This window comes from Ranitomeya imitator, chromosome 2, assembly GCF_032444005.1.
Source record: "Ranitomeya imitator isolate aRanImi1 chromosome 2, aRanImi1.pri, whole genome shotgun sequence".
NCBI lineage: Eukaryota > Metazoa > Chordata > Amphibia > Anura > Dendrobatidae > Ranitomeya > Ranitomeya imitator.
The window spans coordinates 800543476-800687654 of NC_091283.1; the positions used below are offsets into that span (position 1 = coordinate 800543476).

Below are 144179 nucleotides of genomic sequence, written 5' to 3' on the forward strand. Positions count from 1 at the left end.
GCCACTGGTCGGGTGTATAACACAGATGTATTTTTTTCTTTGCTTTGCTTGTATGGAAATGATTCTTCTTGCAGTTATGGCATATGACCGGTATTTGGCAGTCTGCCATCCGCTCCACTATACCATACTCATGAGTCCAAGAACCTGCTTTGTTCTGGTCACCTCCATATGGATTGCTGCAGTATTAGAACCTGCTTCTTTTACAATTTTAGTCTCAAAGTTATCTTTTTGCTCATCCAACCAAATTCATCATTTTTTCTGTGATGTCTCTCCATTGCTGAAACTTTCCTGTAGTGATACCACTTACGTAAATATGACAACTTACATTTTAGGTGCGCTGGTTGGTATGACCACATTCATCATGACTTTGGTTTCTTACATTTATATTGTATTTAATATCATGAACATTCACTCGGCAGTTGGAAGAAGTAAAACCTTCTCGACCTGCGCCTCCCATCTCACCTCTGTACTTCTATATTACAGCACAACTTTATCGTTATATATGAGGCCCACATCAATGTATTCTCCAACACAGGACAAGTTTTTCTCTCTTCTGTATATCGTATTAATCCCATTGCTCAACCCTGTAATTTACACTCTGAAGAATAAGCAATTTAAAGATGCTTTTAAAAAAACTAATTTTTTAATGTTTTCTAAAGAGTATGTAACCCAAGACAGGAGGACTTAGTTATGTGCTGGCAACTTTTTATTGCATGCAACATACCGTATATAAAAAGAACAATACTAATGGGTACGTGTATAAACTGTATTTGTGCTCATATGATAACCAAAGCCAGGAGAAGATCCAAAATGCTAAAGAGGCGCAACTCTTTCTTTTGCAGTTTTTGTAGTTTTTCTCTCTGTGTTAATAGTAATGAAATGTATATGGCTTCATCCCGTCATACAAATTAAATGGCTGTCGGCCAAACAATTCTTCGGCTAATTGTCCGGCTGACAGTCATCTCGGCCGGCTCTCTCATACACAGGAGAGCTCATTCAGCCAATTGTCAACTAAATGTGGTTAATAAGTTTATTTAGTGGCTAGAATGGCAAATAATCAAATACAAAAAATGGCGTAAGCCACAGAGCTACATGTTAATGAATATGCACTCTTTGAGTAGTCATCAAAAAACAAAAATCACACCACAAAATATAATGCAAATTATCTTTATTATAGTATGAGTTACATAATTAAACAGAGATTTCTCATGTTACCAGAAATCAAAGCGTTTACAATACAACTTATTGGGATAAGCAAAGTCAAATTCATTCATTAACATTAATGATGGCTCAGCAGTTAGCACTGTTGCTTCGCCGTGCTGGGGTCTTGAGTTCAAATCCCACCAAGGACAACATATACACGGAATTTGTATGTTCTCCCAGTGTTTGCATGGGTTTGCTCAGGGTTCTCTGGTTTCCTCCCACACTCAAAAGTCATACTGATAAGGAATGTAAATTGTGAGCCCAAATAGGGACAATGATGACAATATTTGTAAAGCACTGAGGAATATGGTGGCACTATATAAGCAATGCACAATAAATAATAATAAGGCATAAGTTATTGCAACATTATTGCCCATTCCGGTCCCAGCTATGTGTAAAAAAAAAAAGTCGATTCTGAAATAGAAAATTGTACATAATCAACATTATATTCAATTTCTCAACTTGAAAATGATCATAAGTAGAGATGAGCAAACCTTTAAAAGTTTTTTTTTTTTCGTTTAGCTGAACATCCCAATGTTCTACGAAAGTACCCGAATCCCATTAAATTCAATGGGAGGACAAACCAATTGTGTATGCAACACCTTAAGGGGATGACAAAAAGCTTTCCAAACAGATAAAATTAGGTGCAGACTCCATGAAAAGTGGCAACAACTTAGGGTACCGTCTCACAGTGGCACTTTGGTCGCTACGACGGCACGATCCGTGACGCTCCAGCGTCGCTCCATTATCGCTCCAGCGTCGTAGACTGCGGTCACACTTCGCAATGCACGGCGCTGGAGCGATAATTTCATGACGTATTTGCGATGTAGAATCAGCACACAGGAGGTGGAGAATATCGTGCACACCTTTGTTACACAATGCGATCATGCCGCCACAGCGGGACACTTGACAGCAAAATAAAGTTTCAAACGATCTGCTACGACGTACGATTCTCAGCGGGGTCCCTGATCGCAGGAGCGTGTCAGACACAGCGAGATCGTAAGTATATCGCTGGAACGTCACGGATTGTGCCGTCGTAGCGACCAAAGTGCCACTGTGAGACGGTACCCTTACTCACAGTAGAAATTTGCTAATGGCACAGCATCAGTTCGCTATGGACCATGTATGAGGTATCAGGGTCTGCGCCACAATTTACAGCTTTGAATTGAAGTTTCAATGAAGGCCTGGTGGTTAAGGGAGCAGTGTAAGCCTTCTTTTCTAGGAACCCTGATACCTCATGCAGCAGTTCCAATTTTTTTTTCCCCAGCCTCACTTAGATGGCACAAACATCAGTTTCATACAGTACTATTGGTAGAAAAATGTAAGGAATGTAACACTGGTTGTTGACTGATCAATTGACCCAGAGTAGAACCTTTTATAATGGCACAGAAGCAGTAAACCATGGGCCAAGCATGAGGTATCAGGGTCTCACCCAGCATTTACAGCTTTTAATTGAAGTTTAGATGAAGACCTGATGGTTAAGGGAGCGTTGTAATCCTTCTTTGCTGGAAGCCCTGATACCTCATGCAACAGCTCCTTTTTTTCACAGCCACACTCAGATGACATAAGCATAAGTTTCATAGAGTACTGCTGGTAGAAAAATGTAAGGATAGTAACAACGGTAATTGAGTGAAAGTAAGTGCAGGCCTGCCTGCCTGGGAGCCCTACTTATACAGGCAACACACATGAAGGAGACCCAATTTGGATTCTCCACATTTCCAAAAATTCTTATCATACACATCAATTTTCACAGGGTAGAAACAGTATAATAGGCCTCTGACACACCTTCCATTACAGGCAACCCAACAGATGGAGAACCAACTTCGAGTCTTCACATTTCAAAAAAGTATTGTCACACACCACTAAAGTGGTATCGCTATCGCGCATGGCCTTCCCTAGCTCCAGGTTTAATGGAGACAGCCATTGCTCTAACACAAACGCTGCAGATCCGCAAAGTGATTTACAGTACAATGGAAATCAATATGAAAAAAAATACTGTGCTAATGGTGCCGAAGATTCCGCATGGAAAACGCTGAGGATCAAAAGAAAGAGCAGGTCACTTCTTTTGTACGGATCTGCAGCATTTCTACACACTTCCAATTTTAGAAATCCGCAGGGTTAAAAAATGCATGAAATCCACACAAAATCCACAGTAAATCCACACAAAAAGGCATCAAATCTGCACCTGCGTTTTCTGCCAGGAGATGCAGATTTTGTGCAGAAAATTCTGCACCCCAATCCACAACATGTACACATAGCCTTAAAAATAATTATATTACTTTATTAACAATAGGAAGGCAAAATGACACAAAATATCACATAAAAATGAAGAATATTTTATTAACTATATCTTATGGTTAATGTTCATTAATATAAAATTGGTTCGTCACTTTTGATATTTCTTTTCTATATGGGATATTGCTCTAAGTCTGCCTGGATAGCTGTCCACAACTCTTGAGCTGTATGACTGCGATCTCCAAGGCATATTAATTTAAACACTGCCTGATTGTGGTGATCTCTGGCTGTGTAGTATGAAGATGGGGGGATTCTCTCTTCACTGTTGGAACATGTGTCTTATTAAGGGAGAGGTTGACGCTGCAGGTGGAGACCCTTGAGGAGGTGGAGAAGGCAGAATCAGTATTTGATACAGAGGTTTGTCCCACATGTCTTGGGGATTCCAAGACTTGTGGAGCAGCCCCTTGACCACTTGCCCCCACAGCCACCAGAGTCACTCAGTGCCCAATCATCAAGATGTAGCACCTCTGCCCATGTTTGGTCGTCCAGGCGTCAGTGCTGAAATGCACCCTGATAGACAATTCTTTTCAGGGAACGGGTGATATTGTCTGCCACACGCTGGTGTAGCGCAGGCACAGCTTTCTTAGAGAAGTAATGACGACTTGGCGACTGGTTCTAGGGGACTGAGACGGCCATCAACTTTCCGAAACCATTTAAATCAACAGGGCAAAAAGGCAGCATTTCCATAGCCAACAAGTTGGAGATGGTGCAGTTCAAGCTTTTAGCTTTGACATTTCTGATGCCCCAGGGTCCTGGTCGTCACAGTGGCATTGCTTTCCTCACAGGGAGAGTGATGTCACGCTTGGAAGCAAGGGAAGATCTCATCTATCAGGTAGCCACAAAGCACACAACATGTTCACACTCCAGGCTAGAAGGGGGAGCTCTGAATCTTGTTTTCAGGGGAACTCCCCTATTGATATATTCTGGCTTGGAGGGAAAGCAGTCAGTCAGTCCAGTGAGACCAGCAGAGAAGGAAGTCTGTCAGAGGGACAGACTGTGTGAGGAGAAGGGGAAAGGCCTGATACTAGACTGGAGCAGTCTGAGGCCGGAAGGAGAGTTGGAGAAAGTCAGAGAGGAGCTTGTCATGGAACTTCAGCTGAGGCGGAGCTGGTACGATAGGAGAATAGCTGAGTAGACGTGGGGGTCTGCAGCTCCTGGCGGGAAGAGAAAAGAAGAGAGACGTGTGAGGGGCCATGCAGCCAGAGGTGCTGTGGCTCCTGGACAGGGAAACAGAGAAGGAAGAACAGTGTAAAGTGAGCGTGCAGGAGAGCGAAGCACAGGCGAGTGACATCTGGGGAGGATATCTGCAACTGGGCTACCTCCCTGGCAGAGCGCAGATTCCCGGTAGCCGGGAAACCGAGGTTGTGTGAGACTTTAGGAATCACAGGAGAAACCAGCAGGACAGCTGGATTATTACACATAACCTTTCCGCCTAATAGCTAAGAGACACAGTGACACATAGAGCCTGGGTCATGATAGAGACCCTATAAAAAGGCTCAAGCCACCTGTCATATGGGTTTGTGTCCCACCTTTGTGGAGGACAGAGAGAACTGCGTGGACCTTGCCAGAAGCCATAGGCAGTAAGGGACTAGAAAATCACTGCGCTATTAGGAAGGCTTCTAATTCCACTTAGTAAAGGAGATTCTGAACTTGTTTCCAAGCCGACTGGACCATGCCTGTACTTGTGATCTGCTACCCTGGACTGTGGCTGCCTGAGACCTTCAGTAAACCAGGTAAGAGACTTCAAACCTGTGTGTTCCATTCTTCACTGCACCACTCACCATCCTCGACCTACACACCGGGAGCCCTGGGGACCTACTTCACCTGTGGGAAGTTATACCATCTAGCTGCCATAACATCACCCCAGAGGACCCCTTTAAGCAGCGTCGGTCCCCACTGACCGAATACTACAGGTGGTGCCACGAACAAAAACAATATTCATAAAACCCCTTTAAAGACCATCCCTTTAACAAGGGTGCCCAGGGACACGGACCGGGTCGCCGCAACCGTGACATCCCCTTTGAGTACCTGACCCAGTACCGAGTACCCCACAGCCCTGGCAGGCGACCCACATTTGTAGGAGGAAACATTATTTTGCTTGACTACAACTGCGGGACCGAGGGCAGGCTGCTGTGCTGAGAGATGGTGGAGTAGGGTGAGGATGAACAAACTGATGGACTGCGAGTGAGGTGCAGGCTGTGTGCTTGGTTAAGCAAAAACAGCAGGCATCTTCACTTCCATAACAGCTGATGTTCTCTCACTCACCCCAACTGTAAGGGGTAAACAAGTGGAGGTTCGGTGGCCGGAGACCTGTGTGAGAACACTTGCCACAGTGACGGAGGAGGAGGAAGCAGCAGATGAGGTTGATGGGATGGTCTGTGTTTGGCGAGGTCCACTAGTCCAGTTATTAACACAGCGTGTTTCCCAGACTAAGGCATTTTGATCGCGCCTGTGACGGTCCATGCATGTAGTAGTCAAATATTGCAAATTTTGCATCGACTGAGTCATTTTTTGCAAATTTGGCAGATAATGTGAGTTGGGTCATTCTTTGCGGTCTCAAAAAAGGCCCAGACTAGGTTTCCCCTGTGAACTGCAGACTCGTGACCAGTGCTGGCCACACCAGAGCTGTGGCTGAGGATGCACTGTTTGTCATGGTTGCATCACTCTGTGTATGTGTGGCAAGTCGCAATGTAATCTCCTTGTCTTCCTCCTCTTTTGCTGGGCTACTCAGCTGTGTTGCTCCAGGTTCACGCAAAGAGGGATCTACAAACTCATCGTCATCCTCTCTGTTCTCCCACTCCTCGCCCTGTGAGTCACCCTGTTCATCTTCCCGGCCTGACAGCAGATTACAGTCAGTGTGCATCTCAGGTATGAATCTGATCACTTTCACCTGCACCCCCAGGGGTTAATGTCTTGTGACGAGAGTCTGGATTCTGCTCAGACCCTACTTCATCCATCTCCAGATCCAACAGGAAAAATTTTTTGGCTATAGGCGCAGATACTTTCCTCTTCTAGATTCTGTGAATCTTTGGAACAGACTTCTGATGCCCATGGAATAGAATATGTGAACAACCCTGCAGACTGGCCCATCTTTGGTTCTCCACAGTCAGTTGGGTGATTGGAAAGTTGTGACACGGGAGGAAACAAGTGTAATTGGGGTGTCACCTGTGAGGATTGTAATGTTAAGGTGGAGGAATAGGAGGAGAGGCAGCTTGATGCAGCACATGCAATCCACTAGAGCACATGCTCTTTCTGATCCTCATCTACAAAGCGTACTACTGTGTGGCTGCCAAAAAAAGGAAGTTAAGTAACCCGTCCAATAAGAGAAGTTGTCAGCTGTCTTTGGATAGGGTGAGATGGTGTATGTTTAGTAGAGCTTTCAGCAATATTACCATCTAACTCACGTACACATCGAACACCAAGCCTATTCCCCTTTTACCACAACCTCACTTTTTCCCACTCATGTTGTACAACCCCTGGCAAAAATTATGGAATCACCGGCCTTGGAGGATGTTGATTCAGTTGTTTAATTGTGTAGAAAAAAGCAGATCACAGATATGGCACAAAACTAGTCATTTAAAATGGCAACTTTCCGGCGTTAACCCCTTCACGACATGCGCCGTGCTAGTTCTGCACATGTCGTGTCTCCCCTTTGATGTGGGCTCCGGAGGTGAGCCCACATCAAAGTCGTGACATGTCAGCTGTTTTGTACAGCTGACATGTGCGCGCAATAGCGGCTGGTGAAATCGCACTTCACCCGCCGCTATTAACCTGTTAAATGCCGCTGTCAAACGCTGACAGCGGCATTTAACTACCGCTTCTGGCCCTGCGGCCGGAAATGAGCGCATCGCCGAACCCCGTCACATGATCGGGGGTCGGTGATGTGTCAGGACAGTAACTATAGAGGTCCTTGAGACCTCTATGGTTACTGATACCGGCCTGCTTTGAGCGCCACCCTGTGGTCGGCGCTCATAGCAAGCCTACATTTCAGCTACATTGCAGCGATCTGATGATCCAGTGGTGCCAGCTTCTAGCCTCCCATGGAGGCTATTGAAGCATGGCGCAAGTTAAAAATTTTTTTTTAAAAATATGAAAAAAATACAAAAATATAAAAGTTTAAATCACCCCCCTTTCATCCCATTTTAAATAAAATATAGAACAAAATCAAACCTACACATATTTGGTATCGCCGTGTTCAGAATCGCCCAATCTATCAATTAAAAAAGGCAATACCTGATCGATAAACAGCGTAGCGGAACAAAATTTGAAACACCAGAATTAAGTTTTTTTGGTCGCTGTGACATTGCATTAAAATGCAATAACGGGCGATCAAAAGAACATATCTGCACATATTTGGTATCATTTAAAACTTCAGCTCAGCACGCAAATAATAAGCCCTCAGCCGACCCAAGATCACGAAAAATAGAGACGCTACCGGTATCGGAAAATCGCGCTTTTTTTTAAGCAAAGTTTAGATTTTTTTTTCACCACTTAGATAAAAAATAACCTAGACATGTTTGGTGTCTATGAACTCATAATGACCTGGAGAATCCTAATATCAGGTCAGTTTTAGCATTTAATGAAGCTAGAAAAAAAGCCAAACAAAAAACAAGTGTGGGATTGCACTTTTTTGCAACTTCACCACACTTGGAATTTTTTTCCCATTTTCTAGTACAAGATATGGTAAAACCAATGGTGTCGTTCAAAAGTACAACTCATCCTGCAAAAAATAAGCCCTCAAATGACCATATTGATGGAAAAATAAAAAAGTTATGGCTCTGGGAAGGAGGGGAGCGAAAAACGAAAATGCAAAAACAAAAAAGGGCGCGGCGGGAAGGGGTTAAGAAACACTAAAAGAAATCAAGAAAAAAAATGTGGTAGTCAGTAATGGTTACTTTTTTTAACCAAGCATATGGGAAAAATTATGGAATCATTCAATTCTGAGGAAAAATTATGGAATCATGAAAAACAAACAAAAGAAAAACACTCCAAAACATCACTAGTATTTTGTTGCACCACCTCTATAACAGCTTGCAGTCTCTGAGGCATCGATTTAATGAGTGTCAATCAGTTCTCTTCATCAATCTGGCTCCAACTTTCTCTGATTGCTGTTGCCAGATCAGCTTTGCAGGTTGGAGCCTTGTCATGGACCATTTTCTTCAACTTCCACCAAAGATTTTCAATTGGATTGAGATCAGGACTATTTGCAGGCTATGACATCGACCTTATGTGTCTTTTTTCAAGGAATGTTCTCACAGTTTTTGCTATATGGCAGGATGCATTATAATCTTGAAAAATGATTTCATCATCCCCAAACATCCTTTCAATTGATGGGAATAAGAAAAGTGTCCAAAATATCAACATAAACTTGTGCATTTATTGAAGATGTAATGACAGCCATCTCCCCAGTGCCTTTACCTGACATGCAGCCCCATATCATCAATGACTGTGGAAATGTGCATGTTCTCTTCAGGCAGTCATCTTTATAAATCTCATTGGCATTGCACCAAACAAAAGTTCCAGCATCATCACCTTGCCCAATGCAGATTCGTGATTCATCACGAACAACCTTCCCAATGTTGTTTGTATTTTGCCCAGATTTTAGACACAGCTGACTGTGAACAACCAAAATCTTTTGCATGATGATTTACCCTCTTTTAAGAGTTTGATAATCCTCTCCTTTGTTTCAATTGACATCTCTCCTGTTGGAGCCATGATTCATGTCAGTCCACTTGGTACAACAGCTCTCCAAGGTGTGATCACTCCTTTTTAGTTGCAGACTAGAGAACAGATCTAATTTGATGCAAGTGTTATTTTTGGGTATAAAAATTTACAGGGTGATTCCATCATTTTTTCCTCAGAATTCAGTGATTTCATCATTTTCCCATATGTTTGGTAAAAAAGTAACCATTACTGACAACCAAATTTTTTGTTCTTGATTTCTTTTAGTGTTTCTTAAAGCCAGAAAGTTGCCATTTGAAATTACTTTAGTTTTGTGCCATGTCTGTGATCTGCTTTTTTCTACAAAATTAAACAACTGAATGAACATTCCCCAAGTTCCGTCTTTTAACCAGCTGTTTCACAAGCCTAGGCCCATACCTGTCCGTCACCTGTCACTAAATGAACAATCAGTATTTATTTTATGAGATTGTGTGCCTGAACAACAATGTTGGCCTTAACCAATTTGATTAGGAAATGGGGCCTGGTGCCTGCACAACAATATTAGCCCAAATGATTTTGATTAGCAAATGGGGCCTGGTGCCTGCACCCGAATATGAGCCCTAACAGTTTAGATTAGCAAATGGGGCCTCCTGGCTGCATCCCAATATTAGCTCCAATGATTTTGATTAGCAAATGGGGCCTCCTGGTTGCTCCCTAATATTAGCCCTAATATTTTGATTAGCAAATGGGGCTTCCTAACTGCACCCTAATATTTGCCTTAAAGGGAACCTGTCAGCAGGATTGTGGATAGCAACCTACACATATTGTCAGGTTGGCGCCATTATGTTGAATAAAATGATACCTTGGTTGATGAAATCCTCTATAGATCACCGATAGCTGCTCTTGCGCAGGCGCAGGCTGCGCCATCTTGGAGGAGGAAATCTTTTCTTTATTCTCCAGCAAGATGGTGCCACCAGCCCCTGTGCAATAGCAGCCATCGGGTCCCTATAGACACCGATAGCTGCTACTGTGCAGGTGTGATGGGCACCATTTTCAAATTAACTTTTTTTTCCTTGCTCAATTAAACAAGCAAAAGGGATTAAGTACACAGTATACATGCGATTATGCTGCAGTGCAGGTGCCACGGCTGGCACCAGCCTGCCGAAGAGCTTTTTCTTATTCTGTATATACTAATATTCATTATGTAAACTAGGGGTCAGATCACTGAGGGATCAGTGACCTGTCAGCAGTCTGCATTATGCTGCTGGAATGTACACACATTAAATTAATTAGAAAAAATTACAGCCCACAGCTCCTCTGACCTATACACACCCCTCCCCTCATAAAACACGTCCCCCCGCTCATCATACACAAAGTCCTAACAAATGCATTAGTGGAAACGCGATAATTTGCCATACTGTAAACAAATTTTGCAGAGTTTGATGAAAAATGCTTGGGAAACCGAACATGAATCTGAATGTGCTATGTTTGTGCTGAATTTGAGATTGGCGAACGTTTTCAGAATACGTTCGCTCATCTCTAGTAAGAAATAGCATAGCTGTATTTATACTGCAGTTTAAGACGTCCATCTTAGGTGGGATAATTTTCCTGCCATTGTCATACTGCAATGTTTTCTCAACAGGGATATATCATACGTGCTGTGGGATGGAGAAGTGGACATGATGCTGGTGTTGAGTGAAGCGGCCGAGGCCGTGGGCAAGGTTAAACTGTGTCAGTCGCGGGAGCACAACAAATACATACATCATGTCGATCTACCTTCCTGTCCCACTTTGTAGTGGAGCACAGAGCACCTCTCTTGAAGCCAGACCAGTGTAAAAAGGTTGTTGGATGGTTAGCAGATAATGATTTCAGAACTTTGCCAGCACCACCCAGTCTTCCATACGATTCAGTCTCAGCAACCGTGATTCTGGACTAAATAATCCTCACCCTGATCCTCCTTCCTCCCACCATACCGAGTGCCCGGAGACAAGTGATCCCACACGTTGACACTCTGAAGAGCTGTTCACATTTCCATCTACAGATTGTGTCCTATCGCCTTGCCAGTTTCAGGCAGTACATGTGGAGATCGCATGCAGCGATGCCCAAATATTTGAGCAGCCACACTCACAAGAAGGTAAGGGTGGGAATATGCAATTACTGTTGAAATAGGTGGATGGTGATAAAACATAATTGCCAACAAGTGGTGTTGTTACGTCAGAAAATCAGTAGGAGGACCAGGGTACAGAAGTGGAAGATGAGGTGGTGGATGATGAGTTTACTGACCGAACCTAAGAAGGTGACATGCAGAGCAAGGTCAGCTGTGCACATGGGGAGAGATCTGCAGCATCACAACAGGCAGGTAGAGGCAGTGGGGTGGCCAGAGACACAAGGTGGGCAACTGTTCTCCAGACCACCAACACTGGTGAAGTTGCCAAGCCAAGGATTAGGTGTTCCTGAGTGTGGCTTTTCTTTAAAGACTGTCCAATTAACCCAAAAAGGCCATTTGCAACATCTGCCATGCCAGCATCAGCAGGGCAGCACAACTATCAGCCTGACCACCACCATCATGTTCAGGCACATGCAAGCAAAGCACCTGACTACTTGGGCTGAACTCCAGAGTGCAGAAACAGTGTCTGCAGATGACACCACAACCTCTTCCTCTGTTTTACGTGCACGCCAATCCCCTGTCCATGATATAGGTGAAGATGCCTCCCACCTGTCACTGCACACTTGCAAAAACTGTCAGCAACCATGTCCACTCCCTTGTCCCAGTGCAGCGTTAATTTGTCTCAACCCCAATCCATGGAATGCAAGCGTACATACGCAGCCACCCACAGGCTACAATACTAAACTGACACATTTCAAGAATGCTTGCCCTGGAAATGTGTGCTGTTTAGACTTGTGGAGACTGAACCTCTCTGCAACCCCATGGCAGTTGTCATCGTTCGGTACTCTGTCCCCAGTCGCCACTATTTCTACTGGTGTGCCATTCCCAACTTACACAAGCATGTGTCCCATAACATCAGCCGTGCCCTGACTAATGCTGTCACTGGGAAGGTTCACTTAAAGGGAACCTGTCACCTGAATTTGGCGGGACTGGTTTTGGGTCATATGGGCGGAGTTTTCGGGTGTTTGACTCACCCTTTGCTTACCCTCTGGCTGCATGCTGGCCAAAATATTGGATTGAAGTTCATTCTCTGTCCTCCGTAGCACACGCCTGCGCAAGGCAAGATTGCCTTGTGCAGGCATGTACTACATTAATTGTCAACATTAATTGCAAGCTGGAAGCACTGTAGCACGGCCTCGGGAAAGCAGCAACAAGCTCTGCTGAGACTAATATGCTTTGGTTGACAAACTACACACTGCCGTGGAGTTGTTGAATGGGCTAAGAGACCAGACTGATCTGTGGCTCTCGCCCATGAACCTACAACCAGTCATAGTTCTATGTGACAATGGCCATAGCCTGTTGGCAGCTCTGAAGCTTGGCAACCTTGCACATGTACCATGCCTGGTGCACGTGTTCAACTTAGTGTTTCAGCAGTGTCTCAAAACCTATCCAGAGCTGATTGAGCTGTTTGTGAAAGTACACCACATGTGTGCCCATTTCTGCAAGTCAGCTGCAGCTGACATTGCTCTGGCAGTGCTGCAGCAGCGCATGCAACTTCCAGCTCATGGACTGGTGTGCGATGTTACCACGCAATGGAACTCAACTCTACATATGTTGACAAGGCTTTGTGAGCAGCAGAATCCAGTAGTTGAATACCAGCTACATCATGTACGTTGGTATTCTCGTCAGCCTCCGCACATAAGAGCTGATGAATGAGCGGGGATATCTGACATCTGTGTGGTTCTCCAAAATTTTGAGGACTCGTCCAAGATGGTGCCATAATCAGTGTCACCTTCCCGCTTCTTTGCCTTCTGAAAAGCTTGCTGCTCACAATTAAAGAGGAGGTTTTGCAGGCTGAGCAAGTTGAGATGGAGCAAGAAACTATACTGGGTGATGCTACACAGCCAAGCCTCATCTCAACTTCTCAATGCGGATTGGGTGATAATGAGGAGGAGGATCAGGAACTGGTTGCCTGTGCTACAGATGATAGTACTCACACCACCTTCATCCCATCTGGTCAGCGTGCATCGCCTGAAGATGAGGAGAGGGAGGACGAGGAGGAGGATGAGGAGGACAACATGAACAGTTGTCCTCTTGGTGGGGACAGGGAAGTCTTGGCTGTTGAAAATCTGGCACACATGGCTGAGTTTTTGTTCTGCTGCCATTCCCATGACCCTCGTGTTGTACTCATTTTGGCCAACACTAATTACTAGTTGGTCACCCTTATAGACCTGTGCTACAAAGGAAATTTTACATTTCTCCTTCCTGTGATAGAGAGGTCTAGTAAACTGTTTCAGTACCAGAAGGCCCTAGTTGAAGAATTATTACAAATTCCCATCTGACAATGCTGGCAACAGAGGTAACAGTTACTTAAACATCCAAAGAGGGGAGACAAAGGAGACACACACCAGATGCAGCAGAGGCAGGGTAACACTCTCAAAGGTCTGGAACAGTTTTCTCAGACCTTTCGTTTGCACAGGCTCTGATGCTCTGAGAAGGATGGAAAAGTTTTTGAAGCTGCTGAAGGAGTACCAACTGTACCAGTGCCCTCTGTGCCTTACAACTATTAGCTATCCAAGCTAGGCACATGGCATGAGCTTTCTCTCTACACCTTGGAGGTTCCGGCCTACACTGATGCTAGTGTTTTGTCAGAGCGGGTTTTTAGTGCTTTCCTGGATATTATAACCACGCAGTCAAATGGTTTCTCGCACATGCGCATTATGCTTTGCCCAACTGTGGGCAAAGCCGGAAAGCTGAAGTGCGCACAAGAGAAACCATTTGACTGCATGGGCGCAATTTCTCACAGCGATCTGCATCATCCATGTCAAGGACTGCAGCCGAGGAGAGGGGTGGAGTGAGTTAACCAAAATCACGCCCATTGGACCAGATGTACCCTATTAGCATACATCGTGGGAGAATTATAAAAGGTTTTTATGGGTGATACATGGGGAGTCGGGAGTTACATAAATATTTAGGGAATGCATAGCTGACACCGAATAAAATTTTATTTTTAGCTGGTAGGACAGAAAAGTGGCGACAGGTTCCCTTTAAAAATGTAGTTAACTTTGAAACTTTAGAAAATCAGTTTACATCAATTTAATTTTAAAAAAATAGTTTTAATAAACTCATCTTTAGTTGAAGCTTAAGTTTACTTTGTCTCCAACTCTAATCTCTTGACATTACTGAATCGTGGATGATTCTTTAATTACCGTAGTTCTTTCTTAATCAGTGTATTATAATTGAAAAGAGGAGTTAATATATGAAGGAGTAATTTATCTTTCATTCTATATAAGCCTGCTCCTCTCATTCAGGCTCCTTACACTATATATTATATAACCTGCTTATTCCACGTTCATAATGAACAATACTCCATCATTTAAGTAGGAGATGTGACATTTTGTAGAAATGTCACAAATAATTGTAAGTATCACCAATTAAACATTTTTAGAAAAGTACTGGTATCTTAAATCATTTAACTTTTATGACACTACAATTGGATTGACTATCCCCTAATTATTTAGGAATTCAAATTATAGTTGTTTGCGGATGTCAGAGCAAGTGAAAAGTTCTAATAGGCCAGATAAATGCAATTTTAAGCTATAACAAAAATTTTTATATAAGCTAACATTTTTATTTAGTATATTTAAAAAATAACCATTGTCTTCATTGTTATGTCATAAATCAATAGTACATATGAGTATAAGCAACTTTGTAACATATATTATCCGAGAATTCTGCTTCTTTCTCCTTGATTTATCTTTATTTCTCAATTCATGGGTAAAATCTGTACTCACTGCAGGTAGACTTTCCCCTTCAGAAATGCTTAGTCAGTGCTAGCACCAATCGCTGGCGTTTAACCTGTCTGATGTGGCAGCGACATCGATAGGCATAGCAGAAGTTAGGGAACTCGTTCTCTGTGCTAATGGTCTCCATGGTGACCCCGGGCTGAAAGATGGGTACAGGGACACCCAGGAATGGTGGCCTGTATGATCCTGCTCAAAGAAGTACCTGACACACCTTCTACCTGTGTGCGATTGTCTGATCTAATGCCCTGCAATGCAAAATCATTGCAGAGTAATGGTTCAGCGATTAGGGGAGTGAAAATTGATGTCCCATGGAGGGACAAGGTAAAAAAGTAAAAATAAAGTTATGAAAAATTGTAAAAATATTTGAAAAAAATTACAAAAGAAAAAAAGAAAAAAAAAATTATACAAATAAATACACATATTTAATGTAGTAACAAAAGTAAGCAAGCCAAGTGCACATATTTTTTATATCACCGTGTTCGGAACAACTTGATATATAAATCTGCCCAACTAGTTAACCCTTTTAGTGAACAATGTTAAAAAGAAATAAATAAAAAACCTGTCACAATACGATGCTTTTCCATCATACTGCTGAACAAAAGTGGAATAACACACGATCAAAAACTTGAATGTAAATTAAAATCGTATAGCTTAAAATATCATCCTATCCTGCAAAAAAAAAAAAAAAAAAAGCTGTCATAAAGCTCCGTCAGCAGAGAAATAAAAAGATATAGCTCTCGGAATATAGCAATGCAAAAAGAATTTAAAAAACAATGTGCTATCATCATACCGCCCAAAAAAGTAGAATTAAAAACGATCAAAGGTCGAAAGTCAATACAAATAAAAATGACGCTAGAGACGTCATCTTCTCCTGCAAAAAACAATGCAGCAATACAGTTATATCGGAAGAGAAATAAAATAGCTATAGTTATTGGAATATGGTGATGCAAAACAAATTTTTCTAACAAAATTGTTTTATTGTGTAAAAGCGGCAAGACATAAATGTAGTATCATAATTGCACTGACAGTGTGCTGTAGTGTAATTGCATTGCAGTGTAATTGCCCTGACCTGAAGAATAAAGCCATCTAATCACTTATACAACATGAGAAAAGGTGCAAAAAAATAACTAAAACCAATTCTTGACCTGCTGTTGATTTGTTCATTCTGCCTCCCAAAAATCGCAGTAAGGCTCAGTTCACAATTATCCTGCGCTCTATACTGAGCACTTACACTGGGGTTTACATGTACGTGATTCAGATAAAACCCAACAGAAGATTCCCTATAATGAGGCAGATGAAGACATAGTAGACATCATCTGGCCTGTGATACATCAGTGTCTGTCTGTCAGTATTCTGGGTTTTCCAAGTCACCTTGTGAATGATCTTGCCCTTTGTTAAGATGGAGTTTGCTGTTTTTGTCTGCCCTATTTCCTGTTCGTTTGTTTAAAACCCGGATCAGGTGTCAGCTTCTTTGCTGGAGTATTCTGCTTCCGTTTCCCCTTTAGCTCAGCTGCTTGTTCTACTGTGCTTCTATCCATGGCTCTGGACATTCTCTGGCTATGTAAGCTACACTCTCAGTTATCTTTAGTCTGTTGACTTTGGAACTTAACCCTTGGTTCACTTCTCCTGGTAAGAACTCTGTTTTTGAACTGTGTTTTGGACCTATGTTGCTGGACTTTGTTTTTCCTACTTAATCCTTCATTTACTTCCCCCGGTGGGAGCTACTGGAATCTACACCAGTATAATACTTTAATGTGAACTTGTTTCTGGACTTACCCGTGTTTATGCTGCAACTGAGATCAACTTGTGAACTAGTTTCTGGACTTACCCGTGTTCATGCCACACCTGGGATTAACCTGTGGACTTGTTCTGGACTTCCCTGTGCTTACTACATACCTGGATTTGACTATTTCTGCACCGACAGTGTTTTGGATCTGCACCAGGTCACCTGTTACACTCAACTTTTGATCAGCTTGCCTTAAGAACTCTGCCGATTTGCTGTATATTTTTCTAGGACTTGTTTCATTGCAGGTTATCAGTATATTGTTTTGGGTGTTATTGCTGTTGTACAAATACAAATACTAAAGAAACCCATCTCTGTCTGTTCATTGCCCCACGCTACCAGAATCCTCGTGTTCCTACAATAGTATTATACTGTCTTTTTAGGTATGCAAAAAAGCGCATTCCGCTTCAGTTTTGTGCACCTCTGAAAAGACAGACACCACTGAACAGAGACAAGACAGACTCTAGAGCAACTCTGCTGCCTCATTATAGTGATCTGACCTGTCAGTGGTGTCTTCTGGATTTCCGTCATTCGACGATTTAGATGGAAACCCCAATGTAAGTGCCCAGTGTAGCGTACAGCAGGTGTGTCAAACTGCATTCCTCGAGGGCTGCAACCAGGTCATGTTTTCAGGATTTCCTTGTACTGCACAGGTGATAATTTAATCACCTACACACATAATGATTGCAGCACCTTGTGCAATGCTAAGGAAATCTTGAAAACCCGCATGGTTTGCGGCCCTCGAGGAATGCAGTTTGACACCCCTGGCGTACAGAATAAATGTGATCCAAAATGATATTTTTCAAAGTTTTAAAAAAGGAAGTCCCCACTCAGGTTCATCATCAGTTAATGGAAATATAGGGGGCTTCCATGTTACTGCTAGCACAAAGGCTCTAGAAAAGCGATATGGCACCTCACCCCCCAAAAGAAATCCAGCAAATTCTACACTCTCAAATGAAAATGCCCCCTCCATTCTGAGCCCCACATTCTGCCTTAACCACATTTAGAATTCACGTGTTTGTCAGCACTGTAGAGATGAGAGCCTGCCTAATTTACAGAGGTCATAACATTTATTAAGTACATACTCATAAAAACAGTACAGTGTATCAATACAGAAGTTAGTTATACAAAAAAGAGGGTCTCTCCCTATTTGTAAAAGGATCCAGGTAAGAGTGTTCCTACACCCACACAAACATAATGTGTACCGGCCCCCTGAAGAAGCCTACGCGAAACGCGCGTAGGGGCTGGCGGTTTCCCATCCACACCACGGCAAACAAGGGTGAGGTTCATTCTCTTTATTATCTTGGAACGGTAGCTTTAGTTTTAGCGGCTATTTGTAACACTAATAGACATGGTGCTGCGAACTTGAACCTCTGGCCGGTACACATTATGTTTGTGTGGGTGTAGTAACACTCTTACCTGGATCCTTTTACAAATAGGGAGAGACCCTCTTTTTTGTATAACTAACTTCTGTATTGATACACTGTACTGTTTTTATGAATATGTACTTAATAAATGTTATACCCTTTTTCATGAATGAGCTTTTCTGACTCCATTCGCTTTATTGTCTATAGATTATTGGGAGTTGCTCTGTATTAGACTATATGTTGCTCTAATCTATATATTCATCTAATTTACAGAGGTCCAGGTCTCCAGAAGCACAAGCCGGGCAAAATATACATGCACTGCAATGACAGATTTGCAGTTTTCACTCAGCAACATTTATTGCTGCTTGTCTTTGTAAAGCATTCATGGAGTCAAAATTGTCACTACATGTGGATAATTTCCCAGAGGGATATAATTTTATAATTAGGTCACCTGAGGGGAGATTTTCCCCTTCTGGCTCTTTGTGGCTATGTATATGGAATCTACAAAGTATTCTAGGAAATTATTTTCTCCAAGAATCAAATAGCGCTCCTTCCCTCCTGAGTCTTGCCATGTGGCTAAGCTGTATTGTACACCAGAAATTGTTTAACAAATTTTGTTGCCATTTTTATTGATTTCCCAGTGTGAAAATTTAAAATCTTGGGTTAAAATAAAATTTTTCGTAGTAACAATGTAATTATTTTTTTCTTCACCATCCAATGGTATAAGGTTCTGAGTGCCACCTGTGCTGTCAATATGATCACTGTACCCTTGGATAAATTCATTGAGGACTGTAGTTTGCAAAATGGCCTCTTCTAATATGACATGGCACCTGCAAACCCTAACAGCAAAATCTCTATTATAATATGGTACTCCTTCTCTTCTGAGCTTTGTTTTTTTCCTCAACAATATTTTTTGACCACATATAGGATATTGGTGAACACAGGAGAAATTGCACAACAAATTGTAGCCTTCGATATCTCCCATTTACCGTTGTGGTAAAGCAACATTTTTGTGGGAAAAATGTAATTTTTTTTTTTTTACGGCTCAATGTTGTAAAATTCTGTGAAGCACCTGTGGGTTCAAGGTGCTCACCACACCTCCAGATCAATTCACTGCGGGTGTAGTTTCAAAATCAGGAACTCTGCAGACGTGACATGGCATCCGCTGTCTGTTCCAGCTAATTTTGCACTTCAAAAGTCAAATTGCACTTGGGTATTTTCTGTTACACTGCCCCTCAAAGTCGCTTCAAACGGGATGTGGTCCCTCAAAAAAATGGTTTTATAAATTTTGTTAGAAATTGAGAGAATGCTGAAACTTTTAACTCTTCTAACTTCCTCCAAAAATATTATGTTTAAAAAATGATGGTGATGTAAAGTAGACATTTGGCAAATGTTATTTATTAAGTATTTGTGTGGCGTCACTCCGTTTTCAGGGCATAAAAATTACAAGTTTCAAAATTGTGAAATTTTCAAAATGTTTGCCAAATTTCTGATATTTTCACAAATAAATGCAAATTTACACTATCATGATGTACAGTAATGTCACAAAAAAAAACCTGTCTCAGAATCAGTGGGATCTGTTGAAGAGTTCCAGAGTTATTACCTCATATAATGACACAGGTCAGAATTTAAAATTTGTTTGGTAAGGAAGGTGAAAACAGGCTTTATGGTGAAGGAGTTAATATTCAGCATATTTCTTCACCTGCTATGCAACCAGTACACATAAATATGTATACCATAAATATATTTGTAAAGTCAATAGATTAATTATATTGTAATATGGAAACTATGGAAAATATGTATTTTTATATTGTTCTTATCTTTATTATGCGCTTTTCTAGTTTTTCTTAACTTTTCTTTAACCTGTCTTTCTAAGTGCTGTGGTGAGAATTTCATTTTCTGGTGTTCATCTAACTGTGTCATTTTACAGAAGAAAACCCCTATGCTACACATAAGTACAAGCAGCGCTTCTTGCCTTAGCTGTCAGAAGAGGAGATGGGAATCTGGCAGGCAAGACCAAACATTTCTAACAAAGGAATCCTATAGGAAGCTATTCTATAACTTAAAAAAATATGTTACAAGGAAACTACAGTGAACATATTTATGTCCTATTAGAGATGAGCAGATTGATCCGTGTAGGATTAAGTTTGAATCGAATTTCAAGAAGTTTGCGGTTTCACGAGAATTTAATCACAATGAGATTTGATTTAAAATTCACAAAAAAACCTTTAGAATTGAGAGTCCTCAGTGGTTGATACCTTTTAATCTTTAACCTTTTCTATCCACTGACTAACACGGTACCAAGATATATTTCTTTCCTGTATCAAAAAAACCTTAAGTTTTATGCAAATCTGACTTCAAGAGATCTGCTCATTTCTATTTCCTACACTTCACCAAGGATGCAATTAAGTTGACAACCAATGACAACCTGCCATCTGAATATTGCCATTGAAAAAAGTACTCTCCTCGTACTTTCAGTGAGTGCCCATCACCGGTGACGAATATTAGACATCAAAGAGCCTTCAAGACACCTTCCGATAGGGCCAAACCCCCCAGTCAAATGCAGCATGAGGGCAGGTACCTTAGTGAATACATGGATGGTGATATGCAAGTGGTACCCAAACTGCCAACTTTTTAGTAGTAGACACATTAAGATTTTAGTAAAGGTCCTCTATATTATGCAGCTTTATGTAAATTTAATATTCATGAATACTTAATTTAGGTATACATTTTTATGGAGTAAATAAAGCCTGCTAATTGTTGACAGCCATTTGTATCTTTGTTGTTAGGTTTCTTTTATGCCAGGACCATGTGCATTTCTGGTGACCCATATCTTAGTTCATGGTGCCCTTGAATGAAGTTATATTGCACAGATATTCCCCACTGTCAGCCATACATCAATTCTATAATATAGCATTCAATGAAACATGGTACAGATATTTTCAGCAGATTCATGAAATAAAATAATTGTCAGTCCATAGATTGGCAAATGCTATAAAACCCTTGTTTAATATGCCGTAGACTGTTGTAATATCATGGTGTGCACAAGTTCTTAATTCTTGATGATCTATTGATAGTTTAATGCATCATTATTGAAACAAGGCAACCTAAAGAACATTGTGAGTAGATGGCTAAAAAATTAAATTAATATAATTTTATTTTTTCTGTAGAAGACCATGTATAAAGTAGCATCAAGAAACGAGTCAGACACAGTACAGTTCACAATCCTGTGTTTCTCCAACCTTCCTCACCTTCAATTGCCTCATTTTATGATATTTTTAGTAATCTACCTTAATATAATATTTGGAAACATTGCAGTTCTTGTGACAATTGTCTTCGATCCTCACCTGCACACTCCTATGTATATATTTTTGAGTAACCTCTCAGTTCTGGATATTTTCTATACTTCTACCACTCTACCCAAACTTCTTATTATGCTTTCTACTCAACACAAGATCATGTCACTGGCCGGGTGTATAACACAGATGTATTTTTTCCTTTACTTTGCTTCTATGGAAATGAACCTTCTTGCAGTTATGGCATATGACCGGTATGTGGCAGTCTGCCATCCCCTCCACTATACCATACTCATAAGACCAAGAACCTGTCTTATTGCGGCCATCTTCATAGGGTTTGCTTCACTATTAGAATCTATTCCTTTTTCAGTTTTAGTCTCCAAATTATCTTTTTGTTCATCAAACCGAATTGATCATTTTTTTTGTGACGTTGCTCCATTGCTGAAGCTTTCCTGTTCTGATACCACGAATGTTAATAATACAATATACGTTCTAGGAACACTGTTTGGTATGAGCACATTCATCATGACTCTGGTTTCTTACATTTATATTGTATTAAATATCATGAAAATTCACTCTGCAGTTGGAAAAAGTAAAACTTTCTCGACCTGCGCCTCCCATCTCACCTCGGTAATTTTATATTATGGCACTATTATGTCATTATATATGAGACCCAAATCAATGTATTCTCCCGCACAGGACAAGTTTTTCTCTCTTCTGTATATTATATTGATCCCATTGCTCAATCCTGCAATTTACACTCTGAAGAATAATCAATTTAAAGATGCTTTTAAAAAACTAATAAATGTCATACTGTCTCCAAAAAATAGATAACCTCAGATACGACTTTTTCATGTCAAATACTTGAGAGTAATTTCTATAATACCAGGATAAATAGCTCTAACGAAAGGGAAATTAATGTGTATATCCAAAAGTACTTCTGACTGCTTGTGCACACTACCGATTACATCGGATGAGTGCTACATTGTTTTCACGGATAGCACTCGTACCCATGATATTCTATGAGGCTGTGCACGTCTGATTTTTTCGACAGACCAAGTGGTCCGAGGAAAAAATCGGAAACATGACCAATTTTGATCTGTATGTCAGATCAAAATTGGAAATGAAAGTCTATAGGTCTGTGTAAAATATAGGACTGCTCTTGGATCCATCCGAGTGTGGTCCGATTTTCACGGACTGACAGTATGGAGAAGGGGGAGAAACTTTTTTTTATCTCTCCATGTTTGAGAAAAACTAATGCCATTTTGATTAAACTCTGATCAGAGTCTGATGAGAATAATTTGGACCATTGTTCTCGAATGGAGAAAAAAACAGTCGTGTGCTCTTACCCATTTTAGTTAAACTACAGGTGCTTCTCACAAAATTAGAATATCATCAAAAAGTTAATTTATTTCAGTTCTTCAATACAAAAAGTGAAACTCATATATCATATGGAGTCATTACAAACAGAGTGATTTATTTCAAGTGTTTATTTCTGTTAATGTTGATAATTATGGATTCACTATCCTTTTTTGGATTCATGGCAGCAGTAGTTCCACTATGATTTAAAAGAAGCTTTTTTCCTTTCAGGTTAATATCAGTTTCCCTTGCTGGTAATCTGTTGTAACTGCAGAGTTGTTAGGTCAGCTGATGTGGGTGGTGACCACTCCCACCATCCTTTAAATGGTCACCTGATGCATCAGCTGATTGTCAGTGATAGAGCAATCTACAGTGACCAAGCCTGGAGTAAGGAGCTTGCTGACTGCTGTGGTTTATCAGCTGGCTTCATGAGTTCGTGATCCTGGTGCCTTTATTCTGCCATGCAGTGCTTTGCAGCAGGGGAAAATTGTAAAGCTAAGTTGTGTTGTACTATTTGCAGTGGTGAGGCTAGTGCCCTTGCCGGCCAGTGCATTAGCCAGGGCAGTGTAATGTGGCATCGAGGGACGAGGTTCCTGATGGTGGTGGAGGAAAGGACCCACTTAGAACATTAATGGAGTGCAGGGTCAGGCTCAGGCTTGAGTAGTAGGTGACCATTCCTCATGTCCCTATTGGTAGGGTCTTCCTCACCCCTTTACCATCCTATTGTGTTGTGCCGTCCGCCGTCCTCCCCCTCCTCCCCCATGAGGTCGCTTTATATATTGTGACGTTATCACCGATCGATACTTTTTTCCGGTGAACACATGGCAAAAGCACAGGCTTTTGCTCAGCTGATCCAGACCCTCACTGATGAGGTTAAGAAGCTGTGGTGTCAGGTCGTGCAGCAGCTTCAGCAGTTGTCGAGATTCTGGGTTTCGGCTCATGTGCAGGCTCAACCTTAGCACAAGATATCTCCCCCCTGACAGGTTCTCTGGAGGGAGAGATATGTTTTTGTTTTTTCAGGGTCCTGTAAGCTATATTTCAGGCTCCGCCCTCATTCTTCAGGGAGTACGGAACAGCGTGTGGGGATTATAGTCTCCCTTCTCAAGGGTGATCCCCAATCCTGGGCCTTCTCCCTGCCGACCAATTCACCATCTTTGTTATTGGTGAAAAAGTTTTTTGCGGTATTGACGCTGGTGTATGGGGATCCTGAAGCCATTTCCCTGGTTGAGTCTAGACTCTATAAAATCAAACAGGGGGGTGGTCGGCTGAGAAGTACTGCTCAGAGTTTAGGAGATGGGCCACTGACACACAGTGGAACGACCCTGGTCTTAAGAGCAATTTTTGTCAGGGTTTGTCACCTAGGCTACAGGATACTCTGGTGCAGTATGCTACTCCTGGGTCATTGGAAGCCGCCATGGTCCATGCTATTCGGGTGGAAAGACGCCTCAGGGAGAGACATACACCAAATCTATCCCTTGCTGTTCTTTCTAGGGAGGAGGACTGTTATGAAAGGCAATTCAGTATCACAATGGACATGGAGGTCAGAGCACATACAGTGATCTGACAATAACCCAAAATAATAGAACGAGCTCTGAGACGTGGGAACTCTGCAAACCGCAATCCCTAATCCTCTCCAAACAACACTAGAGGCAGCCGTGGATTGCGCCTAACTCTGCCTATGCAACTCGGCACAGCCTGAGAAACTAACTAGCCTGAAGATAGAAAATAAGCCTACCTTGCCTCAGAGAAATACCCCAAAGGAAAAGGCAGCCCCCCACATATAATGACTGTGAGTTAAGATGAAAAGACAAACGTAGGGATGAAATAGATTCAGCAAAGTGAGGCCCGACTTTCTTAACAGAGCGAGGATAGGAAAGATAACTTTGCGGTCTACACAAAACCCTAAAGAAAACCACGCAAAGGGGGCAAAAAGACCCTTCGTACCGAACTAACGGCACGGAGGTACACCCTTTGCGTCCCAGAGCTTCCAGCAAAACAAATAGACAAGCTGGACAGAAAAAATAGCAAACCAATAGCAAAGAAGAACTTAGCTATGCAGAGCAGCAGGCCACAGGAATGATCCAGGGAAAAACAAGTCCAACACTGGAACATTGACAGGAAGCATGGATCAAAGCATTAGGTGGAGTTAAGTAGAGAAGCACCTAACGACCTCACCAGATCACCTGAGGGAGGAAACTCAGAAGCCGCAGTACCACTTTCCTCCACAAACGGAAGCTCCCAGAGAGAATCAGCCGAAGTACCACTTGTGACCACAGGAGGGAGCTCTGCCACAGAATTCACAACAGTACCCCCCCCCTTGAGGAGGGGTCACCGAACCCTCACCAGAGCCCCCAGGCCGACCAGGATGAGCCACATGAAAGGCACGAACAAGATCGGGAGCATGGACATCAGAGGCAAAAACCCAGGAATTATCTTCCTGAGCATAACCCTTCCATTTAACCAGATACTGAAGTTTCCGTCTTGAAACACGAGAATCCAAAATCTTCTCCACAATATACTCCAATTCCCCCTCCACCAAAACCGGGGCAGGAGGGTCAACAGATGGAACCATAGGTGCCACGTATCTCCGCAACAATGACCTATGGAATACGTTATGTATGGAAAAAGAATCTGGGAGGGTCAGACGTAAAGACACAGGATTAAGAACCTCAGAAATCCTATACGGACCAATGAAACGAGGTTTAAACTTAGGAGAGGAAACCTTCATAGGAATATGATGAGAAGATAACCAAACCAGATCCCCAACACGAAGTCGGGGACCCACACGGCATCTGCGATTAGCGAAACGTTGAGCCTTCTCCTGGGACAAGGTCAAATTGTCCACTACATGAGTCCAAATCTGCTGCAACCTGTCCACCACAGTATCCACACCAGGACAGTCCGAAGACTCAACCTGTCCTGAAGAGAAATGAGGATGGAACCCAGAATTGCAGAAAAATGGCGAAACCAAGGTAGCCGAGCTGGCCCGATTATTAAGGGCGAACTCCGCCAAAGGCAAAAAGAACACCCAGTCATCCTGATCGGCAGAAACAAAGCATCTCAGATAGGTTTCCAAGGTCTGATTGGTTCGTTCGGTCTGGCCATTAGTCTGAGGATGAAAAGCCGAGGAAAAAGACAAGTCAATGCCCATCCTACCACAAAAGGCTCGCCAAAACCTCGAAACAAACTGGGAACCTCTGTCAGAAACGATATTCTCTGGAATGCCATGCAAACGAACCACATGCTGGAAGAACAATGGCACCAAATCAGAGGAGGAAGGCAATTTAGACAAGGGTACCAGATGGAGCATCTTAGAAAAGCGATCACAGACCACCCAAATGACTGACATCTTTTGAGAAACGGGAAGATCTGAAATAAAATCCATAGAGATATGTGTCCAAGGCCTCTTCGGGACCGGCAAGGGCAAAAGCAACCCACTGGCACGAGAACAGCAGGGCTTAGCCCGAGCACAAATCCCACAGGACTGCACAAAAGTACGCACATCCCGTGACAGAGATCGCCACCAAAAGGATCTAGCCACTAACTCTCTGGTACCAAAGATTCCAGGATGACCAGCCAACACCGAACAATGAACCTCAGAGATAACTTTATTCGTCCACCTATCCGGGACAAACAGTTTCTCCGCTGGACAACGATCAGGTTTATTAGCCTGAAATTTTTGCAGCACCCGCCGCAAATCAGGGGAGATGGCAGACACAATTACTCCTTCCTTGAGGATACCCGCCGGCTCAGATAAACCCAGAGAGTCGGGCACAAAACTCCTAGACAGAGCATCCGCCTTCACATTTTTAGAGCCCGGAAGGTACGAAATCACAAAGTCAAAACGGGCGAAAAACAGCGACCAACGAGCCTGTCTAGGATTCAAACGCTTAGCAGACTCGAGATAAGTCAAGTTCTTATGATCAGTCAATACCACCACGCGATGCTTAGCTCCTTCAAGCCAATGACGCCACTCCTCGAATGCCCACTTCATGGCCAGCAACTCTCGGTTGCCCACATCATAATTTCGCTCAGCAGGCGAAAGCTTCCTGGAAAAAAAAGCGCATGGTTTCATCACTGAGCAATCAGAACCTCTCTGCGACAAAACAGCCCCTGCTCCAATCTCAGAAGCATCAACCTCGACCTGGAACGGAAGAGAAACATCTGGTTGACACAACACAGGGGCAGAAGAAAAACGACGCTTCAACTCTTGAAAAGCTTCCACAGCAGCAGAAGACCAATTGACCAAATCAGCACCCTTCTTGGTCAAATCGGTCAATGGTTTGGCAATACTAGAAAAATTGCAGATGAAGCGACGATAAAAATTAGCAAAGCCCATGAACTTTTGCAGACTTTTCAGAGACGTCGGCTGAGTCCAATCATGGATGGCTTGGACCTTAACAGGATCCATCTCGATAGTAGAAGGGGAAAAGATGAACCCCAAAAATGAAACCTTCTGCACACCAAAGAGACACTTTGATCCCTTCACAAACAAAGAATTAGCACGCAGGACCTGAAAAACCGTTCTGACCTGCTTCACATGAGACTCCCAATCATCCGAGAAGATCAAAATGTCATCCAAGTACACAATCAGGAATTTATCCAGGTACTCTCAGAAGATGTCATGCATAAAGGACTGAAACACTGATGGAGCATTGGCAAGTCCGAATGGCATCACTAGATACTCAAAATGACCCTCGGGCGTATTAAATGCAGTTTTCCATTCATCGCCTCGCCTGATACGCACCAGATTATACGCACCACGAAGATCTATCTTGGTGAACCAACTAGCCCCCTTAATCCGAGCAAACAAATCAGATAACAATGGCAAGGGGTACTGAAATTTAACAGTGATCTTATTAAGAAGGCGGTAATCTATACAAGGTCTCAGCGAACCATCCTTCTTGGCTACAAAAAAGAACCCTGCTCCTAATGGCGACGATGACGGGCGAATATGCCCCTTCTCCAGGGATTCCTTCACGTAACTGCGCATAGCGGTGTGCTCAGGCACGGATAAATTAATCAGTCGACCTTTTGGGAATTTACTACCAGGAATCAAATTGATAGCACAATCACAATCCCTATGCGGAGGTAGGGCATCGGACTTGGGCTCATCAAATACATCCCGGTAATCAGATAAGAACTCTGGAACCTCAGAAGGGGTGGATGACGAAATTGACAGAAATGGAACATCACCATGTACCCCCTGACAACCCCAGCTGGACACCGACATGGATTTCCCATCCAATACTGGATTATGGGCTTGTAGCCATGGCAACCCCAACACGACCACATCATGCAGATTATGCAACACCAGAAAGCGAATAACCTCCTGATATGCAGGAGCCATGCACATGGTCAGCTGGGTCCAGTATTGAGGCTTATTCTTGGCCAAAGGCGTAGCATCAATTCCTCTCAATGGAATAGGTCACTGCAAGGGCTCCAAGAAAAACCCACAACGCTTAGCATATTCCAAGTCCATCAAATTCAGGGCAGCGCCTGAATCCACAAACGCCATGACAGAATACGATGACAAAGAGCAGATCAAGGTAACGGACAGAAGAAATTTTGACTGTACCGTACCAATGGTGGCAGACCTAGCGCTTAGTGCGCTTAGGACACTCAGAGATAGCATGAGTGGAATCACCACAGTAGAAACACAGCCCATTCAGACGTCTGTGTTCTTGCCGTTTAACTCTGGTCAAAGTCCTATCGCACTGCATAGGCTCAGGTTTAAGCTCAGGTAATACCGCCAAATGGTGCACAGATTTACGCTCACGCAAGCGTCGACCGATCTGAATGGCCAAAGACATAGATTCATTCAAACCAGCAGGCATAGGAAATCCCACCATGACATCCTTAAGGGCCTCAGAGAGACCCTTTCTGAACATAGCTGCCAGCGCAGATTTATTCCATTGAGTGAGCACTGACCACTTTCTAAATTTCTGACAATATACCTCTATCTCATCCTGACCCTGGCAAAGAGCCAGCAAATTCTTTTCTGCCTGATCCACTGAATTAGGCTCATCGTACAGCAATCCGAGCTCCAGGAAAAACGCATCAAAATTACTTAATGCAGGATCTCCTGGCGCAAGAGAAAATGCCCAGTCCTGAGGGTCGCTGCGCAAAAAAGAAATAATAATCAAAACCTGTTGAACTGGATCACCAGAGGAACGAGGTTTCAATGCCAGAAATAGCTTACAATTATTTTTGAAACTTGCCTACCTTGCCTCAGAGAAATACCCCAAAGGAAAAGGCAGCCCCCCACATATAATGACTGTGAGTTAAGATGAAAAGACAAACGTAGGGATGAAATAGATTCAGCAAAGTGAGGCCCGACTTTCTTAACAGAGCGAGGATAGGAAAGATAACTTTGCGGTCTACACAAAACCCTAAAGAAAACCACGCAAAGGGGGCAAAAAGACCCTTCGTACTGAACTAACGGCACGGAGGTACACCCTTTGCGTCCCAGAGCTTCCAGCAAAACAAATAGACAAGCTGGACAGAAAAAATAGCAAACAAATAGCAAAGAAGAACTTAGCTATGCAGAACAGCAGGCCACAGGAATGATCCAGGGAAAAACAAGTCCAACACTGGAACATTGACAGGAAGCATGGATCAAAGCATTAGGTGGAGTTAAGTAGAGAAGCACCTAACGACCTCACCAGATCACCTGAGGGAGGAAACTCAGAAGCCGCAGTACCACTTTCCTCCACAAACGGAAGCTCCCAGAGAGAATCAGCCGAAGTACCACTTGTGACCACAGGAGGGAGCTCTGCCACAGAATTCACAACAGAGGACACAGCGGTGCAGGTGGACAAACCTATGCAGGAGGGAGGAGTCTCTTCTCAAACAAGGTTGCCTACGGTTTGCCGTGGTATGGGGGCATATTTCTACTGTGGACTTACGGGTCATTACATCAGTGTCTGCTCAGCTCGTGCCAAAGTATGTTCTCCATCACAAAAGCCACGTCCCCCTGGTCGTGTGGAGGGAGGTGACCAGGGTGTGTATATTTCCTCCATCTTTTCTTCTCAGTGTACCATTCTGGCTGAAGTAGTGGTTGGCGGGGTAACTGAGACTATACCGATGCTTGTGGATAGTGGAGCTGGAGTCAATTTGGTGGATTCTTGCTTTGTTCAGACTCATGGTATGATGGGTAGGATGCTAGTGAGACCCATTAGTGTTCAGGCAATTGACTCTGTTCTTCTCAGGCAGGGGAGGATGACCCAAGTCGTACATAATATTAACCTGCGCATAGGGTCTCTTCATGAATAGTCCCTGTCGTGCTATGTCTTGGAGGGTTTGCCAACTGCCACTGTCCTAGGCCTTCCCTGGCTGAAGAAACACAACCCGGTCATAAATTGGTGGTCTAGGGAATTAGTCAGTTGAGACTAGTCTTGCAAATACTGCTGCCTGATAGCTGCTGTCTCTGTCATCCTACTTAAACGTACCCCTTCTACTCCATTGGTGGCAGCTAAGGAGCTACCAGGGAGTAGGGGCAGGATTCAACCCTCACCACAGGTAGACCCTGAGTCTCAGTGTCCTCCAAGGAGGAGATATTAGGGGAGGGTGGAGGTTCCCTCTGTATGTAATGAGGGTATAAGTTTGGTGACACAGGGGGACACCTCCGTTGTCGGTTCCTCAAAGAGTTCACCGCCCTTTGGCAAATGTATGTGTTGAAATAAACGTTCAGGTCCGGACCTGTGTGTTAATGAGTACATGTGGGTGCCCACCAAAAACATCAGGTGGAAGTACGCAACTGGGACCTGGAGTTCTAGGGTGATCGGGCCATATCTGATGTCGGCCATTCTCAGCCTGGGGACTTTCCAGCTGGATTTACCTCCAGTAATTCACGTACACAACGTATTCCACAGGTTGGCGCTCTGGAGATTTGTTCCGGCTCCAGAGCCTACTTTGTTGCCATCTCCATTGGGCTGCATTTGCAGTAAACCTGAAGATCAGGTGGCTGCAGAGATGAATCTTGGTTTATTGAGGCATCCTCACCATACATCGTTTTTGGTGAGGTCCGGTGTTGAGGGTCCAGAGGCTCCTCATTGAAAGGGGATAGTGTTACAATCCATTTTTGGATTCATTGCAGCTCTGGTTCCACTATTATTTAACCCCTTTCCGACATTGGACATAATATTCCGTCCATGTGACCTGGGTCTATTTGACCATGGACAGAATATTATGTCATAGCGGTCGCCCATGCTTACGGGGGGTGCGCGGGCAATCGCCAAAGGTTATCAGCTGATTCTGACAGCTGAAACCAGGCACAAGGTGCCAGGAGCAGTCACAGACCACTCCCGTAACTTTAACCCCCAAAATACTGTGATAGAACACGAACACAGCATTCCGGAAGCCAACAGAGGGCTGACAGCCCCTCTGCCTTTGGATCGGAGACCCCACGGCGTGACAGGGCACGTTACAGGGCAAGTAGGAAGAGCCAGGCAAAGTGCCAGAATTGGCGCAACTAACAGATGTGCCTTTTCTAGGCGGCTGCTATTTTTAGGCTGGAGGGGTCAATATCCATGGCCCCTTACCAGCTTGAGAATACCAGCCCCCAGCTGTGAGCTTTAGCAAGGCTGGTTGTCAAAAATGGGAGGACCATACGCCTTTTTTTGAAATTTTTATTTAAATAATTTAAAAAAACTGCGTGGGTACCCTTCTAGTCTTGATAACCAGCCTTGCTGAAGATGACAGCTGAGGATTGCAGCCCCCAGCTGTGAGTTTGCCTGGCTGGTTATTGAAAATATAGGGGAACCCACATTGTTTTTTTCATTTATTTATTTATGGCGCAGGTGGCAGTTGATGAATACCCCCATCAGATACTCCTTCTGTCACTGTTATTAGCAGCAGCAGGGGTAGGCTGATGGGAGTAATAGTCCCATCAGCCACCACCTGCTGTGTCTTTCTGTCTTTCTCTGATTGCCAGCAGAGCTGGGGAGAATGATGAAAGCCATGTTCAGCACTCGGCACTGGGAACAGCGCTTACTGTAATGATTTTTCCCTGGCGCCAAAGTAAGTCACATGGATGACATCCATGTGTGTTATGCGTATGCATGTGTGCAGGATGTTTTGTGGCCTGTGCTGTCATTAAAAAATAGACATGTCGGCGTGTTTTGCCCATGGACACACGGTCCGTGGAAACACACTAACGTGCACAAACCCATTCACTTGAATAGGCAAATAGCGCTCCGTTCCTCCCGAGTCTTTCCGTATGGCTAAGTAGTACTGTACAGCCACATATGGGGTATTACCACAGTCAGTAGAAATTGTGGGACAAATTTTGATGCCATTTTTAACCACTTTTTGTGTGAAAATGTAAAATCTTTGGCTAAAACAAAATGTAGTTATTTTGTCTTCACTACCCAATGGTATAAAATTCTGTGACACACCCATGGTGTCAATATGATCACTACACCACTAGATGAATTCATTGAGAGGTGTAGTTCGTAAAATGGGGTCACTTATGTGGGATTCTGCTGTTCTCGCACCTCATGGGTTCTCCCAGTGGGTCATGGAACCTGCAAACCATAAAAGTAAAATCTGGCATCCTTTGCCTTCTGAGCTTTGCACTGTGCCTGAAAAATATTTCCTGATTACATGTAGGGTACTGGCACACTCAGGAAAAAATGGACCTCAGTTTGTTGTAAAAAAAATCCTATTAGCCTTTAGAAAAATTAAAAACTTGGGGCTAAAACAACATTTTAGTAGTGCAAATGTAATTTATTCTTTCTTCACCGCTCAGTGGTATAAATTTCTGTGAGGCACATGTGGTGTTAATATGATCACTGCACTCTAGATGAATTAATTGGGGAGTGTGGTTTGTAAAATGAGTTCATATATAGGTTTGTGTTGTTCTGGCACCTCAGGCGCTCTGCCTATGTGACATGGTACCCTCAAACCATTCCAGCAAAATCTGAACTCCAATATTTGCACTGTGCCTCAAAAGTAGTATTCCCCTTTGTATGGGGTAGCGGCGTACTCAAGCGAAATTGCACAGCAACTTTTAGGGTCCAATTTCTTCTGTTACCCTTGGTAAGAAAAAAATTTGGGGGCGAAAAAATTATTTTTGTGAAAAAAATATGATTTTTTATTTTCATGGATCTACATTATAAACTTCTATGAAGCACTTTGGGGTTCAAAGTGCTCACTACACATCTAGATATGTTCCTTGGGTGCTCTTGTTTCCAAAATGATGTCACTTGAGACGGTTTTCCACTGTTTAGACACATCAGAGCTCAGCAAACGCGACACGACATCCGATCTCAATTCCAGCCAATTTTACGTTGAAAAAGTCAAACGGTGCTCCTTCCCTTCTGAGCTCTGCCATGCTCCCAGTAATTTAAGCCCACATATGGGGTATCAGCGTACTCAGGACAAATTTCTCAACAACTTTTGTGGTCCAATTTCTCCTGTTACCCTTGGTAAAATAAAAAATTGTGCGCAAAAATATAATTTTTTTGTGGAAAAAATATGATTTTTTATTTTTATGGCTCTACGTTATAAACTTCTGTTAAGCACTTGGGGGTTCAAAGTGCTCATCACACATCTAGATAAGTTCCTTGGGGTGTCTAGTTTCCAAAATGGTGTCACTTGTGGGGGGTTTCCACTGTTTAGGCACATCAGGGGCTCTCCAAATGCGACATGGGGTCCAATCTCAATTTCAGCCAATTTTACAATTAAATGTAAAAAGGCTCTTCTTCCCTTCCAAACTCTGCCATGTACACAAACAGTGGTTTACCTGCACACATAGGGTATCAGCATACTCAGGACAATTTACCCTTGGTAAAATAAAAAAAATGGATCTGAAGTAAATTTTTTGTGAAAAAAAAGTTAAATGTTCATTTTTTTTAAACATTCCAAAAATTCCTGTGAAGCACCTGAAGGGTTAATAAACTTTTTGAATGTGGTTTTGAGCACCTTGAGGAGTGCAGCTTTTAGAATTGTGTCACTTTTGGGTATTTTCCATTATATAGACCCCTCAAAATGACTTCAAATGAGATGTGGTCCATAAAATGAAAATGGTGTTGTAAAAATGAGAAATCGCTGTTTAAATTTTAACCCTTATAACTTCCTAACAAAAAAATGTTGGTTCCAAAATTGTGCTGATGTAAAGTAGACACGTGGGAAATGTTACTCATTAAGAATTTTGTGTGACATATCTCTGTGATTTAAGGGCATGAAAAATTAAATTTGGAAAATTGCGAAATTTTCTAAATTTTTGCCAAATTTCTGTTTCTTGCACAAATAAGTGCAAGTCATATAAAAAAAATGTTACCACTATCATGAAGTTCAATATGTCATGAGAAAACTTTCTCAGAATCACCAGGATCCATGGAAGCATTCTTTACCTCATAAAGAGACAGGGGTCAGAATTGTAAAAATTGGCCCAGTCATTAACTCATTAATCCCATTTGACGTACTATCCCGTCAAGGTGACCTGGGACTTAATTCACAGGGACGGAATAGTACATCATAGCAATCGCGGCCTGGTGTCAGCTGACTATCGCAGCTGACATCCGGCAGTATGTGCCAGGAGCGGTCACGGACCTCCCCCTGCATATTAACCCCGGCACACTGCGATTAAACATGATCGCAGTGTTCCGGTGGTATAGGGAAGCATTGCGCAGGGAGGGGGCTTCCCTGAGACCCTCGGAGCAACGCAATGTGATCGCGTTGCCCCAAGGGTCTCCTACCTTCTTCTCCCTGCATCCGGGTCCTGCAAGGAGGTGGCTTCCAAGTGCCTGCTCAGAGCAGGCGCCTGGAAGCCTCCCTGCTGTGCACGTCAGATCACTTATCTAACACAGTGCACAGCAAAGTGTCAGATCAGCGATCTGTCACTTTACTGTGATGTCCCCCCCTGGGGCAAAGTAAAAAAGTAAAAAAAAATATTCAGATGTGTTAAAAAAATAATAATTCCTAAATAAATAAAAAAAAAATATTGTTCCAATAAATACATTTCTTTATCTAAATTAAAAAAAGAACAATAAAAGTACACATATTTAGTATCCCCTCGTCCATAACGACCCGACCTATAAAACTGTCCCACTAGTTAACCCCTTCAGTGAACACCGTAAAAAATTTTTAAAAAAGAGGCAAAAAACAACCCTTTATTATCATACCGCTGAACAAAAAGTGGAATAGCACGCGATCAAAAAGACAGATATAAATAACCATGGTACTGCTGAAAACGTCATCTTGTCCCACAAAAACGAGCTTCCAAACAGCATCATCAGTGAAAAAATAAAAAAGTTATAGTCCTCAGAATAAAGCGATGCAAAAATAATTATTTTTTCTATAAAATAGTTTTTATCGTATAAAAGCACCAAAACATAAAAAATAATCTAAATGAGGCATTGCTGTAATCATACTGACCCGAAGAATAAAACTGCTTTATCCATTTTACCAAATGCGGAACGGTATAAACGCCCCCCCCCCCCCAAAAGGAATTCATGAATAGCTGGTTTTTGGTCATACTGCCTCATAAAAATCGGAATAAAAAGCGATGAAAAAATGTCACATGTCCGAAAATGTTACCAATAAAAATATCAACTCATCTCGCAAAAAACAAGACCTCACATGACTCTGTGGACCAAAATATGTAAAAATTATAGCTCTCAATATGTGGTAACGCAAAAAAATATTTTTTGCAATAAAAAGCATCTTTTAGTGTGTGACAGCTGCCAATCATAAAAATCAGCTAAAAATACACTATAAAAGTAAATCACACCCCCCTTCATCACCCTCTTAGTTAGGTAAAAATAAAAAAAATAAAAAAATGTATTTATTTCCATTTTCCCATTAGGGTTAGGGCTAGGGTTAGGGCTAGGGTTAGGGCTAGGGTTAGGGTTAGGGCTAGGGTTAGGGTTGGGTCTAGGGTTAGGGTTTGGATTACATTTACGGTTTGGACTAGGGTTAGGGGTGTGTCAGTGTTAGGGGTGTGGTTAGGGTTATGGTTGGGATTAGGGTTAGGGGTGTGTTGGAGTTAGGGGTGTGGTTAGGGTTGGGGTTAGGGGTGTTGTTGGGGTTAGGGTTTCAGTTAGAATTCGGGGTTTCCATTGTTTAGCTCTCCAAAAGCGACATGGCGTCCGATCTCAATTCCAGCCAATTCTGCTCTCCCGTACGCATTTAGGTTCCAATATGGGGTCACCTGTGGGGGGTTTCTACTGCTTAGGTAAAACAGGGGCTCTGCAAATGCAACGTGACGCCTGCAGACCAATACATCTAAGTCTGCATTCGAAATAGCGCTCCTTCCCTTCTGAGCTCTGCCATGTGCCCAAACGGTGGTTCCCCCCACATATGGGGTATCAGCATACTCAGGACAAATTGGACAACAACTTTTGGGGACCAATTTCTCCTGTTATCCTTGGGAAAATACAAAACTGGGTGTTAAAGATAATTTTTGCGGAAAAAAAAAGGATTTTTTATTTTCACGGCTCTGCGTTATAAACTGTAGTGAAACACTTGGGGGTTCAAAGCTCTCACAACACATCTAGATAAGATCCTTAGGGGGTCTACGTTCCAAAATGGTGTCACTTGTGGGGGGTTTCAATGTTTAGGCACATTAGGGGCTCTCCAAACGCAACATGACATATCATCTCAATTACAGTCAATTTTGCATTGAAAAGTCAAACGGCGCTCCTTCCCTTCCGAGCTCTGCCATGCGCCCAAACAGTGATTTACCCCCACATATGGGGTATCAGCATACTCAGGACAGATTGTACAACAAATTTTGGGGTCCAATTTCTCCTGTTACACTTGGGAAATTAAAAAAATTGGGGTTAAAAAAATCGTATTTGTGAAAAATATGATTTTTTATTTTTACAGCTCTACATTATAAACTTATGTGAAGCACTGGAGGGTTCAAAGTGCTCATTACACATCTAGATAAGTTCCTTAGGGGGTTTACTTTCCAAAATGGTGTCACTTGTGGGGGGTTTCTACTGTATAGGCACATAAGGGGCTCTCGAACCACAACATGGTGTCTGATCTGAAATCTAGCCAATTTTGCCCTGAAAAGTCAAACGGCGCTCCTTCCCTTCCGAGCTCTGCCATGCGCCCAAACACTGGTTTACCCCCACATATGGGGAATCGGCATACTCAGGACAAATTGTGCAACAATTTTTGGAGTTCAATTTCTCCTGTTACACTTGGTGAAATAAAACAAATTGTATCTGGACTAAATTTTTTGTGAAAAAATAAAATGTTCATTTTTTTCAAACATTTCAAAAATTCCTGTGAAGCACCTAAAGGGTTAATAAACTTATTGAATGTGGATTTGAGCACCTTGAGGGGTGCAGTTTTTAGAATGGTCTCACTTTGGGGTATTTTCTATCATATAGACCTCTCAAAGTGACTTCAAATGTAATGTTGTCCCTAAAAAAAATGGTGTTGTACAAATGAGAAATCACTGGTCAACTTTTAACCCTTATAATTCCTTAATAAAAAAAATTGGTTCCAAAATTGTGCTGATGTAAAGAAGAAATGTGGAAATGTCACTTATTATGTGTTTTGTTTGACATATTCTTGTGATTTAAGGGCATGAAAATTCAAAGTTGGAAAATTGCGAAATTTTCAAAATTTTTGCCAAATTTCCATTTTTTTCACAAATAAACGCAGGTAATATCAAAGAAATGTTACCAATATCATGAAGTACAATATGTCACGAGAAAGCAGTGTCAGAATCACTGGGATCCGTTGAAGCGTTCCAGAGTTATAACTTCATAAAGGGACAGTGGTCAGAATTGTAAAAATTGGCCCGGTCATTAACGTTCAAACCACCCTTGAGGTTAAAGGAGACTTTCTCTTTAATTTGGATGACCAGGGCCACGGACCATGTCTCTGCCATCGTGACCACCCCTGTAATGACGACCGGACCTGGTACAGAGAACCCCTAGGCCGTGGTGGGCGCTCCACAATCATGTAGCAACTAAATTCTCTTCCTGCTTCTCTCAATGAAAAAGATGGTTTTGTATTTCACTGAATATTGAATGAATTTGGAAGAGCAGCTAGTCTACAGGTGACTGCAAATGTGCAAATCGCATATGAGTGGTCACAAGATGACTACTCAGACAGAATAGGGCCCCTATGCAAGAACAATATATGGGCTCTTTGCACTTCAATAGCTCATAAAAATGCTCAATCTCACCTACTTTGGAATTAGAAATTGGCCCCCTACCCCTTGGGCCCCTGTGCGACTGCATAAGTGGCAACAATGATATGTCCACCCCTGTGGAGGATAATGGTTTCCTGGTCACTTCAAGTTTGATTCTGTTTTTGGTTGTTTATTTGCATCTTTTTTTCTCGACACATTTTTTACAACCCTTTTGACTATTTGCTGCATAACATTTGATGGTTCTGTGATCATGCCCCAATACCTTAGCAATTTCAAGAGTACTGCATCACTCTGTAACCATTTCAAAATTTTTTGACTTTTCTGAGACAGTTTAATCACATTTTGGCCCACGAGAAAAACAAGCTGACTAATAATTCTGTACATCTCGATAAAGGGTGTTGTATTATTAGGCCGCACCCTCTCTCCTTGCATAAATTCACATCACCTGATGTGCTTCAAACCTAAGCATTCAAGTTTATTCAAGCCTGGAGTTTGAAAATCTGTCTATATATATAAAATCGCCATATAAAAGATACACTTTATTAATAATCATTAAAAAGAAGAAAGTAATGCAAAATTCCCAAAGTAGTAAAATTTTTGTTAAGTTAAAGTGTTTACAATAGACAACCATTACTAAGCCAAAGAGAAATCACAGGGCAATGTAGCAAGGGCTTGGAATGAAGGGACAGGGAGAGAAAGGGGAAATATCATGGGTATGTCACACCCTGATGTGACTCCTGGAGGATCTGGGAGAAAAAGGTCACAATAGATTGCGGGTGCTCTTCAGCGTCTTTTACCTTGAATTGAAGTGGATTTACTTTCATTCGGTGCTGAAAGGGTTAAAGTGAAGCTGTCAGCAGGATTGTGCACAGTAACCTACAGACAGTGTCAGCTCGGCGCCGTTATACTGATTACAATGATAACTTGGTTGATGAAATCCGTCTTGTGGTTGTTGTTTAATCTTTATTTTCAGTTTTGAGTTAATGATATGCCCGTGCTGCAGGGCGGCCTGTGGGGGGTCTGCATGTGGTGCTTTGATTAGGTATTCCTAATGAAGACTTTTGACAGGTCACTGATCCCTCACTGACACGCCCCCTAGTTTACATGATTAATATTTTATATTTAAAAAAAAAATCACCTTCAGCCTGCGTTGCATCATAATCGCATTGTATAATGTGCATTTTAATTATTTTATTTGCTTGCATGAAAAAAATCTTTTATATGCTTTCATTAAAAAAAAATCTGTCTCAAAATGACACAGGCCGAGTCTGCCCAGTGGCAGCTATCGAATCTATCGGTTCACTGTGGGCTGGGTTGATGAAGTGAGGTGACCTCAATGAGTTCACCGCTGGCAAAGTGAGGATTGTCATCCATGTATCATCAGTGCACATGTGCGGAAAGCATTTTGTCCGAGCTGCTGATAGAAAACTGAAATGTCTAAGAGTTTTTCACTTGGACACACGGTCCATGTGAAAAATCTGACATCTGCGAATCACCATTGAATACAATTGGTGTGCTTGTGTCCGCATTCAGACACAAAAAATGGATGTGTGAAGGAGGCCTTACATAGGTTAACTGACAGATAATAAAAAAGATAAAAGATAGAGAATGGAAACAGAGGCACATTTTTTTAACATAGTTCAGATTTTTTTTTATTACGAGTAAATTATAAAGAAGTACATACAATATTGATATTTCCACAATTGCAGTGACCTGGGGAATCATGTTTCCGAGTCCTTCTTATCATATAATTATTATTATTTTGCTTTAATTAATGTGTTATCTTTACCATTGTTACTTATGACTGTTGTGTATAAACTGTTAAACTGTAAAGCGCTACGGAATATGTTGACTACAATGGTAGAATTGCATTTTTTTCACTTTGTAACCCCACTTGGAATTGTTTTTTTTTTTTTAAATTTTTATATACAGTGGGGCAAAAAAGTATTTAGTCAGTCAGCAATAGTGCAAGTTCCACCACTTAAAAAGATGAGAGGCGTCTGTAATTTACATCATAGGTAGACCTCAACTATGGGAGACAAACTGAGAAAAAAAAATCCAGAAAATCACATTGTCTGTTTTTTTAACATTTTATTTGCATATTATGGTGGAAAATAAGTATTTGGTCAGAAACAAAATTTCATCTCAATACTTTGTAATATATCCTTTGTTGGCAATGACAGAGGTCAAACGTTTTCTGTAAGTCTTCACAAGGTTGCCACACACTGTTGTTGGTATGTTGGCCCATTCCTCCATGCAGATCTCCTCTAGAGCAGTGATGTTTTTGGCTTTTCGCTTGGCAACACGGACTTTCAACTCCCTCCAAAGGTTTTCTATAGGGTTGAGATCTGGAGACTGGCTAGGCCACTCCAGGACCTTGAAATGCTTCTTCTTCGTTGCCCTGACGGTGTGCTTTGGATCATTGTCATGTTGAAAGACCCAGCCACGTTTCATCTTCAATGCCCTTGCTGATGGAAGGAGGTTTGCACTCAAAATCTCACGATACATGGCCCCATTCATTCTTTCATGTGTTGTGAGTTCTGTTTTTGGGCTCCCTCTGGTGGTTACTGATGGTACTGGGTGATTTGTGTTCTGCTGTCTCTGGTGTCCACCTGTTCTATTAGTATTTGGGAGTTTCCTATTTAACCAGACTTTCTTGTCATTTCCCCGCCGGCTATCAAGGTTATCAGAGTGTTTTGTTACCTCAGCTTCTGGCTTCAGTAATCTTCAGGACAAGCTAAGTTTTTGATTTTCTTGTTCCACGTTTTGATTTATTTTTGTCTTGTCCAGCTTGCATATAATTGTTTCTTTGCTGCTGGTTGCTCTAGCGGGCTGTAATTGCTCCTCATGTTCCATGAGTTGGAACATGAGTTCAAGTAATTACAGGATGGTTTTTTGAAGGGTTTTTTGCTGACCGCGCAGTTTACTTTTGTATCCTCTGCTATCTAGTTTTAGCGGGCCTCATTTTGCTGAATCTGATTTCATACTGTGTATGTGCCTTCCTCTCATTTCACCGTCATTATATGTGGGGGGCTGCTATTTCTGTGGGGTATTTCTCTGGAGGCAAGAGAGGTCTGTGTTTCTTCTAATAGGGGAAGTTAGATCTTCGGCTGGTGCGAGACGTCTAGGATCAACGTAGGCACGTTCCCCGGCTATTGTTATTTGTGTGTTCAGGTTTAGGGTCGCGGTCAGCTCAGGTTCCATCACCCTAGAGCTCGTTGGTGCTTGTCCTTTTGTGATTCCCTGTCATTGGAATCATGACATTCATGTACCCGGATCAGTCATCCTGGCCCCTTTGCAGAGAAACAGCCCCAAAGCATGATGTTTCCACCACCATGCTTTACAGTAGGTATGGTGTTTGATGACTGCAACTCAGTATTCTTTTTCCTCCAAACACGACAAGTTCTGTTTCTACCAAACAGTTCCAGTTTGGTTTCATCAGACCGTAGGACATTCTCCCAAAACTCCTCTGGATCATCCAAATGCTCTCTAGCAAACTTCAGATGGGCCCGGACATGTACTGGCTTAAGCAGTGGGACACGTCTGGCATTGCAGGATCTGAGTCCATGGTGGCGTAGTGTGTTACTTATGGTAGGCCTTGTTACATTGGTCCCAGCTCTCTGCAGTTCATAAACTAGGTCCCCCCGCGTGGTTCTGGGATTTTTGCTCACCGTTCTTGTGATCATTCTGACCCCACGGGGTGGGATTTTGCGTGGAGCCCCAGATCGAGGGAGATTATCAGTGGTCTTTGTATGTCTTCCATTTTCTAATTATTGCTCCCACTGTTGATTTCTTCACTCCAAGCTGGTTGGCTATTGCAGATTCAGTCTTCCCAGCCTGGTGCAGGGCTACAATTTTGTTTCTGGTGTCCTTTGACAGCTCTTTAGTCTTCACCATAGTGGAGTTTGGAGTCAGACTGTTTGAGGGTGTGCACAGGTGTCTTTTTATACTGATAACAAGTTTAAACAGGTGCCATTACTACAGGTAATGAGTGGAGGAAAGAGGAGACTCTTAAAGAAGAAGTTACAGGTCTGTGAGAGCCAGAAATCTTGATTGTTTGTTTCTGACCAAATACTTATTTTCCACCATAATATGCAAATAAAATGTTAAAAAAACAGACAATGTGTTAGGGCTAGCGGAACGCACCAAATAATAATACAGAGTATGGTGCGTTCGCAGCCCAGGGTCCACCGTGCAGAGATGGAACCTGCTGCCAAGTAATGACGGACTATATGGCGGTACTCATAAATATACACACGTGGGTTAAACTTCACCCAGCGTGAAGGAAGCGATCCTGTTGCGTCACAGGATCGCGGTACCGCACATAGAGCGCGAGCAAGTAGTCAGCGAACTCAACCCCAACTAGGATTGAAGTCCGATTAGACCCTTGCTGGCACAACACCGCAACTGGGTGTGTAAAGAAGCTAAATAACAATATTAGGGCACAAGAGTACATGCGGTGCCGCACTGACGAACGCCACTAACCACCCAGGCTTGTATAAGGAAAGCACAGAGGAAGTGCACGGCGCCGTACTGGCGGTCACAGCAACTGGACGCTGTAATGTGTGATACGTGCTGTAGGATAAGTCGGGCGCTAGATAGCAACCATACACCTTCCACGAACAGACATTCAATAGGGAAGGGGTATCCAAGGACGACTTGCACTCACAACAAACACACGTATGCAAATGTACACTAGCGCATGGCCGTGCGGTCATGCGCAGTTTATATAGTTGCAGCACAGGAAGTGGCCACAGAAACTTTGCCCTTCCAAGACCTGCCAAGAGGACCAATGGAATGTGCTGCAGGGCCTGAGCACATGACCCTCGATCTCCAACGGGAGATCTTGCCCTGGGCATGCTCAGTGTGTGCAGACAAGGACTTAGTCCCAGAGAAGTCCGCTCGCTGCTGACCAGCACTGGCTTTAATGGCAGAAGCTGAAGAAGCAGCAGTAACTCTCTGTACAGAGTGAGACCGAGCAAGACGCTGGGACCGACGTCCCTGCTGAGCAGACTTCACTGCGGCTGGATAAGAATGGGAGACCGCAGCGGAGATGGCTCGAGATTCCCCCTGTGCAAAAGCGGGAACTCGAGACCTAACACAATGTGATTTTCTGGATTTTTTTTTCTCAGTTTGTCTCCCATAGTTGAGGTCTACCTATGATGTAAATTTCAGACGCCTCTCATCTTTTTAAGTGGTGGAACTTGCACTATTGCTGACTGACTAAATACTTTTTTGCCCCACTGTATAAACTACGGTATGTGGTAAAATGAATGGTATTATTTAAAACTACATCTCAGACAGCAAAAAATCATCTCTCATATGGCTATGCCAACTGTAAAATAAAAAATTCTGACTCTTGGAAGAAGAGGAAAAAAAATTAATACTCAAAAACGAAAATTAACTGCTTAACTGGTTTGTTTGTTGTTCTGTGAATTGTTGGCATATGTTACTAGGAATATCTTGTACCATTATTTAATTCTCTGAGGATTGTGGCTTTAAACCTATAAATACTGACTGATTTGCACAAAGCCTTCCTTAGACTGCATTAGAGACGTGTAAGACATACGAAATGATCTGGATTTTTTAATGAATCCCCGTAAGTATTCTCCTACATCATCTATACATCTGACACATCTAATCTGATAGCAATACAATAGATGAACATTTACATTTATCATGTATTATGACCACACAGACGAGGCAGCTCTAAGCTTGCCAATTGACATAACTTATTCTGGTAGTAATATAGAGCTCTGACAAAAATGAAGAAACCACTGCAAAATGTTCAGTTTGTCTGATTTTTCTGTTTATAGGTATATTTTTGAGTAAAATATAAATTTTTCATTTATTCTATAAACTTCTGACATCATGTCTCTGAATTTCCAAGCAATAGATTTTGTATTTTTTTCTGAAAAGGAGAAATGGTCAAAATTAGAAAAAAAACAATGCTTTCAGACCTCAAATAATGCAAAGAAAACAAGCTCATAATCATTTAGAAACAACAATACTAATGTCTTAACTCAGGAAGAGTTCAGAAATCAATATTTTGTGGGATAACCATGATTTTTAATCACAGCTTTCATGTGTCTTGGCATGCTTTCCACCAGTCTTTCACACTGCTTCTGGCGCAAACATTTTTAGCAATTCTTCTTTGTTTGATGTCTTGTGAATATCCATCATCCTCTTGATTACATTCCAGAGACTTTCAATGGGGTTCAATGACAGGGATTTGATGTGGTGGTCTCTTAATTTTTTTCCAAAGCTGTATTACTTGCAGTTGTACATAATCTGTTAGTAAATCTAATATATAAAGCTGAATGTGTGTATGTGTGTATGTATGTATGTATGTATGTATGTCCGGGATTGGCATCTGCACCGTTGCAGCTACAGCCACAAAATTTTGCACGGTCACACGTCTGGACCCCAAGAGTGTCATAGGCTATGTTGTGAGGCAAAACAATTTTGCCCCTATCTACATAATGGGGAAAAACTGAAAGGAAAAGTGTTGGAGGTGTTGCAGCTACAGCCACAAAATGTTGCACAGTCACACGTCTGGACCCTGAGAGCGTCATAGGCTATGTTGTGAGGTGAAATTTTATCCCCGCACTTTCCAATTCACCAAACAATTTTGCCCCATCTACATAATGGGGAAAAAGTGAAAGGAAAAGTGTTGGAGGCAAATTGACAGCTGCCAGATGTGAACAAGGGGGACTTAAAGAGTGAGAGCGATGGCGCCAAAGAGTATATACCGTACAATTGCTAAGGTGGGGCCCCGACATGGGATACTCACCACACACGGGGATATGAACACACACACAAAATGCACCACACACTACCACATGCTTGAACACATATACCACTCTCAGCACACATTTCACCACACATACACCAACCTCGCCACATAAAAGTCGAAACACAAAAGTTGCCGCTCAAAACTCACCACGCGCAAAACTCGCCACATGCAAAACTAGGCTCACGCAAAACTTGCCACACGTGCAAAACTCACCTCATGGAAATCTCGCCACAAGCAAAACTTGCACACGCGGAAAAATTGCCACATGCACAAAAGTTGCAACACATGCAAAAGTTGCCTCACACAAAACTTGCACATACTCAAAACGCACCACACATAAAACTCACCACGTGCAAAACTCACCATGCGCAAAACTTGCTGCACACAACTTGCTACACTAACCTGTCACATGCAACTCGACACACAAAAAGTTGCTACACGCATGTTGCCACACAAAATTAATCTCACAAAAGTCGCTACATGCATGTAACCACATGCAACTCAACACACACAACTTGACACATGACACTCGCCCTAAAACACACACAAGTCTGGTATTATCCTTCAAAAATAAAAATCTGATTAATAAGCAGACAAACTGCAAGAGCAACAAATGTACCATATAGGAAATATGGCAGCTGTCAGTCACATGACCTGTCTATTATGTGTATGTGTGAGCTAATATATACTGCCAGGGGGGAGGGCTTCCTGTTGGCTGGGGATTTATCAGGCTGCCAATTTAGCTTACAAATACTGAGGTAAAAATACTGAGCAAATAACGTGTGAATGCGGTCTAATACAGGAGGAGATGACACACAGATATATACTATATGCAGGAGGAGATGACACACAGGTATATACTATATACAGGAGAGATGACATACAGGTATATACTATATACAGGAGGAGATGACACACACGTATATACTGTATACAGGAGGAGATGACACACAGGTATATACTATATACAGGATTAGATGACTTACAGGTATATACTGTATACAGGAGGAGATGACACACGTATATACTATATACAGGAGGAGATGACATACAGGTATATACTATATACAGGGGAGATGACACACAGGTATATACACTATATACAGGAGGAGATGACACACACATATATACTATATACAGGGGAGATGACACACAGGTATATACTATATACAGGAGGAGATGACATACTGGTATATACTATATACAGGAGGAGATGACATACAGGTATATACTATATACAGGAGGAGATGACATACAGGTATATACTATATACTGGAGGAGATGACACACAGGTATATACTATATACAGGAGCAGATGATACACAGGTATATACTATATACAGGAGGAGATGACTTACAAGTACATACTATATACAGGAGGAGATGACACACATATATACTATATACAAGAGGAGATGACATACAGGTATATACTATATAAAAGAGGAGATGACACATAGGTATATAGAGGAGGAGATGACATACAGCAGGTATATACTATATACAGGGGAGATGACATACAGGTATATACTATATACAGGAGATGACATACAGGTATATACTATATACAGAAGAGATGACATACAGGTATATAATATATACAGGAGGAGATGACACATGGGTATATACAATATACAGGAGGAGATGACATACAGCAGGTATATACTATTTACAGGGGAGATGACATACAGGTACATACTACATACAAGAGAAGACATACAGGTGTATACTATATATAAGGGAGATGACAAACATGTATATACTGAGGTGAAAATGAGGGGTGTGAGGTGAAAATGAAAAGGTGTGAGTGCAAAATGAGAGGAGTGAGGGAAAATAGTGGAGTGGTCGGAAAATGACAAATGTGAGGTCGAAATGACAAGTGTTAGGGGGGAATGAGAGGAGTGAGGGGGGAAATAAGGGAAGTGAGGGGGAAAATGAGAGCTGTAAGGGAGAAAATGAGAGGTGTAAGGGAGAAAATCAGAGGCATGATGGGAAAATAAGAGACATGGGGTGCTATAACTAACCACAGATATTTACTATGCCCAGGCAACGCCGGGCTCTTCAGCTAGTCTACTATATAAATAAATAGTAAAAAAAAGTACCGTAAATTGTTAATTAATTGAGCAAGTAAGTATAGGAGATAATTTATATATACAGTGGGGCAAAAAAGTATTTAGTCAGTCAGCAATAGTGCAAGTTCCACCACTTAAAAAGATGAGAGGCGTCTGTAATTTACATCATAGGTAGACCTCAACTATGGGAGACAAACTGAGAAAAAAAAATCCAGAAAATCACATTGTCTGTTTTTTTAACATTTTATTTGCATATTATGCATACCATCCTGGTATGCATGACATCCTCATCCCCAACCTAGTATGCATGGCCCCTTCATCGTAAGGATGCACATTCAGCTGAAATAAAACTTTGCCTGCAGCAGACCCCCTGAACCAGGCATGAATGCCAAGGGGTCTACAGTGCTTGGGGGCCGCATGAAGCAGCCTCAGGGGCCTCATGCGGTCTGCAGGCCATGTGTTTGAGACACCTGCCTTATAGTAAAGGGTTGTTCACAAAAAACAAGGATTGGGGATAACTTGCTGCTTGCAGGGGGTCTAACCGCTGGGACTTGCAGCCATCACGAGAACAGGGTTTTGAAGTTCTGAGAATGACACTGCAGCAACGTCTTGAGTGGAGTGGAGGTGCGTATGCTGAACTGATAGAAATGCCAAGCAGTCTCATTGACAATGAGGGTTGTGGAGCATGTGCATCTCATTTTATTCAGAATGTACAGTATATATATATACAGTTAGGGCCAGAAATATTTGGACAGTGACACAATTTTCGCGATTTGGGCTCTGCATGCCACCACATTGGATTTGAAATGAAACCTCTACAACAGAATTCAAGTGCAGATTGTAACGTTTAATTTGAAGGGTTGAACAAAAATATCTGATAGAAAATGTAGGAATTGTACACATTTCTTTACAAACACTCCACATTTTAGGAGGTCAAAAGTAATTGGACAAATAAACATAACCCGGGCGGCACGGTGTCTTAGTGGTTAGCACTGCAGCCTTGCAGCGCTGGAGTCCTGGGTTCGAATCCCACCAAGGACAACATCTGCAAAGAGTTTGTATGTTCTCTCCGTGTTTGCGTGGGTTTCCTCCCACATTCCAAAGACATACTGATAGGGAATTTAGATTGTGAGCCCCATCAGGGACAGTGATGATAATGTGTGCAAAAATGTAAAGCGCTGCGGAATATGTTAGCGCTATATAAAAATAAAGATTATTATTATAACCCAAACAAAATATTTTTATTTTCAATATTTTGTTGCAAATCCTTTGGAGGCAATCACTGCCTTAAGTCTGGAACCCATGGACATCACCAAACACTGGGTTTCCTCCTTCTTAATGCTTTGCCAGGCCTTTACAGCCGCAGCCTTCAGGTCTTGCTTGTTTGTGGGTCTTTTCGTCTTAAGTCTGGATTTGAGCAAGTGAAATGCATGCTCAATTGGGTTTAGATCTGGAGATTGACTTGGCCATTGCAGAATGTTCCACTTTTTGGCACTCATGAACTCCTGGGTAGCTTTGGCTGTATGCTTGGGGTCATTGTCCATCTGTACTATGAAGCGCCGTCCAATCAACTTTGCAGCATTTGGCTGAATCTGGGCTGAAAGTATATCCCGGTACACTTCAGAATTCATCCGGCTACTCTTGTCTGCTCTTATGTCATCAATAAACACAAGTGACCCAGTGCCATTGAAAGCCATGCATGCCCATGCCATCACGTTGCCTCCACCATGTTTTACAGAGGATGTGGTGTGCCTTGGATCATGTGCCGTTCCCTTTCTTCTCCAAACGTTTTTCTTCCCATCATTCTGGTACAGGTTGATCTTTGTCTCATCTGTCCATAGAATACTTTTCCAGAACTGAGCTGGCTTCTTGAGGTGTTTTTCTGCAAATTTAACTCTGGCCTGTCTATTTTTGGTATTGATGAATGGTTTGCATCTAGATGTGAACCCTTTGTATTTACTGTCATGGAGTCTTCTCTTTACTGTTGACTTAGAGACAGATACACCTACTTCACTGAGAGTGTTCTGGACTTCAGTTGATGTTGTGAACGGGTTCTTCTTCACCAAATTAAGTATGCGGCGATCATCCACCACTGTTGTCATCCGTGGACGCCCAGGCCTTTTTGAGTTCCCAAGCTCACCAGTCAATTCCTTTTTTCTCAGAATGTACCCAACTGTTGATTTTGCTACTCCAAGCATGTCTGCTATCTCTCTGATGGATTTTTCTTTTTTTTCAGCCTCAGGATGTTCTGCTTCACCTCAATTGAGAGTTCCTTTGACCGCATGTTGTCTGCTCACAGCAACGGCTTCCAAATGCAAAACCACACACCTGGAATCCACCCCTGACCTTTTAACTACTTCATTGATTACAGGTTAACGAGGGAGACGCCTTCAGAGTTAATTGCAGCCCTTAGAGTCCATTGTCCAATTACTTTTGGTCCCTTGAAAAAGAGGACGCTATGCATTACAGAGCTATGATTCCTAAACCCTTTCTCCGAATTGGATGTGGAAACTATCATATTGCAGCTGGGAGTGTGCACTTTCAGCCCATATTATATATATAATTGTGTTTCTGAACATGTTTTTGTAAACAGCTAAAATAACAAAACTTGTGTCACTGTCCAAATATTTCTGGCCCTAACTGTATATATATATATATATATATATATATATATTTATATATATATATATATATATATATATATATATAAAAATATATATATATATATATATATATATATATATATATATATATATAATTAAAACCAGCTTTAGACTACAAAAAAATAGCCTATTATTGATGAAAATCAAAAGTTAGTTCAACATTAAGGAGATGTATAAGTACTTCCTTTATATTTATTTTTGCCTTTTGAATCCATTACTGACTTGGGCTTAAAAAAACTGCATCAGAACCTGCACCAAAAGGTGCATGTGTGATTCCAGCCTTTAAGGCTATATTCCAACAATGAGATTTTGGTGAGTTTTTGATGTTGCAGATTTTCTGCACCTAATGGTTACTTGCATTTTTTTGTTGTTGCGTTTTTGAGTGAGCTTTTTTACGTGCGTTTTTATCACGTTTTTAACTTTGGGTTTTTTGTTTGCCTTTTGTTGTTTCGTAATGTTTTACACAAAGCTGCTTCATTTTTAATACCTCCTGAAATTTGACAAAACTTAGTATAGTCATGTGCAGATGACATGCATTTTTAATTAGTTTCCTTTGTGTAAATGCACTAAATACGCCTGTGCATTATTTGTCTGCGGATGTTCCGCAACTAATGCAAGTCTATGGGAAAATCTGCACATAAAACTCAATGTAACCAGCAAGAGAAATTGACATGTTACGGCTTTGAAACACGCACTGCAGGACAGTTTACACTGAGTAAAAAAAAAGTGCAGTGGGCAAGAGATTTCTACAAATCCATCCACTTTGCTGGAACTGTAAGCGGCTTCATATTTGACACAGTGAAAATAAGCAGCGTCAAAAACTCACCCAAAACTCATCTTGTGCACACAGTCTTCGGCCGCTTCATGTCAATGTTTCCAGTACGTGTAGTGTCATTTTTCACACGTAGTAGAGACACACCCATTATAATCTAGGCGTTGCGCCCATGTGTCTGTGTGACTCACACGTAGACATTTCCATTTTTTTCCGGCAGCACTGATGTAAAAAATATCATGTACACGTGCACACGGATATCACACATGTACCCACAGATAACACCGGTACTGGTGTTTCCTGTACCGTAAATATTAGATCATGTGAAGGAGTCCTTAAGGAGAATTGCTGTTTCAGTAACTAAATGTTATTTATTAATAAAATGAACAAAATATCCTATCCCCCATTAGCTTCACCACTCAATGACACATTATTATTATTATTTATTTATATAGCACCATTAATTCCATGGTGCTGTACATGAGAAGGGGTTACATCAAAATACAAATATCACTTACAGTAAACAAAACTAACAATGACAGACTGGTACAAAAGGAAGAGGACCCTGCCCTTGCGGGCTTATATTCGACAGGATTATGGGGAAGGAGACAGTAGGTCGAGGGTTGCAGTAGCTCCAAATGGTGTTGAGGTGGCCGTGTGGTCTTTACAGGCTGTAAGCTTCTTTGAAGAGGTGGGTCTTCAGGTTTCTTTTGATGGATCCAAAAGTACTGGATAACTGGATGTGTTGCGGCACTGAGTTCCAGAGGATGGGTGATATTCGGGAGAAGTCTTGGAGGCGATTGAGTGAGGAGCGAATAAGCGTGGAGGAAAGGAGGAGGTCTTGGGAGGACCGGAGATTACGTGAGGGAAGATATTGAGAGATTAGTGTGGAAATATACGAGGAAAAAGGTTATGGATGGCTTTGTAGGTCAGTGTTAGTAATTTAAACTGGATACGCTGGAAAATTGGGAGCCAGTGAAGGGATTTGCAAAGAGGTGAAGCAGGAGTGTAGCGAGGAGAGAGTTTAATTAGTCGCGCAGCAGAGTTAAGGATGGACTGGAGGGGTGCGAGAGTGTTAGAAGGTAGGCCACAGAGGAGTATGTTGCAGTAGTCGAGGCGGGAGATGATTAGGGCATGCACGAGCATTTTGGTAGAGTGTGGGTTGAGGAAAGGACGGATTCTGGAAATATTTTTGAGCTGGAGGTGACAGGAGGTGGCGAGAGCTTGGATGTGCGGTTTGAAGGACAGGGCAGAGTCAAGGGTTACTCCGAGGCAGCGGATTTTGGGGACAGGGGAAAGTGTGATTTCATTTATTTTGATAGATCGATCAGGTAGGGAAGATATGCGTGATGGAGGAAAGATAATGAGTTCAGATTTGTCCACATTGAGCTTGAGGAAGCGAGAGGAGAAGAAGGAGGATATGGCTGATAGACACTCTGGGATTCTGGAGAGCAGAGAGGTAACATCTGGGCCAGAAAGGTAGATCTGAGTGTCATCGGCATATAGATAGTACTGGAAGCCATAGGACCTTATGAGTTGTCCCAGGCCGAGTGTATAGATTGAGAAGAGTAAGGGTCCTAGGATAGAGCCTTGGGGAACTCCAACAGAGAGGGAGCGAGATGAAGAGGTAGTATAGGAGTAGGAAACACTAAATGTGCGGTTGGCAAGGTATGAGGAGATCCAAGATAGGGCAACGTCTTTGACCCCAAAGGAAGAGAGGATCTGTAGTAGGAGGCAGTGGTCAACTGTGTCGAAGGCAGAGGACAGGTCTAGGAGGAGGAATATAGAGAATTGTCTGTTAGCTTTGGCTGTAAGTAAGTCATTAGTAATTTTGGTCAGGGCAAATGGTGGGGACGGAAGCCAGATTGTAGGTTGTCGAAGAGAGAGTTAGATGCAAAGTGAGAGGAAAGTTCAGCATGGACATGCTGCTCAAGGAATTTGGAAGCAAATGGGAGCAAAGATATGGGGTGATAGCTGGACATAGCGCTTGGGTCAAGGGATGGCTTTTTGAGGATAGGTGTGATTGTAGCATGTTTGAAGGCAGAAGGGAAGGTACCAGAAGTTAGTGAAAGGTTGAAGAGATGGGTTAGGGATGGGATTAGTGTGGTGGTGAGGTTGGGAGGAGGTGGGATGGAATAGGGTCAAGTGCACAAGTGGTGAGGTGTGATTTGGAGAGAAGATGAGCAAGCTCCCCTTCAGAGATTTTGGAGAGTGAAGTTATGGGGTTTGGGCATTGTTCTGGCATACAAAGGGGTTGTGGTGGTTGGACAACAAAGACTTGCCTTGTTTGGTCTATCTTATCTTTGAAGTGCGTGGCAAAGTCCCCGGCAATGATTAGGGAACTCGGAGGGGGCAGTGGTGGGCGGAGGAGGGAGTGAAAAGTGTTGAACAACTGTTTGGGGTTTGTGGGATAAGGAAGATACGAGTGTTGTGAAGTAGGTCTGTTTAGCAGAGGTGAGAGTTGATTTGAATGCCAGTGTTGCTTGTTTGCGTGCAGTGAAATCATCTTGTGAATGCGTTCACACATCAATTATTACATTTTTTTACTCCTCTTCTTCCAACAAGCCATAGCTTTTTTGTTTTTCAGTTGACATGGCCGTCTGAGGGCTTGTTTTTTTGCGGGGGGAGCTGTAGTTTGGAATGACACAACTCATGTTAACACACAATACACTATAAGGGGGAAAAAAATTCTAAACGCAGTGCAATAGTGAAAATAAAAGCAATTTCAACTTTATTTTTTCGGGAGTTGGGTATATAGGGTTGATTGAGTTATAAAAATATGGTGATATCACATTTTTAGACTTATTTTATTATTTAAGTCTTAAAAAAAATGTGGTTTGAAAAATAAAATTTGGTGTTTTCTGCGATATTTTGATACCCATTACTTTTTGTTTTTCTGTTGATGGAGCTTCATGTGGGCTCTTTTTTTTAAGGCGAAATGATGTTTTAGCTTTTTTCTAACACTTTTTATTGCATTTTTTGAGGGATGTGTAGTGAACAAAGACATAAATTTGGGCATTTTATTTTTTCCCACACTGTACAGTTTAATTTTTTAAAATATTTTTTATAGATCAGACTTGTATTTTAAATATATGCCATTACTTCATTTTTAAATGGGAAAAAGTTGGGTGATTTCAAGACGAATTTTTAGCGCTTACACGAAGAATACATTCATAGGAATGAGAAATATAAAGTAAGGACATACAGTTCTCCTCCCGGCTACTGGAACCAATTTTGACATGAAACCACAGTGTAGTTTTTCCCCCAAATTCTCTGGGTTATATTTGTCTGAAAGAGAAGCTGTCTATCGTACTGCAGCCAATTAAATCTCAATTTTCATTTCTTAAACTGTGCTGGTAAAATTAATGCTGCATTTTGATTGGCTTCTAGAGTCAACAAAGACTGATTTTCTTCTTTTGGACAGTTTTGATAAATCTGTCATGTCGTATTCACAGTTCAGACATGTATGTATAAATATACTATTAACAGTATCATTGCTTTGTAGGTAAAGTGCAATCACCAGACTCCCACTTAAAGTGAACCTGTGAGCAGGATTTTGCTAAGTAAACTACAGACACTATCAAGATGGTGCTGTTAAACTGATTAAAATTATACCTGGGGTGAAGAAATCCATCTTGTGGTTCTTGTGTAATCAGTGTTAAAAGTTTTCAGTTAATGAGATGCTCGTGCTCCTGGGTGGGACTGTAGGCAGAGTCTCATCTTCCTGCTCAAAGCCAAATAAACCAAATAGAAACCTGCCCTTAAGCTGCCCTGAAGCTCAAATACTTTCCTCATCATAGAGGCAGACTGTTTGTGCTTTGGGGCGGCATGTGGGCAGATCTTACCTTGCTTTCTCTTGTTTAGAGCAGGAAGATAACACTCTGCCTACCGTCCCGCCCAGGAGCACGGGCATCTCATTAACTGAAAACTTCTAACACTGATTGCACAAGAACCACAAGACGGATTTCTTCACCCCAAGTATCATTTTAATTAGTTTAACACTGCCAACCTGACAATGCCTATAGTTTACTAACCAAATTCCTGCTGACTGCTTCGCTTTGAGTATAAAGTAATTGAAACAACTATTCATGTCCCTGCATAAAGTTCCAATAAATCCCTATAATTTATTTTAGGAATGATGTCTATCAAAACCAGTAGAGCGATGTTTAATGTGAGCATGAAGAGTCAGTCCAGGGTGGCCGAATTTACCGTGGAATGTTTCCCGGACATCTCTCCGATTCCTCTCTTTATAATAATCTTAATCATTTATCTTAGCATTGTATTGGGGAATATAACGGTGTATATATGTATTTCTGTGGACACTCGTCTGCACACACCAATGTACATTTTTCTGGGCAGCTTATCAATTGTAGACATTTTGTCCGCCTCAAATATCCTGCCATCGCTCCTCTCCATGCTCTTCACTCAGCAGAAGACCATATCATTTAATGGATGTATGGCGCAACTGTATTTCTTCATCTACCTTACCTGTACCGAGTTTTTCCTTCTCGCAGTCATGGCTTATGACCGGTATGTAGCCATCTGTCACCCACTACATTACGCCCTATTTATGAGCATAAAACTTTGCACGTCGTTCTTAGTAGGGACGTGGACTGCTGCTGCTCTGGAACCGGTTTTACATACAGTTTTCATTGCCAACTTGTCATTTTGTTCATCAGTCCAAGTCAATCATTTTTTCTGCGACATTTCCCCTCTGTTAAAGCTTTCATGCGATGATACCATCCATGTTGAAATTGCAACATACGTACTGGGAGCGATTGTAGGGCTGACTGCATTCACATTAACGCTGTTGTCCTATGTATATATTATCAACGCCATATTGAATATTAAGTCTGCAGATGGGAGACGGAAAGCCTTCTTTACCTGCGCCTCTCACCTGACATCTGTCATTGTATTTTATGGGACCTCCCTTTCTTTACATGTAAGACCCACATCAACATACGAACCAAGGCATGACAAGCTTTTCTCTCTTCTTTACATCATACTGATCCCATTATTGAACCCCCCTATTTACACCATGAAGAATAAGCACTTTAAAGAAGCATTTGTTAGATGTTTCAAGGCAACAATGTAAAAGGATATGACAAGTTTTTGATTTCCTCTCTGTTTGCAGATTGTCATAATGAATAAAATAAAATAATGGAATTCAAAAGCGTTTATCTGCCACAAGTATATCACATAGCACGTGCGTTTTGCATGTAATTTTTCACCTTCTGACTAAATTATTTTTTAAAAGGATGTTCCAACAAATATGTAATCACAGGGCTTCTTCCCATTGCTAGATCCCAAGAGATTAGATGCACTGTTCCTGAAAGTAAGGCTACTTTCACACTGGCGTTTTTTGCCATACGTCGCAATGCGTCGTTTAGGGGAAAAAACACATCCTGCAAAGTTGTTTGCAGGATGCGTTTTTGCCCCATAGAGTAACATTACCGACGCATTGCGACGTATTGTCACATGTCGCAACCGTCGTGCGACGGTTGCGCCATGTTGTGGTGGACCGCCGGGAGCAAAAAACATTAAATGTAACGTTTTTTGCTGCCGACGGACCGCTTTTTCCGACCGCGCATGCGCGGCCGGAACTCCGCCCCCACCTCCCCGCACCTGACAATGGGACAGCGGATGCGCCGGAGAAATGCATCCGCTGCACCTGTTGTGCGGCGCATCAAACGCTAGCGTCGGAATCTCGGCCCGACGCAATGCGACGGGCTGAATCCGACGCTAGTGTGAAAGTAGCCTAACCTAGAAGCGAGTGTCCACATTCCCTGCAACAACTGCAATGGAGAAATGAAGAGTTACAAAGTTCCTAGTGAAGTCAAAGGTCTTTACATGTCATGTACAGATATGTTGAGCCCTACATCACAAGAGATATTTAGGCGCTCTTTGAAATTGGATATCTGAAAATGGGTTTTCCAAAAGCAGTCGTCAACTCGTCTCAGACCAGATTTGAGCTTTGATGAGCATATAAGTGGGACTGGAAAATGACTGTCTAATGGATATACTATAGAAAAGAATTGAGCAGCTTGTAATGTATGGGAATATATGCAAGCTCCAGAATAAAAAAATGGTACAAAATGTCCTAAAATACCTTCAATAAAATAAAAATCGATACTTGCTGCGTTATCCATAGCCTTCAAGTGAAGCACATATATCAATTGGTCTCAGGAAAATCAATCGGAATATGGTCTGATATACAATGCTTGGAAGGGCACGATGCCACTATACCAGCCATGTGCCAATGTTCTCACAATAGGTTTTGGGACTTTGTAGTTGGACCTTGACTAAATATTAAATTATGTCATATACTAGTGAAGGCAAACTCCGTACTATCTGGTTGTCGTCTTAAACTTTTTATGAATTGTTGATAATGCTTTTGTAAATGTTGATGTCACTATATACACTTTAGCGACCAAAGCCTTAGGACACGCTTAATCATTGAATTCGGCTTTTCATTTAGTCCCATTGTCACACGTCTAGGAAATGGAATATTGACATGGCTGCTTGGACCAGAGCCTTGCGAATAGATATTGTCATCTCTAATATTTACTTATAATCTGATTGGACTGTGTTGGTTCATGAATAAGGATTATCTACTTAATAATAATAATAATAATAATTTTTATTTATATAGCGCCAACATATTCCGCAGCGCTTTACAAATTATAGAGGGGACTTGTACAGACAATAGACATTACAGCATAACAGAAATACAGTTCAAAACAGATACCAGGAGGAGTGAGGGCCCTGCTCGCAAGCTTACAGACTATGAGGAAAAGGGGAGACACGAGAGGTGGATGGTAACAATTGCTTTAGTTATTCGGACCAGCTATAGTGTAAGGCTCAGGTGTTCATGTAAAGCTGCATGAACCAGTATGTAGCAGTACAGACACAGAGGGCTAATACTGCATAAAGTGTATGAGAACTTCTTTTTAACGCAATATTTGGACAATTTTTCTTTGTGTTCTAAATGTAAAATGCGACGACTCTAAAATAAATGTAAAAAGAGTCAACGATGATTAAATTCCTTTATTAAAGTTCTCACAAACACTGGAGATTTCATTAACTCAGAATGGAATGTTTTTATTTAGATATAAATGTTTCCAGTTTGTAGGTTTCTTATTGTCAATTTTGAATATTCCTCAGGGTTAGCAGGCTCACAAAAAGCTCTTAAAGAGAATCTTTGAGCAGGTTTTTGCTATGTAATCTGAGAGCAGTTTGATGTAGGGGTTGAAACACTGATTTCAGTGATGTGTCTCTTATTAGGTTGTGTGCTGTTGTTTCAATACAATGAGTATTTTATTACCAGGAGATTATCACTGCTCAGACCACATTGCCCGTTAGCCCTGGTCAGACCACGCCCCCTTCTCTGATAAGCAGCTCACTGTCAATAGATAATGTACACAGAAAACTGTGGTGGGTGCGGAGACAGTTTTCTGAGCTCGGCTACGTGCTACATCTAAAAGCTCTGATTGTAGCACAACTGCTGCACCCAGTAAAGTAAGTGACACCTTGCTGGAATCAAGGTCTCTTTCTCTACATCATGCTGCTCTCAGATGAGGAAGCAAAAACCTGGTGACGGATTCTCTTTAAGATGAGTATGCCCATATGCACCCATTGGCCCCTTAGTGATTATTAGAATATAGCAAGGGGCAATTTGCAAAGATCATTTTCTGAAATTATGGGCTACAGGATGTGAGACTAATTTGCTGATAAAAAATGTGGTGGCAATGACTTATAAGTAATAAGAACTGCTTCAAATACTGTTGAAAATTGGATCATGTTGCTAACATAGCGAATTGTGAGAACGTTAATTTGACAATAAGAACTAGGACTGAGACTGTATGGCAACATGTTGGTCTCAGACCATATTCCTGGTGGTAGCCCCTGGAGACCCACATCTGCACGAATGGAAGGGTGGGAGCTGATGGACACTTGTGGGGTATTGATCAATTGCAAGATTCCTGTCGATGACTATTCAATTTGGCTATAAGGTTCTGCAACAATCAAAGTGTTTTATGCCTAGTGTAAACTGCAGTCACGTTGTCCTATGGTGAACTATGAAGTGGGAGAAACAGAAAATTATTCTATGAAACCATAGGATCTATGATGTATATTGAAGCTGCTCCCACTGAACAACCCTTGTGTAAATTGTAGGTTTGGGTACAGATATGCTGTTTCACCACTAGATGGCTCTGTAGCACCACGAAGATCACATTTGATTTATAAATTAGAAAATATTTTGCTGAACTTTAAAAAGGATTTACTGAGGCAGAATATACGACATATAGGAAGTGACTGCAAGTGTGAGGGTCTCAGTCATAAAGAATGTTGCAAGAAAATCCACCGGAAACACAGCATCCCAAAATAAGATTGTACTGAACTTCATAATAACCATTACAGTTGATCGAATCAATATGAATCAAATTTGTTTATAATTTTTCAAAATTTGCTGATTCTAGTGAATCTGCATTTGCCTTAGACAAAAAATATATCTGTACAGTGTCAGCCAGCAGATGTAAAAATATTGAAAAATTGAGAATGCTCAGTGGTTGAAATAGTTTAACGGTTAATTTAAAAGATGGTGCAAATGATCAAGCTTTCCAGACTACTCCATCCTTTTTTTTCCCCACTGCACATGCACATGATGTTTTTTTCAATTCTAACAATTCTGTACAGGTTTTTATCTCACAGAAGTCAGTAAGCTAAATAAAAAAGAAAATGAAATTTTCATTTTTGCATAGCGCACATGCGCTTAATTGCTGTTTTCCACATCCTTATTTTAGCTACATTGCAAAAACAGTATAAATATTGTTAGTACATTAAACAAAAAAAAACACCAAATGTGAATTAACAATAAAATTATGAAAAATAAAACTAACAACTTATAACAAAAGAAGTAGCTACGTTCACATAAGCAGATATTTCATCAGTATCCTAGCTATATTTTACTGTCGTCAATTAGAAGCTTTTCTTTATCCATCAGACAGTTCATGTAAGAGTGTAAAATATGCACGTGCAGGTATGTTAAAAATGTTGCATGCGCTGCATTCGAATGCATACAAACTTCATGCAGATGTTGTTTTTGGAAAAAAAATAAACACTTTTCAGCCTGTATATGATTTTTTATGGAGAAGTCTATTGACACTTCTTGATCAAAACTTCCAGTGTCATAAATACAAGAGATTACAACGATAACCCTTTATAAATATAAGACCACAAAAGACAAAATTCTCAAATCTGAACAGCTTTTTATTTACTTTATTACTCCTACAGCTTGTAATGTTATATAGATCTGGCACAAACCTTCTTACTATAACTATAACTGTTTTCTTCCAACATAGATAGAATCTTCTACACCAAAGCCATCTATAAACAAGCGAAGCTCTAGAAACATGAAGTCTAGTTATTACTGATAAAATATCAAAACGTAAAGTTAAGTTCTTTAGGGATTTCATGTTTGAGTAATTAAGCTTTATGAAAGGCCGGCCTCGCACTAGCGTGTTTTACGGACGTAAGAGAGGTGCTGAAAATACGGATTGCATACGGTACAATGCTTCTCTATGCCCCAGCTCCTATCAGCCGAATTTTACTGATCCGTATTATACTGTCTTCTACGGCCGTAGAAAAACGCAGCATGCTGCGTTTGTCACCGTATTGCGCAAAAAATACGCCAATGAAAGTCTATGGGGGCCAGAAAAATACGGATTACACACGGACCAGCAGTGTGACTTGCGAAAAATACGCAGCGGTGTTCTATAGAAAAGCCGGCAATTCAGTGCGGTGTACAGTAAAATCACACTGACAGCTTACAGTAGAATAGGTAGAATAAATGTCTACACATAGTATAGGGGTTTTTATATATATATATATATATATATATATATATATATATATACATATATATATATATATATATATATATATATATGTCAGTGAGACACATATATGTATATATATTAATATTTCATACAGCGCTAGATAGCTTAAAAGCCGGTAATTCAATTACCGGCTTTTGCTTTCTCATTCCTAAACCCGACATGATATGAGACATGGTTTACATACAGTAAACCATTTCATATCCCTTTTTTTTGCATATTCCACACTACTAATGTTAGTAGTGTGTATGTGCAAAATTTGGGCGCTCTAGCTATTTAAAGGGTTAAATCGCGGAAAAATTGGCGTTCGCTCCCGCGCCAGAATGGTAAAGACAGTGACTGAGGGCAGATATTAATAGCCTGGAGAGGGTCCATGGTTATTGGCCCCCCCCTGGCTAAAAACAACTGCCCCCAGCCACCCCAGAAAAGGCACATCTGGAAGATGCGCCTATTCTGGCACTTGGCCACTCTCTTCCCATTCCCGTGTAGCGGTGGGATATGGGGTAATGAAGGGTTAATGTCAGCTTTCTATTGTAAGGTGACATTAAGCCAGATTAATAATGGAGAGACGTCAATTATGACACCTATCTATTATTAATCCAATAGTATGAAATGGTTAAAAAACACACACACACATCATTACAAAGTCTTTTAATGAAATAAATACACAGGTTGTTGGAATAGTTTATTATACTGGTAATCCACCTGAAGACCCTCGTTCTGTAAAAAAGGTAAAATAAAAAAACAACAATATCCCATACCTTCCGATGATCAGTCTCGTCCCACGCTGTAAATCCATCTGAAGGGGTTAACTAATTTTACAAGCAGAAGCTCTGCTACTGCAGCTGTGCTCATGCCAGTAAAACCCCAGCGAATGAATGTAAAGTAGGTCAATGACCTGTAGTTACCTTCAGTTGCGGTGAGGCGCCCTCTGCTGGATGTCCTCATATGAACTCGAGCCTGGGAACTTTTCATATATAGACAGTATTTATGTTTTTACGATTTTTTGAGAACATGGATACATTGTATGTCCGTATGTCGGTTTTGCAAGCCTGCGAGAAAATCTCGCAGTACGGATGCCATACGGATTACATACGGAGGATGCCATGCGTAAAATACGCTGACACACCCTGCCTACGGAGGAGCTACGGACCACTATTTTGGGTACTTTTCTGCATATTACGGCCGTAAATTACGGACCGTATTTTTATACGCTGAGTGTGAGGCCGGCCTAAGCGTTACCTTTGAGAATACCTCTTGTTCAATTGTATGCACTAGTAAAAAGAACTATTACTTTGTAAAGTTACAGAGTGCGATAGCCGTGGTGAAGCTATTGCTTCATAACGCCCTGGCACAAGTGTCCGAGTCCCAATGTGCTGCCCGGTGTGAGATGTATCACATTCACTTGTATGCCGCAGGCCTCCGCTGTCTCCAGACATACATCTTCAAGAAATGCTGCACATAACTCAGGGGACACCCTGTTCATTTCAACAAACAAAAGTTTCCCGGACAGTTCAAGTTCATCAGAATGTAACATGCAATATTGGGCACAACACTTATTTCTTGTTTCCTTAATACTAATTTAAAAGTCAATATCGACCCATTAACAAGCCTTGCCATATGACTTAGGATAAAATCCAAACAAGAATCTCAATTTTCAGATCTCATACTTTGCACTGATGAGGGGCAAAACCCCAAAACACAGTGTCTGCGAATTGAGATACTGATTTGGCTTTTATCTTAAGTCATGCGGTAAGGCTTGTTAAATTGTCGATATTTACGTTTTAGGATTGCTACTTCCAATAGGTTGCAATAGAGTTCAAGTTCTCTACCTCTTTGAAGAGTCAATTTGCATAATTAATTCCAAAGAGGAGCATTGAAATGGTTTATAAGCCTCCTTACACTGGCTTGCCAAACCAGGTATGTCACTCTTTACAAAAGAGAACGTTATCTCTTAGATCCTAGTATTCAATTGATCATGCTGAATGTGACGCTAGTCACTTCTCATGACCAAGCCGTAAGTCAGAGGGGTCAAGGAGTCGAAGGTCAGAAGACAGGAGGATACGTCATAAACAGAAGGAAGAGACAAAAGCGTAATCAGGTAATGCTCCGAGGTCAGAGTACTGGGAGGTTAGCGGATCTGAGCTGAAGGGTTAGGGCGGATAGTCAGAACTAAGTCCAAGGTCAGGCAACAGATCAATCATACAGAACTCAAGGCACAGGAAAGCACAAACCTCACAAGCTTGAATGTACATCTGGCAGTGGTCTGGGAGAGTTGCTCAGTTAAGTAGGCATGGCAATCACCTGGGATAGTGAACACTTGAAGACAGCCGACGCCTCCCAGTCACAGATTGGATAGTTGAGCTGTCAATCAACACACTGACAGCTCAGCATGCCCCTGTACCAGATTGGATGGCCATGTTGTCCATCAAAGTACTGTCAGCTTCAGGACGCCCTGTAGCGGATTGGACAGCCAAGCTTTCAGTAACTGTATCCCAGACACCCTGAGGGGTGGAACCGTGACACTGAATTTCTTTTCAACCTTTTTTTGCAAAATAATTAAATATACAAAAATATCTCTGCCTTCAGATAACATTTAAGCCATGCACTGATACAATAGAAGCCTTATGGATTTCTATGCCAGCCATATTGTGGAGCTATATAGAACAGAACTGTAACATGGCCATTTGCATAAAATATCGATGATAAAGGATCTCTTCCCCCCCCCCCCAGACACTTAAGATTATGAGGTATATAAATTTGAAACAATTTACTCTGGTGGGTTTCTGTTAATAAACTACCCAACCCTACATCATATGATTCCCTATCTGTTGACATCCCCCATGAATTCTACTGTCATACAAAATATAAATAACCATATTATACCATTTTTAATTGAAAATACCAATAAATTAATAATCACATACATTTGTGTAGGATTTATAGTTAAAACGTTGTTTTGACCCTTTAAATTAACTTATTCTAAGTTACTAAAATACTTATTCTACATTACAATGTATGTGAGAGCATAAAGTCACTTCCTGTAGCTCTTTCTAATGGACTTTTTTTCTCCTTGTATTGAGCAATGGAACATAAAATCCCTTGGGATCTGGGCCACTGTCCCACGCCTTTTCTATCTGTGCCCACCAGTGATCTTATTGCAATATGAGAGGTGACTATTTTTTTTGTGGTTTTATATGGGTTCATATTATGGACCTCTAGATAGTCCACATGCTGTTGATGGGTCAGAGAGAATTCCTGTGTAGCAGTGCATGTAATGAAACACGCTACATTTTTTTTCTTGCGCACTTGTGTTATTATGTGCAATATTAGAGGCACATCGAGGTAGTTTGGTCTCGTAACAGGAAAGTATTACACAAAATGAACCTGAAATGTACTGTATCCATTGGCTTGAGACTATTTTTGATGAAAACTGATGGAGGACGGAGGGATTTTTAATTTTGTGGTTAACTGCTCATGGCCACCTCTACAGTCTTTCAGAGGAAGCTGGTTTTCTAGACATCGCTTGAAAGCTCTTTAATAATAATAATACTCTTTATTTTTATATAGCGCTAACATATTCCGCAGCGCTTAACAGACGTTATCATCGCTGTTCTCAATGGGGCTCACAATCTAAATTCCCTATCAGTATGTCTTTGGAATGTGGGAGGAAACCGGAGAACCCGGAGGAAACCCACGCAAACACGGAGAGAACATACAAACTCTTTGCCATAGAGCTTGCAAGCACTGCCTTGAAACTACCTGGATCACTGCATCTTGCCAGCTTTAATATTTCTGTCCTCTTGTATGGAGCGTGGCACATCCATTTTGCTTGTCCAGTCTGTTAATTATAGAGAACCCCACTGCAACTCAGTAAGGGGAAAGCTGAGAACTAGAATAGCGATGTAGTGATGAAGATCAGTCGTAAGAGCAACCTTTAAAGTAATGGTAGATTGATCATGCTAAAGTGTAAGACTTTTTCCATTTTACTTTTCCAAACTTCTGCAAACAACTTGAAAACTTAGACATCAAGCTAAAGTGTAAAAGTTTTTGCATATTACCTTTGCAAACTTTTACGAGCAACTTGAAAACTAAATAATTAATAGAAAAATTGACTTATTCCCAGGATTGTTAAACTCCAATGAGAATTAAAGAATTAGCGTAGAGTATAAGGCTGGGTTCCCATTGCGTTATGGGACCGCGTTAAACGGACAGCGTTGCACGGTGAAATTAACGCCGTGCAACGCGGCCGTTAACGCGCCCATTCACGCTAATGGGAACGCGCTTCACTAGCGCGTGCCATGTTCGGCACGCGCTAGCGACGCTCCGGTGATTCCTGGCACGCCGCGGACGCTGCTTGCAGCGTCCGAGGCGCGCCCGCGGTCCGTTCCCCGCTCTCGCAGATCGGGGATCTGCGAGAGCGGGGACGTTACCGCGACCCCGACCGCAGCCCCATAGAAAACATTGCGTTAGCGCAATCCGCTAGCGCTAGCGCTAAACGGATTGCACTAACGCAATGTGACCCTAGCCTAAGTTGGATGTGACTTACAACATAAGAGACTCCACCATGACAGTGGAGGGTGCCATTTCTACGAAGCTTATGAATTAAAATCAGTGTAATCGGATAGGAGCAAAGTTAGCAAAAATGCAGAAATTTAGAGGTAAGTATTGACATTTTGTCCACTTACCACATTTTACAAATTGCTATCGTCACATTATCTCTGTTTATACTGGTATGGCATGGGATTGATAATAAACATTTCAGTCATATCATGGTTATCTGTTTTCATTTACAGTAAAAATTCCATTGTTAGTGTATGGCACATAAGTATCTGTGTATAAGTGCCTGCAATAAACAGAGTTGCAGGGAATGAAGTAGTTTACATGTGTATCTCACTTCAACGCTTCCTTCATTCTTCTGCTTCAACTTGTCTTTATGCACAAGAATCAACTCTGTCCATTGTATGTGTACATATGGCAAATAATAAATTCTTTGCATTATAATTTGCATTTTTTTTCTTTGAAATAGCTTTTACATGAGCAAGGAGACCAACGTCAGGACCAGGATGATTCATGAATAAGAGCAAGAGACTTATTTATTAATTAGTGATGAGCGAGTATACTTGTTACTCAAGATTTCCCAAGCATGCTCAGGTGGTCTCCGAGTATTTTGGCATGCTCGGAGATTTAGTTTATGTCAATGCAGCTGCATGATTTGCAGCTGCTAGACAGCTTGAATATATGTGGGGGTTGCCTGTTTGTTAGGAAATCCCCACATGTATTCAAGCTGTCTAGCCGCCGCAAATCATGCAGTTCCGTCGACATAAACTAAATCTCCGAGCATGCCGAAATACTCGGAGACCACTGAAGCATGCTCGGGAAATCTCGAGTAACAAGTATACTTGCTCATCACTAGTATTATCCCCTCACTGACATCTGCTGTAGGTAATGACTGTGCTACAGCCAGGATCTGCCACCAACAACTGCTTATTACCCTATTAAATACACCTGTCAAACTCTGACAGCAGCATTAACATTATCCATTAATCTTTCATTTCTAACCACACATAGCATGAGTTTCACTGACCCGTATGTTACTCCAAGGCCATGTTCACACGTTCAGTATTTGGTCAGTATTTTATCTCACTATTTGTTAACCAAAACCATGACTGCCATATTGTAGATAATTCCTTCCAACTAACTCCCTTCTATATCAACCCCACACTTTAACAACCCTGCTCCCACGGAACACCCCTTCCCCCAAATTAACACTCGTACACCTTTTTCTTTGATAAATTGGTCAAATTGGCCAAATCGGATCTTGGAGCTCCAAAACCCGGCAGAAACCAGTAAATAATAATGAACCATCCAGCATTATCCCAAGTCGTGACCACAGGCTCGGGGGCACCTTTGTTGCCGGAAAATCTTTTCCATAACACCGACTCTCAGTGACCCTGTAGAGCCCCAAAATCCACCAAGCAATTAACCAAAATACAAACATAAAGGGGAGGTTACCATCCACCTGGTGTACAACCGCTCGCCGAAATGACCCAATGATAACATCATCCAACATTTTTGTTAATTTTACCTTAATTTAACCCCTAAATTAAAAGGTGGGAGAGCAGGACCATTGCTCTTGGTGCCTCATGCCGATTGCTAGCCCCCACCACTTCTCAGACAGATAAACCTTGCTCAACTGTAAACATCCCCCCTTACAGTCCAACCCCTCTAAACTTTTGACCCTTCTGAGCCCGCGCTTCTAACCATATTCATTTTAACCCCTGCTTGCCCTACAAACCATGGGGCACTCTGTCCATGGCTTCACTGAGGGCAACATTTTTCCTGGATTGGGTGATAAATACAGAAGTGATGACATGTTTCTATTATACTTTTTCTCCGATTATTCCACTCCTGGTTTTGACTTACAAATGCTGATTTAAAATACTGAAGAAATACTGAACATGTGAATGTGGACTCACTCCAGAACATACTGACACACCCATCATTCCTTCCCTAGGTCTAGTCATTATTTTCCAATATTCAACACATACTAGGGTTGGAAGCCATTGAATACTTTTTCCAACAGTACACAACTATAACTGAGGAACATATGTTTCTTTCACACAGTATTGATTTTGTACTGAAATGTTTTTTTCCTTTGAGGGTTCGACCTATCGGCAGTTCAAGGGCTGCGCAATGGGGACGTGAATTGTCCCCAGTTACACAAATCTTGATAACCTAAGGTTAGGCTATCAATGTTAAAGTAGTGTACAACGTCTTTAAATATCATGTTAATGGGCTGCCCCATTTAACACCTAAACATCCCAAAGGTTTCAACCGGTTTAAAATTACAAAATCAATATCACTACTTTACTCGCTGTCTTTTCTGCGCAGCATCTTTACTGCTCCCCTTCTTTGTTCACATTACGGCAGTGGCCACATCACATTTACAACACATGGCCGATACAGCCAATCAGTTGGCTCGTATATCTGGTGCTGTTTACACTTGCATCACCGCTGCTCCAGAGATTGGCTGCAGTGGTTACATTACATGTGATAAATATAACTAAAGGTACCTTCACACTCAGCAACTTTACAACGAGAACGACAACGATCCGTGACGTTGCAGCGTCCTGGATAGCGATCTTGTTGTGTTTGACACGCACCAGCGATCTGGATCCTGCTGTGACATCGCTGGTCGGAGCTAGAAGGCAAGAACTTTATTTGGTCGTCAGATCGGTGTGTATGATCGTGCTTGACAGCAAAAGCAACATGCCTGCAATGATTTACATGGAGCTAACGACCTGTGACGGCCTGTGAGAACGATAAGTGAGTCGCCGTTACGTCACTGGATCGCTCCTGCATCTTTCTGGAGTTGCTGTGTTTGACATCTCTACAGCGACCTAAACAGCGACGCTCCAGCGATCTGTTCGTTGTCTATATCGCTGCAGCGTCACTGAGTGTGAAGGTACCTTTAGCTGCTGTGGCTATGTAAACAAAGACCGGGGAATAAAAAGAACAGCATCATCTGACCACAAGTCAGTAACTAAAGCATTTTTAAAAAAAAATTTGAACAAGTAGAAGCCACTGGGAGGTTTTTGTGTGAAACTAGACAAGCACAATGGCTAAGTAAATAGCACTGCAGCGCTGGAGTCCTGGGTTCAAATCCCATCAAGGACAACATCTGCAAAGAGTTTGTATGTCTTCTCCGTGTTTGCGTGGGTTTCCTCCGGGTACTCTGGTTTCCTCCCACATTCCAAAGACACACTGATAGACAATTTAGATTCTGAGCCCCATTGGGGACAGTGATGATAATGTGTGTAACCTGTAAAGCGCTGCAGAATATGTTAGCGCTATATAACGATTATTATTAATTTAAAGAACTATGTTTTAAGTACATTTTTTATTAAAAAAATATGCATTTTAGAGCTGTAACACGTTTCTATTTCCAGATCATCTCTTATACCAGAATGGTTCTTCTCTAAGCTTTAATGGAACTGATTTCATAATTGAAGGCTTATCTGATGCTCCCGAGCTCCAATATCCAGGCTTTATCATATTTCTGTTCATCTACCTTGTCATTATTTTGGGAAATGCTAGCATCTTTGGGGTCATTTGTCTGAATTCCCACCTACATACTCCTATGTACATATTCTTGATGAATCTCTCAATCATTGATATAGCTTATACCTCCAATATTCTCCCTAAACTTCTAAGCATGCTCATCACTAAGGTAAATACAATCTCATTTTGGGGTTGTATTTATCAGATGTATTTCTTTTTAGCCATGGCTTGTGCTGAAGTCTTATTGCTGGCAGCCATGGCATATGACCGCTATTTGGCCATCTGTCACCCTCTGCATTATGTAGCTCTGATGAGTCTAAGACAATCCGCCGGTTTAGCAATGTCTGCGTGGATAATTGGATTTTTGGACCCCAGTGGTCATGCTGTACTTATGTCTAGGCTGTCTTTTTGTGCATCCCATGTTATTGACCACTTCTTCTGTGATATTATTCCACTGTTAAAAATTTCCTGCAGTGACACATCTGAGGTGGAGTTGATTAGCGCTAAACGGATTGCACTAACGCAATGTGACCCTAGCCTAAGTTGGATGTGACTTACAACATAAGAGACTCCACCATGACAGTGGAGGGTGCCATTTCTACGAAGCTTATGAATTAAAATCAGTGTAATTGGATAGGAGCAAAGTTAGCAACAATGCAGAAATTTAGAGGTAAGTATTGACATTTTGTCCACTTACCACATTTTACAAATTGTTATCGTCACATTATCACTGTTTATACTGGTATGGCATGGGATTGATAATAAACATTTCAGTCATATCATGGTTATCTCTTTTCATTTACAGTAAAAATTCCATTGTTAGTGTATAGCACATAAGTATCTGTGTATAAGTGCCTGCAATAAACAGAGTTGCTGGGAAATAAAGTAGTTTACATGTGTATCTCACTTCAACGCTTCCTTCATTCTTCTGCTTCAACTTGTCTTTATGCACAAGAATCAACTCTGTCCATTGTATGTGTACATATGGCAAATAATAAATTCTTTGCATTATAATTTGCATTTTTTTTCTTTGAAATAGCTTTTACATGAGCAAGGAGACCAACGTCAGGACCAGGATGATTCATGAATAAGAGCAAGAGACTTATTTATTAATTAGTGATGAGCGAGTATACTTGTTACTCAAGATTTCCCAAGCATGCTCAGGTGGTCTCCGAGTATTTTGGCATGCTCGGAGATTTAGTTTATGTCAATGCAGCTGCATGATTTGCAGCTGCTAGACAGCTTGAATATATGTGGGGGTTGCCTGTTTGTTAGGAAATCCCCACATGTATTCAAGCCTAAACTTCTAAGCATGCTCATCACTAAGGTAAATACAATCTCATTTTGGGGTTGTATTTATCAGATGTATTTCTTTTTAGCCATGGCTTGTGCTGACGTCTTATTGCTGGCAGCCATGGCATATGACCGCTATTTGGCCATCTGTCACCCTCTGCATTATGTAGCTCTGATGAGTCTAAGACAATCCGCCGGTTTAGCAATGTCTGCGTGGATAATTGGATTTTTGGACCCCAGTGGTCATGCTGTACTTATGTCTAGGCTGTCTTTTTGTGCATCCCATGTTATTGACCACTTCTTCTGTGATATTATTCCACTGTTAAAAATTTCCTGCAGTGACACATCTGAGGTGGAGTTGATTAATTTCCTTGAAGGATCATTAATTACATCATCTGCCTTTGTGTTAACATTGGTTTCATATATATTCATTATTTCCACCATTATGAAGATAAAATCTGCAGAAGGTCGACGTAAAGCCTTCTCCACCTGCTCCTCACACCTAACGTGTGTTATCATATTTTATGGGACATTGATCTGTTTGTACATGAGACCTACAACGAGTTATACCCCCAAAAAAGACAAGTTTGTTTCTCTTCTTTATGGGGTCATAGTTCCTGTACTAAAATCAACCCTTTCACGAGTTTTGCAATATGACTTAGGAGGATAAAACCCAAATCAGAATCTCAATTTGCAGACATGGTGTTTCGGGCTATTGACCCTCATCAGTGCAAAGTATGAGAACTGATTTGGCTAGGTGAGAAGTTCTGGACTGGGATCGAAGGGGTAAGGTTTCTCCTTGTGAACAGTGACATACCGACTCTGGCATGCCAAGGTAAGGAGGCTTATTCGCCATGCAATGCTCCTCTGGGAAATTTAACATGCAAATTGCCTCTTCAGAGAGAAAGAGGACTTGAAATCTATAGCGCCAACTCTTGGAAGAAGCGATCCTATTAGTGACATCCAACCCTTTAACGAGTCTTGCAATATCACTTTCTCTCTGAAGAGGGAACGTTTGATAAAATCACTGTTTTATCTGCTGCCAATATACCAGTTGTCTGAATGAGGAGCTGTGTATAACCCCCGCCCAAGCGTCTGATTCGCAACTTTCTGTGTACACTGTGCATAGGCAGAAATCTGCCAATCAGTGATAGGGGCGGGGTTACATAGAGCTAATGTATATGAGGGATTAAATGGCAGCACTAGTGATAGTCTGCAGATAAAACAATGATTTTATTAAAACTACAGTAAGTAGCCCAGTAAGTGACACCTTGCTGGAATCAAGGTTTCTGTGTCTACACCATGCTGCTTTCAGATTAGCTGGAAAAAACCTTTCTTTAGTCAATAATCACAGTGACAATACAGTGGTTTCCAGACCCCAGCATGTCTATTTATGTTGCAGAAACGCGAGTCTCTGCAAGATAAATATCACAAGTCCAATGTATTGGACACAGTGATTCCGCATGGTTCAATGAAAACATGCGGAATCACCTGCGTTCAAAAGCCGGCAGCGCTTTGGATGCAGTGGACATGTGCAGCATCGAAAGTGCTGCCAATTACTGATCATGGGGATGTAGCCTTAGGCCAGAGTCACACTAGACCGTAATACGGACAAGTGCTATGCGATAAAAAAATTGCATAGCACTCGGACCAATGTTAATCTATGGGGCAGCTGCCATCATCCGATATTTATACGTGTGAGGGAAATCGCAGCATGCTGCGATTGTCAGCGTATCTCGGCCGAGAATCGCCAATGAAAGTCTATGGGTGGGAGTAAAACTCGCACACCACACAGACCATAAGTGTGACTTGCGAGAAATACGCACCGGTGTCCTATAGAAAAGCCGGCAATTCAGTGCGGTGTACAGTAAAATCACACTGACAGGTTAAAACAGGATAGATAAAATAAATGTATACACATACTATAGGTATATATATATATATACTAGATGGTGGCCCGATTCTAACGCATCGGGTATTCTAGAATATGCATGTCCACGTAGTATATTGCACAGCCCACGTAGTATATTGCCCAGCCACATTGTATATTGCCCAGCCACATATTATATTGCCCAGCCACGTAGTATATTGCCCAGTGACATAGTATATTGCCCAGTGATGTAGTCTATTGCCCAGACACGTAGTATATTGCCCAGTGACATAGTATATTGCGCAGCCACGTAGTATATTTGCCAGTTACGTAGTATATTGCCCAGCCACATTGTATATTGCCCAGCCACATATTATATTGCCCAGCCACGTAGTATATTGCCCAGCCACGTAGTATATTGCCCAGTTATGTAGTATATTGCACAGCGAAGTAGTATACAGCACAGAGCCACATAGTATATTGGCCAGTCACGTAGTATATTGCCCAGTCACGTAGTATATTGCCCAGCTACGTAGTATATTGCCCAGCCAGGTTTGTCACAGGTGAAAAAATAAAAAATAAACATATACTCACCTTTCCGAAAGCCCCTTGTAGCCCACAGCAGCTTCTGGTCCCAGCATTGGTATGGGTGCAGGACCTGTGATGACGTCGCGGTCACATGACCGTGACGTTATGCCAGCTCTTTCTAGCGCAGGCGCGCAGGGCCTGTGATGACATCGTGGTCATGGCAGGTCCTTGACGTGCAGGCGCGCAGTGCCTGTGAAGATGTCGCGGTCACATGACCGTGACATCATGGTAGGTCCTTCTGCCATACCATCTTTGCCACCAGAAACTGCAGCGGAAGATGGCGGCCGGTGGGAGCGGCTCAGCGGACTACAGAGGGTGAGTATAGCAGGTTTATTTTTTTTAAAATTATTTTTAACATTATATTTTTTACTATTGATGCCGCATAGGCAGCGTCAATAGTAAAAAGTTGGGGACACACAGGGTTAATAGCGGCGGTAACGGAGTGCGTTACCTGCGGCATAACGCGATCCGTTACCGCCGGCATTAACCCTGTGTTAGCGGTGACCGGAGGGGAGTATGCGGGCGACAGGCACTGACTGCGGGGAGTAGGGGGCGGCCATTTTTTTCCGGACTGTGCCCATCGCTGATTGGTCCCGGCAGTCATGACAGGCAGCTAGCGAGACCAATCAGCGAATGAATAACCGTGACAGAAAGAAAGAAGGACAGACTGAAGTGACCCTTAGACAATTATATGATATATATCCTTGACACACACATACAGTTAGGGCCAGAAATATTTGGACAGTGACACAATTTTCACGAGTTGGGCTCTGCATGCCACCACATTGGATTTGAAATGAAACCTCTACAACAGAATTCAAGTGCAGATTGTAACGTTTAATTTGAAGGGTTGAACAAAAATATCTGATAGAAAATGTAGGAATTGTACACATTTCTTTACAAACACTCCACATTTTAGGAGGTCAAAAGTAATTGGACAAATAAACATAACCCAAACAAAATATTTTTATTTTCAATATTTTGTTGCAAATCCTTTGGAGGCAATCACTGCCTTAAGTCTGGAACCCATGGACATCACCAAACGCTGGGTTTCCTCCTTCTTAATGCTTTGCCAGGCCTTTACAGCCGCAGCCTTCAGGTCTTGCTTGTTTGTGGGTCTTTCCGTCTTAAGTCTGGATTTCAGCATGTGAAATGCATGCTCAATTGGGTTTAGATCTGGAGATTGACTTGGCCATTGCAGAATGTTCCACTTTTTGGCACTCATGAACTCCTGGGTAGCTTTGGATGTATGCTTGGGGTCATTGTCCATCTGTACTATGAAGCGCCGTCCAATCAACTTTGCAGCATTTGGCTGAATCTGGGCTGAAAGTATATCCCGGTACACTTCAGAATTCATCCGGCTACTCTTGTCTGCTCTTATGTCATCAATAAACACAAGTGACCCAGTGCCATTGAAAGCCATGCATGCCCATGCCATCACGTTGCCTCCACCATGTTTTACAGAGGATGTGGTGTGCCTTGGATCATGTGCCGTTCCCTTTCTTCTCCAAACTTTTTTCTTCCCATCATTCTGGTACAGGTTGATCTTTGTCTCATCTGTCCATAGAATACTTTTCCAGAACTGAGCTGGCTTCTTGAGGTGTTTTTCTGCAAATTTAACTCTGGCCTGTCTATTTTTGGTATTGATGAATGGTTTGCATCTAGATGTGAACCCTTTGTATTTACTGTCATGGAGTCTTCTCTTTACTGTTGACTTAGAGACAGATACGCCTACTTCACTGAGAGTGTTCTGGACTTCAGTTGATGTTGTGAACGGGTTCTTCTTCACCAAATTAAGTATGCGGCGATCATCCACCACTGTTGTCATCCGTGGACGCCCAGGCCTTTTTGAGTTCCAAAGCTCACCAGTCAATTCCTTTTTTCTCAGAATGTACCCAACTGTTGATTTTGCTACTCCAAGCATGTCTGCTATCTCTCTGATGGATTTTTTCTTTTTTTTCAGCCTCAGGATGTTCTGCTTCGCCTCAATTGAGAGTTCCTTTGACCGCATGTTGTCTGCTCACAGCAACAGCTTCCAAATGCAAAACCACACACCTGGAATCCACCCCTGACCTTTTAACTACTTCATTGATTACAGGTTAACGAGGGAGACGCCTTCAGAGTTAATTGCAGCCCTTAGAGTCCATTGTCCAATTACTTTTGGTCCCTTGAAAAAGAGGACGCTATGCATTACAGAGCTATGATTCCTAAACCCTTTCTCCGATTTGGATGTGGGAACTATCATATTGCAGCTGGGAGTGTGCACTTTCAGCCCATATTATATATATAATTGTATTTCTGAACATGTTTTTGTAAACAGCTAAAATATCAAAACTTGTGTCACTGTCCAAATATTTCTGGCCCTAACTGTATACATATCTTTATATTTCATAGAGAGCTAGATAGCAGAATAGCTGATAATTCAATTGTCGGCATCTGTAAAATCATTGCAGAAGCCGACAGGATATGAGACATGGTTTACATACAGTAAACCATTGAAGAACAGTTAGAATTTTATAAGTCCCCCACTAATAATGTTATTATTGTGTGTGTGTGTAAAATTTTGGAATTGTAGGTGTTAAATTAAAGGGTTAATTCACAGAAAAAACTGGCGTGGGCTCCCACGCAATTTTCTCCGCCAGAAAACTGACTGATATGCCATGGTTTACTGTATGTTAACCATGTCTCATATCCTGTCGGTTGGGTAATGAATTAGCAAAAGCCGACAAATGAATTACCGGCTATTCTGCTGTCTAGCTCTGTATGAAATATAATTACATATATTTGTTTTCATGAATATTTGAGACCATGAATCCATTATATGTCCATTTTGCAAGCCAACGAGAAAATCTCGCCATACGGATGCCTTACAGATGTCACACGAATGACACACGGATACTTTTTTGAGAAAAAATCGCATCCTCGCATTGCACACGGATCACTGTTCAAGCGGGGGGGCTGTAGTAACGTAGTTAAAACGAATGCCCCCCATGAATGCGTTGCCAAAGGGAGTGGGGAGCATTGTTTAAAATTAATCAGGGGCAGTGGGGATTGGTTCAAGGGAGTGGAGAAAAGGGGTGGTTTTAGGTTGTGGGGCGGGTTTGTAGGGAAAAAGTGCGGGAAGGGTCATTACCTTTCACCTCAGCGGCGAGAGAAGACGTGCGAGGATGTCCTCAGTGGAATCCATAATGGCGCAGCTGCGGGAGATGGCGCGGTCCAGACAGGGCAGTTGGCTGGAGGACCAGCTGGCAACGCTGCTTAGGGGTCCGGGAAGCCAGGGGACCAGATCAAGGAGGACCCATCCCCCGGAGTGTCTGTCCCTGGAGACAAGTACACGCGGCAGACCCTGGCCACGGAGCCCCTCCTGGGACCTGCAGAGGGTGCAGGCTGCGGTGCACCAATCCAGCCCAGCCTGCCCTCCGGCAGGAATCCACCGGCCGGCGCTTCTGGTGTCGGTCGGTGGTCTGGAGCAGCTGCGGTGCAGGCCCAATCAGAGTTGTGGGCTGCACCAGAAGTGGCTGCGGATTCGGGTCCAGTGCCGGTCACGGCGGCGGTGAGGAGGAGCACCACCCAGCGGGGAGCAGCACGGGCCATGGTGACGGCGAGGAGGTGGAGCTTCGAGGGAGCGGCGGCAGAGCAGGGAAGCAATGATGGCAGCAGCAGCACAGCGGCGGGTAACCCGGGGTTGGACCCACCGCGGGTCCCTGGCAGGACTGGCAACGTTAGAGGCAGGGCGGTGGGCTCGCGGTAGGGACCAGCAGGAAGACCGGCATGGAGACGGACTGGCAGCCGCCAGGTCGAGGTCGCCCAGGAGGTCGAGCGAGAGTTCCGTTTCTTCTGCTCTGGTCCCCCCTGGTGGTGAGGAGGCCCGGGGCGCGGGCCAAGAGCAACACAGCGGCACAGAGGACTCCGGATCTGGGAGTGACCCACGCAAATTCGGAGATCGACACAACTCTGGTCGCACGGCTGGCGGGGACACAGCACCTGCGCAGCTTCGTGAGTATGCGTCTAATCCTTTTGCGGTGCTGGATAGTGAAGTTTGGTCTGGGGATTTAGGGGATAGCTGGAATGGGGGGGTCAATTTGGCAGGGAGAGGAGGGGCTGGCACTGTGGGGGTCCCAGGTGTCAAGGAGCTTTTGGCGGGTATGTCACAGATTTTGAGGAGACTGGATGGGGGGGCCTTGATAGTGCGCGGTCGTCTCCTGTAGGAGCATGGTTGCCGGCATCTGGTCAGGGTGCAGAGGGGGCAGTTGGGTCCGACAGAGCGAGTGGTATGGAACAAGCATCGACGGCGGGGTGTCGGTGTCGATCCAAACGGAAAAGGACAAAGGTGACATGATTAAATTGGATGATAGAGCAAAGGGGGAGGTTTATGTGTGTTTTGAAGGGCCTTTAGGGGCTCATTTGAAAAAAAGAATTAAAAGAAAAAATTTGGAAGGATGAATACATGGAGATTTTCTCCCTCCTTCCTTTGGAGAAATTTAATTTAGACAAGGGAAAGAAGGAGGATAGTAAAAAGGAGGCGGAGAAAAAGAGGCGTTGGCGACTAATACCGCAGACATTTGTGAATTGGCAGCAGGCATTCGCCATTTTGGTGAGTGTTATTGGGGAAAAGTTTCCGGAGAACTGTTCGGGACTTTTTTGTTACTTAGATGCCATTGGGGAGGCACATAGGGCGTACGGGGGCCAGGCGTGGCTCCGGTACGATGAACAGTTTCGGCAAAGGAAGGCGGTCAGGCCCGAGATAAAATGGGATCAAAAAGACATAGGGTTATGGTTGAAAGTTATAGCACCAATGCGGTTTGGGCAGTCCTTTCATGGGGGGAGGGAGTAGCGGTCAGCAGTCGGGACAGGGAGCTGGTGGACAGAGGTCACAGGGGGCAAAGGACAAAACAGGGATGTGTTGGCAGTTTAATGACGGCCAATGCAAGTACGGCAATACATGTAAGTTCAAGCATGTCTGTTCTCACTGCAGCGGGGCCTCGCACGGAGCGGCAAAATGTTTTAAAAAGGCAAGGGGTAAACCAGCAGTGGGAGGCGGTCAAGGGGGTGACACCTGTGAAGATTCAAAAGATGGCCCCCTATCTAAATAGGTACCCAGATCAGGAAAAGGCGAGGTTGCTTTGGGAAGGTTTTTCTGAGGTCGGCTAATTTACAGGTGGACGTAGTTACGGCAAAATTGGCAAAAGAGGTTGAGTTGGGGCGAATGGCGGGGCTGTTTAGTGGTTTACCTGTGGAGGGAGTGGTCGTTTCGCCTTTGGGGGTTGTTCCTAAGAAGGAGCCTAATAAGTTTGATTCAATACCTGTCATATCCAAAGGGCCAGTCAGTTAATGAAGGCATCGCTGAAGAGCTTTGCTCCGTGGTATATAATTCTTTTGATGCTGTGGTACAATGGGTGCGTAGGTATGGCACAGGTGCGTTAATGGCAATGGGGGTGGGGTCCTTGTTTGGTTGGTATTAATTGTTATATTTTACAGGTTGGACCCCACTGTTGGCCTGGATATTCGGACACTCTTTTGATCATTGGGGTGCGATTCGTTCCGCTGCTAGGCAAGATGGTAGGCAACTGGGTTTTAAGAGAGATTCGGTGGTGGTTCGATGGCTGGGATTTCGGGGCATGTTGTGGTGCAAGATATTATCTGAGTTTTCCCACGCTGCTCGTTGGGATCGTCCCCCGGACATTGTTGTGGTGCATTTGGGTGGGAACGACTTGGGGTCTAAGCCGGTGAGGGAGTTGATTCGGGATATCCGTTTTGACTTTTTGAGATTGTGGGTATCCTTTCCAGGGATGGTGACAGTTTGGTCTGACATCGTGCCTAGGAAAACGTGAAGGGCAGTACGTTCCCATAAGGGGATCAATAGGGCCCGGGTGAAGCTGAACAGGGCCGTGGCAAGTTTTGTCTCCCGGAACGGGGGTGTGGCAGTTCAGCATTTTGAATTGGAGGCTGGCATGAGAAATTTTTGGAGGAATGATGGTGTTCATTTGAATGATATCGGTTTGGATTTGTGGACGTTGGTAATACAGGAAGGAGTTGAGAGAGCCATGGCGGTGGTGGGGCACTCACGAGCCTGAGGTGTTCAGGGCTGCTCGTGGTTGGCGGGGGGTGGGGTTCTGGAGTTGGTGTTTTATGGGGCTGATCTGGCTTTGGTTTACGGGCTCTGGATGGGAAGTTTACCTCGTAAGATTTGGGGTTTGTTTGCCCGAAAAATGTGCTACATGGTGCCCTCGAGCTGGTGGTTATGGCTGAGAATAAAGAAGGTTTTCGTTTAAAAAGTTGGTGTGGGCCTTTGCCTATTGGCTGCCAGATTTCTTAGCTCCAAGAACCCTCCCCTCAAGTTTTTTATACAATTGTATAAATGGTGTTTCTATACATTGTGTGTGATTCCGGCCTTAAAGTGAATATGTCATCACAAAACGACCATGTTTAAAGGACATCTGTCAATAGGATCAACCATCCTAAGCTGTCTCTGTGGGCATGCATGTCATATAAATCGGAATAAAATAATACCTGCATATCTGGAATCCGATGTCTTATTTCTGGGAAATCCACATTTCTCTTATTTGTAAATCTACCTGTTAACCGCTTTACAACTGTCATGTCAGATGCTATTCACACTAGGGCGTCCGACAGACAGCGGTAATTCTTCATTCGTCCACTATGCGCTCAGTGGCTCCGGCTAGATTTTATCTAGGTTGTCCGGGGTTAATCTAGCTGGTACTCGGATTGGAGGCTGGGTCACGCCCACGGCCTTTAAATAGTTCTTCTGAACTTTGGGCGTCGCCGATTATAGCTTGTGTCTTGTACCTGGTGATCTCGGTTCGGAGTGGTGGTCTTGAAGTGGAAATATCAGATCTGGTGGTGTATGATCCTTTGTCATATTTCTCCTTCTTATTTGTGTTTTGTTTTGCCCTGCGCACATTATAGTGTTTTCCTGAGTGTGTTTGCGGCTTGGTGCGTTTTTGGTTTTCCCTGTCTGTGCTTTCTGTAGGGGTTGGTGTGAGGAATTATCACTGGGTGGAGGGTGGAGGTTTCAGATTAGTACTGAAACAGGAGTTAGGGTGTTAGGGCTAGCGGAATGCACCGAGTAATAGGTAGGTAGCTACAAGGTGCGTTTGCAGCCCGGGGTCCACTGTGCAGAGATATCTGCTGCTAAGTAATGGCGGATGGACTCTGAGCTCACACGTGGGTTAGGTTTCACCCCGTGTGAACTGGTAGTGAGCTCTGTTGCCTCACAGAGTCGCGCTGTACACAGAACTAATACCCTAACTAGGCTAATTGTCCCCACTGACGCTAGCTGCCTGCCTGAGTGTACAGTCCCAATGCTAACAGCTTCACACCCCATAAGAACTGAGTGGTATAGTATCCACTGGCATAAGCCAAAACACATTTGATACTAGCGCATGGCCGTGCGGCCATGCGAGCCTTAACCCCTTCCCGACCTTTGACGCCACGTAGGCGTCATGAAAGTCGGTGCCAATCCGACCCATGACGCCTATGTGGCGTCATGGAAAGATCGCGTCCCTGCAGGCCATGGCTGGATTGTAATATTTCACCAGTTATAATAGGTGAAATATTACAAATCGCTCTGATTGGCAGTTTCATTTTCAACAGCCAATCAGAGCGATCGTAGCCACGGGGGGGTGAAGTCACCCCCCCTGGGCTAAACTACCACTCCTCCTGTCCCTGCAGATCGGGTGAAATGGGAGTTAACCCTTTGTTGAAAGTGAAACTGCCAATCAGAGCGATTTGTAATATTTCACCTATTATAACTGGTGAAATATTACAATCCAGCCATGGCCGATGCTGCAATATCATCGGCCATGGCTGGAAACAATAATGTGCCCCCACCCCACCCCACCGATCGCCCCCCCAGCCCTCCGATCTGGCCGGTACACTGCTCCGGCTCCCCTCCGTCCTGTGCTCCGGCTCCCCCCGTGCTCCAATCACCCTCCCCGTGCTCCAATCACCCCCCCTGCACTCCGATCCACCCCCCGTGCTCCGTTCCACCCCCCGTGCTCCGTTCCACCCCCCCGTGCTCCGTTCCACCCCTCCAACGCTCCGATCCACACCCCCATGCTCCGATCCCCCCCCCCGTGCTCCCCCCACCCCATCATACTTACCGATCCTGCCGGGGTCCGTCCGTCTTCTCCCCGGGCGCCGCCATCTTCCAAAATGGCGGGCGTATACGCAGTGCGCTCGCCGAATCTGCCGGCCGGCAGATTCGTTCCAAAGTGCATTTTGATCACTGAGATAGATTATATCTCAGTGATCAAAATAAAAAAAATATAAATGACCCCCCCCCCTTTGTCACCCCCATAGGTAGGGACAATAAAAAATAAAGATTTTTTTTTCCCACTAATGTTAGAATAGGGTTAGGGGTAGGGTTAGGGTTAGGGTTAGGGCTAGGGTTAGGGCTAGGGTTAGGGCTAGGGTTAGGGTTAGGGGTAGGGTTAGGGCTAGGGTTAGGGTTAGGGTTAGGGTTAGGGCTAGGGTTAGGGGTAGGGTTAAGGTTAGGGGTAGGGTTAGGGTTAGGGCTAGGGTTAGGGTTACGGGTAGGGGTAGGGTTAGGGCTAGGGGTAGGGTTAGGGCTAGGGTTAGGGGTAGGGTTAGGGCTAGGGTTAGGGCTAGGGTTAGGGTTTCGGTATGTGCACACGTATTCTGGTCCTCTGCAGATTTTTCCGCTGCGGATTTGATAAATCTGCAGTGCTAAACCGCTGCGTATTTATGGCGGATTTACCGCGTTTTTTCTGCGCATTTCACTGCGGTTTTACAACTGCGATTTTCTATTTGAGCAGTTGTAAAACCGCTGCGGAATCCGCACAAAGAAGTGACATGCTGCGGAATGTAAACCGCTGCGTTTCCGTGCAGTTTTTCCGCAGCATGTGTACAGCGATTTTTGTTTCCCATAGGTTTACATTGAACTGTAAACTCATGGGAAACTGTTGCGGATCCGCAGCGTTTTCCGCAGCGTGTGCACATACCTTTAGAATTAGGCTTTGTGCACACGGTGCGGATTTGGCTGCGGATCCGCAGCGGATTGGCCAGTACGGATTCGCAGCAGTGTTCCATCAGGTTTACAGTTCCATGTAAACATATGGAAACCAAATCCGCTGTGCCCATGGTGCGGAAAATACCGCGCGGAAACGCTGCGTTGTATTTTCCGCAGCATGTCAATTCTTTGTGCGGATTCCACAGCGTTTTACACCTGTTCCTCAATAGGAATCCGCAGGTGAAATCCGCACAAGAAATACTGGAAATCCGCGGAAAATCCGCAGGTAAAACGCAGTGCTTTTTACCCACGGATTTTTCAAAAATGATGTTGAAAAATCTCACACGAATCCGCAACGTGGGCACATAGCCTTAGGGTTAGGATTGGAATTAGGGTTGTGGTTAGGGGTGTGATTAGGGTTATGGCTACAGTTGGGATTAGAGTTAGGGGTGTGTTGGGGTTAGTGTTTGAGGTAGAATTGAGGGGTTACCACTGTTTAGGCACATCAGGGGTCTCCAAACGCAACATGGCGCCACCATTGATTCCAGCCAATCTCGTATTCAAAAAGTCAAATGGTGCTCCCTCACTTCCGAGCCCCGACGTGTGCCCAAACAGTGGTTTACCCCCACATATGGGGTACCAGCATACTCAGGATAAACTGCGCAACAATTACTGGGGTCCAATTTCTCCTGTTACCCTTGTGAAAATAAAAAAATGCTTGCTAAAACATCATTTTTGAGGAAAGAAAAATGATTTTTTATTTTCACGGCTCTGCGTTGTAAACGTCTGTGAAGCACTTGGGGGTTCAAAGTGCTCACCACATATCTAGATAATTTCCTTGGGGGGTCTAGTTTCTAAAATGGGGTCACTTGTGTGGGTTTTCTACTGTTTAGGCACATCAGGGGCTCTGCAAACGCAACGTGACGCCCGCAGACCATTCCATCAAAGTCTGCATTTCAAAAGTCACTACTTCCCTTCTGAGCCCCGACGTGTGCCCAAACAGTGGTTTACCCCCACACATGGGGTATCAGCGTACTCAGGAGAAACTGGACAACAAATATTGGGGTCAAATTTCTCCTGTTACCCTTGGGAAAATTAAAAAATTCTGGGCTAAATTATTATTTTTGAGGAAAGAAAACGTATTTATTATTTTCACGGCTCTGCATTATAAACTTCTATGAAGCACTTGGGGGTTCAAAGTTCTCACCACACATCTAGATAAGTTCCTTTCGGGGTCTAGTTTCCAAAATAGGGTCACTTGTGGGGGGTTTCTACTGTTAAGCCACATCAGGGGCTCTGCAAACGTGACGCCCACAGAGCATTCCATCAAAGTCTGCATTTCAAAACGTCACTACTTCCCTTCTGAGCCCCGACGTGTGCCCAAACAGTTGTTTACCCCCACACATGGGGTATCAGCGTACTCAGGAGAAACTGGACAACAACTTTTGGGGTCCAATTTCTCCTGTAACCCTTGGGAAAATAAAAAATTGCAGGCTAAAAGATCATTTTTGAGAAAATATTTTTTTTTTTTTCATGGCTCTGCGTTATAGACTTCTGTGAAGCACTTGGGGGTTCAAAGTCCTCACCACACATCTAAATTAGTTCCTTTGGGGGTCTAGTTTCCAAAATGGGGTCATTTCTGGGGGATCTCCAATGTTTAGGCACACAGGGGCTCTCCAAACGTGACATGGTGTCCGCTAATGATTGGAGCTAATTTTCCATTTAAAAAGCCAAATGGCGTGCCATCCCTTCCGAGCCCTGCCGTGCGCCCATACAGTGGTTTACCCCCACATATGGGGTATCAGCGTACTCAGGACAAACTGGACAACAATATTTGGGGTCCAATTTCTCCTATTATCCTTGGCAAAATAGGAAATTCCAGGCTAAAAAATCATTTTTGAGGAAAGAAAAATTATTTTTTATTTTCATGGCTCTGCGTTATAAACTTCTGTGAAGCACCTGGGGGTTTAAAGTGCTCAATATGCATCTAGATAAGTTCCTTGGGGGGTCTAGTTTCCAAAATGGGGTCACTTGTGGGGGAGCTCCAATGTTTAGGCACACAGGGGCTCTCCAAATGCGACATGGTGTCCGCTAACAATTGGAGCTAATTTTCCATTCAAAAAGTCAAATGGCGCGCCTTCCCTTCCGAGCCCTGCCGTGTGCCCAAACAGTGGTTTACCCCCACATATGAGGTATCGGCGTACTCGGGAGAAATTGCCCAACAAATTTTATGATCCATTTTATCCTACTGCCCATGTGAAAATGAAAAAATTGAGGCTAAAAGAATTTTTTTGTGAAAAAAAAGTACTTTTTCATTTTTACGGATCAATTTGTGAAGCACCTGGGGGTTCAAAGTGCTCACTATGCATCTAGATAAGTTCCTTGGGGCGTCTTGTTTCCAAAATGGGGTCACTTGTGGGGGAGCTCCAATTTTTAGGCACACGGGGGCTCTCCAAACCTGACATGGTGTCCGCTAAAGAGTGGAGCCAATTTTTGATTCAAAAAGTCAAATGGCGCTCCTTCCCTTCCAAGCCCTGCCGTGCGTCCAAACAGTGGTTTACCCCCACATATGAGGTATCAGCGTACTCAGGACAAATTGGACAACAACTTTCGTGGTTCAGTTTCTCCTTTTACCATTGGGAAAATAAAAAAATTGTTGCTAAAAATAATTTTTGTGACTAAAAAGTTAAATGTTCATTTTTTCCTTCCATGTTGCTTCTGCTGCTGTGAAGCACCTGAAGGGTTAATAAACTTCTTGAATGTGGTTTTGAGTACCTTGAGGGGTGCAGTTTTTAGAATGGTGTCACTTTTGGGTATTTTCAGCCATATAGACCCCTCAAACTGACTTCAAATGTGAGGTGGTCCCTAAAAAAAATGGTTTTGTAAATTTCGTTGTAAAAATGACAAATCGCTGGTCAAATTTTAACCCTTATAACTTCCTAACAAAAAAAAATTTTGTTTCCAAAATTGTGCTGATGTAAAGTAAACATGTGGGAAATGTTATTTATTAACTATTTTGTGTCACATATCTCTCTGGTTTAACAGAATAAAAATTCAAAATGTGAAAATTGCGAAATTTTCAAAATTTTCGCCAAATTTCCGTTTTTATCACAAATAAACGCAGAATTTATTGACCTAAATTTACCACTAACATGAAGCCCAATATGTCACGAAAAAACAATCTCAGAACCGCTAGGATCCGTTGAAGCGTTCCTGAGTTATTACCTCATAAAGGGACACTGGTCAGAATTGCAAAAAACGGCAAGGTCTTTAAGGTCAAAATAGGCTGGGTAATGAAGGGGTTAAACACTTTTTTTTACTTCTGCCATGCTTCAATAGTCTCCATAGGAGACTAGAAGCTGGCACAACTCGATTACCTCTGCTACACAGAGGCGATGGTCAGATCGCCTCTATGTAGTAGAATTGCTGAGTTGCTATGAGCGTTGACCACTGGGTGGTGCTCATGGCAATCCAGCACTGACAACCAAAGAGGTCTCAATGAGACCTCTGGCTGTCATGCCGACGAACCGATGACCCCCAATCACGTGCTGCCTACATCTCCCCCTTGAAGAAACAAGTTTGTTGTTGTTGAAATATTGTGTAAAATGTAATAAATATTGGTGACATCTAATGTGTCCCTGTATAATGTATTGCATTGTGATGTTTGCCTGTGTAATGCATAGTATTATTATTAGATAGGGTTAATGTTTGGGACTAGTCCATAGTGGGAAGGCATAGTGTTCAGGAAGAGTGACTGCTTCCTGCTAGGAAGAGAGTTATAGTTTTGAGCAGTGAGCAGTGCTGCAATAATGGGTAACCCTGAGTGAGAGGAGACTAAAGAAGAAAAGTTAGCATGATCTTGAGGAACAGTGAGAGACGATACAGAGTGGGCTTCTGGAGATGGGTCGTAAGAGCAGACGCCTAGCCACAAGACCTTAAGCTTGTAACACAGAAGGTAATGGGTCTTAACAGAACTTAAAGATGGGGACTAGTGAAGGATCTTTAATCGTAGATACAGGGAGCCAGTAGTGGTAGAAATAGGACACAGAACCACTAAGCAAGAAAAGGAGACTATACAATTAAAGCTGAGTTGTGGCGAAGTAGGGAGAAACATTGTGCCTTAAAAACCCTGGAGAATACTACAGAGGAAGGATACTGGGTGGAAAAATGCTTCATACTATAAAAGAAATGACTATAAGCCCTTGTACATAATAACCCTTACCAAATTACCGTTCAGTAAAGAGATTATTTTTGAATGGTGGTCTCACTCATTGAACTGTGAAACATCTGGTCCTGGTAAACCAACAACACATACTGATGTACCTGATGAAGGGGAAGGACCGTTCCTGAAACGTGTAGAGTCATTGAACGTCTCATCTTGTGAATAGGCTAGTCTCCTCCATAGCAGCTCCCAGAACATATCCACTCCCTTCTTTTTCCTTTCTACTCCTGAAGTGTTTCACCAGCTCCTGCTCAGTAGGGTGTGGAATCTGCAGGCAGTGCGGCAGCTGATCAGGGAAGCCATCCTCGAAGAGTAGGCTTATTCAGTACAGCAGCAACAATAGGTGGATATAAACACACCACAGCTGAGTATAATCCTAAATATAAATATTTAGGATTATACTCAGCTGTGGTGTGTTTATATCCACCTATTGTTGCTACTATGTTATCGTGAATTTTCTGGTCCTTTCTACTACTATCCAGGACATTTGTCTAGTGTTTATTCAGTGCAGCTCGTGCTGGGTGAGGGTGGGAAGCTGAGGGTCAGTGTGGCAGCTGATCAGTGATGTCTCCTTTTTATGCCCTGTAGCAGCGTTTTGGCTGTCCAACACAACAACTGAAGGTGAGCAATACTTACTTTGACCTTATCCTATGCAATTGCCGATTAACAAAGGGAATTAATTACGCTCTTTTTTTCTTCCTGTTTCTTTGGAAAGAACATTTAGCAGTATGTACTAATTAGGATCCTTAGGAATATGGATTACCACAAAATAAATATTCTTCTTGGAGAAGCATTAAAGGGGTATTCTCAGGTTGTGACTTGAGCAGCACTCAGCTCTTCAGTCTCTTTACTTCATGGTTGTTGGGGAGCAGGCATTCTTTTTGAGTAACAGCTTCTCCTGCTACTGTAACACATCAATGTGACACATTTTTCAGAAGTGTACACTGTTATTGCTCTATTTACACATATAAATATCAGGGCATTTGAACAAATGCCTGGCTTGGGAAAGTAAGAGCAGAGAATTGTAGAACTGCTCTGGAAACTGAGGATAATGGAGGTCACAATATTCAGATTTATATTTTTAAGATAAACAGAAAACCATGTATAATTTCCTTTACACTTCCCAAATGCTTACTACTTTGTGTTGGTTTATCACATAAAATAAATTTAAATTTGTGGATGTAACATTATAAAATGTGTAAAAGTTCACGGGGTTGGAAATCTTTTTCAAGGCACTGTACATGATAAATAAAAGTTAAGTGAAAATACAATCCATCAGATGTAATTTTATTTCATTCAAGTATTTTACTTTTGTTTTGATGATTTAATAAATTATCTGTTTAAATAATGGTATGCCACAATATTATGCCAATTTAAAGTATGTACTTTTGTTTCCAGACTTTCTCCAGACTAGGGTTGAGCGACCTTTACTTTTATAGGATCGGGTCGGGTTTCACGAAACCCGACTTTTTCAAAAGTCGGGTCGAGTGAAATCGGCCGATCCTATAAAAAGTCGGGGTCGGCCGAAACTCGAAACCCAATGCAGTGCATTGGGTTTCCAATGGTTCCCAGGGTCTGAAGGAGCGGAAACTCTCCTTCAGGCCCTGGGATCCATATTTAAGTGTAAAATAAAGAATTAAAATAAAAAATATCGCCATACTTACCCTCTGACGCGCCCTGGTACTAACCGGGAACCTTCCTTCCTTCGAATCAGCCTTCCAGGACCTTGCGGTGACGTCGCGGCTTGTGATTGGTCGCGCAGCCGCCCATGTGACCGCTCGCGCGACCAATCACAAGCCGCAACATCACCGCGACATCACCGAAGGTCCTGAAAGGGCTGATTCTTAGGAAGGAAGGCTGCCGGAAAGAAGCAGGGCGCATCCGAGGGTGAGTATATTCCTATTAGGTATACGTCACCGCAAGGTCCTGGAAGGCTGATTTGAAGGAAGGAAGGTTCCCGGTTAGTACCAGGGCACGTCAGAGGGTAAGTATGGCAATATTTTTTATTTTAATTCTTTATTTTACACTTAAATCTGAATTCCGATACCAATTCCCGATATCTTAAACATATCGGGAATCGGTATCGGAATTCAGATTCCAGATTCAGAAGATCGCCGACTTCATGGCCGACCCCACACAGGGGTCGGGTCGGGTTTCATGAAACCCGACTTTGCCAAAAGTCGGCGACTTCTGAAAATTGCCGACCTGTTTCGCTCAACCCTACTCCAGACTGTTTGTTCTATAAATAATTTTACTTTAAATTTGCTTCTACTTTGGACAGTCCTTAGAGAATGAACCTCCTCACACACTAAGTTTAAATGAGCTCATTGCAGAGGCTTCTGCGCCTGAGTTGGAAATGGTAAATTGATTTATATAGGTAGGTGCGGTATTTTCTTTTACCAAATATAAATGATACAATTATAGTAACAACTAATTAGAATTGCCGAGGAGTTTGGAGGAGGATGGAAAATGCTACGGGCTTGTTTTCCAGAGATCGACCTAGGACCTTTACTTTCAGTGAAAGGAAATCTTAATGCTTCAAGAAGCAAAACATTTTGGAGAATTGTAGCTTCCAACTTTGTGGGAACAGTTTTGGTAAGTTTGGTGTGGAAGAACTTGACCGGCCCTATCAAACATCGCTGGGATGACATAGAAAGGAGATTATGAGTCAGGCCCTCTCATCCATTGCCGGTGTCTGACTTCACATGTGCTGAATGGATTGAATGTGCTAATATTTCAACAAACAAACCCCAAAATCTTGTAGAACATCCTTTGAGAAGAGTGGAAACTGTTAGAGATGCAAAGTGGGAACTAATTCCATATTACTGCTTTAGGTTTTAGAATAGAATGTCATAAAAGCTCCTGTAGATGTAATGTAGAGGGGTCCATAAACTTTTTTTTCCATGTAGTCCATCTGATGTATTGATTGCACATATATACGAAAAGCGGCTTAGAAAGCCTTAGCCAGCTCACCAACCAGACCAGCAGTAATGGAGCACGAGAGTCCGTCTTGATCCAAACGTCCAGCAACAGCAAATCCAACAGAAAATAGATACTCCAGCTCCGATAAAAACTTGAAATCTTTAATAATCCAAATGGTTAAAATAGATAATCCTTACATGTGGTGGACCAAACAGGTGTTTGTAATAAATAAGGCTACGCGTTTCGACCTAAATCGGTCTTACTCATGAGGAAAAATAAGCCAGCTCACCCGTGATGCATAAACCAATCTTCGGGAGCACGGACCCGCTGTGTCCAGGCGTGTAAAGTAAAAAAAAGAAGGAATGTCCAGCTTCACCGAATCCGTAAAAAAGAGGTTTCTTTATTCACAAACTTTAAACATAGAGGATACAAACTCCAGCACGAACCATATGGGTAAGAATCTCAACCATTGAGATTCTTACCCATATGGTTCGTGCTGAAGTCTGTATCCTCTATGTTTAAAGTTTGTGAATAAAGAAAACTCTTTTTTACAGATTTATTGGATTGACTCTTACTTTATTCCATACTCTTTTTTTTCTAGAAATGAAATCAGAAGAGTCGTTCAACACAACAGAATTTATATTTGAAGGTTTAACGGATGACCCAGTGCTGCAGTATATATTTTTACTAATATTCTTAGCCATCTACTTTATAGTAATTTGCGGAAATGGTTTAATATTTGTGGTTATTTGCCAAGATACTCACCTGCACTCTCCAATGTAACATAGTAACATAGTAACATAGTTAGTAAGGCCGAAAAAAGACATTTGTCCATCCAGTTCAGCCTATATTCCATCATAATAAATACCCAGATCTACGTCCTTCTACAGAACCTAATAATTGTATGATACAATATTGTTCTGCTCCAGGAAGACATCCAGGCCTCTCTTGAACCCCTCGACTGAGTTCGCCATCACCACCTCCTCAGGCAAGCAATTCCAGATTCTCACTGCCCTAACAGTAAAGAATCCTCTTCTATGTTGGTGGAAAAACCTTCTCTCCTCCAGACGCAAAGAATGCCCCCTTGTGCCCGTCACCTTCCTTGGTATAAACAGATCCTCAGCGAGATATTTGTATTGTCCCCTTATATACTTATACATGGTTATTAGATCGCCCCTCAGTCGTCTTTTTTCTAGACTAAATAATCCTAATTTCGCTAATCTATCTGGGTATTGTAGTTCTCCCATCCCCTTTATTAATTTTGTTGCCCTCCTTTGTACTCTCTCTAGTTCCATTATATCCTTCCTGAGCACCGGTGCCCAAAACTGGACACAGTACTCCATGTGCGGTCTAACTAGGGATTTGTACAGAGGCAGTATAATGCTCTCATCATGTGTATCCAGACCTCTTTTAATGCACCCCATGATCCTGTTTGCCTTGGCAGCTGCTGCCTGGCACTGGCTGCTCCAGGTAAGTTTATCATTAACTAGGATCCCCAAGTCCTTCTCCCTGTCAGATTTACCCAGTGGTTTCCCGTTCAGTGTGTAATGGTGATATTGATTCCCTCTTCCCATGTGTATAACCTTACATTTATCATTGTTAAACCTCATCTGCCACCTTTCAGCCCAAGTTTCCAACTTATCCAGATCCATCTGTAGCAGAATACTATCTTCTCTTGTATTAACTGCTTTACATAGTTTTGTATCATGTACATCTTCTGTATCATGTACATCTTCTTATTAAACCTATCCATCATTGACATTGCTGCTACCTCAAATATTCTACCAAAGCTCTTAATTATGGTCTTCATACAGTATAATATCATCTCTTTTGAGGATTGTATAACACAACTATATTTTTTCATTTTGTTTGTTTGCACTGAGGTTTTCCTTCTGGCAGCCATGGCATTTGATCGCTATGTTGCAATCTGTTACCCTTTTCATTATGTTACTGTAATGAGTTTCCAGCGCACTGTCGAATTGTCTATTACGGCATGGATGGTTGGACTTTTGAGTCCTGTTGGACATATTGCCCTCATATCAAGAATGTCCTTTTGCTCTTCTCATGTAATCAAGCATTTCTACTGTGATATTTCACCATTGCTGAGGATCTCATATACTGATATATACAGTGTAGAAATACTAACTTATGCCGTAGGGACACTTGTGGGAATTTTTACATTAATTTTTACACTATTATCATATATTTTTATCATTTTGAAAATTCTTACTATTAAATTCAAAGAAGGTCAAGGAAAAACTTTTTCTACTTGTTCTTCACATCTAACTTGTGTGATTATGTTTTATGTAACAATAATGTGCCTGCACATGAGACCCACATCAACTAATTCCTCAAAATTTGACAAGTGCTTTGCATTTATATATTCTGCCCTGGTTCCAATGTTAAATCCCTTTATTTACAGTTTTAAAAACAAAAAAGTCAAAAAAGCATTAAGGAAACTCAAAAGCAAAGTAATAAAAATAATCTCCAAAGGATAATATATTTAAAGGAGTGGTCCAGCACCTAAACTGTATTTTCTAAATATCTATTCTTACGCCCTAACCACTTTTGTAATTTACTTTATTAAATAACGCAACCAAAGTAAAAAAGTGTGCCAGGAACAAAATAATAATCAAATATATGTATAAAAAGGTCAAATTTTATGTAAACATAGTTTAAGAACAATGGACACAGACAAACAGCGAATACACTAAAAACTAAAATTTGGTGGGTGAGCTATTGTGGGAAACCCCTATGAGCAAGTATATATACAAACATATGACATAGTCAATGCACATATGAACAGTCAATGATACATATATACCATATTTACTTATAACTATGTGCTTTTTTAGAGTCAATTTTGTAGCAAAAAGTTTTAATCAATTGGATATGCAGCAAACAGAAGCAATTGGTTCACTTCCTATGCATACATATAAAGCCTAAGAAATAAAGGTAAGTATTTCCCACCAGAAAATTGTAAAAACTTACATCAAAGGTTAAATACATATATTATATACTGTATAATGAGCTCAACCACCAAACACCCGACGTGGGTTTCACCAATGCTTCATCAGGGGTGTTATTACACCCTACAATTTTCCTTATCTAGCTAATCCCTAAATGAGTTTTTTTTCTGTATGTCCTGTGAGAGGAACGTAAATCATGATGTCACAGGAGGCTGGGGTGGCACTCATTCCCTGCAGGATCCATTGCCCTTTTGGTACAGGACATCATCGAGGGGAAGCACTGCTGTTACTTACTAGTTTTTTGCATCACCACCTCCTCTAAAGACAATCAGGATCCTGGGTGGTGTACGCTTTGGGAGATGTGATTGCAGCGCTGGCACTCTGCTTCTATCTCCTCCATCACCATAGCTTTTCTAGGGAGTGGAGATAGAAGCAGTTAGTTACACCAGCGTCGTTCCACAGCTTCTACCAGCATCCTCAAACAAATCATCATCAGTGGTCGGCACTGTTGTCTCTCAATGCTCCTATCTCCTCCCCCTGATGACTTCTTCTTCCACAGAAGCTACAGTGGGGTAAACACAGAAGCTGAATGCCAGCGCTGCGCTCTCAACTCCCACAACATCCATCACCCAAGGTCCAAGACATCTTCAGAGGGGACACCAATGCAAGAGATTAGTAAGTAACTACAGCGCTGACCCCTGATGATGTCCTATTCCAGGAGGGGTGATGATGCTTCCCCAGCCTCCTGTGACATCATGTTTGAGACTCCTCTCAAATGAAAGGTCACAGGAAGTAAAAAAATGAATTTAGAGATTAGCTAGATAGGGAAAAGTGTATGTTATTGTGTAATAAGGTAAATTACAAAAGAGGTTAGATATTTAGAAAGGACAGTTTTGGTATCAGACAACCACTTTAAATGGGTTTATCAAAAATTAATAATTTTTACTGAAGATGATGATTACTATTTTGGAGATAATTATATTGTACAAAACTTTCAAAGAAACAATGTAACCAAGAAACTGTAGGAGAATGTAGGAGAATTCAACGCAAGCAGGGTCTTATCCGAGACATACAGTTAGTTTAGCGCTCAGATTAAACTCACCTGTTCAATCTGTCAAAGACGTATATAATGTAGAAAATCAGCCGCATCGGATACACGGGTCAGCAAGTGACCATCAGACATCAAACTGCAAAGGGAGTTAGTGGACAATATTCCGTGCTGCTGATAGAATGGAGACTATATATTCCAGTATGATACAGTAAGATGGTTTAGTCTTTACTGTTGTAATAAACCACCACCTTACTGTACCATACTGGGATATACATCTCAATTCTGTCGGCAGCGCAGAATATTGTCCACTAACTCCTTTGGGTGGACTCAAGCTGCAGGCGATCCCCGCTCTGGGGACCCCGGGGCCCTCCGCTGCACCATCGCAGACCGGCGCGACCTCCGGGAATGAATGCGGAGCCGCAGCTTTGCATGTGCCGACAGGATGGAGAAGCAGGAGAGACGCCGGAACCCCCGCCCACGGCCCCGTGGACTCCGCCCACAGAGAATGGCAGTGCCGCTTTCAGAGAGAAGACCCCGGACCCGGCTGCAAGGAGGAGGCCAGGTAAGCTCATACCTGAAGCGGCCCCCCGCTCTGATGCCCCCGGGACCCCTTGTACAAGCCGGCAAGACCACCGGCACCAAAATCACAGCCGCAGCCCTGCTTGCAATGGCGGGGATGGAGAGACGGAGAGGGGACGAGACCCCGCCCATAACTCCGCTCACGATTCGCGGCGGCCCCACTCCCAAAAAAAAGAATGCCCTTTCAGCTGCAAGAGGAATCACAGGGGGCTCCTGTCGCAAGCGTCTCCCACCCTGAGGTCCCCAGGACCCTCTACTCTGCCCTTACGCATCGGTGCAATTGCTGGGAACAAAACCAGACCAGCAGCCCTGCAATCACTGATGAGACCGAGGAGCTGGAAAGACAACGAAACCCCGCCTACAACTTGCGGCGGCAACGCAGCAAAGGAGGTGAGGAAATTAAAAACTGTCCGTGCTTTAAGATATGACACTCCTGAATTTGTGCCTCAGCCCAAACCGCAGGCAACTGAGCAGCACAGGGCCCCAGGTCATAAAACAACGCCGGCTATACAGGTTGATGTGTCAGGGGCAAAACGCAGCTTGCAGGACACACCACAACAGAGAGCTAGCAAAGGTACCTATCAGGGGGGAGGGAACCCCAGCACAGAAGCATTATGCTCTTCACCAACTACAGAAGGGGCGGCAGCTGTGGAAAGACCCCCCACTGAAGTAGATATAGACAATTTGATGAAGGATTTCTGCGACTGTCTTAACAAAAAATTAGAGGAACAATTCCTAATGCTAGATAAAGCTTCACTCTCTTTTAATCCGCCAAGCACTGGTTCATCGTGTACGGATACAGCATCAGAGTCATACATAAAGGATGCGTTGTCATCCATTGTGGAAAGCCTAGATTCCTCCACGTCCTTATCTTCCTCAAGATCTTCCCTCTGCGATCATTCTTCACCAACACATGATTCATACGAATACTCTGTACACTCTTCAGACAGCAGTATGGAGGACTTTTCCCCTGAGGGCTGTGATTTTCCCCATTCGGATCTTTTATCAACCCCTCCTATGTCCTCAGCCTTACTAGAAAGTCTGCAAAGAGACATAGACTCACTCAAATGTAACTTGGCGACTCTCGAAGATCATAGATGTAGAAGCAATGTGAAAATTAGGGGTGTCCCGGAGTCTGTTAAACCCCCCCACTTGAAAAACTATATTCACAAAATGATCTCTAAATTCTTTCCTGATGTCAACGACCCCGATATTATAGAAAGAGTCTACCGAATTAAAAGACCTGTGTCCCTCCCATCAGATGTGCCAAGAGACATTATTGTCTCCTTTTTCCCGGCCTGGGTTAGGGGTAAACTGTTTGACCTCTCCTCCGAAAAAAGCTTTTTGCTCTCCTCATATGGCCACCTAACATTGTTCAGAGACTTGTCTAAAGACACTTTGAAAAAGTGACGAGATTTTTCATTCGTCACACGGGAGCTCCGGAGGTCCCATTTTGCTTATTCTTGGTTGCCTTCCTCCACTCTTTTGGTGAAACTCTTGTCTGGAACTGTACATATTGCAACACCGGAGGAGGGTATGACCTTTCTGCAGCGACATGGTCTGAATCCTTCTAGAGCCTCCAATGGTCCTACTTGACTTATAGTCCCGCCTTATACATAAAACATTTATCCTTATTACACTTATAAGTTACAACTATATTTCTTCCCAATATTTAGCTTGATATTGAGCCAGACATTTTTGCTGCCCACATAGTCACAGGATCACCCAAGGGTGTTCCCGTACATGACAAGCTACCATCTACCATACATCAAGCTTAAAGTTCACGACGGGCATTCATATTCTACTACTTACTGGTTACTAGATGTTTACTTAGCGAATCTACACAAAGCATTACTTACACCATTTTTATAGCCTACCTTCAAATGTTTATTTAGCGAATCTGTACAAAGCATTACTCATGTCAGTTTTATAGCCTACCACGTCATTTTATTTTATAACAGAACTAGATGTTTGCTAGCGAATCTTCACAAAGCATTACTTATGCTATTTTATAGCCTACTACATACATAATTTTAAGCTATTATTATGTTTATACTAATCTACTATATGTTCGCCTGTCTCCCCTATTGCTATAGGGGCTTATTTTCCCCTACCTCCATATCCCACCCTTCCCCTCCATCCCTTCCTAGCTTTTCCTGCCCGGTTAAAAAGTTATAATTCCCAATAAAAATTATTTGAAAAAGAACTTTAGCGGTGCCATCACAACTACAGTACATAACTGTTGCAGCCAATCATTGGGCTTAGTGGTCTCAAGCCTACTAAATTGGCATAACTGCTGAGCCCATTGATTATGATGCAGCAATGGAGAGTCAGTGATGGAACGATAGAGGGCATGTAAGGCTCATTTTCTTATTTTAATAGATATTTTTTTCTAGAACAAACCCACAAAGTCAAAAAGCTTAAACTGAGAAAACCTGTTTAACGGGAAAAATTGTGAGCTTTGGCCGTGATACAGGCACTGCCAAAAAATCTCTGCAAATAAGTTGGATTGCGTTGTGACCTTCAAAGGTACGGTGACTGGAAAATACAATGAGCCAAAATCCAACTGATCCATTTATTTGCAGCTTGCCTGTCATGGTTGTGATATCTTGCATTATGCAGCGATGTAGCACTAACATAGAGCCATCTTCGGCCACTCAACCTGTATGGCAGTCAAAGTCACTCTCATTGCTCAGCCTATCTAAAATTAACAGTGAATGTTTATATCTATCTTTGAGCAGAATTTTACAATGGCAGTGTAATCTATAGAGAATTTTTGGTAAATTTTTTAACATTTTGAGGATATGAAGACCTCTCTGATTGTTAAATGTCGCACTGTAGTGTTTACAAGTTTAGCAACGTACAAGGTATTTCACTGTGTATTTCTTAAGATACAGATCAGGAAGTTTTTCCCCTCTACTGTATAATGGTAAATGTAATCTTATTTACAATTGTTTAAAATCAGTCTGAGGATAGGAAAAGTCATCTTGGGCATCATGGTTTATTTTATTGCATGACATGGCTATAAGTGAAAAGAACCTACATGGAGAAGACAATGAATGACAATGAAGCGTAAGTGGGAAATTTATAAAATGAATGAAAATTATGTCTGTTACGGTCAGTGGTACACAGAAAGCATTCTCTGATAATGATTGGGTCACATCTGTGGCACACATTGGGTAGTGCTTGATTAAGTATATGCAAAGATACACCACAATATAATTAATGTTATGAATTCAGATAGGTATTCACATTAAAGAGTACCGGTCACCAGGTTTTTTCCATATAGCCTACGGCCACTATTTTCAGCCTTGTTTTACACAATTCTGGAATGCTGTGTATAAGTCTCCAAGCCACCCTGCAAGACAAAAAAAAGACCTTTTATTATACTCACCTTGGGGGCGGTCAGGTCCGATGAACGTCTCTAGTCTTGGTCCATTGACTCCTCTCTTCTTGCCATCACCGTCTTCCTTCTCTGCTTCGTGTGGATGACACAGCCTACATCATCCACACAGTATTCCCCAACACACTCCTGTGCAGGCGCACTTCTCTTTCCCCTGCTGAGGAAAGAGCAAAGTACTGTAGTGCACATGTGCTGTCACTCTGATCTTTTTCCGGGCTTGAGCACTACACTACTTTGCTCTGCTCTCGGCAGGGCAAAGAGAAGTGCACATATGCAGGGGCATGATGGGAAACACTGTGTGGATGATGTAGAGAAAGGAGGACGGCAAATGCAAGAAGAGAGGAGGCACCGGACCTAAACCAGCGATGCCCATCAGACCTGACAAAACGTATCAGAAAAGGGGTATTATAAAAGTAAAATGTTATGTATCAAGAGTGTGCCCTCATTGAGACACTGTAACCACTAAGCTACTTTCCTAACATTAAACTAATCACTTGTTCCAGTTCAAGATTGATGTCTGAATCTTTGCACCATACTACAGGGTGGGCCATTAATATGGATACATCTAAATAAAATTAGAATGGTTGGTGATATCAACTTCCTGTTTGTGGCACATTAGTATATGGGAGGGGGAAACCTTTTCAAGATGGGTGGTTGTGACCATGGCGGCCATGTTGAAGTCAGCCATTTTGGATCCAACTTTATTTTTTTCAATGGGAAGAGGGTCACGTGACACATCAAACTTATTGAGAATTTCACAAGAAAAACAATAGTGTGCTAGGTTTTAACATAACTTTATTCTTTCATGAGTTATTTACAAGTTTATGACCACTTATAAAGTGTGTTCAAAATGCTGTCCATTGTGTTGGATTGTTAATGCAACCCTCTTCTCCCACTCTTGACCCACTGATGGCAACAACGCAGAAAAAATGCTGGCACAGGCTTCCAGTATCCGTTGTTTCAGATGCTGCACATCTCGTATCTTCACAGCATCCACCTGAGAAAGACGGGTCCTCTGTCGAAATGCATTGTGGTTTAACCCCATCTCTCATCTGTGTCTCTTTCCTGCACTCCTCAGACCATTTATCTTTGTCTCATTGCTCCCATCCTCCATTGAAGGTTCTCCGCAGGAGCTGTGGTGGAGACCTGACATCCTGTCCACCCTTGGGCTGCTTCCTAAGCGCTCCTATATGACCGCTCAGCACTGATTCTCATTTTTCTAGGCTCTGGGGAGGCTGGTGCTAGGAAGATAACTCTGCCTATAAGGCTTGTTTTACATGAAGGGGGAGTTACCAGTGTGAAACAAGTAACCAACACAGAGCAGAAGACATGAAATTAGTCTTATTGCAAACACATGTGTTTCTTCTCTCTCTGCTCTGCTGTATGGCAACAATATTGCAACCCTGTCTGCCTGTAAGCTGGAAGCTGAGAGGAGCCTGCAGATGTGTCAGGTATAATCACACACAGCTCTGCAGTGAGATCAGGAGAGCAGAGAGCTGCCATCACACATCACACTGGTAACACCTCCTTCATGTGATGACAGATTCCCTTTAATAGTTTGTGAACCCTACAAAATTTTCTCTATTTCTGCATAAATTTAATCTAACTACAGGTGATTTTCATCACATCCTAACAGTAAATAAAGTGAAATATAAGAACAGCAAAGAATAATAGACTTTGTTTATTTATTTTTTATCTATTTTACTTACAGTGGGGGAAATAAGTATTTGATCCCTTGCTGATGTTGTAAGCTTACCCACTGCGGCTGGGTTCACATTAGCGTTTCTGTACGCAGCGTATGATCCACTAACATCAGCATGCATCATGTCTACATATCTTTTATATGGTGTACACAGGGACATGCTTTTGCATGCGATTATATGGGGATGCTTAAGCATACGTAGTTTCACGGTGTGTGGCGGTTTCCGGCAAATGTAACATGTTGCATTTTTTGAGGCGTCAAAAAAACGCATTACTCTCCATGGGAATGCATGCGTACTTTAGACTGCGCATGTCCAGAAAATGATGTTACCACCACCACCATGCGCACAAAAAACCCAAACGCATGGCAAAACGCATTTAAATGCATGCACACTTAGCATTTTTGTTTGCGTCATGCGCAAGATGATGCACAGGCGTAAGCATGCTTTTGCATACGTTTTGGCATGCAAAAAAGAATACGCTGTGCACAGAAATGCTAATGTGAATTTAGCCTGACAAAGACATATATAATTTTAAGGGTAGGTTAATTTTAACATTGAGAGATAAAATATCAAAAATAAAATCCAGAAAATCATTTGTTCCCTCTGGCAAACAAGACTTAATACTTGGTGGCAAAACCCTTGTTGGCAAGCACAGCACCTTATAAACATTGCCATTGTCTTCATTGGGTCTCACAATCTAAATCCCTTATTAGTTTGTCTTTAGGGTAAAAGCAACAAATATCCCATGTCTATGAGAGACAATGTATATGAACCTTTAGGATTAGGATACAATTTGAAGGTGAAATCAGAGTCTAGTGTTCTCAATTAATGGGATATCAATAAGGTGCGACTGGGTAACCTGTCTAATTTAAAGAACAGGGATCTATCACTTTTAGTCTTAAGGCTCATAATACTGGAGAAAGTTAGAAAAGCATCTTTGAAGAGTTTGGACTCCATCAGTCAACAGTCGGAAAGATTGTACACATATGGAGGGAATTTAAGACCATTGTTACCCTCGCCAGTAGTAGTTGACAACACAGATCACTCCAAATGCTAGACATAAATTATATTTACAGAGTTAATTGGGTTGTCCAGTCTTAAGCTACAAGTCTGCAGTCACTTTATGCGAGTACAGACTTGAGAATCCTCATATTACACACACTGCACACTGTAAGGATTCACCAGCACCAGGAGTGGGCAGTAATTTGACCACAAGTATACAATTTGCATACTTCTGACCACATTTCAACTAGACTGTATCCAGACCCACTAAATATACTTGCAATGAGACCGCGTCCATCTAGTTGGCATGTGACCGCATGTATGCAGATCACATACTTCATATCACACGCCCACCACTCCTGGCGACAGCACCGGAGAATCCTCACAGTAGATTCACAAGTAGAGTTGAGTGAATATGTTTGGAATTGGTCGCTGAAGCTCAATTTGCCATATTCGTGCTATATTGGTGCCATTATTCCTGCCAAATTTATGTTTGATGATCGATTCCAAACATATTCAGTCATTTCTACTCCCATTGACTCCAATGATGTTTGGCTGTGTTCAGCAAATATTGCAAATTCAATACTTGCTACCAATTGTAATCGGAACCGAATTTTGAAAAATTTGCTTAACTCTATTCACAAGTCTACAGTTACATATATTTATTTACTTAATTTATAATAAATGCAAGATAGTCTGGATGGTGGATAATCAACCCCAATCAACTTCCCAAAAAATTCAAGCTGTCCTGTAGGCTTAGGGTGCATCAGTGTCAAAGCAAACTATATGTCGACATTTGAATGAAATGAAACGCTATGGCAGGAGACCAACAAGGAAAAACGAAGAAGAACCGAGACAAGAGTCCAAAATAAAGTGTAAATAACAATATTTATTAAAATATAAAGTAGAACGGTGGGAAAGAATACCATACAAGGCACACCACCAGGGACATATGAATAGTACAAAAAAATATAATAATGGTAAACTTATCCGTATCAATAAGCCATATAGCGGTGTCAAAGAGCAGATGAGATGCTAACATAATGTAAGGTGCATGTGCAAATAGTATAAACAGAAGGCTGGAGGATGGAGGAGACCAAGTAAGGTGCTAGCAGAAATATAAGAAATGGTACCAGCTCCTGGTGCTGAATAGACTAAATAAAGACCTGGTGGACCGAGTGACCAAATAGGTATAGGGCACCTAGCTAGCAGAGCCAAAACTAAATAAAGTGCAAGTGTTACAGATCAAAAACAGCCATTCGATGTTACCTGCTATATGGAGAGTGGATCCCTGGGATGTGCCGAACCCCGACGCGCGTTTCGGCGTCTGCCTTCGTCAGGGGGTTTTTCTATGTGATTTCCAGATCTGTCCATTATTTTCTCCATTGGTGCACATTGGTGGATATATTTTTTCCTCCTCTTATATATTTATTTTGTGCATCGTGCCTTGAGGTTTATTTATTTAGGAGACCCACAAGGACCTCACTGCTAACACAGAGACATAAGCTATACTGCAGTTTGCCAAAATATACGTACGCCAAAATTCTTTTTGGAAAGTGTCTTGTGGACAGATGAGGCCAAGATAGAGTTTTTTGGTAAAGCAAATCTGTGGAGACACGGGGGGTCAGTGAGCACCCAGATCCGCTAGCCAGAACCACATGGACCAGGGATCGTCCCGCCTAATGCCCGCTCTCCCGTTAACGTGGGCATAATGCTACTCAGACAACACAGGGTGAGGGTAAAACAGTGTGGCAATACTTTAATGAACCACAAACCAAGCAGATAACACATAGAACAGTCCCAGAACAGTACGCCAGATGGTGCACACTGCGCGCCGATCTGGCATCAGTTTAACATATCTTCGCCTGATACTAGCTATTCACAAATGACACCCTTACAAAATCCAACTGCTGCAGCATCTCAACGAGGATGACCCAGATCAGCGCACTGAATTTGCAGAATGGGCAAAACAAAAATTGGAACAGAAACCTCAGTTTAAACAGAACATTATGTTCAGTGATGAGGCAAACTTTTTTGGGTGGGCCATTTATATGGATACACCTAAATCAAATGGGAATGAGTTTTCTTGCATAGGGTGTCTTGCATTAAAATCTGCTGCAATGACCCGGGTACTGCGTTCACCAGACACCAACACAATTTCTATCCGCTCCTCATGTGTTAACCTCCGCGACATGTCAATTGCTGTAAACAAAGAGAAACTTGTAAATAACTCATGAAAGAATGAAGTTACATTAAAACCAAGCACACAATTGTTTTTCTTGTGAAATTCTCAATAAGTTTGATGTGTTACATGACTCTCTTCCCATTGGAAAAAATAAAGTTGGATCCAAAATGGCCAACTTCAAAATGGCCGCCATGGTCACCACTCATCTTGAAAAGTTTTCCCCTCTCATATACTAAATGTGCAACAAACAGGAAGTTGATATCACCAACCATTCCCTTTTTATTTAGGTGTATCCATATACATGGCCCACCCTGTACTGTTTACTAAAAACAGAATGGGGCCTACATAGAAAATAACATAGTACCTACAGTCAAATATGGTGGAAGTTCAAACATGTTTTGAGGTTGTTTTGCTGCCTCTGGCACTGGGAACCTTGACTGTGTGCAAGACGTCATGAAAGATTAAGATTCCCAAATGATTTTGAGTTGCAATGTAGTGCTCAATGTCAGAAATCTTGGTTTGTGTCCTAGGTCATGAGTCTTCAAGCAGGACAATGACCCCAAACATACTTCAAGAAGCAACCAGAAATGGATGTAAACATAGCACTGGAGAGTTCTGAAGTGGTCAGCAATGAGTCCAGGTGTAAATCTCATTGAACACCTGTGAAGAGATCTTAAAATTGCTGTTGGGAGAAGGCACCTTTCAAATATGAGAGACCTGGAGTAGTTTGCAAAAGAAGAGTGGTCAAAAAATCCAGTTGAAAGGTGTAAGAAGCTTGTTGATGATTATAGAAAGCAATTGATTGCAGTTATTTATTCCAAAGGATGTCCAACCAAATATTAGGTTGTGGGTGCCAACAATTTTGTCTGGCCCATTTTTGGAATTTTGTGTGATATTATGTCCAGTTTGCTTTTTCTTCTCAGATTTTTGGGTGGCAATGTATGTAAAGCACTGCGGAATAAGAAAGCACTATATAAGCAAAGCATAATAAATAAATAAATAAATAAAAAAGGAAATAAACATGTGTATAACCAAACAAATGTAATTGCAATACTTTTCTGGGAGAAATATTTCATTTTCTGGAATAATTTCAAGAGAGCCAACACTTTTGGCCATGACTGTATATATAATGCATTTATAAAGCATTTGTGTTCATATTGACTTCTAAACTTTTAAGATCATTAAACAAAAATGAAAGAAAAAAAACATTTTCACTGATTTCTCCTGGGGACACAATCTCTTCCTGCAGCAATATATATAAGCACTGAAGAGTTAATGAGACTGTTGGCGTTGCTGAATTTCTGATCCACGTTGTCAATGATAAGCCGCTGTAATTTTTTTAAAAGGTAAGATTTTTCCTGAAAATATAACGTACATTACAGACATGCCAAAAAACTGCTGTTTCTAATATGCTGAACTGCGGATATAATAATATTATTAAGGATTTTCAAAAAGGTGTTTTATAATAGTATATATAACACTGGGAATTCAAGTCTAGAATTTCTAAACTAACCTGCTCGGAATACAGACTGATACGTTCTGTGTATGCACGCAGGATTTCCTTGACTGGATGCAATTGTATGTTCTTTTCAGCTTGGAGGAAGATTACGTATTTACCAGTTTTCAGGCTTTGATTATGAACAACTGTGTACTAAGTCACTGCTAACAAATAACTTAAGAAATGGCGAGGAAAGGAAACACATCCGGAAGGGAATTTTTAAAATCAGCTTTGCTTATGGCAGGCATCAAAAAATCCTGAGTCAAAATTGGCGACTTATTGATTTCTAAAAAATTTGTCACAATAAATCTGTTAGAAATTTCTACAACTTTTAAGCTTGAAGCTTGGCAGCTAGCTCTAAACCTTTGCTACCAGAAAATCCATATTTAAAAAGGTTGTCTATGACAATATTGGATTTTACAAATGGACTCATGGTAGACTTAGAAGAAAAAAAAAAATATTCACCTACTGAAATCCCACAGCCCTTGTTGGGTTCCTTGCAAGTCTCCTTACTTTGTCTTCTGACAGGGAATCTTACATGGCTATTGCAACCACACAGCAGCCATTGATCGCTGCCTTGGTGTTCTGTCTAATGGCAGTCTCACACGTCCAGATAATTCCGGTACCGGAATTATCCGTGTCTGTGTGCCGGTGCGTTTCTGTGGCACATCAGTGTGGCACACGTGCGGCACACGTGTGCCGCCCGTGTGCCCACTGGGTACCACGCGCACCATGCAGGAGACAGCGCTGAAGTTTAGCGCTGTCCCCTGCATCTGGTGCTGAAGCCGCGATTCATATCTTCCCTGCGTGTTTAAAATAAAGATCCATGTGCCCACCCCCAGTGCGCCCCCCTCCGCTGTTATTAAAATACTCACCCAGCTCCCTCGCTGGCTGGCGCTGCTTCCTGTCCTGGCCGCACCTTCTACGGTATGAGCGGTCACGTGGGGCCGCTCATTTACAGTAATGAATATGCGGCTCCACCCCTACGGGAGGTGGAGCCGCATATTCATGATTGTAATGGGCGGCCCCACGTGACATGGATCTTTATTTTAAACACGATTATTCATATCTTCTCTACAGCAAACGCTGCTGCAGGGAAGATATGAATCGCGGCTTCAGCACCAGTGGGGGGGACAGCGCTTACAGTAGCGCTGTCTCCTGCACGGCACACGGACTGCACACGGACAACGTCCGTGTTCGGTACATGTTTTACATGGACCCATTGACTTTAATGGGTCCGTGTAATCCGTGCGCTCCCACGAACACTGACATGTCTCCGTGTTTGGCACACGGAGACACGGTCCGCAAAAAATCAATAACATCTGCACATATGCATTGATTTAACTGTGTCTATGTGTGTCAGTGGCTGACGTGTGAAACCGGCCTAAGCTACAGTTAAGAGTTAGGAGACATTTTCTTCTGAATCAGACAGACTATCACTGCTCCGGTAAATCACATGGGGATAGGAGACTTGTGGAGAACGTAATCAGCGGTATGGAGAAGCATCTGAGGTCCAGTAGATAAGAATCTGTGTATTTATATTTCAGACCACCATGAGGCAATTTGTCAAATTCAGTATTTTAGTGGACAACAATATTAAAAGTAAAAGTTGTACGTCTTCATTTCCAGCAATTCACTGGTATAAAAAATGATTTCCTATGAACTCTATAGTAAGGAAATTTAAAGATACTGGATTATTTATTATTTATTTTAGGAAATATTTCTGTTTGGCATTTACAATCTTTCTTGTGACATCATCACTTTGGTAGTACTGCATTATCTTTTTTTCTTTTTAGCAACAACATTCCCCATTACCATCTCCCTCATAATAATACCCCCTGACTACAGATGCTATTGGCAGCCCTGATACGGCTAGACCAAGTTGTACGCACCATGACTTCAGAGATTTAGTGCTGCCAAAATGAAGAATAATCTAGTAATAATAAAAACTAAAATAATGAAATGATTTACATTTTCCTCTTTGAGCCATACAATTAAATGTATTTCTCTGGAATACTTATTGAATATTACATTATTGAATTATAACTAAATGATCAGGACAGAACTCAATTGAGAGACATAAAACAGAGGTAATGAAAATAATGAACTGATGCAGAATATTTATTAGAAATGTTTATTTTTATATTGCTCTTTAAGACTTTACTGTTTTTAATAAATAGTTACTCATGGGACTTTATTCTACTGGAATATCATGAAAGTCTGCTGCCTCGATAGGTTTACAGATTAATGTAAGTATTTTCTAGACATTTCATTGACCAGTAAATGAAGATTGAATTATTGTTCTATTCAATATCTCACAGTTATTAGATTGGTGATACCATTTGGTTGTTTCAACTTGTGAAATGGCTAAAATTTCTATATGCTTTGCTTGTAAAACCGAGCAAGTTTGCAATTTACCTCTTACTTTCAGTTAGTCATGCAAAACAACTTACACTATTAGTCACATGGGGTCTATTGGATCCCAAGCACCTCGCTGTGGCACATGTAGTTGACGACACGTCTCGCGATGCACTGATGAGGTAGGGGTATCGAGCCAGGAAGCTACCAAAATGAATGGTTGCCTTCCCTCCATACCTACGTAGGAAATATGACAAAAACAAACTTGCTTGGGGTCCAATGGAACTCACACGACTACTTAAAGGTGAAGAACCCCTCCATTCTCAAGACCAGTAATAATATAGTTTACTGTTTATTTACTAGGTTGTCACCCACCTCTGCAGTCTATCAGAGGTGGCCAGTTGCAATGTCTTTGCTATAAAGTTTTCAGGCACTGATGGGCAGCAGATCGCTAGATTATGACACCTTCTGTGCCCCTGCACTTCTTCTTCGCAGTTCACAGCCTCTAAGATTGAATAGTTCTGACCAACATTGCAGCCATACTCCTGGTCCCAATTGTTAAAGGAGTTTTACATTACTAAGACAACCTCTTCTCATTCTTCATGTTTCGCATCATTAGAATAAAAACACTTATGCCGTTGCCGTTCCAGCGGTGTCGAGCTCATGTTCCCGGGCTCACGATAGGTTGTTACATCACACGAGCCATGCACCCGATCAGCCCAATCATTGTCCCGGTCTTTGGATGTATTAAATATCAACAGGTTTCAGTTTCTACGAAGGCAGAGACAATGACGCAAGCGCTAATTGGGTGCAAGGCTCATGTGACGTAACAAACCTCATGCAAGCCTCGAGAACATTGGTGACAACACCGCTGGAATGGTTCCAGCATGGGAGGTGAGTATAGGTGTTTTTATTTTCATGGGGCCAAACATGAAGAATGAGAAGGGGTTGTCCTAGTAGTGAAGGATTGCAAGCAGGAAGTCCGGAGGCAGGGGAGCAGTGCGCTCCTGAAGACAGAAAAGAATAACCCTTTCAATTAATGCTACAGAAATAGTTGTCTATATACTGATTTTCAAGGTACAGTGTATACTTTCTGAATAGCTATATGTAGCTATTTATTTCTAGGCAGGAACATCTATAAAATGAATCTTGGAGCGCAACACAATATGACAGTGTTCACCATCCAAGGTCTAACAGAAATACTAGAACTTAATATTCCAATTTTTTTAACCATTCTCATTCTTTATATTGTTATTATTTTCGGGAATTTGACAATTATTGTGGTCATCTGGGGGAGTTCTCACTTACACTCTCCTATGTATATTTTATTACTGAACCTTTCTTTTCTTGACATCACTTATACTTCAAATATTCTTCCGAATCTGTTATTTATTCTGCTCACTGAACGAAAAATGATCTCATTTTTGGCTTGCATGGTTCAGTTGTATTTCTTCATTGCCCTGGCCAGCACTGAGGTCATCTTACTTGCAGCTATGGCATACGACCGCTATGTTGCAATTTGTCAGCCTCTTCATTATGCCTCTCTGATGAGTCTCAAATATTGCACTGGACTTGCAACATCTGCATGGATCATCGGTTTTCTGGATCCAGCAGTACATATTTCTCTTGTATCTCAGCTATCATTTTGTGCATCCCATCACATTGACCATTTTTTCTGTGACCTCTCACCTCTCCTTAAGATCTCTTGCAGTGATACTTCTAAAGTAGAGATCATGAATTACATCATTGGCAGCCTTTTGACTCTTTCTACATTCTTGCTGACATTGATCTCTTATGTTTTCATAATTGTTGCTATTCTGAAGATCAAATCTATGGAAGGACGCTACAAAGCATTTTCAACCTGTTCTTCCCACCTCACATGTATCAGTATTTTCTATGGGACCATAATTTGTTTGTACATGAGGCCAGCATCGAGTTATTATCCAGAACAAGATAAGTTTTTCGCCCTTTTATACATTGTTTTAGTGCCTTTATTGAATCCTATAATTTACAGCTTGAAAAACCATGATTTTAATGATGGGGTTAAGAAGATGATACAAAAGTTGACCCTATAAATAACACCTTTTTTCCATCTAATCTGAAAAGGTATATTAATCTTAAAGAGTATTTTAAAACATTATTGAATTTCACAAGTCCATAGTCAATAATAATATTCAATGTTCAATGTTTCAGCGCTGGAGTGGTGCTTCTAAACTAAGATCCCTGCATCAAGTCTTATACTTACCTGCCACCATCTTCAACTTCTATCAGAGCCACTCCGGTTGGTCTTCAGCAGGTTCTAACCTGCTGGATTGATCCAATGATCGCTGGAGCGAGCCAAAGGTCACTTTTCAAATGCCATATTTTTTTATCTCATAGGCTTACATTGAGAGCTTGTGACCATCACTTCTGACTTCTGGTCAGTCAGAAGTTGTGGTCACAAGATGGCGCCATGGGAACTGAGCAACGCCAATAAAAGGTGAAGATTGTAGTAGGTAAGTATAAGACTAGGGTCAGGGACTTTTGTTTAGAAGCACCACTTCAGCGCTGAAAAATAAAACAAAGCAAAAAAAAACCCTCTGGGGTGGTGCTGTAACATCAGCTTTATCTCAGAATGCCAGATTGCAGTATAGGTTGACTAGTCTTCATGTGTCAAAATATAAGACATCCAGGCTAATGAGCAGAGGACATTCTATCCAGTGACTGCTGCAACATTACAATTACCTCTTTAAGTTGCAAACTGATGGACAGATAAAGAACTGATGTTAGTACCAAAATGTCACTTACATCTATATCTATAGATACTTATAGATACTACAGGGTGGGTCATTTATGTGGATACTCCTAAATAAAATGGGAATGGTTGGTAATATCAACCTCTTGTTTGTGGCACATTAGTATATGGGGGGAAACTTTTCAAGAAGGGCGGTGACCATGGTGGCCATTTTGATGTTGGACATTTTGGAACCAACTTTATTTTTTTCAATGGGAAGATGCTCATGTGACACATCAAACTTATTGAGAATTTCACAAGAAAACAATAGTGTGCTTGGTTTTAATGTAACTTTACTATAGTGGAGTTTGGAGTGTGACTGTTTGAGGTTGTGGACAGGTGTCTTATACTGATAACAAGTTCAAACAGGTGTCATTACTACATGTAATAAGTGGAGTACAGAGGAGCCTCTTAAAGAAGATGTTACAGGTCTGTGAGAGCCTGAAATCTTGCATGTTTTTAGGTAACCAAATAGTTATTTTCCACCATAATTTGCAAAGTAAATCTTGCTAAAACAGACAAGGTGATTTTCTGGGTTTATTTTCTCATTTTGACTCTCATAGTTGTGGTCTACCTATGATGTCAATGACAAGTGGGAGAACTTGCACAATTGGTGGCTGACTAATTACTTTTTTCCCCACTGTAAAGATACCGTTACACTAAACGATTTACCAACGATCACGACCAGCGATACGACCTGGCCGTGATCATTGGTAAGTCGTTGTGTGGTCGCTGGGGAGCTGTCACACAGACAGCTCTCTCCAGTGACCAACGATCCGGGGAAATACTTTGGCATCGTTGAAACTGTCTTCAACGATGCCGAAGTCCCCGGGTAACCAGGGTAAACATCGGGTTATTAAGTGCAGGGCTGCGCTTAGTAACCCGATATTTACCCTGGTTACCATTGTAAAAGTAAAAAAAAAAAACTACATACTTACATTCCGATGTCTGTCACGTCCCCCAGCATCAGCTTCCCTGCACTGTGTAAGCGCGGGCCGTAAAGCAGAGCGGTGACATCACCGCTGTGCTCTGCTTTACGGCCGGCCGGCGCTGACAGTGCAGGGAAGCTGATGCCGGGGGACGTGACAGACATTGGAATGTAAGTATGTAGGGTTTTTTTTTTTACTTTTACAATGGTAACCAGGGTAAATATCGGGTTAATAAGTGCGGCCCTGCACTTAGTAACCCGATGTTTACCCTGGTTACAGGTGAACACATTGCTAGATCGGCGTCACACACGCTGATCTAGCGATGACAGCGGGGTGATCAGTGACCAAAAAAAGGTCCTGATCATTCCCCACGACCAACGATCTCCCAGCAGGGGCCTGATCGTTGGTCGCTGTCACACATATAGATATCGTTAGCGGGATTGTTGCTACGTCACAAAAAGCGTGACGTTGCAATGATATCGTTAACGAAATCGTTATGTGTGAAGGTACCTTAACTCTAGAACACTTCAACAGATCTGAACGGAATCTGAGATTTTATATCAAGATCAAGACATGTTGTAAGATTTAACTTGTTAATTTAGCAATTTTAACGCTTAATTTTTATGCCTTTAAATCAGAGAGTTATGTCACACAAAATAGTTAATAACTAACATTTCCAACATGTCTACTTTACATCAGCTCAATTTTTGAAACATTATTTTTTTATTAGGAAGTTAGAAAGATTTAAAGTTGACCAGAGATTCCTCATTTTTACAACAAAATTTACAGAACCATTTTTATTTAGGACCCACATCACATTTGAAGTGACATTGAGGAACCTATATGATAGAAGATACTTAAAAGTGACACCATTCTAAAAACTGCACCCCTCATGGTGGTCAAAACCACATTCTAGAAGTTTACTAACCATTCAGTTGCTTCACAGGAACTGAAGCAATGAGAAAGGAAAAAAATGAGCATTTCGTTTTTTTTCACAAGAATTTTAATTTTAGACCCAAACTTTTTTATTTTATCAAGGGTAACAGGAGAAAGTGAACCTGAAAATTTCTTGTGCAATTTCTCCTGAGTATGCTGATACCCTATTTGTGGAGGGAAATCTACTGATTGCGTGCATGGCAGTGATCGGAAGGGAAGGAGCGCCATTTGACTTTTTGAATGTAAAATTTGCTGGAATAATTAGGTGACTCCATGTCACATTTGGAGAGCTCCTGATATGTCTAAAGAGTGGAAACCCCCAACAAGTCATGCCATTTTGGAAACCACACCCCTCAATAATTTTATCCAGGGGCATAATAAGAATTTTCAACTACGATGCAGAATTTGACAACATTAGGTTGTCATATTGAATATGTCATTATTAGTGTTGAGCGCAAGTGCTCGCTACTCTAGTTTCCATTGGGTGCTCGGGTATGCACTGAATATCGTGAGTGCTCGAATGGCATCCTAAAGTCTCCACCCCGGGGACATTGTGGGTGTTTCCTGCACCCTGATTGGCTAGCCGCAATGTGCACACATAAAGTTAGGGAAAAAAAGACTGTTTACAAGAACGCCGTGCCTATGAGCTCTGCAAACCGCCTCCCCTCATCAAACACATGCCAAACGCTTATGATACACCACCATTATCATTTCTGAAGTGCTGAAAATACTTTTGTGGCAACGCAAATGTTTTCCTGCACTTTTACCAAGTGTTACAGATTTTTCCAGATTTTATAAAATTTTGCTCATGTTTCCGATCACGCATCTGAATGTGGTATATTTGTGCCGAATTTATGTTTGGTGATCGTTTTCCAAACAAATTTGCTCATCACTACTGCTGATGTTAACAAAAATTTGTGGAAATGTGAATAGCCATGGTTGATCTACTTCTGCTGGCCTAGCGGTAGTGGAAGACATGTCGGTACCAATTATACTATTTCTATTCTCGTGACTAGGGTTGAGCGAAACAGATAGGACAAATTCAAAAATCGCCGACTTTCGGCAAAGTCGGGTTTCATGAAACCTGACCCGATCCTAGTGTGGGATCGGCCATGAGGTCGGCGATCTTTGCGCCAAAGTCACATTTTGTATGACGCGTTCAGCGCCATTTTTCAGCCAATGAAGGAGGACACAGAGTGTGGGCAGCGTGATGAACAGTACTACAGTAAATTGTAGTACAGTATTTTTTCATATATCTTCCAGCCACTTTCTGCTACTTACATTGTGCTGTTTTATGCACAGGGCCTGAGGTTTGGTTTAGTCTCCCCCCAAAAAAAGTGAGATTCAAATGATCACAAAGTGGATATACTTCAGTCCTGTTAGTTTGTGGTATATCAGCCAGCCACTTTCTGCCAATTACATTGTGTTGTTTTATGCACAGGGCCTGAGGTTTGGTTTAGTCTCCCCCCAAAAAAAGTGAGATTTAAATTATCACAAAGTGGATATACTGCAGTCTTGTTAGTTTGTGGTATATCAGCCAGCCACTTTCTGCCACTTACACTGTGTTGTTTTATGCACAGGACCTGAGGTTTGGTTTAGTCTCCCCCCCAAAAAAATGAGATTCAAATTATCACAAGTGGATATATTTAAGTCCTGTTAGTTTGTGGTATATCAGCCAGCCACTTTCTGCCACTTAGATTGCGTTGTTATATACACTGGGCCTAAGTTGTGGTTCAGTCTCCCCCAAAAAAGTGGAGATTCAAATTCTCACAAAGTGGATATACTTCTGTCCTGTTAGTTTGTCGTATATCAGCCAGCCACTTTCTGCCACTTACATTGTGTTGTTTTTTGCATAGGGCCTGATTTTTTGTTCAGTCAACCCCCCAAAAAAGGGAGATTTAAAATCTCAACACGTTTATATACAACTTCTACCTTGTTTTACAGTACCATGTAACGGTTGTTATTTTGGTTAGATTTTCCAAAAAATGAGGAAGTCAGGTGAAAGAGGCCGTGGGCGGTGGTTGCAAGCTGGTACTGATGGTGGTGATGGTGCATCTGGTGGTAGTGGCAAAAGCACAATAGCACCTAAGGCTGGAGGTGTTGAGCTAGCATCATCGTCTGGCTGCACAAGGCCTCGAAGGCTCCCTTATCTGGGAGTAGGAAAACGGCTTTTAAAACCGGAGCAGCAGGAAAAAGTTTTGGCTTTCCTTGCTGACTCAGCCTCTAGCTCTTTCGCCTCCTCTTCAGAAAGTTCCAAATATAAAAGCAGCGAGCCGTCAGTGGATGCTCCCAGTCAGGAACAAGACGTTTCCTTGTGTCCTTCTCCCAAACCAAAAGTGAAGGATGCGGCAGGCGACACTACAGGTTACTCCATGGAGCTCTTTACACATACCGTGCCTGGGTTAGAACGGGAAATTGTTAACTGCCCATTACAAGATGAATCGGACATGGAGTGCACTGATGCACAGCCACAGCTAGATTATAATGCTGTTCCATTGACTCAGATCACTACATTGCCCTCACAGTGTACTGAGCCAGAATCTGACCCTGATGAGACAATGGTGCCCCGTCTCGAACACTATAGCACCTTACACGGTGACACAGAAAAAGGTGCATATGACATTGAAAAGGAGGTGATAGATGACCCAGTTGTTGACCCAGATTGGCAGCCATTGGGGGAAGAGGGTGCCGCTGTCATTAGCTCAGAAGCGGAGGAGGATGATCCGCAGCAGCCATCTACATCGCAACAGCTGTCATATGGCAGGCCCGTATCAAGCCAAAAATGTTTGTCAAAAACAAAAACAGTTTTAGGACAGCGTGGCCATCCGGTGAAAGTAGCACAGCGTGCAATGCCTGAAAAGGTATTCCATAGTAGGAAGAGTGTAGTGTGGCAATTTTTTAACCAAGATCTGAATGATCAGTCAAACGTTATCTGTAAAGAATGCTCAAAGACCTTTAGCAGAGGGAAGAATCTTCAAAATTTAAATACAACGTGCATGCTTAGACATTTAACCAGCATGCACTTGCAAGCCTGGACTAACTACTTAACGTCCCATACCGTTGGTGCACCTGTTCAGAATGAAGTTAGTCGGCAACGCTACATTGCTTCCCTCACTGTAAGCCCACCGGTTAGGACACCACCAGCAGCAAATGTGGAGGTATCGGCGCAAGGCCAAAGCAGTCAGGGAATAACAAGGTTATTGGTAGGAAACACAGTATGTAGGCCAACATCGAGAATACCATCACCAACCCTCTCTCAATCCGCCATGTCCACCACCACCACCATCGCTAGTTCCACCATATGCACCTCTCCAGTCCAGCTCACCATACAAGAGACTCTCGTTAGGAAAAGAAAGTACTCATCCTCTCATCCGGGTACACAGGGTTTGAACGCCCACATTGCTAGACTAATCTCGTTAGAGATGATGCCCTACCGGTTAGTTGAAAGCGAAGCTTTCAAAGCCCTGATGGCAGTACAACGCTATGACCTACCCAGTCGACACTTCTTTGTGAGAAAAGCCATCCCAGCCCTCCACCAGCATGTCCATGCACTGAAGCAATCAGTCAGTAGAAAGGTGCACCTCACAACAGATGCATGGACCAGTAGGCATGGCCAGGGATGTTATGTGTCCATCATGGCACACTGGGTTAATGTGGTGGATGCAGGGTCCACAGGGGACAGCCATAGTGGGACAATTCTGCCTAGCCCACGGTCTAGGAAACAGTTGACTGTAGGCATTTGCCACCCCTCCTCCTCCTCCAGAAGCGAAAGCTTGTCCACAGAGCGCAGTCACACGACCACTCCATCCGCAGCTGCCAGTGTTGCACACGAGGTGTCCCATTTTCGAACAGCTAGTGGTAAGCGTCAGCAGGCTGTGTTAGAAAAGAAATGTTTGGGCGACAATAGACACACCGCAGAAGTACTGGCCGAGAACTTGCAGCAACAAACTCAGTCATGGCTGGGCAGTGTACATCTTGAGGCAGGCAAGGTAGTCAGTGATAATAGAAGGATTTTTATGGCTGCTACAGCCCTTTGAGAACTTAAACACATACCTTGCCTGGCTCACACCTTGAACCTGGTGGTGCAGTTCTTCCTCAAAAATTATCTGGAGTTACCAGCCTTGCTCCTGAAGGTGCGAAGACTTTGCTCGCACATCTGCCGGTCACCCGTACACTCCAGCCGTATGCTGAACCATCAGCGATCGCTGAATCTTCCCCAGCACTGCCTAATAATCGACGTTGCAACAAGGTGGAACTGCACATGGTTCAGAGGCTGTGCGAACAGAGGCGTGCTGTGATTAATTTGTGGGAGGATACACATACACGGGCAGGCGTTTGGATGGCAGACATGGAGTTGTCTTGTGTGCAGTGGTCGAAGCTCCAAGACATCTGTCAAGTCCTTCAGTGTTTTGAGGAATGCACATGGCTGGTAAGTGCAGACGATGCCATCATAAGCATGAGCATCCCACTAATGCGTCTTCTGATGCAAAGTTTGACCCACATTAAGGAGCTGGCGTTTGCAGCCGAGGAGGAGGGAAGCCTTGATGACAGTCAGCCATTGTCTGCTCAGTCTGTAGGAACCTGTTGACACACCACCAAGAAACTTGAAGACACAAAAGATTTTTTTTACAACAGAGTATTTTTGACCTCACTGTGCTCTTTTGTGTCTTCAATTTTCTTGGTAGTGTGTGAACAGGTTCCTACAGACTTGTTCAATGTGCAAGTAGCCCATGTGTTTCTGGTTCTATAATTGTTCTCTTGTTTCTACAAGACTGGGGAGTCCACCACTCCTTATGGGTCATTTGCATCAAAGCTGTTCCATCCAGCATGTCCACATGGATATTCCCTCTCTGAACCCTGCTTATACAGGTACTATACAGATGATCAGGTTTTTAAATACATCAGATAGGGATTATTTACATTAGTTAGGACTGCTCTATATGGGTATACCTTGACAATTGGTGGAGCAGCTTAGTATACATTTTTTTGCAAAAAAAACATATCAACTAAATACCCTGTTTTTTCCATCTTTTGACTAGCACTTGCTTATTGCTGTGATTTTTTTGCAACAGAGTATTTTTGACCTCACTGTGCTCTTTTGTGTCTTCGAGTGCCTATGTGAATATGTAGCAGAACTGTGTGTGTATAATAAAAATGCTACAGAAAAACTAACCAAATATAAAATATCTATTACACCCTTATTCCGAAAAATGTTTTCATATTGTCTGTCGTCTAAACCTTGGTTGCTTCCTATAGTCCAAAAAATATTGTGTATGTATATACACATTTGTACATTGGGTAAGAAAGGATAAAAGTAAAAGTAGCCATTGTCTTCATATAAGAAAATATTATATAATTATTTTATATAAAATATTAATCCAATCTAACAATCTCATGTGCTAAGCTGTCAGTATGGTGATGGACAGCTCAGCCATCCAATCAGATGCTAGGGTGTGCTTAGCTGTACTGAGTTGTCAGTATCTGAGTGACAGTTTAGCCATCCATCAGGGTGTACTGGTGCTTTATCCATGAATCTCTAGTCCAGAGTATTTACATGGCTATCTAACTAGCTCTCTGTCTTTGATTGCTTCCAATTGTAGCTTTGCCCAGGAGGTATGTGCTTGCTCTGTGCTTCTTGTCTGGTATTAAGATCACTGTTGCTCAATCTTGGATTTGTCTTGACCATCTATTTGCCTTGGACTGTTTTCTGACTACGCCTTTGTCTCACCCCTATGTCTATCAGGTACCTTCTTGGCAATTGACCTTACACCTCTTGATTACCCAGCCTCACGGCTTTTCCATGAGCAGTGACTACTAGCATGATATTTACAGTCTACAAGTTTGTTAGAATCATTGTAATCAAATTCTGTACACTTGACCTTTTAGGAAAAAGGAGGACATTGCAAGCATCATTTTGGTTAGGCGAAAAGCAAGTTAATAGTATTCAGGTTTTCTTAAGGTTAGCAAGGGGAATATTAGTATGCCAGTGTGATTTCTTATCCAAGACATTAATTAGACAAGAAAATATCTAAACTTAACAGTGATGCAATTGTGATTCATATAATTAGCAGAATGAATTCCCAGACGTTTGCAAATCCTTTGTGTTTAATTTCCATTGTTTATCCAAGTATATATCTGCCTTATTACTATAAGAGATTTCAATTCCCATAATTATCACTTCTTTCTTTATGTTGTAGGCGTGAGGAAGTTAATTTAGCAAAGTTAAAAAAAAACAAATGAGATTGAGCTATAGTTCTTTTAATAAATCTACTGGGATGTTTTTTATTCGGAAACCTGTAACAATGTAAATATGAAAATTGTAGCTCCTCTTAAGAGAAAACGTTATTCCCATAATGATGGAATTTTAAATCTTGGCTAAATGACTGCTTTCAAATTTCAAAGTTTTATAATTGTGTTTGGTTAAAGTTATTTGAAGATCTGATAATTTATATAATGAAACTTTCACAATACAGATGAAATAATGATGTTTATTAAAATAATGTAAATTTACATGAGCATAGATGTGATTGACATTATTTTTGTATTATATAATATTGATAAATTGTTATACAGTGCATCATTACACTCTTTAGTATTAGGCTACGTTCACATTTGCGTTGTGCGATGTTGCGTCCGAGACGCAACGCACAACGCAAAACAAAACGCACCAAAATGCACACTAAAACGCAGCGTTTTGCGATGCATGCGTCCTTTTTTGCACGCAAAAAAAATGCAACTTGCTGCATTCCCTGCGCCCTACGCTTGCGGCAAAAAAAGCATACATCGCAAAAAGCAGCACCACGCATGTCCATGCGCCTCCATGTTAAATATAGGGGCGCATGACGCATGCGTCGCCGCGGTTGCGCCCGACGCAACGCAAATGTGAACATAACCTTAGATGTATAAGTATTTAGCTTTTAATGATATTAATTATTTCTAAAGTAAATATATATATATATATATATATATATACAGTTAGGTCCATATATATTTGGACAGAGACAACATTTTTCTAATTTTGGTTATAGACATCACCACAATGAATTTTAAACAAAACAACTTAGATGCAGTTGAAGTTCAGACTTTCAGCTTTCATTTGAGGGTATCCACATTAAAATTGGATGAAGGGTTTAGGAGTTTCAGCTCCTTAACATGTGCCACCCTGTTTTTAAAAGGACCTAAAGTAATTGGACAATTGACTCCAATGCTATTTCATGGACAGGTGTGGGCAATCCCTTCGTTATGTCATTCTCAATTAAGCAGATAAAAGGCCTGGAGTTGATTTGAGGTGTGGTGCTTGCATTTGGAAGGTTTTGCTGTGAAGTGAACATGCGGTCAAATGTTATGAAAGGCAATTCAGTATCACAATGGACATGGAGGTCAGAGCACATACAGTGATCTGACAATAACCCAAAATAATAGAACGAGCTCTGAGACGTGGGAACTCTGCAGACCGCAATCCCTGATCCTCTCCAAACACAACTAGAGGCAGCCGTGGATTGCGCCTAACGCTACCTATGCAACTCGGCACAGCCTGATAAACTAACTAGCCTGAAGATAGAAAAATAAGCCTACCTTGCCTCAGAGAAATACCCCAAAGGAAAAGGCAGCCCCCCACATATAATGACTGTGAGAAAGATGAAAAGACAAACGTAGGGATGAAATAGATTCAGCAAAGTGAGGCCCGATATTCTAGACAGAACGAGGATAGGAAAGATAACTTTGCGGTCTACACAAAACCCTAAAGAAAACCACGCAAAGGGGCAAAAAGACCCTCCGTACCGAACTAACGGCACGGAGGTACACCCTTTGCGTCCCAGAGCTTCCAGCAAAACAAATAGACAAGCTGGACAGAAAAAATAGCAACAAATAGCAAAGAAGCACTTAGCTATGCAGAGCAGCAGGCCACAGGAATGATCCAGAGAAACACAAGTCCAACACTGGAACATTGACAGGAGGCATGAATCAAAGCATTAGATGGGGTTAAGTAGAGAAGCACCTAACGACCTCACCAGATCACCTGAGGGAGGAAACTCAGAAGCAGCAGTACCAGTTTCCTCCACAAACGGAAGCTCCCAGAGAGAATCAGCCGAAGTACCACTTGTGACCACAGGAGGGAGCTCTGCCACAGAATTCACAACAGTACCCCCCCTTGAGGAGGGGTCACCGAACCCTCACCAGAGCCCCCAGGCCGACCAGGATGAGCCACATGAAAGGCACGAACAAGATCGGGAGCATGGACATCAGAGGCAAAAACCCAGGAATTATCCTCCTGAGCATAACCCTTCCATTTAACCAGATACTGGAGTTTCCGTCTTGAAACACGAGAATCCAAAATCTTCTCCACAATATACTCCAATTCCCCCTCCACCAAAACCGGGGCAGGAGGGTCAACAGATGGAACCATAGGTGCCACGTATCTCCGCAACAATGACCTATGGAAGACGTTATGTATGAAAAAAGAATCTGGGAGGGTCAGACGAAAAGACACAGGATTAATAACCTCAGAAATCCTATAAGGACCAATGAAACGAGGTTTAAACTTTGGAGAGGAAACCTTCATAGGAATATGACGAGAAGATAACCAAACCAGATCCCCAACACAAAGTCGGGGACCCACACGGCGTCTGCGATTAGCGAAACGTTGAGCCTTCTCCTGGGACAAGGTTAAATTGTCCACTACATGAGTCCAAATCTGCTGCAACCTGTCCACCACAGTATCCACACCAGGACAGTCCGAAGACTCAACCTGTCCTGAAGAGAAACGAGGATGGAACCCAGAATTGCAGAAAAATGGCGAAACCAAGGTAGCCGAGCTGGCCCGATTATTAAGGGCGAACTCAGCCAAAGGCAAAAAGGACACCCAGTCATCCTGATCGGCAGAAACAAAGCATCTCTCGCCAAAACCTCGAAACAAACTGGGAACCTCTGTCAGAAACGATATTCTCTGGAATGCCATGCAAACGAACCACATGCTGGAAGAACAATGGCACCAAATCAGAGGAGGAAGGCAACTTGGACAAGGGTACCAGATGGACCATCTTAGAAAAGCGATCACAGACCACCCAAATGACTGACATCTTTTGAGAGATGGGAAGATCTGAAATAAAATCCATAGAGATATGTGTCCAAGGTCTCTTCGGGACCGGCAAGGGCAAAAGCAACCAACTGGCACGAGAACAGCAGGGCTTAGCCCGAGCACAAATCCCACAGGACTGCACAAAAGAACGCACATCCCGCGACAGAGACGGCCACCAAAAGGATCTAGCCACTAACTCTCTGGTACCAAAGATTCCAGGATGACCAGCCAACACCGAACAATGAACCTCAGAGATCACTTTATTTGTCCACCTATCCGGGACAAACAGTTTCTCTGCTGGACAACGATCAGGTTTATTAGCCTGAAATTTTTGCAGCACCCGCCGCAAATCAGGGGAGATGGCAGACACAATTACTCCTTCCTTGAGGATACCCGCCGGCTCAGATAAACCCGGAGAGTCGGGCACAAAACTCCTAGACAGAGCATCTGCCTTCACATTTTTAGAGCCCGGAAGGTACGAAATCACAGAGTCAAAACGGGCGAAAAACAGCGACCAACGAGCCTGTCTAGGATTCAAACGCTTAGCAGACTTGAGATAAGTCAGGTTCTTATGATCAGTCAATACCACCACGCGATGCTTAGCTCCTTCAAGCCAATGATGCCACTCCTCGAATGCCCACTTCATGGCCAGCAACTCTCGGTTGCCCACATCATAATTCCGCTCAGCAGGCGAAAACTTCCTGGAAAAAAAGCGCATGGTTTCATCACTGAACAATCAGAACCTCTCTGCGACAAAACAGCCCCTGCTCCAATCTCAGAAGCATCAACCTCGACCTGGAACGGAAGAGAAACATCAGGTTGACACAACACAGTTGCAGAAGAAAAACGACGCTTCAACTCTTGAAAAACTTCCACAGCAGCAGAAGACCAATTGACCAAATCAGCACCCTTCTTGGTCAAATCGGTCAATGGTTTGGCAATACTAGAAAAATTGCAGATGAAGCGACGATAAAAATTAGCAAAGCCCAGGAACTTTTGCAGACTTTTCAGAGATGTCGGCTGAGTCCAATCATGGTTGGCTTGGACCTTAACAGGATCCATCTCGATAGTAGAAGGGGAAAAGATGAACCCCAAAAATGAAACCTTCTGCACACCAAAGAGACACTTTGATCCCTTCACAAACAAAGAGTTAGCACGCAGGACCTGAAAAACCGTTCTGACCTGTTTCACATGAGACTCCCAATCATCCGAGAAGATGAAAATGTCATCCAAGTACACAATCAGGAATTTATCCAGGTACTCTCGGAAGATGTCATGCATAAAGGACTGAAACACTGATGGAGCATTGGCAAGTCCGAATGGCATCACTAGATACTCAAAATGACCCTCGAGCGTATTAAATGCAGTTTTCCATTCATCGCCTCACCTGATTCGCACCAGATTATACGCACCACGAAGATCAATCTTGGTGAACCAACTAGCCCCCTTAATCCGAGCAAACAAATCAGATAACAAAGGCAAAGGGTACTGAAATTTAACAGTGATCTTATTAAGAAGGCGATAATCTATACAAGGTCTCAGCGAACCATCCTTTTTGGCTACAAAAAAGAAGCCTGCTCCTAATGGCGACGATGACGGGCGAATATGCCCCTTCTCCAGGGATTCCTTCACATAACTGCTCATAGCGGTGTGCTCAGGCACGGATAAATTAAACAGTCGACCTTTTGGGAATTTACCACCAGGAATCAAATTGATAGCACAATCACAATCCCTATGCGGAGGTAGGGCATCGGACTTGGGCTCATCAAATACATCCCGGTAATCAGACAAGAACTCTGGAACCTCAGAAGGGGTGGATGACGAAATTGACAAAAATGGAACATCACCATGTACCCCCTGACAACCCCAGCTGGACACCGACATGGATTTCCAATCCAATACTGGATTATGGGCTTGTAGCCATGGCAACCCCAACACGACCACATCATGCAGATTATGCAACACCAGAAAGCGAATATCCTCCTGATGTGCAGGAGCCATGCACATGGTCAGCTGGGTCCAGTATTGAGGCTTATTCTTGGCCAAAGGCGTAGCATCAATACCTCTCAATGGAATAGGACACTGCAAGGGCTCCAAGAAAAACCCACAACGCTTAGCATATTCCAAGTCCATCAAATTCAGAGCAGCGCCTGAATCCACAAACGCCATGACAGAATATGATGACAAAGAGCAGATCAAGGTAACGGACAGAAGAAATTTTGACTGTACCGTACCAATGGTGGCAGACCTAGCGAACCGCTTAGTGCACTTAAGACAATCAGAGATAGCATGAGTGGAATCACCACAGTAGAAACACAGCCCATTCAGACGTCTGTGTTCTTGCCATTCAACTCTGGTCAAAGTCCTATCGCACTGCATAGGCTCAGGTTTAAGCTCAGGTAATACCGCCAAATGGTGCCCAGATTTACGCTCACGCAAGCGTCGACCGATCTGAATAGCCAAAGACATAGACTCATTCAAACCAGCAGGCATTGGAAATCCCACCATGACATCCTTAAGGGCTTCAGAGAGACCCTTTCTGAACATAGCTGCCAGCGCAGATTCATTCCACTGAGTGAGCACGGACCATTTTCTAAATTTCTGGCAATATACCTCTATCTCATCCTGACCCTGACAAAGAGCCAGCAAATTCTTTTCTGCCTGATCCACTGAATTAGGCTCATCGTACAGCAATCCGAGCGCCAGGAAAAACGCATTGATATTACTCAATGCAGGATCTCCTGGCGCAAGAGAAAATGCCCAGTCCTGAGGGTCGCCGCGCAAAAAAGAAATAATAATCAAAACCTGTTGAACTGGATCACCAGAGGAACGAGGTTTCAAGGCCAGAAATAACTTACAATTATTTTTGAAACTCAGAAACTTAGTTCTATCTCCAAAAAACAAATCAGGAATAGGAATTCTTGGTTCTAACATAGATTTCTGATCAATAGTGTCTTGAATCTTTTGTACTTTTGCCGAGAGCTGATCCACAAACGAAGACAGACTTCTAATGTCCATCGCTACACCTGTGTACTGAACCACCCAAATGTCTAGGGGAAAAAAAAGACAAAACACAAAGCCAAGAAAAAAAAAATGGTCTCAGAACTTCTTTTTTCCCTCTATTGAGAATCATTAGTACTTTTGGCTTCCTGTACTGTTATGAAAGGCAATTCAGTATCACAATGGACATGGAGGTCAGAGCACATACAGTGATCTGACAATAACCCAAAATAATAGAACGAGCTCTGAGACGTGGAAACTCTGCAGACCGCAATCCCTGATCCTCTCCAAACACAACTAGAGGCAGCCGTGGATTGACCCTAACGCTACCTATGCAACTCGGCACAGCCTGAGAAACTAACTAGCCTGAAGATAGAAAAATAAGCCTACCTTGCCTCAGAGAAATACCCCAAAGGAAAAGGCAGCCCCCCACATATAATGACTGTGAGTAAGATGAAAAGACAAACGTAGGGATGAAATAGATTCAGCAAAGTGAGGCCCGATATTCTAGACAGAACGAGGATAGGAAAGATAACTTTGCGGTCTACACAAAACCCTAAAGAAAACCACGCAAAGGGGCAAAAAGACCCTCCGTACCGAACTAACGGCACGGAGGTACACCCTTTGCGTCCCAGAGCTTCCAGCAAAACAAATAGACAAGCTGGACAGAAAAAATAGCAACAAATAGCAAAGAAGCACTTAGCTATGCAGAGCAGCAGGCCACAGGAATGATCCAGAGAAACACAAGTCCAACACTGGAACATTGACAGGAAGCATGAATCAAAGCATTAGGTGGGGTTAAGTAGAGAAGCACCTAACGACCTCACCAGATCACCTGAGGGAGGAAACTCAGAAGCAGCAGTACCAGTTTCCTCCACAAACGGAAGCTCCCAGAGAGAATCAGCCGAAGTACCACTTGTGACCACAGGAGGGAGCTCTGCCACAGAATTCACAACAGTCAAAGGAGCTCTCTGTGCGGGTAGAAACAAGCCATCCCTAAGCTGAGAAAACAGAAAAAACCCATCCAAGAAATTGCTACAATATTAGGAGTGGCAAAATCTACAGTTTGGTACATCCTGAGAAAGAAAGAAAGCACTGGTGAACTCATCAATGCAAAAAGACCTGGGCGCCCACAGAAGACAACAGTGGTGGATGATCCCAGAATAATCTCCATGTTTAAGAGAAAACCCTTCACAACAGCCAAGTGACCAACACTCTCCAGGAGGTAGGCGTGTCAATAGACAAATCCACCATAAAGAGAAGACTGCATGAAAGTAAATACAGAGGGTTCATTGCACGGTGCAAGCCACTCATAAGCATCAAGAATAAAAAGGTTACACTGGACTTTGATAAAAAAAAAATCTAAAAAAGCCAACACAGTTCTGGAAGAACATTCTTTGGACAGATGAAACCAAGCTCAACCTCTACCAGAATGATGGAAAGAGAAAAGTATGGCGAAGTCGTGGTACAGCTCATGATCCAAAGCATACCACATCATCTGTAAAACACGGTGGAGGCAGTGTGATGGCTTGGGCATGCATGGCTGCCAGTGGCACTGGGTCACTAGTGTTTATTGATGATGTGACACAGGACAGAAGCAGCCAAATGAATTCTGAGGTATTCAGAGCCATACTGAGTGCTCAGATCCAGCCAAATGCAGCCAAACTGATTGTCCATCTGTAGTATGAAACGACGACCAATGACCCAAAACATAATGCCAAAGCAACCCAGGAGTTTATTAAAGCAAAGAAGTGGAATATTATTGAATGGCCAAGTCAGTCACCTGATCTCAACCCAATTGAGAAGCATTTCACTTGTTAAAGACTAAATTTCAGACAGAGCTGCCCACAAACAAACAGCAACTGAAAATCACCACAGTGAAGGCCTGGCAGAGCATAAAAAAGGAGGAAATACAGCGTCTGGTGATGTCCATGAGTTCAAGACTTCAGGCAGTCATTGCCAAAAAAGGGTTTTCAACCAAGCACTAAAAATGAACATTTTTTATTTAAAATTATTGAATCTGTCCAATTACTTTTGGTCCATTTAAAAACAGGGTGGTACATGTTAAAGAGCTGAAATTCCTAAACCCTTCATCCAATTTTAATGTGGATGCCAAAAAATGAAAGCTGAAAGTCTGAACTTCAACTGCATCTGAATTGTTTTGTTTAAAATTCATTGTGGCAATGTCTATAACCAAAATTAGAAAAATGTTGTCTCTGTCCAAAAATATATGGACCTAACTGTATATGTATATATATATATATATATATATATATATATATATATATATATATATATATATATATATATATATATATATATATATATATATATATATATATATATATATATATATATATATATATATATATAGTAAACATATGTAAGCTTGTGTATCCTAATTTTATATTTATGTATCCTGAGACAACAGTGAAAGGTGATGGATAATCCCTTTCATGATTGAAATAATTTAACTTGTTGCAACAATTATGTTGAGAGATGAGTGAATTGAAATTGAAAGCTCTGCTTAGTGTCCCAGGAAGTTTAATTGGCAGCAAATTTGTTTGCAGCAGATTTAACATAATCCAAAGCCTTCAATTGCCCTAAAAACACTATTCACTTTTCCTAACATATGAATCTTTTTCACTGTACTGTCCACACACTTACAGTTTATTTAGTGGTTTATGGCTTTCTCTTCCTATCTCTATTTGTAAGCTGAAATGTTATCTCATTATTCAGATTAACCACAAAATTGCTGCTGCATTTCCTGCTTCTGCTTTAATACAGGCTGAGATAGTCCTTCCTGATTGACTGTGCAGAACCATGAGATGTGACAGCTTTAAGGTATTAACGATGATTAGTCATATAGCCCAGTGACAAAAAAATATTGGTAAATATTATCAAAAACACAACAAGCAATTATGTATAACTCAGTTAATCCTAGGAAATAAGCAGCTAAAGCTGCATTATAAAAGTAGGGAATACATGGCACATTGGCATAAGATCACGGATATCCCAGTTTTCAGATCAATAGATGAGCCCCGATTGTCTCCAGGTGTAGCACTGCCTGACTGCCAAAATATAAATGCAGCATGGCACCCCAGATCACTGCATCTGACCTTATAGCACCTTAGAAGTGTCTAGGGTACACTACCAAACAAATAAGAAGGCATCCAATAATACAGCCTCAGAGACATGAATAACAATATCTAACTGTGTATATTGCATATGTTTAAGCTATATACCACAAAACTTCTAACTCCTTCATGAATTTTAAAACGTCTCCCATACTTAGCGGTCGTCAACAGGCATGGTATGTGTGTCCGTAAATAAAGTTAAAAGAAAAAAATATATGATTTTTAAAAATGCTGCTAAAATAAAACAATGACAACATGTGTATTCATATTTGCTGGACTATTCGTGATTGGATCTGTTAATTACTTATCACCTAGTTACTGAAAGTTCAATTACTTTTTTACATATCTTGTATAATTTTATTAAATTAATTGAGTAAATATATTGATTGATGTGTTTTTATGTAGAACATGCCATATAGGGATGGTGTACTTTCTTTTATCATGACTATATATACACATAAAGGCAAGTTAACTTATCTCACTTAAGATGATTAAGATAATGTAACATTGCACACGACATTTGCCAATGTCTATTTTGTAATGGAGTTCCCTGCACCACTCCTGCCTTCCTGTGATGTCTTGGGTCATCTCTCCACCAAATACTTATTGGCCAAAAATGGCACAAAGACATTTCAGCCACAACATGGTCTTTGTCAAGTCAGAATTGCTGTCCAGCCACATCGTTATCTTTTTTTCTGGTTTGAGAAAGGTTGTTTTCTGGCTAAAATGTTGCTATGACATTTTTGTCCCATATTCATTTTGTTTAATGAAGAATTTAACTTTAGCATTAATTTAATTGGAACTATGTTTGATTGACGAATATCAGGTTGAAAGTCATATTATACTTTTTGCCCTATGATATTGCACTTTGCTAAGGTGAACTTGGCTACGTTTGTATTTCTGCTACACAAAAGTAGGCAGATGGCAAAGACTAGTGGATCTCACAAAAGTCAAATTTATCAGAATGGACAGACTTTACACTGAATATTGATTTGCCAGAAAGCGTTGGTACTGAGCTGTGGTCTGTGGTCCCCACCTGCAGAACCACTCCTTCATTGAGTGTGTCTTGATAGTTGGCAATAATTTCCATCTGTTGTCTATTCCATTTGCACAACAGCATGTGAAATTGATTGTCAATCAGTGTTGCTTCCTAAGTGGACAGTTTGATTTACTTGGAGTTATATTCTGTTGTTTAAGTGTTCCCTTTATTTTTTTGAGCAGTGTATAAAAAGAAAAACAGCTATTAGTCACCCCATCGCTTTCCTTCACTGCTCACTGTCCTTCGTATAGTCCTTGACGCCACTTCTTATTGTGCTAAATCCCAGGGAATTGTCTTGCTAGACTGAGACTTCCTGACGTGACTAGAAAATAAAGGCAGATACTTATCCATCATGCAATACTATCAGTGAAGTATCTGGTTGGCACCAAATTTATTCTGCAGCCTTACAATGACCCCAAACATAAAGTCAATGTAATTAAGAACTGTCTTCAGTGTAAATATAATGTGGCCCGGGGTGGTAGCCATGGGCGAGGTACTCATCTCTTACACCCTGACTCATTATATGAAAGTAGGGGTCGCTGGGTGTGTGAACTTGTGTATAGTGATGTGTGGGTGATATGCCTGTGTAGGCAGCATGTAATCCATGTTGCTGGTTTGCCAGGACTAGATTTTTCACAGTTTAATGAGGGACAGCAGCATTCAAAAATAAACTTTTTACAGAACAAGAACTTGGTTGGGAATATATACAAGGGAACGTTTCCTTTACAACTTGAAGCATTTTCCACACAGCTTTCTTCCTTCACTTTCTCTGTTGTTCTCTATGTCTAATGTTACTTATTACTTCACAACTCATATTCAACACTACAGTCCTGTTCAGCAAGAGTCGTTTACGTGTCCTGCGGTTCTGTTCTCTTTTCCCTGTATGGTTCCAGTGTGGCCGGTGATGCTGGTGCTCCGGAACTCCCGCCCTTAAAGGGACACTGTCACCTGAATTTGGAGGGAACAATCTTCAGCCATGGAGGCGGGGTTTTGGGGTTTTTGATTCACCCTTTCCTTACCCGCTGGCTGCATGCTGGCTACAATATTGGATTGAAGTTCATTCTCTGGTCTCCGTAGTACACGCCTGCGCAAGGTAAGATTGCCCTGCGCAGGCGTGTACTATGGAGGACAGAGAATGAACTTCAATCCAATATTGCAGCCAGCATGCAGCCAGCGGGTAAGGAAAGGGTGAATCAAAAACCCCAAAACCCCGCCTCCATGGCTGAAGATTGTTCCCTCCAAATTCAGGTGACAGTGTCCCTTTAAGCATATCTAAGAAGTTTTGTGCACAGCTTAGAGCAATACCATTACTGTCTGTGTAGACAAATTTTATAACATGTTCTTGTGAAAATGACCCTTAAATACTTTCATTAATGCATCTTTTACATCCTTGTTCCTCAGGCTGTAAATGAATGGGTTTAACATAGGAATAACATTGACGTAAAGAACAGATACAATTTTTCCCACATCCAATGAGTAAGAGGAGGTCGGCTTCATATACACACATACAACTAAGATGTAGAAAAGTACAACAACTGTAAGATGGGAAGCACAGGTGGAAAAAGCTTTGTGCCTCCCTTCCTTAGACTGGATCTTGAGAATGGCTGAGATTATATAAACATAAGACATTACTGTAAGAAAGAAGCAGCTAAAGAGCAGCACAATGCCTTCAGTGAACATTGTCATTTCTATAGCGGTGATGTCATCACATGACAGTTTAAGTAAAGGAGTGACATCACAAAAAAAATGGTTGATCACATTTGATGCACAGAAACTTAATGTCGAAGAAAAGATGGTTACAGGAAGAGCTGCTGTAAAGCCCGAGATCCAGGCTGCAACTGAGAGCCAGAAGCATGCTCTCCGATTCATAACTTGCATGTACAGAAATGGTTTACAAATTGCCATGTAGCGATCAAAGGCCATCGTGGTGAGTAAAAGATATTCAACACTAGCAAAAGAGTTAAAGAAGTAAAGTTGGGTCATGCATCTTTTTATAGACAGATGTTTATGTCCAGTCATAAAAACATACAACATGTAAGGAGCCGTGACTGAACTATAGGAAAAATCTAAAAATGACATATTGCAGAGAAAATAGTACATGGGCTTTTGCAAATGAACATCACAGAAAATCAAAGATATGATGACTACATTGCCAGACACTGTAAGACCATAGATTAACAGAAATATCAGGAATAGAACGGGTTGTAAACTTTGGTTATCAGTAAAGCCCCAAATGACAAAATCACTGCTTTTGTTTTCACCAAACATTTCTAGTTTGGCATATGAGTATGATACTGAAGACATAACTCTAAAATGCATGAAAATAGTGAACACATAACCAATCTTACACCTTTAACATTCAAATACATGTCGTTTTGGTTAAAAATAATTTTATAAATGAATTTCATTAAAAATGTTGAACCGTCTGTCTGTCATCTAAAGTCTCTGTACTACAACACAGAACAGAAAGATTTTAATTTGCTTGTTCTTTCTACTGGTTATAATTTGGCTTAAAAGATTTTTCAGAAGAGAAAAGATAAAAGTTCCAAGCTCTGCAGATCAGGCTTAATGATCGGTTCCATTGTTAAGTTATTCTGCAGCTTGATATGTACATAGAGGTTGTTGAAAACAATTGGTCCAAACTATTTAATTGAACCCCTTATGTAAAATAGTTTTTTTCTATACAATAACACATACACTAAAGTAAAAATATTTAGAAAAAGATCCCAAAGGTGTTCAAATCTTTTATATTATAATCAATGGGGATATGATCGGTTAAAGTTCTGTGTTTCTGCAAGGTTGCAGGGCAGCATGGTGGCTCTGTGGTTAGCACTGCAGCGCTGGAGTCCTGGGTTCAAACCTCACCAAGGACAACATCTGCGAGGAGTTTGTATGTTCTCCCCGTGTTTGCGTGGGTTTCCTCCGGGTACTCCAGTTTCCTCCCACACTCCAAAGATAGGGAATTTAGATTGTGAGGACAGCGATGATAATGTGTGCAACCTGTAAAGTGCTGCGGAATATGTTAGCGCTATATAAAAATAAAGATTCTTTATTTATTATTAAAGTTCACTTAAAGCACCACTCCGGCTTTTTTTAAAATATTTTTTTATTTTACAGCTAGAGTGATGTTACTAGTACTAATGTAAGTACCCTGCCCATAGCAATATCCTGCATTCGTCTTTTATCTGCATTGCTCAGGTTAGTCTTCCACACGCTATGAACGGTGGGTTCGCTTCAGTGTTTGCTGGGTGACCCAGAAGTCACAACTCAATGAATGTCTATGAGATTTAGAATGAGGCCAGAATGATGCTTTCACAGACTTACATTGAAAGCTTGTGACTAGTGATGAGCGAGTGTGCTCATTACTTGAGTTTTCTGAGCATGCTCTGGTGTTCTCCGAGTGTCTTGGGTGTGCTAGGAGATTATGTTTGTGTCCTCAGAGCCGCATGATTTGTGGCTGTTAGACAGCCTGAATACATGTGGGGATTCCCTAACAAACAGGCAATTCCTGCATATGTTCAGGTTGTCTAACAGCTTCGGCGAAAAAAACATAATCTACGAGCGCGTCCAAGATACTCGGAGAACACCCGAACAGGCTCAGAAAACTCGAGTAAAGAGCACACTCACTTATCACTACTTGTGATCATTACCCCTGACTCCAGGTCATTCAGAAGTTGACATCACAAGATTACGGATTTGGACCAAGATTTGAAGATAGTGGCTCGTAAGTATATTGCTAGGGTCAGGGAACTTACTTTAGTGGCGCCACTCCAGTGCTGAAATAAAAAACTCTGGAATTGTGCTTTTGAGTTAACGTACCTGTAAGTCACCTGCCCCAGTCCCCTTTCTGGATGATTTTGTATTTTCACTGCTCATTGGTTTACAATGGCAGCTTGATGCACTCCAATGAAGATGATCCATCCAGGACACATTAACCTAGCTCAGGTACTGGAACGCCACTTTACATATTCAGGTATTTTGTGTCCCTCCCAATACATTTCACAGCTTGCCATTCCTTAGCTATCATTATGTCAAATCTGCATTGTAATTCCATTCTGTGTTGCTGTGAAAACTTTGCTGCATCATGTTTCCAACTCTACTACATTGTGATTCCTCTCTGCTATTGCTTTGCCAACTCTGCTAATATAAAGGTTCCAGCTCTTCTACACCATGGTTCCATTCCACTATGTGCTACGTCTACTACACCATTATTTCAGCTTTGCTACATTAGTTACTCTGCTATATAAGATGCAATTGTTGCAGCTTTGCTGCATTAGTTGCAATTGTTCTGACACTCAGATGATGTTGTTCCATCTCTGCTACATCAATTGCCCTTGTTCCACCTCTACTACATCAGTTGCCATTCGCAGCTCTGCTACACCAGTTGCTGATGTTCCAGTCCTGATACATCAGCCACTGTTGTTCCATCATATGCCTTGCTGCATCAACACCAGCTGTCTGTGCCGTATGAGAACTGCTCATCCAATTCAGGCTCTTTGATGATCCACCCAACAGGTACCATATGAAACATATCAATACCAGGTATATCTGCACTTGTATGTAAGTCACTGCATTTGGATAAACAATAAAGAGACTATGATTCTACATCATGCCCCCATTCACAGATCATACCCACCAGTAGGTGAATGCCATAATATTAAAATTACAGTCAGCACACATTAAAATGTAAAAATGTAGCCAAGATACATTTGTTGTTTGATATGTAATATCTACAGCTTTTCAAGGGACTAAACAAAAATAGCTTTGCTGTACCTATAAGTAGGGTTGAGCGAAACGGGTCGGCCATTTTCAGAAGTCGCCGACTTTTGGCAAAGTCGGGTTTCATGAAACCCGACCCGACCCCTGTGTGGGGTCGGCCATGAGGTCGGCAATCTTCTGAATCTGGTATCGGAATTCCGTTACCGAGTTCCGATATGTTTGCAATATCGGAAATCGGTATCGGAATCCATATTTAAGTGTAAAATAAAGAATTAAAATAAAAAATATTGCTATACTCACCCTCTGACGCGCCCTGGTACTAACCGGCAGCCTTCCTTCCTTAGAATCAGCGCGTGAAAGACCTTAGATGACGTCGCGGCTTGTGATTGGACGCGCGACCGCCCATGTGACCGCTCACGCGACCAATCACAAGCCGCGACGTCACCGAAGGTCCTTCAAGCGCTGATTCTTAGGAAGGAAGGCTGCCGGAAAGAAGCAGGGCGCGTCCGAGGGTGAGTATATACCTAATAGGAATATACTCACCCTCGGTCGCGGCTTGTGATTGGTCACGTGAGCGGTTTCCTCTCCTTCAGACCCTGGGAACCATTAGAAACCCAATGCACTGCATTGGGTTTCGTGTTTCGGCCGACCCCGACCCCGACTTTTCTATGGGATCGGCCGATTTCACTCAACCCGACTTCTGATGGGGTATTGAATGACATCTGGCTCCTTACTTCATTAGGTGATGGTGGTAGTTCTATAGTGGCATTATTGGGATCATTGGCCTTTGTAAAGTGTGTTCTGTTTTGTAGAACTATAGTAGTATTATTTAATCATTGTGTATTAATAATTACTAATATACATGTGTGTTAATAATTCTGAAGGCACAATTTTTAAATAATACTACTACAATGGTAGTGGTTATGGTGTAGCAGTATTATTTGTGCCTAGTATAGTGGTAATATTCATAAGTGTGTTTTATTCAAAATAGCATATATAGTTGGTAATCCTTAGTCCAAGTTTAGCAACAACAGGGTTATATAGCAAAGGATTCTTGTCAGCAGATACCTAATTTAGCTGCTTTTACTCGTACACCGGTCCAACTGGTCCTTCTACCAACATCCGTAAAAGAAAATGCATATGTTCTTGTTTTCTTTGTAGCTGGTGTTGCTACGGATTTATAGAGAGCTCACTAAATACAAATAATATAGTCATAATATAGTACCTAAAGACCTGCTGTATCTTAATTTTTAGTATCCAATTTGTCCCCCAAAATTTTGGATGTCTGTGATTTTTTATTAATTTGCCCTGAATAAGGGTCAACATGAAAGAATTTACTGAAACCAGTTAGTTGTACTACAGCTAAGACTAAAATTACACATCCATGAAACACAAGCCGAGCTTGGATCGCAAGACCCAGCCCAATTTATATCTACAGAGTTTTGTATAGGGATTTGTTTTTTAAACTACACAGACTTTCAGTGATTGTTATTGGTTATTTAAATATCTGTTAATATCTGTCTGCTAAAATATAAAGTAAAAGGAACCAAATGAAACAAAAAAACAAACAGACAAACAAGTGCATTCAGAACCAAAAGAAAGTTGGAAAGGAAAAACAAAGGTCTTTTGTGACTTTTTTTATAGTATGGCTTCATTTCTCATTTTAGATTTATCAAAACCATGATAAAAATAATAAAAAATAGCTCCCATAGTTTTTTTTGCTAAATGTCCTTGTGTGGATGCTTTTGCAGGATGTAGTTCCTGTATAATGCATAATGTTATACCTGGTTAACATTGCTGATTCTTAAAATGATAGTCAAAATCTTCAAGACAAAATATTCAATAATTCATCACGCAATCATATCGTAAATTAATGTTCTTTGAAGTAACAAGCTAAAAGGAGCAAATTGCATGATGGTGAGCTTTTTTCAATCATATTTATATGCTTTTATAATATAATATTACTGCATGAAATCAACCTGGGAATTTATTCTGTAGTAAGCAATACACTAGACTCGGAAAATATAGTAATTATTCACTTAGGGTTTTTCCTCTCTATTGACGATGATGTGTAATTCTGTGAATTTTTCAAATAACACATAAAATATATTATCTGAAGAAAAATCTGTTCAGAAAGCTTAATGCTCAATTATCATTAACAAGCAATCTTATCAATCCTAGGAATGCTCATTTTGGCCTCTTTCACACGTCCTGATATTTCTGGTACTGGAAAAAACGATACCGGAGATATCCGTGTCCGTGTGTCTGTGAGTGTAATACTTGCGGCACACATGTGGCATCAGTACCACACGGACGGCCGCTGAGGAAGAAGCGCTACAGTAAGCTCTGTTCTCCAGCTACGGGTGCTGAAGATGGCTCTCATCCTTCTCCCCTGCTCGGCCGCCGATCGTCGCCAGCGGAGGAGAATGATGAGAGTTATATTAAAGTCAGAACAATGACAGCAAGTGGAAGCTTTTGGGACTCTAACGCCCATCATCCAACACCTGCTGCTGCTTAATTTTTTAATAAATCAGTTTGCACTAGGTATGGTATATTTTTTGCTGATGTCCTGTAGAGTTTGAAAAACTCCAGAAAAAGTGCATATAAAAAGAGTTTTAAAATGCATTTTTAGGCATATTTGCTGGTAACATGTGTTAGGTGTTGAGTTCCCGCCTCTGCACAGTGGGATTCTCAAACCTTCTCCTCTGCGGTCTCCCATTCTTCTCCAGCCGCAGTGGACTCTGCTCAGCGGAGACGTTGGTCCCAGCGTCTGGCTCAGGCTGATACTGGACGACTGGTTAATCCTGCCCTTCCAGGCTCTGTCCTTGTAGCCAGCAATGTTCAGGAGCGAGCAGGTCTTTCTGGGACTAAGTCCTGCTTTTCACATACTGAGCATGTCCACGGGATGACCTCCCATTGGAGGTCGGGGGACACATGCTCAGATCCTGTTGTGGCTCCTATTGGTCCATCTGGAAGGTCTTGTAGCACTGCTGCTATAAAAGGTTTGCATGGCTGCTCTGCCATGCGCTAGTGTACACTTGTGAACGTGTGTGTGTTGATGAGAGAAAGTCTCTCTTTAATTATCCCCTCCCTTGTGTTTGACTGCTCGCGAAATGTGGATGATTGCTATCTAGCGCCCGACTTGTTATCAGCACTAGAACACACGAAACAGCTTTTATTTGCCGTGACCGCCAGCTTGGCGCTGTGCGCTTTCACAGTGCTTCCCTAACCCAAGTCTGGGTGGTTAGTGGCGTCCACACTCTCGTGCATCTTAATGATTATTTCTGTTACTCTGACACCCCAGTTGCGGTGTCGAGGGCAAGAGGTCTAGTTGTACTCTATCCCGAGTCTTGAAGTAGAGTTCTGTGACTCCTTGCTTGCGCTCTTTGTGCGGTACTGCGGCCCTGTGACGCAACAGGGTTCGCTTCCTTCATACTGAGTGAAGTTAACCCGTGTGTGAATTCATATTATACCGCCATATAGTCCGTCATTACTTAGCAGCAGGTTCCATCTCTGCATGGTGGACCCCGGGCAGCGAACGCACCTTACACTATCTTTCTAATTACCGTATATACTCGAGTATAAGCCGAGATTTTCAGCCCAAATTTTTGGGCTGAAAGTGCCCCTCTCAGCTTATACTCGAGTCAAGGTGGGTGGCAGGGTCGGCGGGTGAGGGGGTGAGGGCGCAGAGGCATACTTACCTGCTTCCAGCGATCCTGGCGCTCCCCGCCTGTCCCACGGTCTTCGGTGCTGCAGTTCTTCCACTGTTCAGCGGTCACGTGGGACCGCTTATTAGAGAAATGAATAAGCGGCTCCACCTCCCATAGGGGTGGAGCCACATAGTCATTTCTCTAATCAGCGGTAACGGTGACCGCTGAACAGTGGAAGAACTGCAGCACCGAAGACCAGCTGTCCGGGAGAAGGAGCCGGATGCCGGGACCAGGTAAGTATCGCATATTTACCTGTCCACGTTCCACCCGCCGGGCGCCGCTCCATCTTCCCGGCGTCTATCTGCACTGACTGTGCAGGTCAGAGGGCGCGATGACGCATATAGTGTGCGCGGCTCCCTCTGCCTGATCAGTCAGAGCGGGGAGACGCCAGGACCGGACACTGGGAGCTGCAAGCAAGAAAGGTGAGTATGGCATTTTTTTTATTGCAGCAGTAGCAATGGCACAGATTTATGTGGAGCATCTATGGGGAAATATGAACGGTGCAGAGCACTATATGGGGCACAGCTGTGGGGAAATATGAACGGTGCAGAGCACTATATGGCAGAGCTATGGGGCAATATGAACGGTGCAGAACACTATATGGGGCACAGCTATGGGGAAATATGAATGGTGCAGAGCACTATATGGCAGAGCTATGGGGCAATATGAACGGTGCAGAGCACTATATGGCAGAGGGAGAAGGAAATATGAACGGTGCAGAGCACTATATGGCACAGCTATGGGGAAATATGAACAGTGCAGAGCACTATATGGCAGAGCTATGGGGAAATATGAACGGTGCAGAGCACTATATGGCAAAGGGAGGGGGAAATATGAACGGTGTAGAGCACTATATGGCAGAGCTATGGGGCAATATGAACGGTGCAGAGCACTATATGGCAGAGCTATGGGGAAATATGAACGGTGCAGAGCACTATATGGCAGAGCTATGGGGAAATATGAACGGTGCAGAGCACTATATGGCACAGCTATGGGGCAATATGAACGGTGCAGAGCACTATATGGCACAGCTGTGGGGAAATATGAACGGTGCAGAGCACTATATGGCACAGCTATGGGGAAATATGAACGGTGCAGAGCACTATATGGCACAGCTATGGGGCAATAATGAACGGTGCAGAGCACTATATGGCACAGCTATGGGGCAATAATGAACATGCAGAGCACTATATGGCACAGCTATGGGGCAAGAATGATCTATTTTTATTTTTGAAATTCACCGGTAAATGCTGCATTTCCACCCTAGGCTTATACTCGAGTCAATAAGTTTTCCCAGTTTTTTGTGGCAAAATTAGGGGGGTCGGCTTTTACTCGGGTCGGCTTATACTCGAGTATATACGGTATTTGGTGTGTTCCGCTAGCCCTAACAACATGTTTTCTGTAGATTTAAGGTAAATATTTTCCAGCAGTGAAAAACGTTATATAAATGTCACAATATTTTCCATGAAAGAATTGTCATGCATAACAGATTTACATATCCGCCGCAGTTTTATTCTTTTTACAGAATTCACTGAGGGCTTCCCACTTGCAATGCAGAGGGAAATTTCACATTATCTGCATAAACTCAAAACATGTAAATAACGTATTCAGATTTTGATGAAAATTTACTGCAGTTTTGACTGTGGGGACACCTTTATTCTTTTTTTCCCCCCAATAAGTAACGGACATCACAATGTTTTTGTTTAAATGTTTTTTATTAGTAAATATATTTGTAAATTTTTGATGTACTAATTAAAACAAAACTTAAATTGTTTTTTACATTTTTGTCTTATTTTTGCTACATATAGAGAAGTTTCTAGCAATAAGAAAGGTAGTTTCTACATTGTGTTTGCATTTAACATTTACTTTCAATATGACCACCACTGATATGTTGAAAAATAAAATTCCGGCCACATTAGAACACATGACAGACTTGCTCACAGTGAGTGAGTCGGTTTTTATACATGTGATAAACTAATATTTCCTTATAATAAAACAAAACATAATTGCAAATTATAAAAAAACTAATGACTTATGCATTGGTATTAGCAATTCGCCCAAAACTTTTCAGCCTCTTTTTATTATTACACTTCTGTGATCATACCGTAACTTTAATTTGTTCAATTCACCGTCATTGAATTGGGCCAAATTTTGTAGGAATAGTAATAAGCACAAGAACATTTCACTGTGATGAAAAAGTTTTTGCATTGAAATGTATTTTTGTTGATTTGATCATTTCTAATTCATACTAAATCCATGATTTCATGCAGCAGAGCCATGGACTGAACGCTGTGTCATGGCCCTTGGAGTCCTCTTTTCTTCACTACTCTAGAATTGAAAGGATTCCTCTAGGCAGTGATCACCAACCTTTCTTTCCTCAAGAGCCACATTCATATCTGAGAGAGGGTCACCTGCAGTGTCAGACTGGGGTGCCAAGGGCCCACCGGTAACCAACTCTAGGGTCCCACTTTTCAGCTATATGCAAAAGTGGCATTATGATCAATCATAAATGTACATAACAATAAACTAGGTAGATTGTTAAATGAACAATCCTGGTCACCAGCCACATCCAGAGCACTCCCCTCCCCACAAGTAGTGATATTCAACTTCTGCCTCCCCCACTGTAGTTACTCCAGATCTCCAATTATCAGTATGATGACAGTCAAAGCTTCCCCACAGAAATTATACCATGGTAGGAAACCTGCATCTAGGGTTTCCCACCTTACTCTCATTAGGTATTTTTGTATCAAGCACTCCCACTTCACTATCTACTCCAACTTCAAGCAGCCCCTATATCTGGTAGTAGCATGTTCAAGCTTAGCATTTACTTAATTAATCTCTCCAACTCCAAGGCCAGTATATGAGTATCGAGATCTGAACTTCTGTTTGGGACTTCTCACAAAATTCATCATCTGGAGATTTTATCTTCATAGCTATTTTTTCGATCTGGTGCTGATGCACCAAGTTGGCAGACAACCGCGAGGTACCATGTTCCCTTGAGCCACATGTGGCTTCCAAGAAACAGGAAGCCGTAAGTGATAATACTGTTCAGTGTCAAGAATAAGCTGGATTTGGTCTTACAAAATTAAGAAATCCTTTCTTGAAGTCTACTTCATGAGGATTTAAAGGAGTATTCCCATCTCCAAAATCCTATCCCAATATGTAGTAGCAAATAGCTCCAATTAGAAATTTTGTATAGTTTTTCTGATTCACTATGTCTCTTACCCCATGTGCTAGCATTGCAGGACTCTAGGTATCCATGGTTACAACCACTACCAACTAGCTAACTGTCTCTGTGTCAGTGGTCACAACCATGGACACCTAAGGTTCTGCACATGGGGAAAGACACATAGAGAATCAGAAAAACTATAGTACATTTCTAATTGGAAAAATCTGCTAATATATTACTATTACACCTACTACACATTGGGAAAGGATCTGGAAGATGAGAATACTTCTTTAAAGGAAATGCATAAAAAGAAATCTTCAAAAGAAATGCAGCATGTAACCGGTTTATTAGTGTCTACGCTGTGCATTTCATTCAAGAACAGTAAATGAAGACGCCAAATTCTTTACAGCAATATATCACACCTTGTATTATCTGACGATTCTGTGCTGTGGGGCTGTGAACCTTCTTCATTGAACCCTACAATGTGATAGAGGTTTAATGAAAAGCCCCATGTGTCGTACATAGAGATGAGTAAATTGATTCAAAGTTAGAGTTGATTCTAAGTTTATAAAAAAATAGGATTTTGCTAAAATACAAAATGTTTGAGATCAGATTCACTCACTTCTGAAAAATAGGTGGCGGCCAGCTGCCATTTTGCTTGATTTATTTTAGGGCAAGTTAAAAAAAAATTATACTTATCACACCCAAGTCTTCATCTGTCCTTTCATGTAGTACTGCCTTCACTCATCCATGCAGTTAGGTTCCTATTGTCTGTGCTTCCATTTCCACAGTGATCTTTGTCATCTCCTGAACTTATTAAGCCTCATGCAATGTCATGACTAGGCCTAATGTAACTTAATGACGTCAATGTCTAGACTTTAAGGTAAGTACAATTTTTTTCTTTAAGCCTTACATTTCTTATGCTCTGGGGTCTTTAGAAACCTCAGATCATAATAACGCACATTTAATATAAATCAAATTTCCTGGCTAAATTCAATCGAATCTGCAGAATTAACATTTTTGGAAAACATAATTTTTTATCATAGAAATAAATATCCCCAAAAATTTGTATGGCTAGAAAAGGAAAAATACTTTAGGTGTAAAATGGGTGTAAAATGTTTAACTAAAACTTACTACCTACGTGATAAATAAGTGTTGAATATACTGTAGGATCATAGACCAGACAAGGTATGTAACTATTTTTAGACTAACCCACAGACCTACAAAAGACCACAAGTGTGTATTGGAGCGCCCTCAAGGACTAGGGGTACTCGGTACTTTAACGGGGAAATGTTCATGATGCCACCTGTGGTATTCAGTCAGGGTGACCGATGCTGCTTGGGGGTCCGCTGGGGTGATGTTATGGCAGCTAGATGGTATACCTTCCCACAGGTGAAGTGTGTCCTCAGGGCTTCCCAGTGTGTAGATGGTGGATGGTGAGAGGCGCAATGAAGAACGAGGACACAAGGTTGCAGTCTCTTTATCTTTTACTGAAGGCTTCAGCATCCACAGTCCAGAGCACCAGATCACCGGGCAGGCAGAGTCCGGCCAGTTTGGAGGCAAATCCAGAGTCCCCTTATCCAGGTGGAAATCAGTAGCCTTCCTCTAGCACCTGGGTGTTGTAGTACCTTACTGCTGAGCCTCTCATAAGGTCCTCACAACTGTTGTAGATGTTCTAAATGTTGTGCCTCTCTCTGTCCCCCAGATGGATAGAACAAACCCATATGACCGGTGGCGTGAGGCTTTTTACAGGGACTCAATCACGCCCCAGCCTCTCGTGGGTGCCACCTTGCCTCCTGGGTATAGGGCGGGAAGGTAATGTGGAATTAGCTGTCCTGCCGGTCTCTGGAGCAAGGCATAAAAAACTGTTGCTCCCTCGGTGTTCTGGCTACTGGGATCCTGCGCCTCAGAAGGAGGCAGCCTGTGTAGGGCAGAATTCCTTCTGGTTTCCTCTCCTTTTGCTATGACTTCTTCTCACTCTTTACAATACAGTTCTCCTTCAGTTTCTCTTTCTAGAAGCTGCCGCATGTGGGGCAGGGGCAGCTCTGTGTCCTTCTGTCTAGGCCTCTGACAGGATCCCACCCCTGTCAGGGACCAACTACCTTAGCGGAGCTCAGCTAGCAGCTGCCTTTGAGCCAAAGCCCAGTTAGTATCCCTCTCACTTCCTATCCAGGCCACCAGTTTTACCTAATTGTGAAGAGTGCCTTAATAAATAGGAGCATAGCTCCCCCTGGTGGACTGGAGTATGAAAAGTGTTGTGTGTTGGTGTTACCTGACAAGGAGATCTCCTTTATTGCCTCCAAACATAACACCACTCACCACTAGAGGAGAATGATATTACTGCAACGACCAGGACCCTGGGGCGCTGCATGTATTAATATATTTATTTCAATATTGTATAATGCAACATTAAACAGCTTTCATATAAACTTTGTGGCTACTTCTTCTCCTGTTCAAAATGTTTTATTGCTGTTTGTTACCACACTGTAGACTGTTTCCACATACAGTGATAGTGAGTATATTCACACAAAAAGAGACCTTAAAACATAAATGATGCTATATAGTTATTTTTATTATACATTGATGAAGACTATCTAATTCTGTAATATGTATTTTTAATTTGCTTATTGCCAGAAAAACCTGTGGGATAGTTAATTATTTTTAAGAAAAATCTTTCTATTTTTCCTCTGTTTTAGGAAGTTATTGTGCTTTACATACACTAATCAGCCATAACATCAAAGTTATCCATCTAACATTGTATATAGCTCTGGCAAAAATTAAGAGACCACCACAAATAATTTGCATAAACTCCAAATATATATGTAACACATTCAGGTTTTGACCCACAAGGTGTTAGGGGTCGAGTTCCCGCCTCTGCACAGGGGGAATCTCGAGCAATCTCTGCTGCGGTCTCCCATTCTTCTCCTGCCGCAGTGGAGCCTGCTCGGCAGAGGCGTCGGTCCCAGCGTCTTGCTCAGTCTGACACTGTGCAAAGGGTTACTGCTGCCTTTCCAGCTTCTGCCATTGTAGCCAGTATTGGTCAGCGGCGAGCAGATGTCTTTGGGACTAAGTCCTACTTTTCTCCTTCTGACCATGCCCAGGGTAAGTTCTCTCATTGGAGATCAAGGGTCACATGCTCAGGTACTGCAGCAATTCCCATTGGTCCTCTAGGAAGGTCCTGAAGTTGTTCAAGTTCTGTGGCAGCCTCCCATTTGTCCTTCTGGGAAGGTCCTGTAGTTGCTACAGCTATAAAAGGTTTTCATGACCGCACGGCCATGCGCTAGTATCAATCTAAGTTTTGTGCTTTGCACCAGTGTGGTTATGTGTGTATGTATTCAGGGACCTGGCTGAAATAAGCCCCTAGAATACTGGCACCTCCGGTGAGGAGATTGTGTGTTGTGTATGTATTCAGGGACACGGCTGAAATAAGCCCCTACAAATACCAGCATCTCCGGTGAGGAGATTGTGTATTGTGTATGTATTCAGGGACCCGACTGAAATAAGCACCTAGAATACCGGCACCTCCAGTGAGGAGATTGTGTGTTTGCATGACCACTGACTGCTATCAGCTCGGCAGTTAGCATGTGCTCATGTGAGTCTAACAGGGCGCAGTGTTTTCCTTTCACGGTGACTCTGTGAAGTAACAGAGCTAGCTTATACTGCCAAATAGTGCCACCATTCACTAGCAGCAGGTTCCTCCTGCATGGTGGACCCCGGGCTGCGAACACACCAATAATAAACATCTAAATTTACTCGGTGCATTCCGCTAGCCCTAACATAAAGTATTTGGCTTTACATTCAGTTTTTGTTTTAAAAGGCATACTTGTTTCAATATATATCTGCAATTTATTGATGAATTAATAAAAAACCTTAACCTCTTTTGCATTTATTACTATTTACTGAACACAAAAATTTTTGTAGCAATAATAAAAAGAAAGTTTCCATATTGTGCTCTCATTTCACATTTACTTTCAGTATGACCACAAGTGAAGTGCCTTTCCAGCCACACGACATACAAGATAGTGTATTTTTAGAGAACTGATAAACCAATACTTCCTTAACATATATCATAGCAATCACAAGCAAATTAATGTTGACATTTGCATTTAACATTTCCCCCAAAATTTTCTAGCCATTTTTTAAATTTAGCATACCTAGGATTATACTGTAATACACTAATTTCAGAATAATTTTGCAGCATTAACAAAAACCAACACCAATTTGAACTGTGATGGAAATGTATGTTAAGTGTCGAGTTCCCGCCGCTGCACAGGGGGAATCTCGAACCACCTCCGCTGCAGTCTCTCATTCTCTTCCAGCCGCAGAAGACTTCCATGAGCAGAAGACTGTATACTGGTCTGCGGAAGCCCTCGCTGCTCCTTACTACAGAGTTGGAGGGACTCTCTGGGCAATTATTCCGTTCAGGGTCAAGAATGACCGGGATTCGTTCCTACAAAGTCAAGAAATCTATTCATGAAGTCTTGTTCATGGACACCTAATGATTAGGGTTGAGCGACCTTCACTTTTATAGGATCGGGTCGGGTTTCACGAAACCCGACTTTTGGAAAAGTCGGGTCGAGTGAAATCGGCCGATCCTATAAAAAAGTCGGGGTCGGGGTCGGCCGAAACTCGAAACCCAATGCAGTGCATTGGGTTTCCATGGTTCCCAGGGTCTGAAGGAGCGGAAACTCTCCTTCAGGCCCTGGGATCCATATTTAAGTGTAAAATATAGAATTAAAATAAATAATATCCTTATACTTACCCTCTGACGCGCCCTGGTACTAACCGGGAACCTTCCTTCCTTAGAATCAGCCTTCCAGGACCTTCGGTGACGTCGCGGGTGACGTCGCGGCTTGTGATTGGCCGCGCGGCCGCCCATGTGACCGCTCGCGCGGCCAATCACAAGCCGCGACGTCACCCGCGACGTCACCGAAGGTCCTGGAAGGGCTGATTCTTAGGAAGGAAGGCTGTCGGAAGGAAGCAGGGCGCTTCCGAGGGTGAGTATATTCCTATTAGGTATATACTCACCCTCGGAAGCGCCCTGCTTCCTTCCGACAGCCTTCCTTCCTAAGAATCAGCCCTTCCAGGACCTTCGGTGACGTCGCGGGTGACGTCGCGGCTTGTGATTGGCCGCGCGAGCGGTCACATGGGCGGCCGCGCGGCCAATCACAAGCCGCGACGTCACCGCGACGTCACGGCAAGGTCCTAGAAGCGCGGATTCGAAGGAGGAAGGCTGCCGGTTAGTACCAGGGCGCGTCAGAGGGTAAGTATTGCAATATTTTTTATTTTAATTCTATATTTTACACTTTAATCTGAATTCCAATACCAATTCCCGATATCTTAAACATATCGGGAATCGGGATCGGAATTCCGATTCCAGATTCAAAAGATCGCCGACTTCATGGCCGACCCCCCACTGGGGTCGGGTCGGGTTTCATGAAACCCGACCTTGCCAAAAGTCGGCGACTTTTGAACAATTTCGACCCGTTTCGCTCAACCCTACTAATGATAGAAAACTTTCGAAAGAACAAGTATGCAAATGCAAGAGATGAGAGACTAATGTCAGAGAATTGAACTTTGCACAGAGAATGAAATCAGTTTATTAGTCTCTAGACTGCTCATCCCATTCAATGGCAAAAACTCAGCTTCTTTATGGCAATAGAAAAAACGTATTACTTCTCTGTTGATTATTTCTTTGATATTAGAGAGGGTTTAACCCCTGCAATGAATTAGAAGTTTATTGGAAACCCTCGTGTATCATGTATTTTTGTTATTGGATGTGCTTAAATTCAGCAAAACGGTGGCCAATCCCTTCAACCCGAAGACTGTTTTCCTCTTCCTGACCGGGCCAAATTTTACAATTCGGACCAGGGTCACTTGATATGGGTTTGACTCTACAAGGGTTTGTTGGATTGCACTATTTTTGCCCAAATTGTGCATCCTTGTGGTTGGTGCCAGCAAGAGGCCCAGGTTTGGGGCCTTAGTATAGATGAATCTGGGTTTGTTTGGTAGCAAATCCCCTATACACTTATCCTCGCGTAATAATGACCAGTGTTTAGATACAATTTTAATTAATATTTTGTGACCAGAATGGAACTAGGTTATAATGGGTAATTGTTGTATTTGTTCCTGAATGGTTGGAGGGGTATCGTGCTTCGGAGGTTTATAGATTAAAGAGGGTCTGGACATAGTTTTAACTTCTTGTTTTGTTTTAATTAAGGATTCAAATTTGTATACTTTTTCCAAAAATTGATCAGTTAGATATTGTGTTTCTCTATTGTAGTCCTCAATGTTGGTACAGTTCCTCCTTATTCTCATGTATTGGCTTTTTGGTATATTGGTGAGCTAAATTGGCAGGTGACAGCTGCTTATGTGGATGAAACTGTTAGAGTCGACATCTCTTTGTAATTATTTTGCCATGTTCCACACATATAGTCAAATCGAGAAAGTTGATGCTGGTTTGGCTATAGGTTGGCATGAATTCAAGGCCATAGTTATTAGAATTGAGGTTAGAGAGGAATATTTGTAGATCTACTAAAGTGCCCTCCCAGATGAACAAAATGTCGTCTATGAAATGTGGCCAGAGTTTAAGGTTTTTGGGTAAACTGCCATTCATATAGATAGTCTTGTGTTCCCACATACCCACATAAATGTCAGCGAAACGTGGCATAAAACGCGTGCCCATAGCAGTTCCATTAGTTTGGACATAAAACTGATTATCGTATAGAAAATAATTCTGTTTCATGATGAATTTGATACCATCTATAATACATTGTATCTGAAATTCCTTGT

General features: G+C 42.2%; 7 protein-coding genes across 7 annotated transcripts in view; 6 read left to right on the plus strand and 1 right to left on the minus strand.

The window, feature by feature from the left end:
• LOC138666824 (olfactory receptor 5AR1-like) overlaps nucleotides 1-4633 on the plus strand; it is a 4917-nt gene extending 284 nt beyond the window's left edge. The window contains exons 1-3 of the mRNA XM_069755000.1: nucleotides 1-660; nucleotides 3786-3855; nucleotides 4118-4633. The exon at nucleotides 1-660 is cut by the window's left edge and continues 284 nt beyond it. Of these exons, the coding sequence (XP_069611101.1) occupies nucleotides 1-660; nucleotides 3786-3855; nucleotides 4118-4633 (1246 nt within the window). The remainder of the gene's footprint in view (nucleotides 661-3785; nucleotides 3856-4117) is intronic.
• Nucleotides 4634-21398: 16765 nt separating this feature from the next.
• LOC138667795 (olfactory receptor 5AR1-like) lies at nucleotides 21399-22563 on the plus strand. Its single transcript, XM_069755885.1, has one exon. It carries the CDS (start codon nucleotides 21399-21401, stop codon nucleotides 22350-22352), a length of 954 nt encoding a protein of 317 aa, XP_069611986.1. The 3' UTR covers nucleotides 22353-22563.
• A 31877-nt stretch (nucleotides 22564-54440) lies between these two features.
• On the plus strand, nucleotides 54441-55396 carry LOC138666826 (olfactory receptor 5V1-like). Its single transcript, XM_069755002.1, has one exon. It carries the CDS (start codon nucleotides 54464-54466, stop codon nucleotides 55394-55396), a length of 933 nt encoding a protein of 310 aa, XP_069611103.1. The 5' UTR covers nucleotides 54441-54463.
• A 6779-nt stretch (nucleotides 55397-62175) lies between these two features.
• LOC138666827 (putative olfactory receptor 1F12P) lies at nucleotides 62176-70224 on the plus strand. Its single transcript, XM_069755003.1, has 2 exons — nucleotides 62176-62298; nucleotides 69493-70224. The coding sequence occupies exons 1-2, from the start codon at nucleotides 62176-62178 to the stop codon at nucleotides 70222-70224; spliced, it is 855 nt and encodes a 284-aa protein (XP_069611104.1).
• A 5559-nt stretch (nucleotides 70225-75783) lies between these two features.
• On the plus strand, nucleotides 75784-90646 carry LOC138666828 (olfactory receptor 5AR1-like). The gene is made up of 3 exons (XM_069755004.1): nucleotides 75784-76008; nucleotides 87508-87585; nucleotides 89846-90646. The coding sequence occupies exons 1-3, from the start codon at nucleotides 75784-75786 to the stop codon at nucleotides 90644-90646; spliced, it is 1104 nt and encodes a 367-aa protein (XP_069611105.1).
• A 15416-nt stretch (nucleotides 90647-106062) lies between these two features.
• LOC138666829 (olfactory receptor 5AR1-like) lies at nucleotides 106063-106971 on the plus strand. Its single transcript, XM_069755005.1, has one exon. It carries the CDS (start codon nucleotides 106063-106065, stop codon nucleotides 106969-106971), a length of 909 nt encoding a protein of 302 aa, XP_069611106.1.
• Nucleotides 106972-127118: 20147 nt separating this feature from the next.
• Nucleotides 127119-128093, minus strand: LOC138666830 (olfactory receptor 5AR1-like). The gene has a single exon (XM_069755006.1). It carries the CDS (start codon nucleotides 128091-128093, stop codon nucleotides 127119-127121), a length of 975 nt encoding a protein of 324 aa, XP_069611107.1.
• Nucleotides 128094-144179: the final 16086 nt, after the last annotated feature.

Bases quoted from the DNA above. Each gene is read 5' to 3' on its own strand.
- LOC138667795 (XM_069755885.1), top strand. From the start codon at position 21,399: ATGTATAAAGTAGCATCAAGAAACGAGTCAGACACAGTACAGTTCACA.
- LOC138666826 (XM_069755002.1), top strand. From the start codon at position 54,464: ATGTTTAATGTGAGCATGAAGAGTCAGTCCAGGGTGGCCGAATTTACC.
- LOC138666827 (XM_069755003.1), top strand. From the start codon at position 62,176: ATGCTGAATGTGACGCTAGTCACTTCTCATGACCAAGCCGTAAGTCAG. The intron at 62,299-69,492 runs GTAATGCTCCGA...CATGATTTGCAG, and splicing joins AGAGACAAAAGCGTAATCAG to CTGCTAGACAGCTTGAATAT.
- LOC138666828 (XM_069755004.1), top strand. From the start codon at position 75,784: ATGGAGACGGACTGGCAGCCGCCAGGTCGAGGTCGCCCAGGAGGTCGA. The intron at 76,009-87,507 runs GTGAGTATGCGT...TACTTTGGACAG, and splicing joins CACAGCACCTGCGCAGCTTC to TCCTTAGAGAATGAACCTCC. The intron at 87,586-89,845 runs GTAAATTGATTT...TGCTTTACATAG, and splicing joins CTGCGCCTGAGTTGGAAATG to TTTTGTATCATGTACATCTT.
- LOC138666829 (XM_069755005.1), top strand. From the start codon at position 106,063: ATGACAGTGTTCACCATCCAAGGTCTAACAGAAATACTAGAACTTAAT.
- LOC138666830 (XM_069755006.1), bottom strand. From the start codon at position 128,093: ATGTCTTCAGTATCATACTCATATGCCAAACTAGAAATGTTTGGTGAA.